The sequence below is a fragment of the Amblyomma mixtum genome, chromosome 10 (assembly GCF_055824585.1).
Source record: "Amblyomma mixtum isolate Tamu chromosome 10, ASM5582458v1, whole genome shotgun sequence".
Taxonomy (NCBI): domain Eukaryota; kingdom Metazoa; phylum Arthropoda; class Arachnida; order Ixodida; family Ixodidae; genus Amblyomma; species Amblyomma mixtum.
The window spans coordinates 115335984-115480162 of NC_143021.1; the positions used below are offsets into that span (position 1 = coordinate 115335984).

Consider the following 144179-nt stretch of genomic DNA (forward strand, 5'->3'; position numbering starts at 1 on the left):
ACGTGTCGAAGTCTTCAAAAAAATAAAAAATAGGAGCTCATTAGAAAATGGAAAAATTCTTCCTCTTTTGCGTTGCTTATATCAAATTATTTCGGTCCCTGTATAACCGTGCAGCCGTAAAGAGGAAGTCAGTATGGTATTGGCCCGTACAGTCACCAGCACAGTACTCTGGTACTCCATATCTGTCTCGACCAGAGCGAACTTGGCATAAGGTGGGCTCACGGTCTTGTCACGGCTGGGGGGGGCAGAGAGAGAGAGAGACTCTTTAATGAAGAGCAGAGAATTTAGCCGGCGTTTAAAAATCGCTAGCATTCTACTCTGCGTAGGGAGGGGAATTTGGGAGATAAAGCCAGATGGAGAGCAGTGTGGAAGAGGTAAAAAAAAAGCGAAGATAAAATGCGGCCATGAAATGGGTACTGAGGATGCAATGGCGAGTATTGATGTAACCTGTGGAATGATGGAGTGCATACATAGTCCGTCAAATGGGCTGACGAAGTTCACTGCATGAAGAATGCATGAAGGTAACGTGCAAGTGAATTTAAAGCCAGGGGGCAGGAATGGCTATGTGCTGGTACATTGGCATGGTTACGCGGGGATTCATCATAGAATTTTTTGGAAGAGGGATAGGCGAGCGACTTTTCTGCGATATAAAAAGTTGGGTAAGTTAGCTTGCCCTTTGAGTTAAGTAACGCTCGATGTATAAGAATAACAAGAAAAGATTAAACGCGTTGCGCGGTTCTGAACCGATGTGGTACAGTTTGGTGTGGGTCCCAGATAGCGCATGCGTATTCGTGTTGAGGTCGAACGAAGGTGCAGTATGTTAGTAATTTACAGTAGGAGGGGCTAATCGAAGGTTGCGGCATAGATAGCCAAGGACAGGGTTAGCTTAAATTGTCGGTTTCGTTGTGTGATTGGTCCATGAAAGGTCGGCAGTTAATTATTAAGTATTTGTAAGAACTTACGGAACTGAGGTGAGATCCAGAAAGTATGTATTTCCGTATTGGATGGGATTCCAGAAGTACATTTGTTTGGGCTAGTTGGTTCGTAGCCATGTTTGAAGCAGAAATGCGCAAATGGGACGAGGAGAAAAAAGGACCGTGAAGCAAAAGGATTGTTTTTTCAGTTCCTTTTTTGTCCTAATCCCATTTGCGCCTTTCTGTTTCAAGTATGGATGGGATTTACTGCGATGGAAAGTAAGAAGAGATGATTTCTTAATATTTACAGGCAGATGATGTTCACAACATTCACCTGTCTCATCCGGTGAGGATGACTAGTAACCTTTTTTAAGCCCAAATGAATTTATTTTTAATGTATTACATGCATATTTTGTCTACCTTTAGTGTAATCTAATGCATCTATTCTAAATCCTTACTATATGTTTAATGCATTATAAATATACTAACCGACCAAAAGTGCATTTTTGATGTATCTGTAAGAACGATGAAAGTACTATTCCCAGTACACAAAGAAGGCATTCGTATTGAAATTGAAGCATAGAGACAAACTTAATAAAATAAGAAATTTATAATATTTAGTGGAAAACCAGAGGAAAAGAGGCGTCCACAAGGAGGAGAAGTTCACAGGACAACGCTGGAAACACAACTGAAATATTCTATACTTGGTGAATCGCCAACAACAAAACAGGGTGCACGTGCGCGAGAGCAACCACAAAAGCTATCAAACAACAAGAAACAAAATTGATTAAGCGGCGGAAGATTGTATGTGGCAACCTATGACCCGTTTCATGAAACTGTACTCTTTTGCCGGGAACCTGACAGAGCTGTCGCTGACGCATTCAGTTCCTAACTGGTTCATTTTCAAGGCTTCTAAGATTTCTCGTTCAATCTGCGTTTTACTACAGCCGATGATTCGGACGTTATGGAACAGAGGGGTGCAGTCTTTGCAGTGGTTGCAATGTCTTGACAGATTTGCTGTGTTGCCTGGCTGCAGCGAAGTGCGGTGCTTCCTCATATGGTCGTTGACGCATTGACCTGTTTGACCTACGTAGGCCTTGCCACACGAGAGTGGAAGCGAGTAAACAACATCGGTTGTGCATTTGGTGAACATGCTCTGGTGCTTGACATTACATTTCTTTTTTGTGCTATTTTCAGAGATGCGGGGACGACAGTTTGGTGGGCGCAGAAAAGACATCCTTAACACTGTATTTTATGGCTACCTTTTTAACATTATGTGAGACTTTATGCAGGTATGGCATTACAGGAGGTCTAGATTCCTCACAAGGCGTTTCATGTTTGTGGTACTGTGAGTTAAACTTGCTAGTCAGAGTCTTAGCAATAGAAACGAGGACGTCCTCAGGGTAGCCCGCTGACCTCAAGCGGTCAACCTGGCCTAAGAAACTCTTCTGCATATTCTGTGAACAAGACCTGCGCAGAGCATTACTGAGGCGAAGGTTGGCAATGCCTCTGTTCACAAGTTTAGAGTGTGAGGAGGAGTAGGGCAGCAGGTTTTTCTTAGTAAATGGAGAGTAGCTCCAGCAAACATGGCTCTCTTCAGAGAAGGTGAAAGTCAGATGTAAAAACATAATTGAGTCAAGGGGCAAATCATGAGTAAAACTCAAGCTTCTCTTCATGGATAAAATAAACACTGTACCGAATTTATAAAATTATGCGTATACATATCTAGTAGAGTTCCGTCTATAGATTGTCTATAATAAACTGTGAAAAGAAGACAGCAAAAATATAGAGAATGGCATATAGTATGTTGGAAGTCTACAGAGTGTCTTTAGACCATTTTATAAAGCAGAGAACGGCGCAGGTGACGCTGTGATATCATTTCTTTGGAGACTGTACAGACATTAAATAGACTTTAAGACTTGCTATAGACAAATCCAATGGGCTAGTTCATAAATAATGCATTCCTAAAGACACTGTACAAAATTTATAAAATTATATCTATACATGTCTAGTGGAGTTTCGTCTGTAGAGAGTGTGTAATAAACTATGAAAAGAAGAAAGGAAACATTCAGCGAAAGGCATATAGCATGTTGGAAGTCTACAGAGTGTCTATAGACAATTTTATAAAGGAAAGGGCGGCAAAGGGTGCCGCTGTGATATAATTTCTTTAGACTTGAGGGGATGTTTGTAGCGCGACAAAAAACTGACAAGGGACAGAAGACGAACGGGACAAGCGCTACTCTCAACTGGTTTATTCAAGATTCGATCGCACACATTTGTACATTTCCCTTCTCTTTCAAGAACATAATCACGAGAACACTCATGCGAATGACACGCAAAAAATCCAAACGCTTGCATCAGATCAGGCTATCTAAAAAGTTATACTCGTTAGAGTACATCTTCACCGAAGGGGTGCTGAGAGTAGCGCTTGTCCCGTTGTCCCGCTTGTCCCGTAGTCCCGCTTGTCCCGCGCTTGTCCCGTAGTTGAGAGTAGCGCTTGTCCCGTTCGTCTTCTGTCCCTTGTCAGTTTTTGTCGCGCTACAAGCATCCCCTCAAGCAAAATGAACCAACTCGCCCAGCAAAAAGATTTATTTAATTTCTTTAGAGATTGTATAGAAAGTAAATAAACTCTGAGGCTTTTAGACACATCCAATGGGCTAGTTTATAAATAATACATTCCTATAGAGACACTGTACACAATTTATAAAATTATGTCTATACATGTGTAGTCGAGTATCGTCTATAGAGAGTCTATAATGAACCATGAAAAAAAGAAAGAAAACATTTAGATAATGGCATACAGTATGATGGAAGTGTACAGAGTGTCTGTAGACCATTATATACGGTGCAAGTGCCGCGTGCAGGTGCCGCTGTATTATAATTTCTTTAGAGATTGTATAGACAGTAAATAAACTCTGAGGCTTTCTGTAGACACATTCAATGGGCTAGTTTATAAATAATGCATTCCTGTAGACACTACACAATTTATAAAATTATGTCTATACATGTGTAGTGGAGCATCGTCTTTAGAGAGTCTATAATAAACCGTGAAAAGAAGAAAGAAAATATTTAGTGAAGGGCATACAGTGTGTGGGATGTCTATAGTGTCTATAGACCATTATATAAAGGAGAGAACGGTGCAGGTGGCGCTGTGATATTTACGTGCCGGAAGGAGGGGAGAAGACTGTAGGACGATGTTCAGCGATGTGGATTAGTTTCTCATTGGGACACAGTTCAAAGGAAAGCAAGAAAGAGACTCACCAACAGATCAGGATCAAGAACACAGCGAAATTGCCCCGAAATTACAGCAGCAGCACCAAGAGCGGCGTGAAAGACCAACGCTGTAGTTTTTTTTCCCCTAAGAACGCTTTTCTTTACGACATAAAGATTACTTCTGTTCATTTTATATCCTGACTTTTGATGCTGATGGCACAAGACTTTTCTTGCGGAGTGGGTGCATTCGAAAATTTATTTTTTGAGCAACCATTTGCTAGCCAGAAATTGTTAAAAGGGAATTTTAAACGTTGAAAAAACTTCAAGGCATAAAAAATAAATGAATTCGGGGAGGTCTCAAAGGCCGCATTAGCGAGCTGCTAAGGATGATATCTTGGGATACCTGAATAAAATGCCTATAGAAACGCGTATGCAAACTGAGCAGGGTGCCTTTGTGCGTATATTTCTCAAGAAACGTCTCACACAAGCTCTTCTTAAAGCTGTCATCACGAAAGCAAGAGCTTCGCCGGAAGGGCCCTTTGAAGCCATTTTTATAGGCCGTCTCATCTGTGAAGCGGTAGTTGGACAAAAATTTGCTGAAAACTCTCTTTACAGTCTATAAAAGAAGCATAGCAAACAGGCGTTGGCGCTTTACCGAAAGTCCGAGTATCTCCGCTCTGCTCGCAAAGCATTTACAAAAACCTGGAAGAGGAAAAGCGGCGAGCTCTAATAAACACCAAGTTTCTCAGTTTGAGGCTCTTTTAGAGAAGCGTGGCGAAACCGCCTCACTTGCTGCAGGCTCTCCGTAATGCCTGGCAGCGATAGGAGCTGCTGGCACCTGGAAGGTTATCAACCAGCCTTTCCGAAAGATACTGAGCCGCCAGTGTGACCCCGAGTAAGGTGAGCGCTTAAGCAAGAACAAGGGTTCTACCTCTTCATTGTATAATTAATCTACGAGGTTTACACTAAAGCTTTGCCCTGTGCCCGCACCATTAATCCTAACAGATTTGACGGAGTCGAAACAGGCTTATGACTTGTGGGGTTTCTACGTCCCAAAGGGACTCAAGCTATGAGGGAGGCCGTAGTGAAGGGCTTCTGAAATTTCGATTAACGTGCGCGGACATCGCACAGTACCGGGGCCTCTAGAATTTCCCCTCCATCGAAATTCGACCACCGCGGCCGGGATCGACCCCGCAGCTTTCGAGTCAGCAGCCGAGCGCCGAAAGGAAAGGAGCGCCGATTCCTTTCGCCGCGGCAGCGAAAGGAATCAAATAACTTTTATAACCTCCACCTCTGCCACCAAAATTCTCTCCGACTCAAAACGTGCCCTATCCAGTTTCGCTAAAGGCCTGATATCCGTCACCGCGGCTCGGCTTCTACGCATCTGGCACCCCACCCATCCCTTAACCCTTATCTGGACCCCCGCACACGCAGGCCTACCGGGTAACGAGGAGGTCCACTTCCTCGCCCGAGGTTTCACTTTCCGGGCTGGAGTTGGACCACCTCCGCCATCCCAGGAGCGTCTGCTTACCTTCATAGATATCCTTACCTACTATATCCTTACCTAAACCTAACCCAGGCCTCCCACTGGCGGCGACTCCAGACCCGAACTGCTGCCTGCCCAAATTTTCTTTGCCCGTTACCCCGATCAATTCCTCTCCTCCTGTAAGCTCTGCGGGAATCCAGGATACCTTATTCACATCCTCCTCACTTGTTCTACCTTCCCACACCCTCCATCCCCAACCACGGCGGGTCATACTGGGAGACTCTCCTGGACAGCTCTACTTCTGGTGACCAGCGCCGGATAATTACCGACGCCTTGAAGCGAATATGCCTCCAAGGGCTGTCCTTTGCCCTTTAAGGGCAACCCCGTAAGGGTTGCCTCATACCACGTAAAACAGGGCAGGATTTGCCCCCTCTGCATTTCTTGGCAATAAATGTTTCCACCACCACTACCCAGATTACGTTTGTGCGAGTTGGATCAGCGGGAGCCCGTCTTAGAATTTGGCAGGCAGGAGGTGATATTTCCCTTGGATGATAGTCTTCACAAGCCCGGAGAGAGTCTGTGATAACCGTCCTTGATTTTGGATGGGCGGCAGCGAGAGCTATTGCAACTTCCTCCAGTCGCGTTGAATTTGGGGCCCGAAAAGATAGCCCATCAGCATTCATTCCCCGGTGGACTATAAACGGCAACCATGTGAAATACCGCGGGCGATGGCCCTGTGATCTCCCCGTAGAAGACACCCTTTTTAGATCTATATTGCCTCTGAACGGTGCGAACCCGCGCTTATCGTCCATCTTCATGTAAAGTCATGTCCATGTTATGCGGGAGCGGAGCGACCCAGAGCACATGGCACCAGAGCACCGGGATGGTCTCCGTCCCCTCTTGTATGCATGTGTGTTGGATGTGTCAGCTTTTCAGCAGGCGGCGCCCAGGAACCGTCTGCGAAAGCCGCGCATTTTGGTTCACGAACAACTCCTGGTAGGTGTTTACCACACCGAACGCCTTCAGTTTGGCGTTGGAGGTAGCCACCGGGAGGTGCAGTGCTCGCATTGCTGCCTTCCTGATGATGGAGCCAATGCGCTCGTCTTCTTGTTCGGTGGCCGTATGTACTGTACGGCGTAGAGGATCCGGCTGGTCACGAAGGGGGAGCAGTAGCGCGTTTCTGCCCCGCAGACCACCCCTCTTGTTGGAAACGCGGTGGATCATGTGCCCTATTTTTTCGCCTATGCGCTTGAGTTTCTGAATAGTAGAGTCCAGCCTAAGCCTGTTATTGATGAAAAGACCAGGATCCGGAGCTCTGCCACTTCTCTGATAGGACCGCCCGACAGAGAGATGTGTAGAGACGTGTTGTCCTTGTGATTTGCCCTGACATGTAGAAGCTCTGATTTGACGGGAGCACAATGGAGATCACAGTCGGCAGCATATGCATCAACTATGGAGGCGGCTTGCTGAAGGCGGCCCTCCATATCCCCGAGGCTCCCCCCAGTGGTTCATATTGTAATATCGTCTGTGGACACCTCAAGCGCGCCACGAACGCCGACTAAAAGCTTGGCAACGCAATGTTTTAGCCCGGGTTCATGCCGCGCTTGAGGCGTCCACCGACGAAGGGAACAAGCTGTGCGCCTTTCGTTTTCTCAAATCCAGACAGGCTTTAGACCGCGAAGGGTCACGTGGTTTGCCTGCCCTACCGGGCCTTAAGGCAAAACGTCCGTCACGACTGACCTCGGGAGACGAGTAGTAATAGAGCATGCGCTCTAATATCCTGAAATGCGGATCAGATATATTGGCGTTACGAAATTTCTGGTGGTACCGCATTTTACCATGGCCAAGCACTCGCTCTCTGCGGCTGATACATGCGGTGCCGAGCTGCATACCAGCTGACGTACCAAAAAAAAAAAAGACACGAAACAATCCCCCGAAATGGAGCCGTAGATACTGATGTCATCGATCTCGATTAAAAAGGCTCCTTTAGGAAATGACTAAAAGTGGTTATGGCGGCCAAACGATTCCGACGTTGATCAGGCGATAGCTATTTAACGCTTGAATTTTGAGGCACAGTAAGTAATCTGTGCTGCGCTTTGCGCGTTTCATGAAAGTTTCAGGATCAACAAGAACTGCACGAGTACACTCAGCAGAATATGACGGAGCTGTTGGTCGCACTACTACCGATGAATTCAACACGAAAGCTGAGCATTTCGGACAAGGAGAAGCTACTCCGTTTTGTATTGAACCGCTGCTGTGACTCAGTGGTTATGGCACTGGGCTGCTGACCCGAAAGAGGAGGGATCGAACATGGCCTCGTCTGCCGCACTTCGATGGCCGTCAAATGTTAGAAGCCCATGTACTGCGCAATGTCAGTGCACGTTAAAGAACCCCAAGTGGTCTAAATTACCCGGAACCTTCCACTACGGCGTCCCTCATAGACGGAGTTGATTTGGGACATTAAACCCCATAAAACAATCATACGTTTTGTAAGGTTACGATTGTGCTTTGAGTGCTTCTATCGCAGTCACGGTTGGCCGAATATACTGCTGCTAACTAACGTTTCTTTCATGGAAATGAGTGTAAAACAAACACGGCCAGGAAGGCCTCGAGTAAAGGTAACGAGGCGTTGCACAAATACTGCAGAACGCAAAATATTTCATGAAGGAAATTATATTAATTGCACGTACATGTAATTAACAATATTCGAAAATTTCACAGCTCTCCCTTCACAAACACACTTTAGCTGCGTGAAGAATGGCGCACTACAAAATGGTACGTGAGAACGAGAAGAGTACGAACACACACAAGTGCCAAATTTCAACTTTATTGCAAGCCGCCGCGGAGGCTCAGTTTTGATGGTGCTTAGCTGCTGACCCCAACGACGCGGGTTCGATTGCGGCCGCGACGGTCGTATTCAATGGAGGTAAAAATGCAAGAGGCCGGTGTATTGCACGATGGTAGGTGCACATTACAGAATCACAAGTGGTCGAAATTACCCGGAGCCCTTCATTACGACGTCCTTCATAACCTGAGTCGCTTTGGGGCGTTAAGACAATGTCGTTCGAACTTAAGAAAACATGGTCCGTCGAGTCTCATATGTTTTTTGTGCATTTTATTTTCCGCAGCACACAAGAGTACCGCAAGCATGCTTCCGAAGAGCCTCCCATTGGCGGTTATGTGCTGGGCCTTCCTGGCACTGCTCGTAATGGTTACCTCGCAGGTTCCCAACGCTCCTTGTGCCTCATGGTGTGGAAACTACTGCCCCTCCATCGGCTGGAACGGAGGGCGGTGCATCTTAGGGTCATGCATCTGCTGGTTGCCATAGAGTGCCGGAAATTTGCCACTCCGTGTGACATTAAAGATACCAAATTATTGTTTCGCTTTCTCTTCTTTTCCTCCGGAAAAAAGGTGTCGTTACATGGCAGACATGATACGCGTTGCATGATGGGCGCCAGTTACGGGGTCCGCTTTTATGTGAAGGTGTTACTTTATACAGCGCGATGTAGGGTGATCCGAAAGTAACAAAACGATTCGAGAAGTTAAAAAGTATATTCCACTTAAATTTAGTTAAAAGTCACCTTTCCTGTAAAGCATGAACGATGAACTATATATATGAAGGACGTTTAGTACTTCCAGTCAGCCGCTGTCGTAGTTTTAGCTTCGAGAAAGCGTGCGCAAAATCAAAACGCCTAAAAAGCTGCGCTCAAATTTCGCATCAGGAAGTACCGTATCGTCGGTGATTATTTTCTGGTTGATAACGATTTAAAATATCATCCTATGTGCTGAGAGAGAGAGATACAGAGAGGGGGAAAGGCAGGGACGTTAACCAGAAAGGTTTCCGGTTGGCTACCCTGCACCGGGGAAGGGAATGAGGGGATTTAAAAGGGAAGAGAGAAGGAACGGTAAACACAGTCACAATCTGTCTATCAAGGCAGTCTGTTGTAAAAAGCAAAACAGTGGCTTGTAAGCCTTGATGGCAGTCGACTGTTGTGGCCACGGACCGAAGATCTTGGCCTCCGTGAAGGGGCGAGGATCAAGGCGGTCCAGAGCACAACCCAGCTTACGTCTTTGGTGCACAAAGACTGGGCACACACACACGAGATGACTGATGGCCTCTTCACAGGCACAGTTTACACAAGAAGGGCTGTCGGCCATTGCGATCCGCAAAGCATACTCATTAGTGAAGGCAACGCCGAGCCTTAGACGGCACAGTAATGTTAACTGATTTCAAAAAATGTTAGGTACCTACAGTTTGTTTGAAAGTACATCGTTTTTTGATAAAAATACGTTTGCTTTCTCTATGAGCTGCGAACATCAGCTGTATGCCATCTAACTTGACTGTGCTGCTCACTCGCCGCCACCTACCGGCCTTGGCCGGTATAGGTCTTGGCATCTTCGTTACGTTCTACTGCTCGCCCCCTGTGAACCATAATTTAAAGTGCTTCTTTACTTTTAAGGTGACAGTGCGAAAGGCCCTGTTGCCAAAAAATCTGATGTCGGCGTTGTCGGCGTCGGCGTTGAGGGCAAAAAATCCCGTGCACGACTCTGGCAGGTGGTCCCCAGAGAGCAACCCAGGAGACAGGTGGGCCACCCAAGTCACGTGACCTTGCGGCGTCATATCACAACCTGCCCACCGGATAGTGACCAAACTGTCCTACTTTTATTTGTTGGTATTTGTTAACTTTTATTGAGTTAATTGATAATTTATCGCCCGATAAGAGCAACCTGGGCCACACAAGGCCCACTGCCGGTAGCGCCTGCCATCGCAGGGCAGTGGTTCATCGCTTGACTGTCGCACCACTGAGCCAGGACGGGTACGACGAAACCCAGAGAACTATGAATGTAAAATACAGAATTACCTTCATGCACGAGAATTAACCCATTACGCTATCGCGTCATACCATTAAGATGGAGCTAGAGTGTTCCTTACAATTCTTTATCGTGGGGCTACGTTTTCGCCGTCTACGTGGGGGAGAACGGGGGGAGGCTTTTTGCCATATAAACCACAGTTCCAGTGGTGCGGTTTCCCCGCCGCTGCCCTCGGAAAGAGGATGCGGTTGGCGACGAAAAGCGCACCACCGACGAAGAACTGTTTTTTTTTTAAATTTATAGTTTTCTCTCTCTCTCTCCCCGTAAGAAAATGTCAAAGTCAGAACTGCACCACAGCCATCGCACCGCGATGATATAGGCTGTTACACTGACTGTGGTACTGTGGTATGCCGCTGTCATTCAGTGCTTATATCACCAGAAAGCTTTCTTCCAACACCTTTGCGGGAGGTGTTAGATGTGAACTTCAGGTGATCGGTTGGCAGTTTTTAGGAAAGAGCATGTTCCAACCTGATCTCTGCTATTTTTTTGGCACGTGAAGTAGAACTGCATGATCGTTTATTGTATTGACCGTCTGTACATTGTGAAATAATGGATGTGAATTTTTTGTGTTTGTGGTAAAGCAACGGACTGTTCAACGGGCCCTTGCGGTGCGGAGGTCTTGCATGGTGTGCAAGTTCGGCGACTATACTCTGTTTCTCTTTAAATGTTCGGCAATGCCCGATCTCTCATAAAGTGAACGGCGCCTCGAATGCTTAGGCTATCTATATGTTGCTGAGAACAGAAAAACGCGAGAAAAAGAGTTTTGTTTACATTGAGTTTCCAGGTTTTCATTTTTGATACTTCCCTTTTATGCCGCAGAGTCAGCAATAAAATTCAAATAAGAAAGGGTGTTAGACAGAGAGTCACCACCTCGCAAATGGTCTTCACCGCCGGTTTACAAAAGGTCTTCAGAGGATAGGATTGCTAACAGCTGGGGAAAAAATGGCTGGTTGGTTTGTGTGGTTTAACGTCCCAAAGCGACTCAGGCTATGAGAGATGTCGTAGTGAACGGCTCTAGAAATTTCCAGGTTCTTTAACGTGCACTGACATCGCACAGTACACGGGCCTCTATAGAGTTTCGCCTCGATCGAAATTCGGCCGCCGCGGCCGGGATCGACGCGCGTCTTTCGGGTCAGAGCTCCAGGGGAAAAGAGTTAATGGACAATACGTTTGTAATGTACTATTCGTTGATGATATATTGCATTGCTAAGGCACACAGGGAATGAATGCAAAGCATGATAAATGAATTTGCAGTCAGAGCGGAGCTGTGGGTCTAAAAACTAATATGCAGAAAATCAAACTAATGTTCAATGGTTCCAGAAAGGAACTGCAGTTTACAGCTGGCAGCAACGCACTGAAAATGTTAAGGAAATATGTCTACTTAGGGCAGACAATGACAGCCGATAAGGCAGAGGTCCGAGATGGTCACGAGAACAAACGCGAGTTAAGGACGTCCTAGTAGAAGTCAAGAAGTAGAAATGGACTCGGGCAGGTCATGTAATGTGAAAGCAAGATAACCGATGGCCCTTAAGGTTAACGGAGTGGATTCCAAGAGAAGGCAAGCGTAGCAGGGGGCGGGAGAAAGTTAGGTGGGCGGATGAGATTAAGGAGTTTGCGGGGATTAGGTGGCCGCAGCTGCCAAAGGACAGGGTTAATTGGAGAGTTATGGGAAAGTCCTTTGTCCTGCTGTGGGCGTACTCAGGCTGATGATGGTTATCGTAGGTAACCGTAATATCGTAGATAATCCTCCTCGACATTGTCTGCTCTTTTAGCAGAGCCTCGATGCTGAGATACTATTTCAATTTTTGTGTTAAGCACAAAGCTGTGTTTAATGTAATCAGTAGTTTTTTAAACTCTTCTTGTGCAATCTCTTGGCGAAAATTCTTTACAAAATGTTATTTATGACCACAAGCTCAGTATTCTTATTTGCTTGTTCACCTGTAGCTTCTCTTCCTACTTCATAGTGTGAGCAGCTGATTTCATTTCTGATTTGATCTGCGTAGCTTCTGATAGTGTCGATGAAAATTTCAGTCCTTCATAATTTCGAAAAGGTAGCCCTAACTGCTTTGAGAGAGCAGCGCTATATACAACACTCTTATGCTATTTGTGCTCAGAAGGAAATTAGGTTATCATAATTGGCGCAATTAGATTTTGTACTTGTCTCATGCGTTAGTTGTGCAACCTCATGTTGCGCTTCAATTCTAAGTGTGTTGTGGTTTTCGAATAATGAAATATATTTCAATTGCAATAATTCTCATTTTGATATAAACAAAACTCCTTCAACGAAACTCTGTCGCAGCCCATAGTTCACAAACTAAGTGTTCGATAGGAGCTCCTCAGCAAGGCGGAAATTTGGGCGAGTTGGTAAGTATTGATGATTTTGTTCAGAGCGCAACAAGAACGGGAAAGACGAAAGACGAAAGAGTGAAACAAACAAGCGCTTGTTTGTGGCGCTCTTTCATCTTTCGCCTTTCCCGTTCTTGTTGCGCTGTGAACAAAATCATGAACTCCTCAACAAGGCGTCAATCTGCTGTATGTGTACCATTCGGGCATTTAGACAATGAGCTGGGCTTGTTAGCACGTCAGCAACTTGAACTTCAGCGTGGCATACTAGGAGATTACGAAAGAAGAAAACAAAACGAAAGCTCACAATAAGGAAGTAGTGTTGGCAGTTAGCACTCTTCCCTTCTTTTTTCTCCCTTCTTTTCTCCTGGGCCCCACTGAACGTTGACGTGTTCGAGTATTTTCTTGCCGCTGAAGAACACGTTTACTATGACGCCGCGTTTTCTGTTTTTTAATTATGACGTCATTGTTTAGTTTTCCACTGACTCTCAAGTTGCTGCTAGCTCCGCACTACAAGCGTCCTCTTTTGAACGTATGAGCTCCTATGGAAGCTACGCTAGGACTCTAGATCTACATTGTACACCCTGCATAAGAGGGCTCTCGCGGCACCGGTTAACTACGCGAGGCCCAGGTAATGATCGTAGCGAAAGGTGAAAACCTCTCGCGGCGAATGACGGTGTGTATTTCAAGCATTGTTAATTTATTTGCACGGTCCACTGTTCATCTCTGGTTATAGGCACATTTCAATTTGCTGCCCGCTTACGCATCCTCATTGTGTTTTAATGATGTTATCTCAGAGTCGTCCGTAACAAAACCGAAAAACTTGCCCTCCTAAAGCTCGGTGCAGACAAAGTGATCGACAACAAATACTGCGCTGGAAAGTCACTTATATTTACTATCAGCAACAAATCAAATGCAAAGTACCAATACAAAAGTCGAACACGTTAGCTACTGGCGAAGAAATGCAACAGAGGACTGTTAGCAATTCTAAAGAACAATCTTCTGACTTCTGAGATAAGGCTACGATCTCAACATTTTGCTGTTGTGTTTGAGTTGCCTTGCTCGCATTCCAGCTCTTTCTGATTGTATCCGCAGACTGCGACATATTACTAGCGTTAAAATACACTCAGTCTCTCTCTCTGTCCTTTGTGTGCATTTTAACGCTAGTAATATGTCGCAGTCTGTGGATCAAAAGCACCAACTAGCCCAACTTTATTCTTTAATCACGCTGCTGATAGTATCTGCCAGCAACTTCATTAGACGTATTTGTGGCTCGTTTGCACAAGTGTCCCTGCTTCTGTTGGTGGTTTCCCCCGGCTGTTTCACTCGCTCACAGGCCCCACATTGTCATATATTCTCATTGGTGCCCCGTTCAAGTGTGTCGATCATCACTTGGTGAAGAAAGGCAGCAGCCTTACAGCCAAGCATGAAGTCCATATGACGGAAGGTCTCCGGGGGAACAACGTAGTGAAGAGCTACATTCATGCGTAGCTTGCTGACGAGGTCAGCTACGTCATCTCTGTCAGCGACCGTGTCCCCTTTGGACGAGAACAACATCACGGGTACGCTGATCCGTTCCAGTGGGTACGCAGGGGGCGTCATCTAAGGAAGATAACAATAAAACAATGCACTGCAGCAAAGTTATCTGCAGAGAATAGAAGCGTTATTTGTGTACCTTGCTGTAGCAATAGAAAAGCTACAACGGGCGTAAACAGTCGTCACCAGCTCGGTATGTAGGCTGAAGAAGAAAAGCCTCTCCGATTCATCTCCAATTAGCTGGTCCCTGCACCTGTGGCGGCCACCTTGTTCTCGCAGGTTTCTTATCTGATTTCTTCGCGTCTGACTGTCTCCCACCTCCTGCGATATCTTTCTTTTTATTATGCGAAGCATATTACTAGAGCTACACTACAGCCCGTCGAGCGCGGCGGTGGAGCTACCATTGACCTTTAGCGTGACCACGTGACACCGCGTGACAACATGACGCCACAGCAGAGGAGGATGGGCTGCCGGCTCGCGCGGTCGGCCGCTGCGGTGGAGGCTCCACATCAGAGGCGCTGCAGCTGACCACGTGACGCGACAGCAGCGGTATAAAGCTGAGCTTGCCTTGCTCTCCGGGCACTTACGAGGCGGCCAGGTGTTGGGATGCCGCCTAGAAGCAGGGCTGATTTGAACGAAAAGCGAAAGCTTCAGCGTGCCACAGAGACCGATGAAGAGCGGGATGAACGTCAACCAAGGAAAGCCATGTATTACCAAGCCTAGCCATCAATATGCTTCGCATCTGACTAGGCTTAACCTTAGCTAAGCCTCAGCCATTTTTTTCACTCAACTAAACTATTCGACCTTAGATTATTCGTTCACGGCGTTCCATATTTGTGTGGATTTTAAAAGATTTGCTCTACTCGTTTTCCCCTGGGACGGGATTGCTGCGTTTATCTGTCAGACGACACAAGACATGGGGAAATCGCATTTTTTGATGACAGCTTGTCTTATCATGGAACAAGAAGAATAAAGCCCTGCTGCTTGGGTAGGGTTTCCATACGGAAGGTGGCACGCTAACACAGACTAAATGGCCCCCTGCTGTGCATATTCAACTCCTCCGTAACCAACTCTACTCTTACCGTTACCCCTGTCATTTTCCTCTGAATAGCTGATTGCCCGGAGGTCAGTTAAAGGGGAAAGCTTTTGCTAACCTCAAAGTTTCAGATATTCACAGCCGTCAAGATGCATTTTACATATACTGTAAATAATCGTACAGCTAAACGAAAAACTGAAGGGTTGTCTTCGGTTTCTCATTTACAATCACACCGACGAAATGGAGCAGTCTTCCTGACGACTGACGGCGAATACACGACCGAAGGGTTATAGTAGGGCTCTAAATAAGAGACGCGATACCCACGTGATGGCAGCTTGTCTTGGCATCGAAGGAAAAGAATAAAGCCCTGCTGCTTGTGTGGGGTTTCCATAAGGAAGGTCGCCCGTTAACACAGACTAAAGTGCACCCCCCCCCCTGCTGTGCATAATCAACTGCTCCGTAACCAACTGTACTCGGACCTTCATTAATACTTCCTGTTGGGCGAGTTGGTAGTTCATCTTGAAGTAGAAATGTTGTAGCGCAAACAAAGACACGGACAAGAGAGACGAAACACACACACAAGCGCACCTTTTATAGGCCTAAGGATCGTGGCGGAAAAGACGACTGAAAACAAAAAACAGAAACAAGGGTTGTGTCAGAGCCATCAAATCCCGAGTGCATGCGCGGGTAGCAAGGGGATCACACTTCCGTTTGTCTTCCCATCGAATCAACAGGTAGCTGCATTAAAAAAGTCAATCTCAGCCTGGAGCAGAGATAAAGAAGGTTCGCTGATGCACTCGCTGCCAAATTTCTGTATATGGTAGGCTTCTAGGCTTATCCGTGCTGTCCTGTCTTTACTTTTACCAAGAAGCTTTGTCTCCTCAAACGGGGCCACACATGCTGCGCAAGTACTTACATGTGCAACAAGACGCTTGTATTTATCGTTTTCCTTTTCTAAATTTAGGGCGTGTTCCCTTAGACAGTCGTTGACTCAACGTCTAGTTCGGCCTACATAAAACTTTCTACAAGACAAGGGAATGGAATAAACCACTCCAGTGGAACACCTTACGAATGGCTTCTGATGCTTTTTCAGGCACTCGCGCTTTTTTGCAGTGCAAATGCGCGGGCAGAGCTTTCCCAACTTGTTGGCAGCCGAGAACAATACAGGTACTCCATGCCTGCTAGCAACGTTTTCGTGGTTGTGTGAGATTTTGTGGAGGTAGGGCACAACCTCTGGCCTAGGGGCCTTTTTGAAGAGCATCAGCCGTTTTTCGTCCCGTTCCACGTTTGAACTTCTGAAGGATGGCCTCGGAGACGGCTGTCAGAACCAACCAGGGAAACCCTGCAGCCACAAGCCGGCTTATCTGATAACTAAAGCTCTGAAACATCTGATGTGGGCACGATTTTTGGAGAGAAGATTACAAGCATAGCGACGCTATTCGTCTTTTGATAGTCTTGGAGTGCGCCGAGTCATACGGCAACAACTCCTTCTTTGCTCGTGGGTAACCGCCCCAGCAGACGTGTCCTTCACAGAACGTTAATTTAACGTCTAAAAACTGTAAAACCGAAACTTCCGGCAGTTAATGGGTAAAAGCCAAAGCAATACCGTGGTTGTTAAAAGCATCTAAAACATAAACTACTGTAGAGGGGTAGGTGATGGTCTCCTGCCTTGTTAAAAGTACTAAAAAATCATCTACATATCTAAAAACCTTTAAAATCCGAGTGAGCCGGCACGCGTCTCACTCGGCTCGTTCAGAACGCCGGCACGCGTCTCACGTGGCTCACCCAGAACGCCGGCACGTGTCTCACTCGGCTCGCCCAGGACTCAAGCACGTGTCTCACTCGGCTCGCCCAGAACGCTGGCACGCGTGTCATTCAACTCACCCAGAACGCCGGCACGCGTCTCACTCGGCTCACCCAGAACGCGGGCAAGTGTCTCACTCGGCTCACCTAGAACGCCGGCACGTGTCTCACTCGGCTCGCCCAGGACGCCGGCACGCGTCTCACACGGCTCACCTAGAACGCCGGCACGTGTCTCACTCGGCTCGCCCAGAACGCCGGCACGCGTCTCACGCGGCTCACCCAGAACGCGGGCACGTGTCTCACTCGGCTCACCCAGAACGCCGGCACGTGTCTCACTCGGCTCACCCAGGACGCCGGCACGCGTCTCACGCGGCTCACCCACAACGCGGGCACGTGTCTCACTCGGCTCACCCAGGACGCCGGCACGCGTCTCACTCGGCTCACCTAGAACGCCGACACGTGTCTCACTCGGCTCGCCCAGAACGCCGGCACGCGTCTCACGTGGCTCACCCAGAACGCGGGCACGTGTCTCACTCGGCTCACCCAGAACGCCGGCACGTGTCTCACTCGGCTCACCCAGGACGCCGGCACGCGTCTCACGCGGCTCACCCAGAACGCCGGCACGTGTCTCACTCGGCTCGCCCAGAACGCCGGCACGCGTCTCACTCGGCTTGCCCAGAACGCCGGCACCCGTCACCTGGCTTTTTTTTTATTTGAGCGGCATGGAACAAATTCTATGTAAAAGTTCTGTGATTGCCCCTGAATTGGATCCGCTGTTTAAATAGAGCCGAATTTAAGCCAAATTACTGTTCATCAGAGGTAAATGCCTGACAAGGCATACCACAGGACCACTCCATCTGGGTGACGGGCTCAAGGTTACCGTCCTTTTAGCGCTTTTTGACCTTCACGTGTTGTGCAAATTGCGTATGCATGCCCAGAATACTGTTTCGTTTCATTAAACACGATACTTAAAATATACAAAAAGCTGTCGTGGCAAATCGGTACTGGATATGATTCCTACCATCGCCTCTCTTCTTCGGTAATTACGTTGGTGCAGCGCTGGTGACGTACGTAAAGAACTGGGGTAACCAGGTATACAACACATTGTGTATTAGAAACACATAAAAAGAGAAAAACCTTAACATCTAACTACAGCAACACTAAGCAGGAAAACCAAGGTATCGGTCCCTGTTGTTTTTGCAAATGTACTTCCTAAGCAATAAAATTTGGCAGAGGCTTAGCTTGGTTAAGCCCAGTAAGTTGAGAAAGCAATAGCCCTGGCTGCGCCTGGTTTGGCTGGTGGTGTGTCTTGGTAGTGCTCTTAGTAAAGCTGATGTTTATGAAAGTTTTGCCCATTTGTTTTACATGGCATTATACTCACCACACGATGGCCCCCACGTGCTGGGAGATTTATGCGTGCCAGAAGAGGGAAAATACGGGCTGGTTGGTACATGTTTTACGAATTGGAAAAACAGCGCAATCAAAGACGAGACACAAGAGAAGGACGAAACACCAGCGCTGACTAACAACCAAATGGTTTATTGCTACAGGTGAGGCAGCATATAAATGAAATGGCACGAGTAAAAACACAAAATAAGTATAAGAGAAAGATACCGCACAACCACACAACTTGACTAAAAAAAGGCACGTCACTGATTAAGATACGCAAGTTCCTTTGTTAGTATATTTATCGACGGGCTGCTGATGCAGGTGTTACCGAGCTTTCTGATATGGCAAGCTTCCGAAATGAGCCTTGTGGTTTCATCTTTATAACGGGCGATGATAGTGGTCCGATTGAGGCGCGCTTCGCAATCTTCACACTCAGCACAGTGCACAGCAAGATGGTTTCTGCGAGACTTGTTCTCTATATCTTTTGCATGTTCACGCAGACTATCGTTGATGCATCGTTCCGTCTCACCGATGTAGAAACTGCCACAAGAGGTCGGGATCTTGTAAACGACACCAACACGACACTGAACGAACTTCCGCTTCTGCTTCTTCTGGCAGCCTTTTTTGCTTCCATCCTCATTAACACGCTTGCACAATCCACTAAGTTTATTCCTGGCTGAAAAAACCAGCCTAATGCCTCCTTTGCTCACTATCTTCATTAGATTGTGCGAAACTGTGCACATAAGGGATGCACACTGTTCTTTTTCTTTCTGCCAGACCGGCATCGGTGCCCGTGATCTTTCGCAGACTACATTCTGCAAGCAGGGACTCAGCAACATTTGATACCATCTTCGTGGGGTATCCTGCTGCAGATAGCCTGTTCACCTGTGCGTGAAAGCTGCCTTTTGTCTGATGACAGCAAATTTTTATCCAAAAACAAGGAGTCTGCATTGGCTCGAGCATCGCTCCTGTACTAAGCGATTTACTTCTAGCAAGTTATGACAGGCGTCTTCGAACTAAGCTCGATGACGCGCCCATTGTTAAGATAATGCGATATGTTGATGACTTTGTAATTTTATATCGCACATGATGCACAGCAAACGGCTGCAGAGATTTTTGACGTGTTCTGTTATGAACTTAATGACCTCCAATTGACTTCAGAGCTCCCCTCTAATAATAGGCTCAGGTTTTTAAACATGGAAATGACAATTTCTAACAACCATATTTGTTGGGCATACTCGCCGCGGTCCAGGAAGAGCCTTCTCCCTTTTCGGTCAGCTCACTCGAAGATTGTTAAGCGCGGTATCGCCAAGGCATGCCTAAGAGCCGCACTGCAAAGATCATGTCTGCATCAGTTTAAAGACATGCAAAAGATATAGAGAACAAGTCTCGCAGAAACCATCTTGCTGTGCACTGTGCTGAGTGTGAAGATTGCGAAGCGCACCTCAATCGGACCACTATCATCGCCCGTTATAAAGATGAAACCACAAGGCTCATTTCGGAGGCTTGCCATATCAGAAAGCTCGGTAACACCTGCGTCAGCAGCCCATCGATAAATATACTATCAAAGGAACTTGCGTATCTTAATCAGTGACGTGCCTTTTTTTAGTCAAGTTGTGTGGTTGTGCGGTATCTTTCTCTCATGCTTATTTTGTGTTTTTACTCGTGCCATTTCATTTATATGCTGCCTCACCTGTAGCAATAAACCATTTGGTTGTTAGTCAGGTCTGGTGTTTCGTCCTTCTCTTGTGTCTCGTCTTTGATTGCGCTGTTTTTCCAATTCGTAAATTTATGCGTGCCTCGGTCGCCAAAACGAGCGGCTGACGCTAACGGATGATTGTCTAGAAGCTTCCCTCTTCTTTCACTCCCACTTCCCCCCTTCCTGTACGGTGCGTTTCGGGGGTCCACCGAGATGACAGAGAATTTCCTCAAAAAGCATTGCGTTAAAAGGGCAAGGCATCGCGCCGAACGGCTGGTGGCGTTCCTGCCTTCCTGTGGTGCGGGTGTTCACCGAGATGACAGAGAATTACTGCGCCATGCCTTGCCCTTTGAACGCGCCGCTTTCTTAGGAAAGAAAATGGCGCAGTAATTCTGTGTCATCTCGGTGGACACCCGAACCGACCGCTAAGCGCGCCGCGCGCGGCAGGATCGGGAGTTAGGCCGTGCTTGGTAGCTGCGGCCTCGCTACACGACAGGCTGAAAGTGCAACTAGTATTGCTTTCGCAATAAAAGCGAACAAGTTGAACGCTGTTTGTTTCCCTCGGCCTTGTTCTTTAATAGGAAGAATATCTTGTAGTTTTGGAAACTCCAGGTTATACAAGAATTCGAAAGTAATAAGCTTCTAGGTAAAGCATGCTAAGTAGTTCTGTGCTAGCATTTAGAATGGTGACGTGTTCACCGATTAAAACCGCGACGATGCTGAGGGTTCTCCTCACTCCGTTGGTCATGTGCGGAAAAACTTGTGATGACGTTGTTCTTGTAAAAATTACAGATATTCGCTGTCTTCGCGCACGTGCGGCCCTGCTTCGCACGACGCCGCCAAACAATGCTTCGTGAGCTCCGCCTCCTCGCAGCAACCGTTCTTTCGCTGTAAATGTAGCGCCGCCATACGTGACGTCACCATAGCAACCTCTGCCTGTCGTGGGGCACTGCAGAGAAGCCTGAGCGCCAACGGGGCTTTACTCGGCGATTACTTGAAGTGCTAGCACAAAAAGACCTCGCCAGCTTTATCCCTCAAGCTTCACATAATTGACTTCTTTAAACTCGTCGAATTCTAAAACCTCTTCAGTTGCCTGGGAACATAGAGGCATAGAGTAACATCCTCGTATTTTTTTATTTTAGTCTTCGTTGTAATGACGAGTTGTGTTCGCTTGTGAGTGCCATCATTCACGTTTGTGGTACAAATTTATTTATTTGATAAACCCCTAAAGGCCTCCAGTCGAGGGTATTACATAGGGGGAGCAGTAACACATAGGAATGCAAAACAAAAATGTGCAAGCACCAAGGTGCAACAGAGCAAAGCACAAGTAGAAAACAAAACAAACAAATAATAACCTGTAATATACATTATAATTCAAACGAAAAGAGAACAGATCGTTCATTAGAGGCTTAACATAACCGCTGGAACAAAACAAAAGAACAAAACAGCTGAATGCAGGATACGGTACAATCAACGAGTAATGCTAGACAGACATTTGGGTTAGAAGGTCCTGGAAGTTGTTAATGTTACGTTCTGAAGCGATGTGTGATGGTAGATTATTCCAGTCGAGAATAGTACGAAGTATGAAAGAGTTCGCAAAAAGAAGTGTGGCATAATATGCGTTCAACTTTTAGCGGGTGGTCGCAACGTGGAAAAATATTCAGGTGATTGAAAAAAATCGTCATGGAGCAGAACATTATGGTAAAGTTTATGGAAAAGAGCCAAGCGTGAGAGTTTGGGTCGATGTGATAAAGTATCAAGTTCGGCGCGAGCCTTTAGTGCAGTAACGCTAGTATGACGAGAATAATCCGAAAACATGAATCTAAAGGCAAGATTTTGCAAATATTCCACCTCATCTACAAGGTATGCTTGGTCCGGGTCCCAGATAGCCGACGCATATTCGATTTTAGGCCGTATTAAGGTAACGTATGCTAATTTTTTTAGATGAAAAGGCGGTTGTTTATGGTTACGTTTTAGAAAACCAAAAGGGCAGTTAGCAGCTGCCAGAATTTGGCTAAGATGGTAATTTCATGTTAAAGTAGACTGAAGGTACAGAGAATTCCGTTTTTATGTGCGGGAATTTAAAAAATTCCTGTGAGCAAACTACTGGCCTAATTGAGAGCAAACTTCGCTCACGGGGTAGCATATTATGGTCTACGTTATTTGAGATGTAATTAAACGTCGGTACTTGCCTGCATTTCCTGAAATTAAGAAGAAACTGCTGTCAACTGCGAATAAAGCTGTCGCAGACGACAGCTATACGCGAGCCGAGCAGCTGGTTTGACAGGGCGCGCCATCTACCGGAAGGAGAGATTCGAAGAACAGACGAGCCGGGACGTCGTTTGCCTCGCCTTCCGGCAGATGGCGCACCCTGTCAAACCAGCAGCTCGGCTCGCGTATAGCTCTCGTCTGCGACAGCTTTACTCGCAGTTGACAGCAGTTTCTTCTTAATTCCAGGAAATGCAGGCAAGTACCGACGTTTAATTACATCTCAAATAACGTAGACCATAATATGCTACCCCGTGAGCGAAGTTTGCTCTCGATTAGGCCAGTAGTTTGCTCACAGGAATTTTTTTAATTCCCGCACATAAAAACGGCATTCTCTGTATAGTCCAAAATACTTGCAGGAAGTAGAAAGTTAAACCGGGCTATTGAGGAGAATGTAAGGCGTCGGAATGCGGCATGACTTGCGAGTGAAAGAGACCAGTTTGTTTTAGAGGAATTAAGGGTCATTAACCAAGAAGAATACCAGTTACAAATGGAATCTAAATCAGTTTGCAGGGATTGGCGGTCGGAGTCATCAGTGATGTTATGGTATGTAACACAATCAGCGAATAAACAGAATTTGGATGATGCGCAAGCGGGTAAGTCATTTATGATGATTAGAAAAAGTAAAGGTCCCAGAACGCTTCCCTGGGGAGCACCGGACGAAACAAGCGAAGAAGGAGAAAGATGATTCTTGACAGAAATGAACTGACATCGACATGCAAGAAAAGCCTTAACCCAGGCAAAAACGTCGGGATAAATGTTCAAGTGAGTTAGTCTGAGCAAACTTCTGTGATGGGGGACCCGGTCAAATATCATAAAGAAGGAGAGAATTAAATAAGCATTGATTCACGCAGTATAGTTCTTCATTCAAGTACTCCAAAATTAAGTGACGGGAGGTGTAATAAGCATAACGCACATGCGGGAACCTTCATGCACAGAACAATATGCTGAAATGTCTGCCGAAGACATTAAGCTATTACTGAACTTAGATGACATTTCCAGTTCATTAATGATTCCTGAATCCAAACTACTGTGCTTACCTTCCCGTACACCTTGATATTCAAAAGAAATCCATGGTCATACATGACGAAATTCTTAAACTTCTTGACCTGAAATGAGTCATAAAGCGGACAAAACGAAGCATGGTAAAACACAACTTACATAACTGGGTCAGTGAGGTGTTTATCCAATAAACTGAGAGAAATGTAAGGCAGCCACCGTGGATTCCAATTACGCCAATGAAATAACTAGAAGAATAAGAGTGGTGCTCATCGTAAATGGCAGGTTTTCTCTGATCATGAATGATAGTTTACCAATATCCCTCAAGAAGAAGGCACACTACAGCTGCTTCATACCGTTACTCACCTATTGGGCCGAAACGTGGAGGCTAACGAAAAGGCTTCAGCTGAAGTTAAGGACAACGCAGCGAGCTATGGAAAGGAAAATGATAGGTGTAACGTTAAGAGATCGGAAGCGGGTGGAGTGGGTGAGGGAACAAACACGAGTTAATGATATCCTATTTGAAATCAAGAGGAAGAAAAAGAGACCGGAAGTGGGCAGAGGTGACGGTACCAGCAGCCGCCGAAACCAAAGAGCATAAAGGATGTCTTTTTTTAAATTGTAGTTCATCGTCAATGGGTGATCAGTAAAACCAGAAGAAAAACAACCACAAGCCGCCAGTGGAATCCGAACTCACGACCACCGAATTTCGTGTCCGGTGCTCTAATAACAGTGCTACGGCAACGGCTCTTGAGCCTGCTTCTTTCGGCGGTCATCATCATCATCCTGACTAGGCCCACTGCAGGGCAAAGGCATCTCCCATGTCTCTCCAATTACCCCTGTCCTTCTTCGCCAGCTGCATCCACCGTATACCCGCAAATCTCATCCGCCCGCCTATCTTTCTGCCTCCCTCCGCTACGCTTGCCTTCTATTGGAATCCGCTCCTTTACCCTTAAGGGCCAGCGGCTATCTTGCATTCGCATTACATGCCCTGCCCAAGCCCACTTCTTCCTCTTGATTTCAACTAGAATGCCATTAACCCACGTTCGTTCCGTCACCCACTCCGCCCATTTCCGATCTCTTAACGTTACACCAATTATTTTCCTTTCCATAGCTCGCTGCGTTGTCCTGAGCTTAAGCTGAACCCTCTTTGTTAGCCTCCACGTTTCTGCCGCACAGGGAAGTACCGGTAAGATACAGCTATTGTAGGCTTTTCTCTTGAGGGGTATTGGTAAACTGCCATTCATGATCTGAGAGAACGTTCTGTGTGCGCTCCACCCCATTCTTATTCTTTTAGTTATTTCCCTCTCATGATCTGGATCAGCGGTCACTACCTTCCCTAACCTTCCCTAAGAAGATATATTCTCTTATTGCTTCCAGCACCTCGCTACAAAAGTTTGGTTTGGTTTATGGGGTTTAACGTCCCAAAGCGACTAAGGCTATGAGAGACGCCGTAGTGGAGGGCTCCGGGAATTCCTGTTCCCTTGCTAGACTGTTGAACGTTTCTTTGATTTTGTGCATGTTAATGTTTAGCCCCGCCGTTCTGCTCTGCCTGCCTAACTCATTGATCATGCTTTGCAATTCATGTCCTGAGTGAAATAGCAAGGAAATGTCATCAGCAAATCGCAGATTACTTACGTATTCTCTACTAACTCTTATCCCCAACTGTTCCCATTTCAGGCCCCAGAAAGCCTCCTGTAAACAGGCGGTGAATAGTATTGGCGAGATTGTGTCTCCCTGCTGGACACCACTACTTATTGGAATTTTATTGCTTACTTTATAGAGGACTATGGTAGCTCTGCAATCGTTACAAATATCTTGCAATATTTTCACATAACGTTCTTCTACACTCTGATTCCGCAATGCCTGCAAGACAGCTCAGGTTTCCACTGAGTCAAAGGCTGCCTCGTAATCAATGAAGGTTATATTAGGGGTCGGTTGTATCATGCGGATTTCTCTGATTGACAGGGTGAGAATGGTCTTTTGTCGAGTATCGTTTACGAAAGCCTGCCTGATCATTTGGTTGATTGAAGTCTAAGGTTTTCCTTACTCTATTAGCGATTACCTTATCGATTACGTTGTAGGTAACGGGCAGTAAGCTGATCGGTCCGTAATTCTTCAAGTCCTTGGCGTCTCCTTTCCTATGAATTAAGATACTGGGTGCGTTCCAAATCTCTAGACGTCCGACAAGGCGTCTAGTGTGACGTCTAGGAAGCCTTCTACATGTCTACATATTGGGACGTGTCTACTTCACTCGCCGCCTTGCGGCGTACAAATTGAACTAAAATTTACGAATAGTTGCACTCCTATGTTCTTAAAAATTGTTAATAAAACAATATAAAAACGCGCTCTTAGTAGTTTGCTTGCTTTTTTTTGGCTGTAATAATGGTGCGTTCATCGCTGCTGCTTTAGCAGACGATCTCACCCGCATAGCAGACGATTTCCTCCCCCGCGATTCACACATATAAGCTGCTATAGCAATCGTAGGTCCACAAAGACTGCTTTATTGGCCGCCAGTTCTTACAAAAATCAACTTAACCGAATGACTCACACTAGAAAGATGGTGCATTTCCGGGCTCCAGAGCTCGCGAAGAGCACGAATTGCTCAGCTCCGATTGCACCAACTGCGCCGCCATCTTTAGACAGGAAGTTAGCCTGCATCCATGTTGACTTCGGCGAAGCAGTCTTCTTGGACGGCTTGGAGAACAAAGGAACGCCTCTCAAAATTGTGGCTGTCCGGCAAGACATCTAAGTAGACGTCTACTCGGGAGTATTGGAATGCACCCAATGTTAGCGTTCTTCCAACCACCTGGTACGCTCGAGGTGACAAGGCATTGCGGGAGCAGGGTGGCTAGTTTTTCTTGCATAATCTCTCCGCCGTCCTCCAACAAATCTGCCGTTACCTGATCCTCATCAGCTGTGTTCTCCTATTGCATTGCTCTTACGAGTTTCTTTACTTCCTCCATCGTTACTGGCGGGATGTCCCATTGCTGTGCTCGACTGCCTCTGTCAGTAACGTGCTGATCACATTCGCTACTCTATAGCTTTGTGTAGAACTCTTCGGCTACTTTAACTATTTATTTATTTACTAGAGTAGTTTAAGTGAAGCCTGACAGTGTTCATCAGCGGACCTCGCCCGTGCAGCGGACCTAGTATGTCCTCTATTACCGCGAGTGCAACGTAGGAACGTGGTCAAACAGATAGAACGGAGGCTGTGCGAGAACTCTCTTATGCTGCCCATGGCATCAAGACTGCCAATTCCTGGCCCTCCTTAAACTATTAAGCCTACAAGTGAAGGGAAAAGAGGGGCTCGTCATGGCATACATGACGCTAGCCAACAGCCACCAAAACCAAGCAGCAAAGGGGATCTCATCTTTTTTTTTTAATTTTTAGTTGTTTATCAATGGAAAATAAATAAAAAAAGAAAAAGAACTACATACGACCGATGGGATCCAAACCCACGACATCCGAATTGCGAGGGCAGAGCGGACAAGCGAGCAAACGCGGGTGAATTACAGCTGAGTCAAGATAAAGGGGAAGAAATAGGCTTATTTGGGCAGGAAATGTAATGCGAAGGCGAGATAACCGCTGGTCCTTGAGGGCAACTGAGTCGATTGCAAGAGAAGGCAAACTTATCAAGGGGTGGCAGAAAGTTATTTGGGCGGATGGGATTGAGAAATTGGCCGGGATAGGGTGGGCGGCAGCTGGCAAAGCATAGACCTAATTGGAGAGATATGGGAGAGGCCGTCGCCCTGCAGTGGGCGTGGTCAGGCTGATGATGATGAGAATACCCATGAATTGTTGACGTAGGAAGCTTTAAATTTGCACTGTAGATTGTAAAAAAATGACAATCTGTATGATAGGATTTTTACCGATGGATACTGTCGCGCAGGAAAGAACAAGGAATGTAATAAAGCGACACAAGACACGTCGCTTGCAGCTTTCTGCCGTGTCGTGTTATTTTTCGCTCTACAGTATTCGGTATCAACTATTACCAACATGCCCAACCATTCGCACTGGTTCAGCATATTTTAACGCATAGGGCAGAAATGTTAATATGATCATAATAATTTAAGACCACAGTAGAGAGAGGCCAGGTGGATGGTTTCTTGACGCTCACAATGTGAACAAGGGAGTGGAATGCCTCAGATATTATGGACACCGGACATGCATGGCTCTCTGGAACCCGCGCGGCTGACGCCATCACTCAAGGCCACACTTACGGAGCGGGGGCTGAAGCCTGGCTCGCGGACCATGTACCCCAAAGCTATGCCGTAATACTGGAGCACATAAGGGGCAGTAGGAGACAGTACCCTCCGCCTGATACTAAGTTCAGCAAAAAGGAGGCAACACGCTGGCGCCAGCTTCAGACAGGTACCTTTCCGTGCTTGTCACTACAAAGGAAAATTCATCCCACTGCTTAGGAAGACGGTTGCCCAAATTTCGGGGATAGGGCTACACTGTTCCACACCACGTGTGCTTGCTATTGTAACTCGGCAGTGCCTTCACACCAAAGTCCCCCATTAGAGCAGTGGGAGACAGTCTGAACCAGCACGGTCCTGGGGCACCAGCTCGCCTGTGTACAACTAGCTTGTGCGACGGCTGTCTCCATGGGGGCCGTGGACTACACAAAAGAAATCCGAAGCGAACCACTCTGCTCCCATCGGGGAATTTTTACGAATAATGCGTATTCTTCTAAACTGCAGACGGCGCTGCCCCGTCAGTCATTCTGAAGCACGGACAACGGCGAAATACTTTAAGTCGCAGATAGCTTTGTTTTATGCGAAGTTTCGTTAATAAAACTTCGGACTTCTGAGGCGAGCAATGCGCGCCCTTGTTGCTCTTATCAAGCGATCACGGAAGAAAGCCTTCTCGCTTTTAGACAACGTGCATCTGAAGCTGATTGGGAAGCTATTCTCTCTAAACGTGACGCGAACGAGGCTTATGAATACTTCCTCGCTATATTGAAGCCAATGTACACTGCCTGTTTCCCAACAAAGACTTTTAAGCGGACTAAAAAAACCCGCAAACCATGGCTCACACCTGATCTCCTGCTTAAGATAAAAAAGAAGAATGGACTCTACCATAAATTTATCAGGACAAAAGAGATGGATAATTTGTCTATTTTCAAAGCATATCGTAACCGCCTAAACAAGGAACTTGGGAAAGCTAGGAATGAATATTTCGAAAATGATTTCGAATCAACTAAAGGGCGTAGTGACCTTGTTTGGAAAAAACTTAACAACCTTATAGCTAATGATACTGCTGCCAGAGGAATTTCTTCAGTGAAATTAAATGGTGTACAGGTGTCTGACCAGGGTTTAGCGAACGAGTTTAATAAGTACTTTGTTGGTCTTTGCCTCGACACGGACGTATATAATGACTTGAATTGATTCCCACTACTAAACAAAACGATATATCTTAATCCTGTTAATGAAGCCGAAATAATGACAATTTTCACAGAGCTTAAATATAGTACTTCATGCGATATTGATGGACTACAGATACGGCCCATAAGATCGATTCTCGACATTATTTTGCCCTACATAACACATATGTGGGCACAGCGGACCGCACATAGCCTTACGCTTCGTTGTTCTGCTTTGCACAGGTTGGTTGTTATTCTGCTACAATTAGAAGTGAATGCCGCGGTCTTTTGGTCCTGCCGTGCCCACAACGCTGTGTTATCATTGCCCAAGACGTGTTTTGTGTTTGCGCGCTGCTTTTATGTGGTGACATTGAATGTAACCCTGGGCCTGATAATTCAAATGAGGACAGTACAGAACTATTAAAGCAGTTGCTTACAGCTCATTCCAAGTTAACAGCAGAGATTGTAGCCCTCAGAACACAACAAGGAGATTTGGAAAAAACAATATCTGACTTAAACTCTCGCTTTGCGGATTTTGAAAAACAAACAGAATGTATTGATAATATGGAACGCACAATTCACGCCTTGCAGTCGAAACTGGTCTATATGGAAGATTACAGTAGACGTTCCAATTTAGTCGTTTTTGGTGTAAGCGAGGAACCAGATGAGACAGAATCTGATCTAAAACAGAAGGTTCTGACTGAAATTTTCTCGGAAACACTTGATGTCCATTGTACTTCTGTCGGTAGAATTCAACGTTTAGGAAAGAACAATGTCAACAGGCCTGTAATCATAGTTTTTCAGGATTACAATGAAAAGCAAAAAGTCCTTAAAAACGCTCACAAGCTCAAAGGAAAAAAAGTATCTATTCAGAATGACTACTCAAAGGAAACCCTCAGGAAACGAAAACTATTATGGGATAGTACTAAAACTGAGAGAGACAAGAAAATGAAGATGACCTTAATCAATGATAAGTTGCTCGTTGCTGGCCAGATGTTTTCGTGGGATGATACCACTAGCACAAGGGTGAAACTGCCATCGCGGAAATCACGAAAAAGTGAATGACGTAGTGCGCGGATCAAGAAGGAATTAAGACTTATAAACATTAATACGCGCAGTATAATCAACAAAAGCGAACAGCTTGAGGCACTTCTTCTTGGGTACAATCCACATATCGTCATCATTACGGAGACATAGCTTCGCGATGAAATAGATAACAAAGACGTTTTTCCTCCAACTTATCAAATCTATCGGCGTGACAGATTATCAAGAGGTGGTGGAGTGGCGGTTTTGGTTAAAAACAATATTCATGCGACTTTAACTCGGAAAATCGATGACCATGAAAGCATTTCCCTAAAGCTATCTTTTAGGGGCCGTTCCATTTTTCTATTTGCTGTTTACCGAGCTCCAGATTCCCCTCCTCAGTTTCTACGCGATTTGTCGGAACACATGTCATCATTCAAACATAAAAACGTAGTTCTTGTCGGTGATTTTAATTTACCTAACACTAATTGGCAGTTGGCCTCATCTAATTCACGACATTGCGCAAATGCTGAACACTTATTTGATATTATGCTGGGTCACAATTTGAAACAGGTAGTCGGACAGCCTACACGTATTCATGGCTCATCTGCTTCCATTCTTGACTTGATTTTTGTGAACCGCTCTTTTGAAATGTTTTCTGTTTCGATTCATCAAGGACTATCTGATCATGAGTTGGTGTATTTCACTTGCGATTTCGTCGCTGATAAATGTGCCGTACCGTCCAAAACCGTACTTGTAAAAGATTTCTCGCGTGCCAGGGATGAGAGTGTATTAGATTGTTTAGACCTGTGTCTCAGCACCTTTGTCGGAACTGACACATCTGATCTCTGGACCAAGTTTAAAGACATATGCACATATTGTATCAACCAATTTATTCCATCAAGAGCTAAAAAAAGTGGCAAATCTAATCCCTGGATTGAGCGAGAAATCTTGCATCTCAAAAGAAAACTTAGACGCTTAAAAGAGCCCGTGTCCCTCACAACATCATTAAAATGAAGCAGGCTTCTTTGACCAAAGCTGTTGCGGCTGCTAAGCGGCATTACTTTCAAAACATTCTGCCGAATTTCATTCGTAACGCTCCTCAGAAATTTTGGAATTTTTTAAGCAAAGAAAAAAATCCCTGCCTGCGATGATGCATGAGGGCACGTGGCTCACCAACAAAAAAGATATTGCTGACAAGTTCAATTCATATTTTCACAGTGTGCTTTCCCAACCTGCAAATAATTTCACAACTCGTGATTCTTGTTCCCAGCCTGTGCACGATCTCGTATCTCAACCTGGTATTTTTGCAATGCTTTTGAATCTTAAAACAAAAGCAACTCCTGGGCCTGACGAAATACCTAATTCATTTTTACATCGTTATGCTGAGATGGTTTCGCACTTTCTTGCTATCATTTTTCGTGCTTCTCTTTTGTCTTCAAGTCTACCACCCGATTGGAGGGTGGCCCGTGTCGTTCCCATACACAAAACAGGTGATGCCGCATTGTTTAATAATTACCGTCCCATATCGTTGACCTCTTCGTGCTGCAAACTTCTTGAACATATTGTAGCCAATTACATTAAAACATTTCTCGATGACAACAACAAATTATCGGCTTTCCAGCATGGTTTTCGCAAAGGCTTTACATCCGTAATTCACAATTTCGCTCAAGTTCTGGACAATTCCGGCCAAATAGATGTCATATTTCTAGATTTTAAGAAAGCTTTTGATTTAGTTCCGCACAATAAACTTATCCATAAACTTGAAACTATAGGTCTTCCTTCTTTTATTGTTAATTGGGTTGCGGCTTATTTATCTAACCGATTTCAATATGTTAGTACCGATGATCATTGTTCTAACGAACTTCCAGTCACTTCTGGTGTCCCGCAGGGCAGTGTCCTTGGGCAATTACTGTTTCTTATCTATATTAATGACATTACAGACATCATCTCTCATCCGGTTCAAATTAGGTTGTTTGCCGACGATTGTGTTTTGTTTAATGAAGTTAAAGTTCATGGCGACCAGATTTTACTTAATCATAACCTACAGAATGTTAGTGAATGGTGCGTTAAATGGGGGATGGAACTAAACGCCGACAAGACAGTATTTATGCGGATCACTAATAAAATAAACAGTCATTCCTTTTCATATAATCTTCCCACTCGGCACCTTTCAGAAGTCAAAGAATACAAGTACCTAGGAGTAACAGGCACAAGTTAAAACAAGCTCCCCCTAACGTTAAGCAATTGGCATATTACACCATGATTAGACCAAAACTTGAGTATGCATGCACTGTTTGGGATCCTCACACAAAGACTAACATTAATGCCCTTGAAAGAATTCAGCGCAAAGCAGTTCGGTTTATATTTTCTAAATATCGCACCACTGACTCACCATCTGCTCTGTTGCTTCAACATAATATACAGTCCCTTGAAACTCGGCGTAGAATACTAAGGTTAAGATTTCTCTTTCTATTGAAAACTAACAAACTGTCAATGGCCCCCGATTTGTATCTCCAACCGATAACGTCCAGGTCAACCAGAAACAGGCACACTGAATCGTTAAAACCTTACTTTGCCAGAACTAACATATTCGAATTCTCTTTTTTTCCCCGCACCATTACCGAGTGGAATCAGTTACCACCATCATCAACACTTGACATTGATGCCATTGAACAGGCCGTTCATTGATTTTTTTTACTTGCCTTGTACTTTTTGTTTTGTGCTTTTTTGTATTGTGTTTATTGTGCCCCTCCTGCCAGGGCCCTTCACTGGGCTTGCAGTATGTCCTAAATAAATAAATAAATAAATAAATATAATTATTCTATGTATTGCAAATGCTGTTTTTCCTCACGAAATGCAAGTTGCCCGCTGTTCTGTACTTTTTAAGAAGGGTGATAGGAACCAGCTAGGCAATTACCGCCCGATATCAATTCTTCCAATATTCTCAAAGGTACTTGAAAAAGCGCTTCACAAACGCTTTTCGGCATTTGAATCCAGACACCACATACTTACCAAATCACAATATGGATTTAGAAAGCACCTTTCCACAGAATTTGCACTGTTAGATCAGAAGGAATATATACTAAAACAATTTGAACAGAATAGGATAGTTTTAGGAATATTCATTGATTTCACAAAGGCCTTTGACCTTATAAATCATCAATTACTTCTCCAGAAGCTTGAACGCTACGGCTTCCGCGGGCACGCAGCATCGATAGTTCAGTCATATCTTCAATATCGCCGGCAGGCTGTTAGTGTAAATGGCTTCATGTCTCAAACTCTCCCTGTTCGCTGCGGTGTACCGCAAGGGAGTATACTCGGTCCTTTTCTTTTCAATCTTCATATTAATGACATCGTCAATGTATTTCCCCTCACAAAATTTATTATATACGCAGGCGATACCAGCATATTCTTGGCTGGTGAAAATGCTAATGAGTTAATAGATACAGCAAACTGCATGCTCGAACATCTAGAGCAGTGGACACAAAAAAATTGCATTACAAATTAATGTAAACAAAACAAAAGCAGTTATCTTCCGGGCCAAGAATAAACAAGTTCACCTGACAAAACAATTATGTTTGCGAACTTGTCCACTGGAAATAGTGGCACATTTCAAAACCCTGGGGGTTGTCTTTAATCAGCAAAAGTCCTGGGACGATCACATAGCCCACATAACTTCTAAGTGGTCGCAAATAATTGGTATACTCCATCGCAACCGTGAAATCTTGCCGTCTTGTGTTATGATGTTAGTTTATCGCTCTTTATTCCGTTCTCGCTTTAACTACTGTAGCCTTATCTGGGGTACTACAACACAGGAAAATCTGAGCAAATTACTCGTATTGCAAAAAAAGGCAATGGAATTGTTAAGAGATTACCAAGGTTACATCACACAGGAGAAATATTTTTAGAGCACAAAATTATACCAGTAACAAAAATCTATGACTATCGCCTTAGCCGAACGCTTAAACAGGAATTTTTGAATGAAACGTCTTTTATTCAAAATCTTTCAGGCCTGAAAAGGCGCGAACAAACTTATGAAACAAGAAATAATGACATGTGGCAAACTAATACATTTCGAACATCCTACGGTCTGCAAACTTTAGAAAACCGCCTTCCACGACTTCTTAAAGATCTACTAAAACAGAATATAACACCCCAATGTGTAACATTTCAGAGACTTCTAACTTACTATCTTTGTAACATTTAATGCAATTCTTCATGCAACGAAAACAGCCGCCTTGGAACTGTTGGTGTTCCTGGCTCGTATTCATATGTTTTCTATTAAAGTGTCTTTACCATGCAATTGCGTTGTGTTAAATATTCGAATTCCTTATTTCTTTTTGCCATGTGTTTATGGTTTTGTACTGCTTTAAATATATGTGCCAGGTGCATCTGTTTTGTAACATGTTTCTGTACTGTCTTTTAGTGCGGTGTGCTCATCGCACGTAGTTTTCGCTTTACCTTGTATATTTTGTTTTTGCGCCACTTTGTATGCTGCCAAAAAGGGGGGCCGTTGCTCTGTCAAGCTGTTGAAACACAGCTTTTACTTCGGTCCCCTGCATGATCATGTACAACGTGGTGATCAAATAAACATATAAAATATTATTATTATATATTATACTATATTATATTATATTATACTATATTATATTATATTATATTATATTATATTATATTATATTATATTTGAGAGCTTTCATCTGGATGCTCCAATAACAGTAAGGAACATATCTTTTTGCTGAAATGCCCGAAAGAACTGCAGCACGATTGTTTTTACCGAATTATTTGGACGGCATACTGCGTTCTTAAGGTTCTGGCCGTATGCCAGCTGGCTGTTAATTTGTTGGTTGGTTTGGTTGGTTTATGGAGTTTAACGTCCCAAAGCGACTGAGGCAATGAGAGAAGCGGCTCTTTATTTGTGAAGAAATCTATTTTGTTGGTGCTTATATTACGCCCTGTAACAAATGACATTTTAACCGTTCAAATTCTTTGTTTTTAATGCGCAGCATTCAACTACATGAATCCCACATTCGGAGTGTGTTGGTGATTGTGTGTGTCGAGGGAGACTTCTGGAGGGTGCAGGTTGGTCGAGGAAAGCTTTTAACTGGCGGGTGACCCATCTCGAATGTTGAAACAGCTGGCTCCTCACGATGGTTAAGCTAAGTGGCGAGTGGAGGTGGATGTGTGAGTTCGGGGTGAGGTCCTGAGATGGGCTTCAACGGCGCTCACTCTCCAAACGGGCGGCGAGTCGCTACGCCGCACACGCTCGCCGCGGCTCGTCCAAACGGAGCACTGCGCGCGGCGCATGGGCGCATGCGGTCGGCGCGGTGGCCGGCAGGCCAGCGCTCGCTCGCCGTGAAGCCTCGACGGTCAGTGTGCCGCTTCTGCACCGATCTTGAGGCACTCGTATTCAAGACGAGATCAGGCCACTCGAGGGACCACCACCAACAGAAGAGGAGCTCTTGGAAAAAATAAATTGCCGACGGTTGCGTTACTTTCTAATGCGAAATTTGAGCGCAGCTCATCAGCTGTTTTAGCTTCTAAATATATTGAGGCAAAGAATTCGAGCAAGACATATATGTACCATTACAGACAACTTTAGAAGGAGCTCACTTAACAAAACACGTTGTGGGGCTAGTCGGTGAAGCATGGCTTCTTGATGAAGGTTTTTTTAGCACTACAAGAAACGAGGACACAGAAGGAGGAGCGAAGAGAGCAATTAAGTTATCGAGAGTTTGCGGGAGGCGGCGTGTGTTGCGCATAGGAACGTTACGCGGCGAAGAAATAGCAGCGACTGCTGATGCTACTGACGCTACTAGCGAGTCAAGTGAACGTGGCTCTGCGTTTCGGCTTGGGCTGCACGCACCGTGATCCGCTGATGCCGAGCCTGCACTTCGGCAACCGGAGAACACCGTGCGCTATCGCACGGTCGCCGCCCCGAAGGAAGAGGGTGGGGGGGGGTGAGTGGGTACACCAGTGGCGAACGTCTTGAGCGTCCAGGAGCGTCTCCTGGATGCTTTCGGCTTTCGGTCCAGGAGAACTGGCGCCAGGAGCGCGCGCAGCTAGAGCAGCGCGCTGCCCCGACTGCGGAGCTGGTTACATGGGACACCGGCGACGCCACGAAACGCAGCAACGGGCGCCAAAAATCTACGCTCTAAAAAAGAAAACGCCCACGCGCAGCCTTACTGCGCATTCCTATTAAGGCAGTGAAGCGGGATGATGATAAGAATCAGAGTCCACAACAGATCCGGAAAGCCGGAAAGCGAAGGCTGAGAAGGCGCGCGCCCCAGCTCCCGAGCCAAAGAGGGCCGTCTCCACCACGCGCGCGCACAGCAATCACGCCATCTGCGGCGCTCGTGTCGCTGCGACATCAGCGCCCTCCTTTGTTAGTTAAGGTAACTAAGCAAGCTAAGGAGGGTGCATCGAGGGGGAAGCCAACCATAAGGGAAAGTTGGGGGGCAAAGTCCCCATATCGTGCGACTATGTTCCGAGCCCGCGGCAGCACGAACAGGTCAGCTACGCTGGCCACCGCACGAGGGCACTATGCTATCACCGCAGCCGATCAGGCCTCGTGATAAACCACGACACACTCTTCATCTGTGCAATGCCATCAACGTCCACCTGCGGCGCAGATCAGATCTGCTTAACCTCAGTCTAACGTCGTCGCCGCCAGGGATGCCAACTGCCGAGCAAAACAAAACCTTGAGCCAACGAGGCCAAACACTCGCGTCTACTTAACTACGTTAAAAAATTCATGGGGACACTTTGTTGACCTAAAGTGCGGTGAGGCGGAAGCCTTAAGCGCAGTGTTGCTGCTTGTGTCACTGATGTGTGGTTAAGATGTTGAGCTTCGCCTCTAAGAGTGGAATGCGACAGCGTCTTGCAACGCTGCCAGGGGAGTCCACAAAACGCCATCGCCCGTTCGGCTCTACGCCCTGCTCGTCGGTAAATTGGTTTTTGAGTAAAGGAAATGTATCTGTCTCGCATATCTCGGTGGACACCTGAACCTTGCCGTAACGGGAAGGGAGGAAGATGGGAGTGAACGAAAAGACCGTATTCACAGACGCGCCTTTGTTCATTCCAAACCATCGAGCTGGCGTGGCGGATTGGTTATCGTGCTCGTCTCGCACTACGGAGACCCGACTTTGATTCCCCAACTCGACGAATTTCCTGCTCGGTTTTATTTATATATCTTGTCGGACTAGGAAGGTTAATTAGACTAATAACTAAACTCAGTAACAGTTACTTGGAGCATCACTATACCATCCCTTTAATTGGCTGCATGGTTACTAGCCAAAGTACAATTGGCCTCGTTTGAAACTCGCGCACTGGGACGTCACGACCATTTGGACCAATTGAAAAGCGTGACATTTCTGTCGACAACTCCTGCTTACAACGATGAGGCATTAAAGGCTTCTGTCTTAAAATCCTTCCAATCTTTTTACTTCTATAAAGGTTGATTCGTCCTTGCCGTGTACTTGAGATTGTAGGTGGTTTCCTTGCACGAAGTCACATGTAGGTTCAATCTACCCTGAAGCACCCGATAAGGAACCGATGTCAGGAGGAATGTCACCTTCCCAGCCCCCTTTGCTGTTCTGTGTATTCAGTGTTAATTCATACGTGTAGGCTCATACTTTGCGCGTTACCCTTATTCGGTTTGTTATAATTGTTTTTTCTGCTTTTGCATGCGGTTTCCACTCATGTAATGGCCCTTCAACAGGGCTGACAGTATCAATAAAGAAAGAAGAAGAAAGGAGGTACAGGACGAACATCTTTTTTTTCGTAGGCAACTCCAAATGGCTTTGAAGAGTCGCTTCGTGCATGCAGCTATATGGGCGTTCAGCCGACACCGACAATGTATCGATGCTGGTGTGCACGCGTACCAGCTTTTAGCGCTCCAAAGCCTTAAGTAGGTTTGGAATGGCCAGTCACGATTGGGCTTACCGAGGTTTTTCCAGGAGTCTGCATCTAGTTTCCCGTCAGTAAAGTGGAGGGCCCCGATGTAGGCTGAATGTCAGGGTGTAGACTCTGTTCTCCCTTGCTTTACTGATATATCTTATGCGGAATCAAAATAGCGAAACCCAGTTTCGCCCTCCCACAGGTTTTCTACAGGGGTCCATGCAAATATCTGAGGGTTTTCTCGAGATCCAATTACCCACGTGGTTCTAACCGCTTTCTATTCATAGAAATCAACCATGGTATCAGTTTATCTGGTCAACCATGGTATCAGTGGCTGCTCCTCAGCTAATCTCCACGGATTGGGAAATTAAAGTGGAACTTTCGGCATGTTCTTTCAAGTGTCAGCAAAGATCACTATAGACATCATATGGGGCGCAAAGTAATATGGCGTAAAATTTTTCATGGCGTAAGCCTAGCATTTATACTCTGGGAGGCATTTGCTGACAACATTGTGAGTTTCAGTCAAAAGTTGAAGTTGAGACATGTGTATGGTTTCGATTGAAACAGCACCTATATTTATTCAGAGTTTTCCATTATTTCTCTAGTGCCTCTTCTGAGGACTATGGGATGAAAGGCGGAGAAAAACTACCAAACTAGCGCGTCGCAGTGTTCGCTCACAGCCACACGAAGTCCGCACACGAGGTTCAAACAGCCAACTTAGTGTGCAAAAGCACTAGCTGTTTGTGAAATACTCCTCGCGGCCGGTGACTGAAACTGCCACCGGTTTCGACATATTTGTGACAAAAATCCCCGGCAAACATCCACAAAGGTGCTCCTTGAGATCAGGAGTCCGCTTACCTGCGTAAAGTGGCGTAGGTTCTGATACGATGTGCCGATCAGAGAATGAGCCAAATACACTGGTGTTCTTGTCTGAAACGAGAAGAATTTTAATGGTATATAGGCAAACAGTATGTTACTTGGAACTGTGTTCATGTCTAACATACAAATATTTTGAATATTTAAATATTGTAAGAAACTGTTCTGGAAACATTGAAGGCAATGTTGCATTCTTCTGATGTGTAGCAAAATATTTCTTTTAGGGTGTTGCTATCGTTCGCATCGAGCAGGACTGTTATAGAAAACCAATGGCGAGCGCTTTTGACGATATAAAAAACGATAAAAGCAAAAAATTCACGACTGCCGCCGCGTAGTCGACGATAACAATGGTGTCAAAATGATACCTTACATTATATGAAAAAATTTGGTTCATAAACTGTTTCCTGATCAAAAGCAGTTTGGTCCATAATTGCTATGAGGCCTTGAGAGGCGCTGTATAAACTACAAGGGTTAATTTTAAATTCAACGAAACAAAACGGCCACTCAGTCAGTTCGGAAAACGAAGTATCGGAAAATGTACGAAACTGCTGGAAAATTTATACACTTGAGCTGCACAGTATCTTTGCTCTCTCCAGCACCAGGTCGCCAACTTGGAACATGCTTGCATAAGTGTGCACTAGCCTCTTTTTTTTTCGTTCCTTTGCATTGATCTCATCAAAAAAAAAAAAAAAAGGCGCATATCCCCAAAGCTGCGCTAAACCAGGCATAATATGCGGCGAAGCCGGCCACACATTTCCAGCTCGGAGAAGCGTTGAGGCTGAGGTTTGGATTCTTTTTTGTGCTACGTGCTGGATCAGCGTTCTTTGACAAAGCAAGCGATATCGAAAATAAAACTGGGGACAGTGCAGCTGGCACGCGCCAGCCCAAACAAAAAGGCGTGTTATGTGCGTCATGCTTTTGGGTGTGGAATAGTTCAGTAAGTTGGATCTCGAAGAACACGGCCTTCAGAGAATTTTATATCTTTAAATCACAAATGATTTTATTTTTACATCGCAGGCCAGGATGCAGGTCGATGCAGGTTCAAGCCGGCGAGGGAGAACGAAATATTTGTCGGCTACAGCACAACAGCTTTAGGAAATGTGCTTATTTGGAAAGCTTGCAAACAGAATAATAGAGCAGAAATAAAAAAGCCTAAAAATTAGAACTGCATGGCAGGATTATTGAATGCACGGCCAATGAAGCGTAAACCACCACCACCGGTTGACTGCGTCTTTTGTGCAGAAGTCAGTGTTCTTAAAGACTCATTAAAATTACTCCTTTCTGACTGTTCATAGTTTGAAATTTTTTGCTTCCTTTGAGGTAGAAAACTAGGAGGTACCTCCTTTCCGGCCAGCTTGAGACTTCGCTGTAAATGTCTTGTTTTCCGGACTGTATTCCACGCACTATACATTATTTTATTTTTAAAGGTCATTTGTGACAGCCGAAGAAATTTAGCGTGGCTGTTAAAGTAAACAGAAAACAGGATCCGACTGTGGCGGCGACATTTTACCGTGCTAAATCATATAGCCAAATTAGATGCATATAGAATCAGCTTCAATAAAAAAAAATGTTACTACTGGCGGTACTTTCATTTTTGAGCAGATGCGAAAAACCTCTATGAATAACGTCACTGGTGTTGCAGTCCTTCTTGTAGATCAGTTGCGATGGATATAAAAAGTGAAGAGCCTATAAGAGCCCGCGCCATATCATGATTATCTCTCCGAAGGATCCACATTTTCCGCCTTGGTATGGCTCGAAATAAGTCTAGTGGAGCGTTATGAAGCCGCAAAGTCGAACACAGGAGGAGGGGAGAAAGAATTTGAAGTCGATGAAAGGAACAGATGTCGGCTGCTTCCGTGAAAGATCTGAAGAAAATCTGGGCTGCCTCCTTGAAACATCAGCGAACTATATATAAAAGTTGCTTACTTAACTTGAGCCGAAATTTGTCACCGCGGACTCTCCACCGTCTACGGACTATCAAGCAAAAGCCTTTTATTTGAGTCCAAAGTATGAACCCCTCGTACTTCATACTGGTGGTGGGCTGCAGCCCAGAAAATATGGTATTCCTATCGAAACCCCTGCGAGTGACTGTTAAATTTTATGCGCTCTTATCTCTTAAAGAGCTCTCTAAGTTAAGCACACAACACAAGCGCACAATATACATAGATGAGAGAAGGCAACAGTATTTGAAATCAAAGAAAGCATCGAGGAATTTTTTTATTGGTGATGCCGATCAAACTGGGAAATTAGTATAGTAATGAATATCCAAAATGAAAGATAATTTGACGGAAAGTAGAAAAAAAATTAAAAGCGTTCCACTGGCGGGATCAGAAGCCACGACCACAGTCTGTCATGCACTTCGCTTTACGAAGTAAAGTTGGAAGTAAGAGCGCTTTTGTGCGCAGTGCTTCCTTCTTGGGGCCACGTTAAAAGGGTAAGCAAAATCCTCACGTCTGTGGTTTGCGCCAGAATTGCCTTTTTTGATCTTCTCCGTTCTGCTTGTTCTGTAGAAAGCACGGCATGGGTTGCTGACAACACCTTTCGGTCCATCACCAAGTTGGCCTCCCAGATGACTGAATGCCAGATCATGAATGGCAGTTTACCAGTATCCCCCAAGAGAAAAGTATACAACAGCTGTATCTTACCGATACTCACCTATGGGGCAAAAACGTGGAGGCTAACAAAGAGGGTTCAGCTTAAGTTAAGGACAACGCAGCGAGCTATGGAAAGAAAAATGGTAGGTGTAACGTTAAGAGATCGGAAGCGGGCGGAGTGGGTGAGCAAACGCGGGTTAATGATATCCTTGTCGAAATCAAGAGGAAGAAGTGGGCTTGGGCAGGGCATGTGATGCGAAGGCAAGATAACCGCTGGTCCTTAAGGGTAACGGAGTGGATTCCAAGAGTAGGTAAACGTAGCAGGCCACGGGAGAAAGTTTAGTGGGCGGATGAGATTCAGAAATTTGAGGGAACACGGTGGCCGCAACTGGCGAAGGACAGGGTTAATTGGAGAGATATGGGAGAGGCCTTTGCCCTGCAGGGGGGGCGTAGTCAGGCTGATGATGACGATGACTGAGCAACTGTAAACATGCATGCGCAATAGTTTGCCGATGATTGGTTGGTTTGGTTTGGTTTATGGGGTTTAACGTCCCAAAGCGACTAAGGCTATGAGAGACGCCGTAGTGGAGGGCTCCGGAAATTTCGACCACCTGGTGTTCTTTAACGTGCACTGACATCGCACAGTACACGGGCCTCTAGAATTTCTCCCCCAAACAAATTCAACCGCCGCGGCCGGGATCGAACCCGCGTCTTTCGGGTCAGCAGCCGAGCGCCATAACCACTGAGCCACCGCGGCGGCCGTTTGCCGATGAAAAACAAGAAGTGGCAAGAAGAAGAAAAGTGATGAAGGTTTGGTGGCAACGATTGATGTTAATCTGCCAGAGAAGTTGAAATATATTTTGGAAAAAGAACCGAAGTACGTAGTGGAACCAATAGTGCCGCCACATGAACTGATGGCCGTCAAGCGACAAATTGCAAGAAAAGCCACATCGGAGGAGCAAGAAAGATGGCTACTGGAGGGGGTTGAACCCCTTCTAAAGTCTGGTTATCCGAACACCACAAGGCGCAAGGAAATTTCAACAGGAGCCGTCTTGTCGTTCTGCAGAAAGAATCAATTCCGTCTACTACAAGCAGGTGTGTGTTTCGTCTTGTGCGTGTGTTTCGTCTCTCTTGTCCGTGTCTTTGTTTGCGGTATAAACCCTTCTACATCAAGGTAAAGATAGCGGATTTGCAGTTATCTCCAAAGACACTAAAACTTGGGAGTTGATAGAAGCGTTTTTTATCAGAGAAAGGAAACTTCTGCGTCAGCGACAGATCAATTTCATTGTATAAAGGTGAAAAGAAATTCTTGGAGCGTACCTTATTACGTCGTTCTTCATCTTTCAGTGACTTGTCTGCGCATGTGAGGACAAAACCTTTATGTATACGTTTCGTGGGTATAATAAAACCAGTTGGAAGTTGGCGCTTGGTCTTGCCGTGTACCTATGCGTTTCGTCTGTTTTGCGCCGTCAAGTATTTAAAAAGAACCAACTGTCCCAACAGCAAGTTCTCTTAGAAATATATGATGGCGGCACAACTAGCGAATCCCTGATATCTGGGCTAGATGGGTAGATTCTGTGGAAAAGACATATGCGCGAAATTCTTCGATGAAATGAAATGATCTGGCAAGTTTACGTTTGGCTTCGTTAGAGTTACGCTTGGAGTTGCCGAATAATTACAATGAATGAAATGAACTGCACGTCTCTAGACTGATTCGATCTCTACAAATAGCGAGTTAGGGTGAAAGTCCCATACAGACGATGCATATTCGAGTGTTTTTTAAAGTATATTTGTAAAGTTGTTTTGAAAAGTTGCCAGTTATTGGGCGCAATGGAAAAGTTCCGTCGTAAATAACAAAGAGTTCAGTTGGCGCTACTAAGTCAAATCGATGTACTAAGTCAAATGAAACACATTAAGAGCTATCAAGTAAACTTAAACCGCAAATACTTTTCGATATAAAATCCCCAGATGTGATAATTTGAAGAAACAAGCATGAGTCCGGGGCACACGACTGAAATAGCGTTGCGCCGCGGAACGCAGAGTTACTGGCTGAATTCTTCTCTCTCATCGTATATGTAGCGAATGCAACCTAGGAGATTTGATCGCCAATGTTTGGAAACTGTAGTAAGTTTTATCTCGCACGTGCCTTGCTTAGACATGCGCGCTCTTCCTCAAACAACGGACACTAGTGAACTTTTTCTTTCGCAGAGTTATTTCTCCCTGGTTGCCAGATTGACCACAGGTGCCTTAATGTCGTGACCTTTACTTTGTTCACCTGTTCAGGACTGTTCAAGAGTGTGTGAAAGAACATCACAGAGCAAGGCTGCCCATTTAGAACAGCGCACGCGAGCTCAGCGACGTCTTTTGACGCCCCAGGCAGTGTCAGGTAGCCACCAGTCCCCATCGGATCCAATAGGAGCTGCAAGTGAAAGAGGCGTGCACATGAGATGTCAGCTACACGTCCGGAAGGAAACTCTTACAAAATCTCCGGCGAGAAGATCGAGAAAAAGTGGTAGGATTTTAACGTAATTAAACCGAGTAGACGTGCGAAAGCATGTGTTCAGCCTTGTCGGCTCACGGTTTTGCTTTGCTGGGTCGGCGGTGCGTCTGGTGACGCTACTAGTTCGATAGCAGTATTAACTCATGAAGACGATGACCTGTAATGCACCACGCGACAGTGTTGCAGTTTAACAGTGGGCGCGATTGTCGGCGGCGATAGCATAGTGCTCTCGCTCACAGGCCAGCGAAGCTGATCATTTCGGGCCTGCGTGGGTTCGAACCCCAGTCGAGGGTACGTTTATTTTGCTCATTTATTTCCTTTATTTAGGCTCACAAGATTTTTTGCTGAATTTGTATTGGGGAGCCGAGGCCCCGTCAGGCGTTGTTACGCCTTTAGCTTCGGCCCCCCCTTAGACACGTTCTAAGAAACAAATAAAGAAAGAAAGAAAGAATTCAGGGTCAGACTTCAGTAGGGAAACGGCTTCAGCAGCATTGCTAATGAAGTGGAGCATTCCGCTGTAAACAGACAAAAATTATATTGTCTTGCTCTGACAACAATGTCACAGCGCCTGATAGGTGATAATACTGTAATTTCTTGGTAAAGATAACAATTCACTCAAATTGGAAGCGTTTCGATGAGCTTCGTGGTTTTAATGTCTATACTGCGTGTGCATCAAAAGCGAGGCCTTAGAACGATATTTATGCTGCCGTATAAGTTCTCATTCTTTTCTTGAGTCTTGGTTGACATAAAGTGTACCAGGGCGTCTACACTTAACAGAGACAGCTGTTAATTCTGAACGAAGGGCACATGCCCTCAGCGCGCTTAACACAAACGCTCAACAGCGTGGCTTGGACTGACGCCAGTGCTGCGGAGTGTTGCCTGCTGGAGCCGAGACAATGCTCTTGGTATGTTCGCCACGGCTGACGATAGCTGGAGCATATTTCCATTTGCCTTGTCTTTCGCTCGTGTCTGCCTCAACGGTTGAGTGCGCGGTCTTGAAGGGCCAGGCGGACAAAAACAGTCAGGAAAGTTCCTTCCTAATTAACTAACTGTAATATTAATTTTTAATTCGAGGCAGTTAGCTGCAATCACAGTTAACAGCACGAGGCTTCTCCCTAATGTTTGGTTTGATTTATCAGGGTTTATGGTCCCAAAGCGACTCCGGCTCTGAGGGACGCCGTAGTGGAGGGCTCCGGAAATTTCGACCACCTGGGGTTCTTTAACGTGCACTGACATCGCACAATTCACGGGCCTCTAGAATTTCGCCTCCATCGAAATTCGACCGCCGCGGCCGGGGTCGAACCTGCGTCTTTCGGGCGAGCAGCCGAGCGCCGTAACCACTGAGCCACCGCGGCGGCCCTCCTTGATGCGACAAAAGTCGGCTGTGACAAAAACTGGGCGCACATTAGGAAAAATGGAGCAGCGCGAAAGCAACCTCGCCAGCGCGGCGCGCCGTAGAGATTTCTGCAACAGTGCAGAAAGAATCCGGAGAGCACCTAGCCTTGTGTGTAAATGAAAGGGAGTACTGCGCACACAAGGACACGGAAGGTAACACAACAAGCGCAGACTCGCAACTAACTTTATTTGAACAACGACACTGCTTTTATAACTCCAAGCTGTCACATGTTACGTGCGATAAGCAAAGCCTGCCTTTGCTGGCAGATACCAAAGTTTTGAGGAGGAGCCGTGACCAGGTGGCATGTTAGTTGGCTGAGGCGTTTTGTTTCAAACAAAAGCGTATGACGCTCCTTCTGTTAAGGATGTAGGGTTGCCGGTGGCGACGGTGGTAACCCTTCGTTCTTGGTCAACAAAACCGAAGAATCGCGGCGCCGGCGGCGCAAGGCGAGCGGCGCTTATATCGACTGCTTCTTGAGTAGGTGATAAGAAGTGGTGACGCTCTAGGCTTCGCATGCGGTCGAGTGCAGCGATACAACACTGCTGGACTAGACCTAAGATTATAGCCGTCGCCTCCAACTCCACACTCTTGTAAGTCGAAGCGCCATACGCAACAGCTGTGTCACATCAGGGAGAAGCTTCATGCCGAGCGTCGCATTCTGCATGCGTAACTAGACGGAGACAGCTCGAAATTTGAACATTCATGTCTCAGGACTCAGGCGCGCCACCAGAATTATAGAAAATAGAATAAGATTTGAATACCACTGCCTCTAATTTTGCTGCGAAAGCAACGCTACGCTAGCCGCCGAGCCATTTCGGGGAGCCAAGGAAAGGCCATACTGCGCATGCGCTAGGAGCCGTGACGTCACACGGCGCACAGCTGGCGCGCCGCAGCCGTCGCTGCGCGGGTGACTCAGAGGCGCCGCCGCCGCGCTCGAAAGTTGCGCATGCGCAGTAGCGGCGCATAGCTAGCGTGCCGGGGCAGCCGCGGCTTCCGCGCGCTCCCATCGCTCTTTTCTCTCTCCCTCTCCTCGTTGCTTTCGAAATCCCCCAGGTTTAACCAGAGCTATACCACTGCCAAATGTTTCAAAATAAACATGCACGCTAATTTCAGCGGATAAAAAGCTAGATATAGAACTTCAGCTAATTAATGAGCGTACGATAACAATTTTACTTACTGTTTGCGCCAATCTGACCGCGTAACCCATTTACAATAATGTCTTTTTGTGTATTGCTAATGGTTATTTTAAAAAAATTATTAAAACTTTATTTTGAGCATCCTGTACACTCAAATCTCGACCAACCACGGCAGACATGGCAAGTCATAAATAAACCTTTGCAGCTCTCATGCCAGAATACCAGTTTTTACTCTTTATATGCACATTGAATGATGTAGTGCACTATGCATATATTAATGATACAACCCAAAATTTCATAACTACTCATTATAAGGCACCGTATTCATTTTGGCTGTTTTAATTCACAGGATTCTCGACGGATAGATTTTAATTCACTTGTCATATTGCAGTTATTTAAATTTCTTTTTACGTCCACCATTTGCCTTCAACGTCCGAGTTTCAGGTTGCGGTAAGGTTTAGTGAGGTCGCTAATGGCCTCTAAAAAGTTAAATTATGCCGGATGACGGGACCACAACGTCAAATGATGAGGTTGAAGCTAAGTTAGGTCACGAAGTTTTTTTTTGATATTGATGTAAGGTCAACATATTTAAGGAGAAATGAAAAGCTCAGCTCGAATCCCCATGGTGGTAAGCATGATTCACGCATGAATTTTTGGTGTCGATGCAAGAAAAGTTTACCATTTTTTCTCACTTACCCTTCAGTGGTACTTACCAAAAGTGGGTCACTGAATTTCATCAACAGTGATACAGGGTACCGCACGTGTGTCAGGTTTCCCACTGGAGCATAGCCAATAGAAAGACTGACCTGCAGAAACAAATCTTCAATAAGAGCCGGTTCGTGCCGAAAAGAGCGGTGTGGTGTGTGTTCCTCCTTTTTTCTTGTCCTGCGTCTGTGTTCCGCTGGTTCCTCCCTGGCAACATTATGAACCAACTAGCCCAGCAATTTACGCTTCCGAAAAAAGGAAGGAAGACTCCGGAATAATTTCGACCACCTGGGGTTCTTTAACGTGCACTGACATCGCACAGTACACGGGCCTATAGAAAGACCCGCGTCTTTCAAGTCAGCAGCCGAGTGGTTATGGTGCTCGGCTGCTGACTGGAAAAGCGCGGGTTCGATCCTGGCCGCGGTGGTCGAATTTCGATGGAGGAAAAATTCTAGTGGCTAACGGTTAAATGGTTAGTGGTTAAATGTGGTTAACGAGAACAGAAGACTGGGCAAGTTGAAATGTATTCATCTTAAAGCAGTGCGATAAACAGAACGTAGTGCAAGAAACAAGAGGCACGAGCGCTATCTAACATCTGAAATTTTATTTCTAGAAGGGTTACATACATAAGCACCAAGCACACCGACCGAAGCACAAAAAACACATCATAAAATCACGATAGCCCTAAAAACCGTACGCGCATGCAGCGGGAGGCTATTCGCCACATCCTAACAAAGCCAACCAGCAATCTTAACCCATGACATGCACCTGCTGTCAACCTGTCAGCACAAATTCCCCGAGAGCGCATACAGGGCAGCTAGTAGATCTAGCACAATCTCGCCACAGTACTCGCACAGGTCTGCCATTACCTAATCGTCATCAGCTTTCTTCCCTCTCTGCAGTGCATGTAAAGTCTCTTTACATTCACATTGACTGCGAGCCACGAAACACACAGCCATGAGAGAAAGAACGGCAGTGACAGGCGCGGGACCGTCAGCAATAGCAATTACCAACTAGCCCGAACAAGACTCTCCTGCCTTCATCCTTGTTTGCCAGCACGACGTTCAATTCCTCAGCTCTACTGCCTCCGCCATTATCGTCCTGAATATTTTCGCTATTGCACAAATCGGTGCAGAATTCCCCGGGAAGCTTACAAATTGTTAATGACGTTGCCGTCCTTGTGTACTGGTGTGTGCTTCTGATTTTTGAATACGTATGGTTTCTTCTTGACAATTATTCTTAATTGACCTCCCGGCTTTATTGCATGGTCCGCTATCAACGTAACATGCTTCCTTATGTCATTTACTTACGCTTATTCATTATCTCGGAGAGCTCTGTCAGTGTTGTCACTTGAATGGAGTTAGAGGCTGTGATGCTTTGGCGCTTTGAAATCAAAGCATTCGACTCCTCAGAGAGCCTGCCAGTGTTCTAACTATCCTGCTGCCTTCTACTGCGCACACCGTAATAACAACTCGGAGATTATCGTTCATTGCTTGAACACAAAGCCATCGCCTTTGGTTAGAGCCTAATATTTATACTGCCGCGAGGTTCTAAACTCTGCTACTATCCCTCTTACCACTAACTCTTTGATTAACTTTTTTTCACCAGTTCCATTCCAGTGCGAGCTGATTCTAGACCTTACTGTCCTTCCAGACCTTACTGTCAGTGACGGGATGCCCGTACAATATGATTTCTATCCCACTTTCAGTCTAGCCGTTTGGGATCTTGAGCGTTCTGTTCAGGTTCTCCCGTTTGCGGTAGAATATTCATAATCTGTCAATTATTTCGTTCTGCAAACACTACGATAACCCTCCTGTCGTGTTGCTAGAACCTATGCCATAATCATCCACTGCCTGGTCTCCTCCATGCCATGCTTTTTCACTGTACTCATTGCCGATTCCGTGTCTTTATACAATCTTTTGACTATCGTGCCATCACGACTAGACATTGGTCTCCAGGCCTGTATACCTTTTATATAGTAAATATATATGCCACCCTGTCGTTAATTCTATACAATTAATCTATGTTGTCAGCTATATCCTTATTGAGCAGAAATCCCAGACCTATTTCTTGTGTATACGCTTATCCGATAGCACAGTACGCGCCCTCCTTTTAGCACTGTATACGCCTTTTCTGTCATTCTAACCTCAAGAAGCCCTATGACATCCCATTTAATACCCGCTAGCTCCTCGCGCCGCACTGCTAAGCTAGCTTCACTGGATAAGGTTCTTGTGCTCAACGTTGCCATATTCAGTTTACAATGGCGGCCTGCCCGCAGCAAAATATTCTTCACACTCTCCGCAGCGTTGCAAGTCAAACGCCCACCTTGATTATTGGCAGCGCAGCCACTAGGGACTGAGGGGCGGGTTAAGTTCTTTGTTCACATAGTAGGTGGGGGTCATAGGCGACACCAGAGTGTAGTACCCTGTTGACAGGGTGCATGGTGAGCTCTGGTCGCCAGGATCAGGCGCACCCCTGGTCGCCTAGTAACGCAGTTTCTTGAACACTCGGATTTTTAGTGCGCTAGCAGTTATAGTAGCATTCCCCGCATGTAGCCATTGTGTGTTTCAATGTTTGTTTGTTTCTGTTTGTTTTCCTGAAGCCGGTTTTGTGGCAAGCTGCTCAATGTGTCAGGTGGCAGCTCAATTATTCGTGAGAGGCTGCTCGTGAAGAGCAACCTGGAGTGCAACCCAACCCAAGCAGCCCAAGTCCCATCCATTACAGCCCCTACTGCTGAACCACTTCGAGGGAGTGGCAGGAAGACTCCCAGGGACGTATGCATGTAGAGAATAACCAATCTCGCTTTTATGGACATTAACCTATTCTCGCTATCCAGTTAACTGCCATCCGTGAACACTGAATCTGAACGCCGGTAACAAAGTGAAAACCTAACTGCTCGCGCACCTAATTCGTATTTATGCTAACTACGCAAATCGACCATCATTTTTTTTTTTGTGTCCGGGGGAGAATTGTGAGCGGAGTTCGAACTGCAGTCCTCCTGGACGCAAGGCGGATGCTCTGCCTCTATCAAATCGCTGTCTTTTTATCGCCGAAGCCATTGCTGCAGTTGGTCAGCAGCAGTGCGCAAGTGACTGGATGTATGGTGAAGTCCCTCTGCTTTGTATGTGTGCTGGCTTTCGATGTAAAGCCTTCATTTTTATGAAGACTGATAACCGCAATCAATAATTTTGCAGGTTGCTATCCTTCTTTATTTATTTATCCGCGTTCCTCACGAGACGGTGCACGGATGGGAACCCGTGCGCCTTGTCCGTGTCAGCCGGATACGCGTGCAGACACACTTCCAGTCCTGGTCCCTCATTTTCTTATCCGCTATTTTCTCCTCAAAAGAAATGAGCAAGGAAAGTAAGGTCAGAAGTCGTGGCCTCCTTTATTGCTCAAGGACTGTGATGCCATCTCTAGGCCGTGATGTCACTTTTTACCAATATAATTAGAAAACAGTGACATTTTGACATCGTTTGCTAGCTTGTCTTTCTTTCTTCAGAAGGCGGCGCGGCTATCTGAGCCCAGTACCGCGCATCTTCAGATCTCTGTCCTCCTTGCTGTCAGCTGTTAGGGCTGACCGAGCTTGATTATTAGCTTTGGGAGCCCATGCCAGGCGTGCTAGTGTCCTCAGTTTGGGACGTGGTGTACCATGGTCGATTTCGCGCGTCCAGCTATCCACAAATACTGCTGGAAACCATTGTACATAATTTTCGATCAAGTACTGATCAAATCGCGCTAAAAGGCACACAAAAACGAAAACACAGATGGACGAAGCGCGTACTTTCAACTAGTTTACTTCACAAAACGTGTCGCTTTTATACAGAGCAGGATGGCATAAACGATCTAAGAACGAAACAATCAATTTGCATCTAAAAGCTGCCTTCCCCTTGCTTTCTATAATCTGGCCAGTGACCTCAGCCAGTATAATTCGTTATGTTCGACAGCTATTGACGGTGTGCTGACGCAGTTTTCTGTTCCAATAGTCCTGATCTTGAAGGCTTCAATGATTTCACTTTCTGTTTTTGTTTTCCCGTGACCTAGTATGGTGGTGTCAATTAGACTGGCTGAGGTCACAGGCCAGAATATAGACAGGAAGGTGAAGGCAGCTTTTCAGATGCAAATTGATTGTTTCGTTCTTAGATCGTTTATGCTATCCTGCTCTGTATAAAAGCGACACGTTTTGTGAAGTAAACTAGTTGAAAGTACGCGTTTCTTCCGTCTGTGGTTTCGTATTTCTGTGCCTTTTAGCGCGATTTGATCAGTATGAAGCACCAACTAGCCCCCGCTCTTGCATTGTTTCGATCAAGTGTCCAGCGTCTTCAACGAACCACGGTACCTACTTATCGAAAAGCCATGACACCCACGACTGCACTATTTTTATGAAGAAACAACAGCCTACTAAGGCTTCATAAATACTGTTGCTTTGCAAAGCTGGCATGTACACTCATGGCAAAGGTTCGCTAATTGAAAAAAAAAATCTGGACACTGCTTACGATCCTCAGGATTACGAATGTAAAGCGCCGGTAAGTGGGATATGTCTTAGCAGTACCTTTTGCGGGGCTAGTTGGTGTGACGTTGTGTTCAGGAAAGTAAAAACAGCGCCAAATTGTACACAAACCACACAGCGCTGTTTTTACTTTCCTGGGATATTGCTCGTCGACAGGTGCGGAATGGTGCGTCTTTGAACGCGGATTGCATGGAAGATGCGCACATGCGAAACTGGCTCAAGGGAGCACCCGAAAATGCATCTTGCAAGTTGACGTTTATCCAGTCCGATCCACTCCCTCGCGCTTCGGGCTTTCAACGACGGTCTGATAGAACAGGAGATGAATCGCTGCTCTTCAAAAGCACAGGTGGCTAAGAAATTCAAACCGCCAGCGTTGGCCACTTGATTTCGGTACTGCTCACACTAAAGATCCTGTCTTGAATGGACAATAACTGCCGTGCGCCAGAAGGGCGCAGCCAACTTTCTTCTTCATGCTTTTTGTCGTTCGCGCAGTCGCCATAGTGTGTAAAGGTGGGAGGGCACTATAACAGTAAGGTGCATGTGGCAAATTCTAATCCCATATTATCGAATGACAACAAAGGGGCCGGCCGTAGTCATTTAATCATCGTCCTATCTATGCAATCATTTTTCCTGTCACATTGGAGCTACTCGCCATAGCGCCGGTCAGAGCAGTCTCACCAGCTTGTCTTCTCTGCTTTTGGGCTCGCATTCTTGCCGCTAGATCTTCGGAACTTAATGCCGCTCAGTGCACCAATGGGCGCTAACCAGTTGTTCCGTAAAAGACCGCTCAAAGGTCGCAACTCGTTAATATCGAGAGGTGGTTAATATTTTATCGGATGACAGTTTAGACTAAAACTTCTTTGAGCTAACCACGTTTATCAGTTTCACTATTGGTCGTAGGCACATTCTATGATGTTTTCAACAAATGTAGATTTCCGCATGGTGACTTAAACGGTTTTCACCGATTAGTGTTGCTCGCGCTAATATTGCGTCTCCAAATAGAACGAACCAGAAATAATGTAAACGATACGTACTTGCCCGCGGTGAAAGTAGTTCATGAAACAGATGATCATGAAGAGCAATAAGCTAAATGTGAACAGGTAGCTCAGCAGCTTGTATGTAGCTCATTTTGTTTAGTTTATGTAAAGCAACTCTACTGAGCGCCTCAAGCAATACAAGTTTGGCACGGCAATAATAGCCTGCATTAACTCAATAATTTCTTACTTAATTAAAGCTGATTAGTTTCTGCCATGACGTAGTTAAAAGATGAATCAATGCTAACTATAGGCGCCGCTTCCAAACTTTCGGCACCTTTCTTTCTTTGTTTTCCTACGAATTCTCCTCTAGGTTTGGCACTCCTTTCACATTTAGTCGTAAGGGCTGTCTTCCATGCTCTGTAGTTACCGATTCACGCAGCGCAGAAAAAATTTGAAGCAACGCACCTTCTCGTTGTATTCAGGCCTGGTGGAGAGGAGAACGAGGCTTGCGGAGAACCCTTGCGAAAACCCCAGTAGCGTCAGCCTTGGTGCGCTGGTTTTGTTCAGGACGTGGTCAATGACTGCGGCCACATCGTAGCGGCCGACCTCGTCGAAGCTGTTCCAACAGCAGAAAACGAATAGTGAGGCTTCACTAATAGTGACACTTTATCCGTAACGACGTTCAACAAAGCAAGGGGTTGCAGTGCAATGGGAACCTACGGCTTTACGTTTAATAAACGGGTTCGTGTGATCGTGAAAGATGTTCCTGCGTGCAAAACGTCCTGCGCGAAAAATGCTTACGCTGATGGCTAGCCGCGACGGCTCTTCAAGCGCTACATTTCTGATCAGTAAAAACTGATCAATAAAAAAAAATTACCGACGATTACGTTACTTCATAATGCGAAATTTGAGCGCAGCAAATAAGCTGTTTCACCTTTTCGATAGTGAGTCAACCCCAGCTGCGGAGTTGGTTTCAGGGACAACGCCGCCGATGCCGACACAAACAATATGATACCCTCGCTTCCGCAGCGCTAAGAACCAGGTCTAGCCGTGGGAAGGTGGTCACGTATTCGTCGACGTGCCGGGGCCTACGTGAAATAACCGGCGCGTCGGCAACTGAAGAGCACCCTATCCGCCACACAAGAACAGGGGGGGGGGGGGGGGGGGGACCCTTTCCTCCTCTTTCTGCATGGCGGCGACGGTGTTCTATGCAGTCACGTTATCTTGACTCTCTAGCGGCGTCAGCGGCATCCAGCGGTATCAGTCGGTCGCTGCTAGCGCTGGGGGGATGAAAGGGGGGCGGAGCTGGTTACGAGGCCGACGACAACGCCGACGACGACTCGAAACCCAGGAACGGACGCCAAAGAGCTGCGCTCTAAAATCGATCATCATCATCAGCCCGACACGCCCACTGCAGGAAAAAGGCCTTTCCCACCTCTGTCCGACTAAAGCAATGGCTTTTGGTCCTAGCTATGCGCGTCTTCAACATTTTCAAGGCTTACTAATGTACTCGAAAATGGAAAAACAGTAGCGCCGAAAAACACACACACACACACACAGCTCAAGAACGACGTAGGACAAGCGCTCACTTCACCTGACTTTAATCTCTGAAAAGCGAGCAAATATACAAAAGCGTAGGCATGCGCAGAAAGTAACCTCATGTGCAATCAACAGAAGCGTTCAAGATATGAAATTTTAGTTTTAAAAAGGTTCACAGATGTATCGCTGACACAACTTTTTCCTCTATTCCTTATGTGGTACGCCTCCAAAACCTCCCGTGCCTTACTATCACCGCTCCTGCCCAGAATCCTTATCCCAACAAGTCGTGGTTCACACTTTTTGCAGAGCTCACAATTTTCCCCCGCGCAGAGTGCAAGGTGTGTCACCGAGCGGCAGAACATACGGCGGGGGAAAATTGCAAAGATACCAAAGAGGAAAATGGGCTGCAGTAATTAAGATGGAAGAAAGAACATAAAAAGGCACCATACAATAAAAATTGGAAGAGGAATATCGTCCGCAGCTATTTAGGATCGCTGCTGTCTCTCGAGAAGATAAAAATAAAGTGTGAGAACGTGTTATGAGGGTCAATCGTTGTTTTACGTGTGGTCAACGAAAAATTCCTGACATGCGATTCAGCTCAGTTTTTGCATATTACAAAATGTGCCCAAACAAGTCTCCTTCTGAAGCTATGCACACCTGGCACCTCTTCAACACGTCTGCCACTGCACTTCTGACGAGATTTTCAGGAATTTCGCTGTAAACATAGGCAATTTTTGCTTTCAGTGCGTCTTTCGTGGTTGTTTCGGTTCGATATAGCCGGTCGTTCACGTATCACCACAAAAAAAAGTTTAGTGGGATCATGTCCGGTGACCTTGCAGGCCATAGTACTGGTCCGCGCCACCCGGTCCATTGCTTTCGGAAGACGCCATCATGCCAGCTTCCAGCTGCATAAGTGCTGTGGGGAGGCGCACCATTATGCTGGAACAATGCATCCCGAAGGCGCTTCAGGGGAAGGTCCCTTCAGGATTTATCTACTGGACCCTTCAAGATCTCCTCTATGCAGAACAGTCCGCTAAGTGTGTTGTCGAAGAAGATGGAATCAATAATCCTGCCGTCAAAAATTCTGCACCAGATATTAGAGGAACGCTGATACTGTTGCTGCGGTCGGACCAGCTAGTGCGGGTTCCCTCCGCTCCAGTAATGGGCATTGTGGAGATTGACTTAGGCGTTTCTGGAAAAGCTTGCCTCATCAGTCCAGAGCATGTCGTTAAGGAACCATGCATCGGAATCCAGTTGCTGAAGTCAAGATGGCTTTGGAAATCAATCACTTCTAACTTTTGATGAAGTTGAAGATGGTACGGGTGAAGCTTTCCCTTCTCCATGATTCTCCAGGCAGATGACTTCGACACCATTGCGCCAGCACTTGCGTCACGAACGCTTGCGTGAGTGTTCGCAGCCATGAATGCCAAGATGTCCGTCTCCATTTCTTCACCTATAGGCGAAGTTCTGTGCCTCGTTCTGCTGGGAGTCCCTGTCTGTCTTAGCGTCTGGTAGGTCTTCATTAATGTGGATGCAGTTGCCTTCCCTCCACAGCCCTAAAATTGGTATATTTTCGAGGCCTTCCTCCTATTGCCGCCAGCGGCTCCCAAGGCAAAAATCATATTTACCTTTTGCTCATATGTAAAGTGCATTGTTCTGGCCGTGCGGAGCAAAAATGATAAGAAACCGTTCTTTTCAGGCGCTTCTTTGTCGTTGGCATTCTTATTAGAGACGAACTCCCGTACCTCACCACTATCGGGCGCACTGAGCAAGTGGCGGTGATGTCGGTGCGTCGAGCTTCGACGTGACGTGGCGTTAACTCGTTATTCCTATTAGGTATGTGCTCCACTCGTAAAACGAAACTCGAGCTCTCAAGGTTATAAAAAAAAATACAACTCGCCCTTGAGTAAGTGATGCTCGCAGAACACTTTCATTGCCGAGGAAAATTCCATCGTCATGTTCCATTCACTTGTGTTTGCAGCAGACTTGTGAGAGTTGATGGCCTTTATCTCACAACCATCGCAAGAAGCCGTACCCCGCTCGGGACAGTGTTGCAATATCATTGCAACACTGTCATTGCATCATTGCAACACTTGCGGATGTCATTGCTTGACCGGTCGTCTGGGAACGCTGAAACTGCCTCCCTATCCCGCGATTCTTTTTGTATTTCGCGTGATTTTTTTTTAAGGCAAATAAAAGTATCCGTACCAGTGATACCTGGTTCCAAACACGGCAACCGGTTATTTTTCTATAGGATCTGCAATTACTACTTTGACACATTCTTCCTCGAGGCATTAATTAAAAAGTTAGCTAATTAGTCACTGCTAATCAACACCGTTTAGCATAATAAAAAAATACTGCAGACTAAGACACGCGACTGTCAACAACCCTCAGTTGGTCTCACTCGGCTAGGCCACTTTGTCTTTTTAAAAACCTTGGTTACATTTAGCTGGGGCACCATGTATGACGGACCGAAAGTATAGGTATCACTTGAGGCACTACGCGCCCACGGCTACTATCTTATATAGTGTGGTCACGTGGTTACTGCTTTGCTCAATTTGACCTTCACTGCATACAGGCGCGTCCCCTGACAAGGTAAGCAGTCAGTAACGTAAGTTACTGACGTTAGGTAAGTACGCTACGCAAGTAACGTAAGTAAAAATAAAAACCTTTTGCACCGCTCCTCTCTACGGACACGCCTTTTTACTGGGCTGCAAGAATTCAAGGCAGCGACAAACAGGTTGAACGCGCAAACTGAGGGCAGCAGAGAAAAATTACTATCAAAATGCATGTTCTCATATCCCTCATCATCACTTGGACACCAGCTGGAAAATTCTCAATAGCGTCCTCAGTCGCTTAAGTACGAACCATTCACCCTAAAAAAAAAAAAAAAACTCAAACGGTTTTCAAATAACCAATAAAGCGGTAGGTGATAACTTTGAGTATGTAACACAGAAGAGCACCACTCCAATTTTACGTTCGTATATAAATAGTGCTGCTCAACGTTTATTTTGGAGCAAACACCCGAAGCAGAAAGTACACGCGAACCTCATATTCGGAAATACTACTGTATTATTATTTATTAAGCATATGTTAGTAAAACCCGTGAAGTGCGTTTGAGACCTTGTCGTTTCGTTACTTGACCACATCTATAGTCATGTGCTGGGAACCGGCGTCAATCCAGAAGCTATAAAGCCGTCTATAGTAGCAGTAAAATATAAAAATAGGGGAACGAATTTTGCATCAAAATGCAGACCTGTATTTATTATTCCCATGGTCTCAAAAAGGGCTTGGAAAGTTATCTGCTGTCGTATTAAGCGGTTTTAGACAAGCACCACATTTTGACTGCCGCCTAGTTCGGATACAAGAACAACAAATCATCTCGAACATCATTTCTTACGCTTAGAAGGACTGTTGCTGAAAACAGAAATGAATACAATTGCTGTCGTCATTGATTTGACTAATTCCTTCGATTCTTAAATCGATATAAAGGAATTGTTTACTTTTTATGCGAAGCATATTACTAGAGCTACACTACAGCCCGTCGAGCGCGGCGGTGGAGCTACCATTGACCTTTAGCGTGACCACGTGACACCACGTGACAACATGACGTCACAGCAGAGGAGAGATGGGCTGCCGGCTCGCGCGGTCGGCCGCGGCGGTGGAGGCTCCACATCAGAGGCGCGGCGGCTGACCACGTGACAACATGACGTCACACATCCCCAGGATTCCGGCCCATGCGCCTCGGAAAACCGGTCGCGCCATCTCGCGACAGCCGGCGGCGCGGCGGCGCGTAACTGAATGGCGATGAAAAATAAAAAATCAATATCTCGTCACGCATAACAGTTACAAGCGAGCTCTGACCCTGAGGGGTTAAATACCTCATAAAGTTTCTTTTAATAAAGTTTCATCACTGTGGCTTAAATATTGCGTTTACCCTGCGCGATGAGATATGGTCGCATGATGCCTATGACGAGGTCGCGAAAAAAACCCCACTTGTCCTCACTTGATCACTCACCGCTGCCATGATTTACAATATATCGGACTCCTCTAGGAGCTTTAGGTAGCGAAATGTCCCATCTTTTAATAGATGTAAAGTATTTTACATTTGAAAGAGGCAGAATTTTTCCCTGGCTATTTTTCTATTCATCATGCATCCTCAGCATCGGCAAGAAACGTGTGGCGCCCTCTCTTGGTGCGTTTGGCTAGGCGCACGTCTACGCTTTTTTTGCTTGCTTTAAGGAGATCAAGTCACGCCTTGTGAATGCGCGCTTTTATTAAAAGTGTCCCCATCGGATGTAGGCACACAAACATGGGCCGATACAAGAAAGTGCTCGCCATGAATGGGTATTATAGAGGACTATAAGCAAACTCCAGAGCTTTACAGACACATTTACTATTGCAAACGCGTACAGTGGCTACTTGAGGATGAGTGATAGTGGAAATGCGTGCGCATTAACTATACAAAGCCACGAAACTTAGGTATTAGCGCATTAATCGCTACATCTTAAAGCTCAATAGCGTTCAGCTCTTCGAAAGTTTAGGCGATGCGGTCAAAATGCAGCAGGGATGCGTTGAAATCAGTGTACCTCTGTAGTCTCCTTATTGAATATAAAGCTATTTCTGTAAGGGTACAAGCCCAATCAAGCCGAATTCGTTTGGCTTCTTGCTGTACTCCTGTCATCTGTACATATATAGATGCCCATAAGCTTGTACGTTGCAAGTACTGCAGGATTCTATGCAAGAAACCTGGTGCTCCGTTTCGTGCCTGTTTCACTAACTGATTGTGCGCATTAGGCAATTTGTCCAGTGTAACAATTCGTATTGTGGTAATTCACAGCATTTCTTCTAGGTTGTTAAAGTGCCTCCAGTTATTCGATCATTCGCCGTCGCTAAGGGCTTTGCCATTGCCGTAATCGCTGCTAATTTCCGCGTTCATGTCAAAAGTGTGTGCAAACTATGAAGCGATAACGAAGAGTTCATAGAACGGCATGTTGTGAGCTATTCTGACAAATCTGCCATTTGCTGTGCAGGAAGCTACGCCTTTTCCCAAAGCTGCAACCCAGAGGCAAATCCAATTAAAATTTTATGACTATAATTTGCATTTATTTGAGAAGTAAACGCCAGCCAAATAAGTTCTTGTAGGATAACACGACGTTTCAAAGCCGGCTCTGTTTCTGCTTTAAGGCGGCAGCTGGGCGCTCCATCCGGGCCACTTGCGCAATGCGCCGCTCGCGCTGTCCATTAGCGACAGGACGCTACGTGCACGCGGCCTAGAATATGCAGTTAATTTACGCGCGTTGTAAATGTGTACAACAAAGCTTAGGCACTAGCTTGCGAGCGGCGCGAACTTGGACAACTTGCAGAATAACGAGCGCCCACTACAATTTTCCAACCAAGAACCCTCGTACGCAGACGGCAATCTCTCATTCTTCTTCGAAAAGAGAGAGGAGAGCCGTCCCTTTATCTGTATGGGAGGGAAATTGTTGAAAGGACACAATAGAGCCGAGACGCGAAGGACAGGTGCGGGTCGAGACAGGCAGTCGTCAAGGGAATGCATCATTGTAACCTTTGCAAAGCTTTCCTTTACACTCTACCTCGAAAGCTGGCAATGTCTGCACTCTAAGAACAAAAGGAGTGCGGGGAACTCCTTTCGATGGAGTATACGCTTGTCCCATATTTCACTCCTTTATCCAGAGTCGCCGCACTCCTGCTAGGCGCACTCCCTCTGCAGGAGTATAAACACTCCTTTATTACGAATGGCTGGGAAAAAAAAAAAGCTGCGCCGGAGGGAGGATTAGAACCGGGAAACTCTGCATTGCGAGCCGAGTGCGCTACCTCTCGCCTATACCTGGGACGAGTGGTAATGCTTTTCAGTAGTTATATATGCTAACATTTTGAGTCCAGCGGCCGTTTCGTGCGTATATGTCGCGAGTTCTGTTCTCTAAATTGGTAGATCGCTGGCTGGTTAGAGTTGGCACAGCTCAGTAAATGATGAAACAGTAACGGCAACATCTGAACGCCACGGTAAATCTTTACTCGACAGCAATTTCATGGTGCACAGTCAGTTGACTCGCCCTTCGCGAACGAGTTAACTGGTGTCCTATGCACTATTATTCGTATTAAAATGATGTGTAGCTTCCCTAGAGCACTCGTGGATCATTCATACCGTAGTAGGAATGCCATATAAAGTGTTTAGACTAATGTTTCGCCGTCGACCGCGAAGGTTTACGGGATCTGACAGAAGTGTTTTCCTTTAACAGAAGCATCGCTCGTTTCTGCGAACCGCTTTTTCTTGGAGGTTGTTGTGCTGAAATAGATGTTGCAAAATGTGAATGGCGGTTCCGAAGGGCATAAAATATATTCACACAGCAATAAACTAATGTTTAGGATAAATTGCGACAGTTACCATGACAGTCTCTTCTTAAACGCATTCTACGGAAGTGCATGACTTCGCTGAATGATATAGACTATTCAGAACCCCGCGGCGGTCGCATTTCGATGAATGCGAAACTCCAAAGCCTCATGCACTGCGCGATGTTAGTGCACTTTGCTTTGGGATGTCGCGATGTCAGTGCAGTTGCTTTGGGACGTAAAATCCATTGAAATCAAATCAAATATGCTGTATGAATGCAACGCAATAATCTCCAAAGTGTACACTGCACGTATCGGTTATGTACAAGGTCTGGCTCTGTGGGCGGAGCACAGCGCACTTTCTTGTTTGGTTGTTTTTGCTTATCACTAGTTTGCATGAGATGCGAGTCACAGGTCACTATATATATGGCTCCGCTGCAGTACAAAAGCTAAGAAAATAAACAACCTCCAACTCCCTCAGGCCCTAGAGGGAGTGCGCTCGCAGTTTTACTCTTTACCGAAGGAGTCGTTTCACTCCTTAGGCAGTTTGGGCGGAGTAAACTGCTGCTAGAGAGAGTACAGTAGCCGGTATACTCTATCATAGAGAGTATCAGTTCTTAGAGTGCAAGCGGGGCTTCAGGTTCACGCAGATTTGTGGGGCGCCCCGCACACCTTTTCGAAGAAGGACACAGTGCAGGGCTGCTGACTCATCTCCCCTCGCGGTTAAACCCTTCATGCAGCATTGCAGGAAGCGAAAACGTATCTGTGAACGAGGGTTCTTGGTTGGAAAACATCTTCCTGTTAGTCAGCTTTCCCGCAGTTTTGCAAGTTGTCCATTGGACAACTTGCAAACAAAGCTTCCCCGTCTTTTCTGCCGGTCGCTTTCCTTCGTACTTTTCCCGCTATCCTCTCCCTGTGACTTCCGCCGGCTCTGTATTCCGTGAATTCCACCGGCTGCAGCTCTCGTGCTTCCTTATTGTATTTTTTTGTCAGTAAACGATTACTACTACTTCTTGAAGGTGCGACTGCGGGCGCGTTGCGGAGCCTTTTTTAAGCCCACATAAGGTCGACCGCAGGGTCATGGAGCTTATACCGTGGATGTAGGAAAAGGGAGTTATTCCCAGAAAACATTCAACATTCTCCTCCGTCATGACTCAAGTAGAAGGCTTCTGCGCAGTTTGGTTCAGTTTCCACCACAATAGTGCCGTCAAAGTCACCCCTGTGGTGGCATGGCTGGGAAGTACGGCCACTGCGCTTCTGTTCATTTGCTTGACATAAGCTTTGTGCTGCTTCACTCTTTCCGTCATATTGTTGGTGTCCCCAGCCTAAGCCTCGTTTACATGAACCGGACTGCGGTAGATCGAATCGGGGGGTCAAGTTGTGTAAGGTCAGCCCGACTCGACGATTGCGTGTTTACATGAACTAGATTTTAGCGAGTCGAGACCGGTTCAACTGCAGCGACACCAAGCGTCAAGCAGCGCAGCGGGTGAGGGCAGTGGCAGCCTCCAAGATTGCGGCCCGGCACCGCTGTCTCGCAGGCGCGATGGCGCAAGCGTAAAAGCAGGATCGTAATTTATGCTCTCCACTCCCGCTAACCCGACTCTTCGTCTGTATCCGGTTTACGTGCTATCTTCCGTTGGAATTGAGCGAGTCAACCCCCCCCCCCCCCCCCCCCCCTGCAGCGGAGTTGACTTTACTCACTTCCTCTACTCCCGGAACCGACTGTGCGGTGTTTACATGAAACCAGTAACCGGTTTTCAACTGAATTCCTCAACTAAACCCCTTCAAGTAAACGCCGCTCTAGACACCATGCACTCGAGCAGGGTTTTTGCGTACCACGCCTTGCATCTTTTCTGTAGGACGATGGGTCTTCGGGACAGGGGAGGAGGCGCCTGATAATGATGTCCGGCTGGTACCCAGTTTCCACCGCTTCCTTTCCGCGAATGCTGGCCGATGTTTTGCTGACGCCTTTTACGTACAGATTGCATACGCGTTTTTGCTCCTGGCGTGTACTTAGCCTACGCGTAGAATTGTTTTCGTTGCGTTTTTTCCCATAAGGATGTTTTCTTTTGTTGACAAGCGCCATGGAACAGTGTTTTCTTCTACATAAGGTTAGGTGAAAGACATTTTTCGAGTCAATTCACCTCAGAGAAACCACGAAAAAATTTGTATGCATTGGAAAGCGATAGGTACCCGGGGGGCACTGGGAATCGAACAACCGAACCGCCCGCGAACCGCATGCTAAAAGCACTGCTATCGCTGATTTTAAAATAAATAAGGAAGAATTGGGCATCGTTTTCAACCTAAACTTGCTTGAATTTCACGCTACCCTTCCGACACAACTCTTTGACAATATGTTCCTCTCAGAAAGGCTATAACAACGCGACACAAGATTCGCAGAATTAAATGGATGACGAACACAGGGAAAAATGGGCGTTATTTTCAAGAGGTACGTAGGTGCCCGGTTGCGGGGGTAAGGAGGAGGAGAGAGCAAAGGGCAGTAGGGAGAGGGTGCTGTCTCCTGCTGTACCTTTGTGTGCGCCTTTATCTTTTTCCCCTTTTACTTCTCCTCGAGCCGTGGACCGCAGGCCGCGAATTCTTCTAAAATGCGCTGTTTTTTTTACTTCCGACGCTGAAGAACGACAAAGCTGGCGCGTCTGCCAAACCGGTCCTGAAAGGTCTCATGCATGAACGCATCCTTGCCGGCTCACGTAAAAAAAAAAAAAAAAAACCCTTACAGCTGCTAATGTGCCACTCCTGACTGAAGCGGTCAAACATTTCCCAAAAATCCCATCAGAGTTTTTGGAGAGAATCAGTTGCATTCTCTGACGTCCTGGTTACGCAGGACTGCCACCAGCTTTGCGAAGAGAGCAGTGCAAGGCAAAAAGAGTGGCACAAAAAGAAATTTTGGTCCATTTGTCGTGGCTACGGCAAAAGCGAATTAGATGTGTTAGCACTGCGGTTTCGATATTCGAATCCGCTGATCACGGCTGCAAGTTGATGCAGAAGATACCCAAAGCACAGCGCGAGAGACGGGTAGTTTAGGACACGGGATGTTCGGCTGCGGTGATGTAAGAGCGAGTGCTGTGGTGCTGAGGTGTGTCGTATTACTTGTCATGTCGATCTGCTACTGTTTTCCATATGGTTTGAACACGGTTCATGTACATAGAACAAAAGGCAGTGATGTAGTGGTCTGATGCAGTGGCCAGCAAAACTAATCTATACGCGCCGTCCGGATTCGCAACCCACTCGGTCCGTAAGGTATTTTCGTTTAGTTAATTTTATTTAAGGTCAAGAAAACTCCAGACATACAGACGGACCTAGGCGAACACTAAGAAGCCTCAGCACCGAGTAAAAAAAAAAACTTTGATCGCATCAGGTCGCTGTTGTTCCACTGCCATGTGGAGCAAGACCTTTCTGCGGCCACGTAATTGGTGGAAGCTTCGGAAACCACGTGTCCTCAGCCTGTGTGTCAAGAAACCAGCCGTAGTGCGTTTATTTTTTCTTTTCTCACCCAGCGTGTTCAAGGCGGGCTGACTGTGCGGCTGCCCCCCGTGCTCCCTTTGTTGGCGTGCAGGAAAAGGAAAAGTCGGGTCGCGGCTAACAGGGCTCTGTGCCTTCTTCGTGCGACTTCGAGCGATGATTTGTCAAAAATTACTGCAAGTATACACATAACATAAGACATGACTAAACGTCCCATAAGCGGCACAGAACTTTTTCGAGACAACGGAACAAGATTTTGCTGCGATAATCAGAGAGCGGAGCCCTAAAAGCCTGACAGTTGCTATCATTAACAACATGGTCGGGAAGGTATCCAAACTGTGAAGGATGAGGTAAATGGGATAGTTGGTTCAGAAGCAACAAAACTTTCCACCACACCAGCACTTCTCAGCATGAGGGGTTGTTTTAATAAATATTTTGTGTATTGGAGCTCCACAATACTGGTATTACTGCAACAAAATGGCGATATTTCTACTTCACAGCTGCATCAGAATGCACATTTTTCGTTCCATAGTTGCCCCAGAACGCCCATTTTTGTTCTCCAAAAGCTTTTAAAAAAAAACATATTTTGGCCATTCCAGCACTGTTGTCAGCGCTCCGTCACTCAGTCGCTAGCTTTCGTTGCAAGCAGTCTCAGTCACCGGAAGCAGGACTCCGAAAGTTCGCGAACAATGCTGAAACGGTGAGCGCAAGCGGCGCCTATGTGTTGATCCTGCGTGAACTGAACGAAGCCTTCAACGGTGGGCAGAGTCACGCGCGATCTTGCGATGCCACCATTATTAGGAAGTGCGCGCCCACGAAGTCAAAACCGCCAGACGCAAGAAACAGCAAAAACAAAGAAGGTGCCATTTGGGCATTCGAATGCCAGTTCAGCGTCAATACATTCGGCTTTACGTGTTTGGCCAGTGAAATGCAGACTAATACCCGTGCCACACGGACAGATTTAATGCCATTAAGTGCTTACTGCCTTAAGTTTAATGGCATTCGTGTGGTGCCACACGCATAAATTTAATGGCATTAGCCTTACTGCCATTCGCGACCTACTGAGTTCGCCACAACTCATTCGCCCGTGCAATGTGTACTCTCGTTCCCATTCCACACGCAGAAAAGCGTGCAGCTTTGTTAGTAACAACTTCCTAGCCAGTAGGAAATGGTTGATTCTTAACTTTCAGTCAGATGAGGCATCTATATCGCATTTTCGTTGCAAAGAGAGCCATTTTAACCAGCCTTATTGACAGGTACTCTCGACTTATGTGCTGACATGTGAGTTTATGGCTACTTTTTCGACTTGTAAAGCAGGAACAGCCGTATTTTCTGGAAAGTCGTTTTCACATTACATTTGAACAACATTCCCGATATATTATACTCATTAGGAATGTTTATATTCAGATGAAACTTTTGACCACCTTGCAAGCGTTATCGTCATCGCCACTTTCGATAATGGCATTAAATGTGGACGTGTAGCACCAACTCCAAAAATAATGTCATTAACAAACTTAAGGCCTTAAGCATTTACTGCTATTTCTTGTGCGCGTGTGGCACGGGTATAAGACGCTGCCAGGTAAGCTGTAGGTACTCTGAGCAGCTCCGTTTTTCATAGTGAGGCGGGGCTAACCAAAGTGCAAGCGCAGAATAGAAGGCTTGATGATCGATACAACTCATGAACGGTACGACGAATACACCCTATGGCTTCACCGATTGGCATGACGCCGTGACATCTTGTACCTGTCAGCCTGTCATCACGAGTTTTTGCACGTTAAATGGAATTACTGAGGATTAGGCAGATTAAACACGACGATAGCGAAACCCGGCAGACGGCATTTGACGGAAGGCCTCCTTTCAGCGGAATTTGTCGATTACGGTTCTTGAGTTCTATTCGACAATTTTGACTTTCTCAGCTTCTCAGATTATCGGCTCTTGAAAAAAAGTATAATATGTGATTAACGTAAATTAAACCAAGGATAAAAAAATGGAGTTCCAGAGCTACGTGAAACCACCCACAGAGTGTTTCCCGTCGTATGGTCCTCCTCAGAGTATTTTATAAATTCCGATCAATTAGTTAATTAGGTAAGATTAATTATGCTAAATTTTAAACATTCACTTTAGGTTAACGTGCCTTTTGTTAAGTTGTAGAGGAGAGTTACGAAAGAACCGATCAAGTTTTTTTGTAGGAGCGTGTCTTCTACGTGGTTCTTTCTTCAAGTTTTTTTTTAAAAAGCCCGCGAAATATGAAAACATCACGTGTTTTCTCTCTTGCGCTACCGTACTGTCGCGTTGCAAGCCAGCTCTGAATGAACGAAGCGTGTGCGCTCACCGTGGCCAAGTAAGCGGCCGGGGCGTAGTTCGACGGGCTGCAAAATTATGAGCAAAAAAAAAAAGGAAGACTACACTGGAATACACGACTTCACTACTTTCACTTCATTTTTTGGTTTGCCTGCGCGATGTCTCATAAAAGCCCTATCGCAATTGGCAGATCACGCCGTGCGCTTTCCATGCTGGAAGAATGTGCTGATCGCACTTTCAAGATTATGCTAAGAGCGGCGTCGACTGCTCACTTCCAGAAGGTGAGCGCGCACGCTTCATTCAGAACGCGCTTGGCAGCGCTACAATGCAGTAGCGCAAGAGCGCAATGAAGTGTTTTTTCTTTTTCATATTTAGCGAGCATTCCATGAAAACTCGAAAAAAGGGCCACGTACGTTGCTACAAAAAACTGGATCGGTTCTTTCGTAACGCCCCTGTACAACTTAACAAAATACACGTTCCCTTACAGTAAACGTTAAAATTATGTATAATTGATCTTAAATAAGTAACTAATTAAGCGAAAATAAGAAATACTCTGAGGAGCGCCACACAGTGAGCAACAACATGTCGTTGGTTTCACCTGGCTACGCAGCAACCCTTTTTTTTTAATCTTTGGTTCAAGTTCCGTGAAACACCCTGAATAGATTTGGCCTGCAATTGCGTCTATCTGGAATGAGGCAGGGGCTCTTGTGCTTGCCTCGTCCTCTGGAATAATGACACACGCACCCTATGGCGCCTCTTAGAAAGCGCTTGGGTGCTTTATTTCGTTGCTAAGGCGTTTCACTAAAAAACCTAGGGTTCCGTGTTTTCAGTATTTCTTTTTTTTTTTCTATTTGGGGGTTATATGGGGTTTATTTTTTCTCTTTGGTTCGATGATTTTCGCTTTCTACTTTCAATGCCGGAGAGAAACCGGCGTTTATCGGGATAGGTGTTGTAAAGCGGCTGTATAGTTACTGGAGAAAATATAGCGCACCTGAATTTTTTCATTAAACACATACCAAACACCCTACCCAATGAATTAATGCCCAAACGAGTAAAAATAAAAGAGAAATGCTATGACAGCAACGGAACGCTGTACGACGTAAGGTTATTCAAAATTTTGGCACGAATGTAGTTGGGAATACTGCCACCGCATTGAGCCTCTGCCAGTGATGGCATCGCTTGGATTGTCTGTAGTGTATGTAGTACATACGCACGCAAATACTTGGAACGACGAACGCACGGCGCCGGATTTTCTCGTAATGGAACTATAAGGCTTTAAAGAGTATAAAATGTTATATTTACACGTAGTGAAAAAAAATGGACACGTACATTGAGAGATTTGTCAGCCATCGGAGGAATGCGGCCAGAAAGCACACGTTTTACATTTGCGCTTGATGGGGGGATGGCAAGAAAATCAAGAGATGGTTTTAACAAGACCGGCCATTCTTTACAGCGCGCTCTCCATATGCTGTGAAAGCAAACGTCAGCAGATGTAATTTTGAACAGCGATTATTCTGAGATCCTTCTTTCAAAAACGGGTGGTCTGCAGAGCTCACAACAGGCGAAAATAATCCATTAAAGACTTCTTTGTCATCAATTCCTGCTCTATGGGCGGGTCCACAACTTGCACTTGATGCCAGAAGTCATCGCTATCAAGTGAGTTTTCGCGGAAGCTGCGCATATATTTCTCGCGGACTTCATAGCTTGTCGAGTAGCGAATATATCGGTCTTCGCACCAAACGCTGACCATTCAGGAAGGTATTGACCAGTGAAGGTGCAGGCTAGATGAACCAGGATTGAGTACACGCAGCAGACAAGTGCCTCCTCTGATTCCAATGATTTTATTGCTGTGTTTATTGCTTCGATGTTCTATACCACGCGATTACACTCCACAAAAACTATATATACAGTCATGTCTTCGGGGATAGCGAGTACTGCTAGCAGGTTCTCGAGCTTTTCACCTTTTGTTTGATTGCTCTCCAGAAACCAAGAACATGAATGAACGCTAAAAAAAAAAGTACCAGCTCTCAGGGGAGCCACAGTGGCAAGTTGCCAAACTGGCAATGAGAGAGACGTGCAGGCAATGTGAAAATCCCGCCGTATTCCCCTGGAGCCTGTAAGCACTGCTGAGCCGAAAGAGCAGAAGATTTTGTCGGGTGGGGAGCTTGTCCTAGGTACTCTCGTGTCCTGTTGCGTTCCTCGCTACAGGAAACTTATGCCTGACCTACACACTTGAAAACCGTCACGCTGGTTAAGAGAAGACAAAGGAACGCGACAACAGAATTTGGTTTCGATTGAAAGGAATGGTACCAAGGACAGTTCAGTGCGGCTGTGTTCCGGGTGAACTAGAGAAAAAAAGTAGAGTACATTTCTTCACTTGAAACTGGCATTCTTTTCTTCAAGGACGGCTGAAAATAAGTGTTCATTGGTTTTCCAGCATTCATATCAAAATGCCGCGGGGGTCATTTTTCGGAGTTTAACGGAGTTTAACGGAGTTTAACGGATACCGAAAACACGGCATCTCTACTTGTAACAGGGTTAGTTGGTGCGATTGCAATGTTAGAACTACGCTCACTTCAATAAACCGGCCTACACGGATTCGTGTACTACCAGTACGTGTGGGTCTTTGTTCTGTACAGTCCAGCCAGCGCAGCTCTAACGCAATATGTTTTCCTCTTTCCGACTTTCTACGGGAGCCAGATCAATTTCAGCTTAACTTCCACACTTTCACGCAGCTGCTGCGCGGCTTCTAGAACGGATATGATAAAACGTTCCGCTGACAAACCACTTGCCCGAGTGCCTGGCATACCGAAGTTTACCAAACATGAACCGATGCTGCAAGCAGTACAGCGACGGCGTACGCCGAACGGGCGCCGAAAAAGGGCATGCACCTCCATGTTCTTGGTGCTGGCTGGCTCCCCCTCTGAAGCCGACGGAAGTAATTTCGAGCCGTGAAGAAAAGAGGTTGGGTGCTCTGAAGGGCAACTCGAACCGCGAAAAGTTCTGGGAACCTGATAGAGCTTCAAGCCATAAAGAAAAGAGTCGCCGAGAGCTCCGCTGTCCTCTGAATGTCGTAAACCGGACCCCGCTTCCTACGCGTGCGCGAGCGCCCGTGCGTTCCGGTGGTGGTCCGGTGACGTCTCCTATAGTGCGCATGCTTATACCGGTTCTGTGGTATTCCAAGAGCGCCCACCTTGAGCGCGTACGCCAAATAAGGGCCCTTGGAGCACACTTTCAGCATATCGAGTGCCCTCAACAATTTTTCAACTGAACATTCTCGTTCGAAAAATGAGGGGGGAGATGTCCCTTTGTCAATATAAGACAGAAGTTGTGGAAAGGATGTGAGGAGCGGGTCGGGACAGGTACTTGTCACGAGAACGCATCATGGTAACCTTTCGGCAACTTCTTTTTACACTATCTCGATGGCTGGAGGCGTGCGTCGAGGCTTCAGGTTCCGGCATAATAGGGAGCAGCCCCCCTCACCTTCTTCCAAGAACGACACAATGGAGGGCTACTGTATCATCCCCCTTCGCGCTAACCCCTTGAGCCAGCCGAGCAGGAAGTGGAAACGCGGTCTGTGAACGAGGGTTCTTGGTTTGAAGAGACCTTCATGAAAATAAGCTTTCCTGCAATTCTGCAAGTTGTCCATTTACTTCAGACACAATGAATGCCGGCACGTCGAGAGTATGCTAGGGTGCGTCAGCGGACATCAAGGCCGCCAAGCGACCCACAGCGAAAACGGGTATCTTCCACGGAGCTGCCTTCGTTGCCTGCATTCTCAGTGCACGCTCTGCGACGTATTAACATCGACAGCTGTTGAGGGCATGTTTCTCGGTTGTGCATCGTCGGTGTTGGTGTTGATGCCTGAGAGGTACGAGCACAGTTACATCACGAGTGAAAGAATAGTGAGGCCATGCGTATTGAAAGCAATATGAAAATGAATGGCAATAAGAAATACGAATTTCATCACCTGAAATCTCGCGTTCTACAGCGGTAATCACGTCCTGTGATTTTTGCATTCTACTCTGAGCGTTTTATTTTTGTTTTTGATATAGTGACATTGGAGCCTCGACGCTTTGTCGTCGCCAGATGATCTCTGGAGAAACGGAAAGTTTGCTACATTCGACTGGTTTCTAGCCACACAAGGAGAGAACACGCGGTTTTTGAAGCTTTGACCAATTACGTGGCCGCTGAAAGGTCTCGTCCGTTCCCAATGGTTTGTTTTATTTGATACTGCACACAAGCCATAATAACCCTGTGCACGCACGTTTAATGAGAAGAAACGAAGTAAAGGCTCTAGGAAAAGCCTTTCAGCATGCCGTATTTTTCAGTAAGTGAGCAGACGAGAACCACGGCCACTCGGTGATGCGGTTCCATCGAGCGGCCGTTTTTTTGTCAACCGCCACCTCCACAAACTGGTAAAACAACAGCCAGCTGACGGGGTCGCATTTTTTGGTGCGGCACTAAGGCTTGAATTCTCGATTTCGACGTGGTCTGTCTGTATGTCTGAAGCCTGCTTCACGTGAAATAAAATAATCGAAAATGTTTTGCGGCCGCGAGTGGGTTTCGAACCCTGGCCAGCGCGAACAGATCAATTTTAGACAACTACATCACCGCAACCGAGCATCCCGCATGCATCTTAAACTACCAGTCTCTTGCGCTGTGTCTTGGATATCATTTCTTCAACAGCATCCGTGCGCAATGGATCCGAACACCGCAACCGCAGTGAAAACCGGAGTGCGGGCGCACCTGCGCATGTCGAGTAACCGCGCTAAATCGTCCGAAATTTGTTTTTGTGCAACTCTTCGTACCACGCCATGACCACGCGCACTGGTTTTAACAAAGCTGGTGGAAGTCCTTAAGCTGGTGGAAGGCATTAAAGAATGTAACTGATCCTCTGCAAAAGCTCTGATGTCATTTTTGGGAGATTTCTTTCGCGCATGGAGTGACCCTTCGCCAGGACTGACACATTACGGGTTGTAAGTTTTTTTTTTTTTATGAAAGCCTAGAGACAAGAGTGCGTTCATGTATGAGACCTTCCCGGGCCGTTTTCGCAGAGGCGCTGTCTCCGTCCTGTTTCACTGTAGGGAGCAGAAAAACAGCGCACTCCAGAAGCAACCACGGTCTGCGCTCTAGGACTCGAGGAAAAGTAAAAGGGGGAAAAAAGAAAGGCAGGCAAAGGCACAACAGGAGACCCCCCTACTGTCATTTTCTCTCCCGCCCCCTTACCACCCACGACCGATCCCCCGTTGCAAAATAACCGCTCTTAAAAAATAACAACAATTTCTCTCTACCTATGCAACAGCTCACATGAGTCACTTCATCCTTCGCCCTTCATGATACTACACCTCCCCCTTCTTCATCAGTTCCCCGCTGGAAAAAGTTGTATGATGCAATAAACTCATACAGTTTGTCATACAAATATCATATACTTATCATACGAATCATAGAAAATTATCATAGAAATGTCATACATTTCTGTAAAATTACACAGTCATCATAGAGATGTCACAGAATATCATACAAATTGTATGATATATCATAAAAATTGCACGATATTCTATGATGAAGCCTCTGTGAGGTTATTGCATCATAGACCTTTTTTTCAGTAGGGTTTGATGTTGCCAACAGTGCGTCTTGTTCTTGTTGCCTTTGTGGGAAGAACACTGCCAAAAAGTCATGTCCGAAGGGTACAGTGAAATGCAAGCAAGTTTTGATTAAGACGAAGTCAGCGAAACCTTGGCCAGTATTCTCAAAAAGGAAGGGATGTAAACTACACACAAGCCGGCCACCATTATCGGACGCCTCCTCCACCGTCCCAAAGACAGTCATCCTAAAGAAAAGGCCTAAGGCGTGGTATGTAATACCTTGCTTCAAGTGCTTGGTGTCGTAGGCTGTGAAATATGGCGGTAAGGTGAAGCAGCACAATGCTTACGTCAAACAAATGAACGTAGAGCGAAGCGCGGTGGCCTAGCCCTTCGAGGCGTCTGTCAACAGGACTGACTTCAACAGAACCATTGTGCTCGAGTCCGAGCCAGATTTGCGCAGAACGAAAATAGTCGGCCAAGTCGGTGACGCCGCAGTGCGATTTTCTCACAGTGCTTTCACATGCAACGCGTACCCAGCGAATTCGGTCGGAGGGACACGCAAGGTTGGTCGATGTTTGCATAGGCAACCCACGATTAAACGCGACAGAAAGGCTGCACGGAATGTGTTGACGATGTTATGGCCAGCGTGTTTTTAGATGCAAGGCAATATTTGGTATGTTGTGATTAGAATAAACAGTTTGGATTACGCCGCGGGAACAGCTCCCACGTGACCCCATGCCGAGACGGCGCGTGACGTGACGTCACGTGGGAGCTGTTGCCGCGGCGGTCTCGACACGCGCGCCTCGAGACCGGCCGTGGCCGAGGCAACAGCTCCCACGTGACACGCGCCGTCTCGGCGCTGCCCATTGGTCAGTCGCAGAGCGAACACACCGACGCTGCGACTGAATTCCAACCGGACGGAACTTGGTCGCAGGCCGTCTGCGGCTAGACCGACGGACCTCCCCAATCACAGCGTCGCAGGCGAGAATCGCATGCATGTGAAACGGCCCTAAGTCATGGCACAGTTAATTTTTTTTTGTGTGTGTGATGGAACAGAGTAAAACACCGGGACACAGGTTTTTGCGCTGTTCCATCACAAATGCAAATGAGTAACCAACATGCCCAACCTGTTGCCCTGGCTGATTTAAAAGTCGCGGGGGAATGTTAATCGTTCCCTGGAAATGGCTCCCTCTTCTTAACCCGCGTTTGTGGGCTTAAAAAGAACCTGCAACTCCCCTGCAGTCCCTCCTTTAAGAAGTAGTAGTAGTAGTAGTGGTTTGCCAGAGGCAATAACAGTTGACAAAAATAAACTAACGAAATTAAAAATGTTGCCGGCTGCGGTGAGTGCTATCGAATACCTTTGCCCTGCAGTGGGTGTAGTCAGGCTGATGATGATGATGATGATGATGACCTCAAACATTGGAGCTGCGCCGGTGTAATTAAAGGCAAAGGGAGAGGAAAGCGAGAAGTACGTAGCGGAGCGACAGGGAAAAAGGCAGGGGTAGCTTTGCACAACATTCCAAAATGAAAAAAAAATTATATGTTCGCGCCACTCGCGTGCGAGCGCCTAGGTATTGTTGCACGTATTCGCATCCGTGACGGGTAAATTCACTGCATATTCAGGGCCGCGCGCACGTAGCGTCCTCTCGCTAATGAATCGCGCGAGCGGCCCACTGCACAAGCGGGCGGGGTGGAGCGCCAAGCCGCCGCGCTTGAGAAACCCAGTCAGCTTTTAAACGTCGTGCTATCTAAAAATAACTTCTCTTCATTTCTCAAGAAATTTAAATCATAATCAACAACATTTAACTAAGGTTTGACTCTTGAGTGCTGCTCTGGGTAAAGGCGTAGTTTCTTGCCGAACAGACGGGAAACGCTTCGGAATAGTTCCCAGCATGCCGTTTGTGAAGTCTTCTTTAGCTCTTCATAGTTTGCGTACACCACTGGAATATTTTCCAAAACTAGCATCGCTTGCAGCAGTGGTAAAGCCCTTATCGACGGTGAACGAATAATCATCGGAGGCACTTTACCAACCTAGAAAAAATGTGAACTACCACACTACTAATTGTTACATTGGATAAATCACGTACCGCGCACAATGAGTCAGTGAAACAAGCATGAAGCGCAGCATCAGGTGTTGCCGCTTATTATACTGCAGCACTTGCTCACTCAACGCATTCGTACTGCATTTTCACCACATCGACAGAAGTTTCGAAGAGCTGACTGCTATCGAGGCCAATAACATGAGTGTTGAAATGCAGTGATTAATACACGATTTTAATATTTTTAATGCACAGAGTAAGAGCCACATACAAGTATTCGTGAGTGAGCTCTAAGTATGAGCGTCGGGAATTACGCATTTCACTGCTTGAACGAGTGTCCCTGGAAGTTTCATTGCTTTTGTATTGTTAATGCGTACGCAATATCAGTGTCATTATGCATATGTGGTCACTGTACGCGCTTAATAAAAAATGCACCTATCACGCAAAAGAGTCCTTGTAATCTCCTCTATCCACCCCGGGCGCGCTTTCTTGTCGCACTTTATGCAGCAGCCCATGGTATAGCCTCACTCCGATGGGAGCACTTTTGATTAAAGTACGCCTTCATGTGGCACGACTCAACCTCTCAAAGCAAACAACCAAAGCATAGCACGGCCGGTCTCGACGCGCTCGCTCACGAGCGAGCGCGTCGGGACCACATAAAAAACTTGCTTTCGAAAAATATTTCGTAGCTAGCAGGGCTAAACCGCCCCCAAATTTTTTGACGAAGTTGGCATGCGTACACCGCACTAGCCACGGTCCGGCTTCTTTTCTTTCACCCCAGCAAAGAAGGGAGCGAGTAGGGGAGCGACACAATCAGCGCGCCTTGAATACGCTGTGTGACAAAAGAATAAAGAGAATCTTTGCCGGGGCACCGAAAAGTTGGGTTCACGTGAGGGGAGCGCACACAAAGTGGAGAATGGGGGAATGTGAAGGCATCTCTCCCCCAACCCAGGAAGGAGGAATGTAAGAGGAGAAGGAGGAGCTCAACTTCATGCGGCGCGTGGTGGCAGATTTGTGAACTAAGGGCGCATGAACCAGAATCCTGGCCATGGCAGAGGAGAGATGGGCTGCCGGCTCGCGCGGTCGGCCGCGGCGGTGGAGGCTCCACATCAGAGGCGCTGCAGCTGACCACGTGACGCTACGGCAGCGGTATAAAGCTCAGCTTGCCTCGCTCTCCGGGCACTTACGAGGCGGCCAGGTGTTGGGATGCCGCCTAGAAGCAGGGCTGATTTGAACGAGAAGCGAAAGCTTCAGCGTGCCACAGAGACCGATGAAGAGCGGGATGAACGTCTGGCTAAGCGGCGTGCTCAACATGCGGCTCGGCGACAACGTTCTACAACAACTGAAGAACAAAGCGAGGAACTTTACCAAGCCTAGCCATCAGTATGCTTCGCCCCCGACTAGGCTTGACCTTAGCTAAGCGTCAGCCATTTTTTTTCTGCCGCTTAAACACGTATTGCGGGTGCGTGGGTACATTTTATTGTTACATTTCCGTTACACTTTTTGCGGCAATAGAGAATTGTACGTGTAGTTTTCGCTCATCTATAAATATGAATTTGTCTAAACAGTTTCAACATTTCTTCGTTACACGGATGCAACCAAATCTTACTTTTAGTTCGCAGACTACTATAGAGAACATTCAGAAGACTCATCTCTTTCACAACACGACAAATTAGCCTTGCCATTTCAAGCTCACAATAAACTGCTCACCGGCAACACGACCAATGAAACAAACATATCGCCTGCAGAAAAAAATAAGAGAGAGAGAGAAAACTTTTATTTTGAAGAGATTAGTTCACAGAAGCCGGCCGGTCGGGCCCTTAGTTCAAGAATGGGTTTCTGGACGCTCTACGCATACAGAAGGAAGAAGTTCCAGCCATTCGTCAACACCATAGGCCTCAAAGCACAATGTGTGAAACGGCCTAGAAGATACCGCAGCATTGCCGGAGTGCGCAGCACAACCAGTGGGCAAGATTAGAACAAAAATTACAGAGAAGCTTAAGCACCGCCTTTAAGGGGACGACGCTTTAGCGGTACAGTCTCCCTTCAGCGGTTTCTCTACTTGTCTTCTTTTATGCACTAGGAGTTTGTTCTCACTCTCTCACACGTACAGTCAGTGTTCTTTGTTTACAATCACACATTCATCACAATTACCAAACTCAGTATCCACAGTACTGTATTGGAACCCTTCCAGACAACAGTTTGCGCACGTAATGTTTCTATAACTGGTATTTCAGTAACTAGCTCGTCCCTAGTTCAGTCCACTAACTGCCATATTATTGAAATTGAACTTAAAACAACCCCCTCACCCCCCTTTCTTGTGCTTCAGCCAAGTCAATGTGCCTAATTGGCCTTGTCCAATAAAGAAAAGCAAAGCCTACGTGGGGTGATCGGTGGCGCGCCTGCGCGGCGACCCATAGCTCGCTGGTTGGAATCCCGCCTAAAAGCTATGGAATTTATCTATATATAATATAAAGTACTTTATAAAGTTGTCTGCGACATGCGCGGACCTCTAATTTGCGTTACAGCTCCTCTTTTTCATAATTTTTGTTCCAGACATTAACTTGTGACATAGGTTTTCGGACACAACGCCACCGGGACGATGCCGGTTTATCCTATTAACGGGAGCCGTCGCGTTTAAATTTATGATCATGCTCCTAAATTGCGATACACGGGCGACATAGAAAGATAAAGCAGCACAGCGCTCGTGCTTGTCACAATTTTTCGCTCAGTTTACTCCTAACACAGTGTCTAATCAACTTGCCTAACTTTTATAATAAGTGAGTAATTACTCATTGACGTCTACCCGAGCGCAGCCATACGGCTATATAGGAAAGCTATGCAGCTTTCTCAGAAACTTCGCAGTTAAAGAAAAATTCGTCCTGGTCCGGGGTTCGAACCCAGGACCACCGCTTTACCGGAGCAGTCGCTCTACCAATTGAGCTAACCGGGACGGCAAGCTTCTGGTAGGGCGAGAGCGAATTGATCAATAAATCGAAGTGGGCCAAGTGGGCTGCGCTCAGGTGGACGTCATTGACTAATTACTCCCTTATTACAAATCTACTCTCCCTTGGGGGATTCCCTTAAACATTTGGCCGCCCAACTTTTGTTTCGTACACTGAACTAACAACTCGCCTCCATCGCCAATATCTGGGGTCCCTTTGACTGAGTGACTTGTGGCGGGAACGAGACGGAATCTCTCTTGTGTTCATCGCCCAGACGTCGTAGTTTCGGTCAGCCAGCATGAAGCCTGTAAAATAATAAAAAAAACACATTGCTGTTGCTTATTTACTTTCTTTTTTTTTACAGAGTTTCAGCCAATCTTTAGAACCATCGCCATCGGCTAGTTTAGGGTTCAGAACATGATCCAGTGCTTGTTTAAAGCAACTAAAATAACGCCCATGTAACCAAACACTCCAAGGGCTATGCCATTATCAAAATGATTAAAACAGTCATGAGAACAGCGGCCGATGAATAGTAAAAAGATATTAAAAAGCATAGGGGCTATACAATAGCCAATGCAAAAGCCTTTATTTTGGAGGGTAAGAGTGCTGGTACAAATGAATAAAAGTGCTACGAAGAATAAACTCTAAACCTGATCGAAATTTATCCTCGGAAAGATAAAGAGCCACTTCCGTCTATGCACGCCTTCACACGAGCAAATAGTTCAGTACGCGTCAATAATAAAAGAGCTATTTGACGTCAAGAGAAAAAAACAATCCGTCATTATTCTCTCGGGAAAAATGGGCCACATCCTCGGGAATTTTTCGCAAGGATGTGATCAGTTATTACGAGGCTATTCGAACTTCTCTGCAAAAACCCACTGACAGTAAACAGTGTTTTAGATAATTTCCGAAATCCTGGAAAAGGGCTAACTTTTACTCTTGAACTACCGGATAATGGCATGCTTCAGTTTTTAGATTCGCGTTTAAAGCTTTTAGATCCGAACAGTGGCTTGGCCTACTTCCCTCGTGCTCAGAAGGGGCTCTCTGCCGCATAATTTTGCCCACTCAAAGATTGTTATAGAAAGTATCACAACACTCTGCTTGGGGTCATCGCCCCGGAAGTCGTATGTGTATGAAATGCAAGCTAGCTTCCATGATCAATTGGGCAGGCTTGTTGCAGCTGGCTTCCCTGAGACGGTGTTATTCCATGTGGCTGAACCGCTCCTTAAGAAGATGAGGGCCGGCGCAAGTAAGAATGGATTGGAGGGGTAAGAGAGGCCTGTTGTTGTACACTACGCCGACAAAGCACCCACATAATGAAAAAAGTGGCTAACCGGTTCAGTGTACCGCTGCTATTCTAACTCCCCCCAGAAAGCTGGCTCAGCTAAGCCGTAGCATAACTTGCGAAAAGCGAAAGGCTGGCTTTCAAAAAAGGCTTGATCAGCGTATCGTAAAATGTGTCAGATATGTAGTCTACGAAATGTCCTTGTCTTGCGGAAAATCCTACACTGTCCCGACAGGGCGTCGGGTGAAGGACCGACTTAGGGAACATGAGAAAGATCTAGATAGTAATGAGGGCGACCGACTTGTTGAACACTGCAGATATTGCACCAACTGCATACCACGGTTCCGCGATGCGAGGATTTTGGGCAGAGGCAGACAACAAACAGCTCGTGAAACCTTGGAAGCCTTTCACGTAAAAAAAAACTGCGTTCAAACTGTGTCAATGATACATCTATTTACCTCCATGAGGCTGTAAAAAAATTCCCTCCACGCCTGCTATGATAGTCTTTTGGCTGTATTTTAATGTTGCCTCGTACGCGTGCGCACGCGCAAAGGTTTGGGAAGGGGATATATCTCGATCGTTTCCACCTCGTTAAACAGTTAGGAGTAAGCGCCCATGTAGTCTTTTGTCGTTTCTCTTGAGTGTTGTGCGTCTTGGCGCCGGAATCATTTTTTTTTGTCTGAGAACCAACTATCCTAGCAGCTACCTCTTTTAGTGGCGCTAGTTTGTGTGTATGGATAAAAGACAACCGCGGCATACTCTAGAATGCGCCAAAAAATGTGTTGTAGGCCAAGATTTTAATTTCAGGCATAGCGTTTCCTAATGGTAGCCTTAAACAGCTAGGTTATTTCATTGCTTTGTCGTAAATTTGTTTTATGTGCTCCTTTCACCTAAGATCTGACGTAATTATTAACCCCAAGTACTTGTAACTGGATACGACAAATAAACAGCGGTTGTCGTAGCTTTAAGTGAAGGTTAAGGGATTATTTTTGCCTGCAATAGTATTTGCAATAGACTTTTTGAGTTTTGAGATTAATGGTCATCTTCCATTTTGAGCACCAAGTTTGCATTGTAGATAGCGAGGCGTTTAAAACGGCGTGATCATTTGAATTGCGTATGTCATGTTATAGAATGTAGTGATCTGAAGTAAGCTTGATGTTGTCACGTATGTGTCAGATGATGTCATTTATGAAGTCCAAAAAGAAGATCGGCCATAATTCTGATCCTTGTGGAATGCGTTAGTGTACAGGCGCGGACAAAAGTAAGCGGTGCACGCAGCTGTCTTTTAATGTTTTCCACGCGTCGCCTAATCGAAATTTCCAGCAGTGGTACGCGCATGCTCGTAGAGGAGGTTAGGGTGCTTTCTTGCAGACAAACAACGCTTCTTCATTTCCAATGGAGAAGGCGTGATTGCACTTCGAACGGAATAGCGTGCTCCGTTTACTTATGTCCACGCCGGTACATCTGCGGACGTGGAGGCTTCGTCATTGGCTGCAACTAACGGTTTCATCCGTTTTGACAGGTATGCTTCAATCTAGCCAAGCATGGTGTTGTCCTTTAGAATGGGTTTTAGTTTCAGCAGTAGTCTGGAGTGAGACCTGTCGACTGATTTTTCAAAATAGACAAGTATGAAGTCAACTTGGCTTTGATAATCTAGGGGTGTTGCTAGATACAAGTGCCGCTGCTGCCAGACCTCGGCCCTATGGCGAACGACACTCCCAAAAATTCGTCTTTTTCATCGCCAACGGCAGGAAGCGTAGCCAGTTCAAGCTTTCATTGTCGGCCGGCCCGTCTGTAACGTTGTTTAAATACTGTTCTGTCGAAAATAAACCCGTGCTTTGTTACGAACAAATTGATGACGATAATAGGACAGAGTTATCACTGTATAAGTACGGAGCTAGTTGGTGCTTGGCAGGATTGAACAGTGCACACACGACGAGGACACAGAAAAGAAGCGACAAGACACAGCGCTCGTGTCTTGTCGCTTCTTCTCTGTGCCCTCGTCCTGTGTGCGCTGTTCAATCCTGCCTTGTCACTGTATCTTTATGCTAGTTGCAGCCATGGCAGTCGAGAGTTGGACGAAAACTCGCTTGGTGTTGACAGACGTACTACTTTGTTGCGTTGACTGTTAAATGCTTTTACTGGGTGCTAGGGAGGTGGGCTCGAATCGCAACGGGGAGGGGGTGGAAGGGCGAGGCGACTCGTCGGCTGTGCTTCTGCAGCGGAGCTTGCTGTCCCACTTCGTCTTTGAATTTCATTTCGCCTTCGCTTTCTCCCTCCGTTTCTGCGTGGGCTTTTAGTGGGAGGAGGCCGTGTGGAATGTGGAGGTAGGCGGAGGATAAGGGTGGGGAGGAGGTGGACTGAAGATATCGGTAGATGGGTGGAAAAAAATTGGAGGGGACACTTAAGCTCCGCCTTAAGGATATGACGCGATAGCATTAATGGGTCATTGCCCATATATGCGATTTGTTCATTCTGTACTTCACAGTCCCTGGGAGTCCTCATACCGCTCCTTGCTCAATGGCGCAGCGGTTAAGGGATGCGCCGCTTGGCAGGTGCTGCCGTCGATGGGTCTTGTGCGACCCCAGTTGCTCTTCTAGAGCTACCTTTTGTGATCGTCCATTAATTTAATTGCCACCTGACAGTGTGGTTAGTTTTCTCACAATCCGGTGGGTCGATTGTGATGACCCCAGAAGGTCTCGTGGCCGAGGTTGCCCACCTAGGTTGCTTCTCCGGGGATGGCTGCCTGGACCAGCCTACGCCACCCTATTTATCGCTCACGACGCCGAATTTTCTGCGTAGCGGGGCCTTCAAAGGTATCGCATTAATATCCGTACCTTGGCGGATGCGGTAGGGAGGTGGTCGGTGGGTGGTGACTCTGCAGGGTGGAAGCTTTATTCCCGGAGGCTTCGCACAGGGGGTTCACTCACAGATGCTTTGCAAGATAACGTCGGCATTTTCTCTACGTTCCACATTTACTTCTACTGCAATAACCGAAAAAAAAAGGCTTCTTATCTTTCAGGCTTGTCTTGAAATGCGAGATCAACTAACTTACCAGATAAAAAAACTGTAGCGCTCGAGACGAGGACATAACGAAGACGACAACACGTGCTCTTTCAACTGCATCTTTATTCAATGCACATAGAGTTTTTAAATACTGCGAAAGCATCAAAAAAGCATCATGTGGTAAGGTGTACATAGGTCAAACCAGAGGTGCCTAAACGAGAGGCTACAGGAGCACAATAAGAATATTGAAAATAGAAAAGGCAATCTTTCAGAACTTTCTTGTGAACAAATCAGCGCAAAAAAAACACAACGGAGAAGAAAAAGGCGGAACACGACGGACAGGAGCGCTGAACTTACAACTTTATTTCGGAAGTACGGATGCAACGTATATATACAGCCATGTCAGGGGGCGTACCACACAAGGAAAGCAAGAACAAGTGGAATCTACAAGGTCGTGATGAGACAAGCAGCACAAGCAAACCAAATATCTTAACTAATATAACACGTGAAGGTGAGAAGTTTGCATGTGCTGCTTGTCTCATCATGACCTTGTAGATTCCACTTGTTCTTGCTTTCCTGGTGTGGTACGCCGCCCCCCCTGACATGGCTGTATATATACGTTGCATCCGTACTTCCGAAATAAAGTTGTAAGTTGAGCGCTCCTGTCCGTCGTGTTCTGCCCTTTTCTTGTCCGTTGTGTTTTTTTGCGCTGGATTGTTCACAAGCATGTCCAACCAACTAGCCCAACAACAAGTGTTGCTCAAATCTTTCAGAACACTGTGCGGAATGTAAACCAGATGCATGCATGCCGAAGTTCGATGAATGCCAGGTGATTAACAAAAGCAGGAAACAGCTAACACGGGAGATTATTGAAGCAAGACGAATAAAAAACTTAGAAGATAAGTGTGTAAGCATGCCATCTGTATATTTATCAAAGAAGGAGATGATTCCCCTTGATTAATACAAGGGGGGTACTGCGCACAAAAAGACAAGGACAAGAAGATAACACAACAAGCGCAGACTCGCGACTAACTTTATTTGAAAACACGACACTCCTTTTTAGTTTCAAAACTGCCACATCACACACATGATGAAGCCAAAAACCTGTCTTCATTGTGATACAGTTTGATAGAAGGGTCACTTACGCAATCTGAGTTGGCGGAGGCGTTTTGCATCAAACAGAAGGATAAAGATTGCGTAAGTGACCCTTCTATCAAACTGTATCACAATGAAGACAGGTTTTTGGTTTCATCATGTGTGTGATGTGACAGTTTTGAAACTATAAAAGGAGTGTCGTGTTTTCAAATAAAGTTAGTCGCGAGTCTGCGCTTGTTGTGTTATCTTCTTGTCCTTGTCTTTTTGTGCGCAGTACCCCCCTTGTAATCACCATGATTGACCGACTAGCCCAACAACTTACGCTCTTAAATTTTTCTTGACGGCTTGAACAAAATATGAAAAGTGACTTGCGGTGTGATAGACTTGTGGGACGATATTTTGATGCTTTCGCAGTATTTAAAAACTGTTTGTGCATTGAATAAAGATTCAGTTGAAAGTTCGCGCATGTGTTGTCGTCTTCGTTGTGTCCTCGTCTCGAGCGCTACAGTTTTTTCACAATGAGGAACCAACTCGCCCAAACATCCACCCTGATTAACTCACCAGGGCTCTGCGAAGGGTAGTTGACGAACCATGAGCCAGAGTCGCACAGTATCCCTGGAACCAGCAGAATGGGGCTCCGACCCTGAGTGCCCTCCGGTGGCGTCGCTCTGCCGCCTGTGCCCATGCGGCGCACCCGGTCCACTTCGACGACGTACCCGTCTTCAGTTTCGGCCTCGCTTGTGTCGCAGTAGAAGCCCATATTCCTCACTAAGCCGCACTGCGGCGATGTGAGTGGGGCAAAACGATCAGCGCGCATTTATCAAACAGTTAGTTTGCGTAACTGAACATCGCTATCAATGTACGAAACTGCGGTTTTTACTACCAATGAAACTACTCTCTTGCTTCTAAAAATGTCTCGCTATTCAACCGTCTACGATACCCGCTCTCATTTTCCTTGGTCACTCCCTCTTTGTCGGACCAAATACGGTACGCAATCATTATCTGTTACTCTCCCAAAGTACCTGAACATTTCAGAAAATAACAACACATCGCTAAAAGACATCACAGTAAAGAGCCTAAAAACCATTTTGTACTTTTTTGAAGACGTTTAACTAGAACTTGTTCTATACTCTGACTAAAGCTGTAACACGGATGAATTCTGCTTATGTTGTACACCTGGATAATGTGATGCTTTTGGTTTTGAGTATTTATGACGCTTCTTGTTGTGATTCTGATGCTAATGTTGAAGTGCCACTGTAAATATTCCATTCATGTTGATACTTTATTTATTTTTTTCGACTGCCTCACCTGTAGCTGTCTTGTAAATAAACAACTGCGGCAATACGTTGCCTCAGCAGTGTGCGCAGGGTGACTCTCTAGCTGCATCCAAGCAGCTTTTTTCCCTGCGTCCTCTCTCTCCCAGTGATACCTGTACCACTAAGAGCGACAAATAAACTTCAACTTCAACATAGCATTCGATGTTGACAGTTATGAATGACTCAATGAACCGGTTTGCATATTGCAATACTTTAGACCAAAACATTTTGCGATGATTCCACTGAGCTGATTTTATCTGCTGAATGGTGATTGTTTCTCATTACTCTCGTATCAAGACCACTTTTCTCCTTAATAATGAACTCGCTGGCCAGCGTTCTCTTTCGCAAGTGCTCTTCAATGATTCCCATTGTTTAATAATCATACTGACACTCTTAAAATAAATCGGATCCATGTCTTTTTGACTGGTGTGCCCGAAGACGTAAATTTCGATTTTTTAACTAAAGAAATACTATTTGGCCATTCTTGAATGATTACATTTTAGGAGTACTTTGATATTCGTGCTCTTCCCCGGAAATGAAAATCAAACAGTTATCAAAGTTATGCAATTCACATAACCGATCTTTACGTTATAACAGTAAATTTCACGAGCAACACTCTTTTTCACATTTGGTCAAGTCCCTAATTTTAGCCTTTTATTTCTGATCCTGACTTTTAAAACATCATTTTTTTGAAATGTTTACTCCACGTTTGCTCGCACACTCACTTCTTACAGTTTCTATCACCTTCGCGTCGTGCAAAAATGTTCACCTTTACGCGTCTTTTTCCTTACCCTCATCCTTTGAAGTGTTAGAGTTACTCTTCTGACAATGACGGCATGTGCTGTCATCACTGAGTAATTACCGCAGAATACAAGTACTGAACGTGTAATCTGAGCCAGCATCACGAAAATAACACCGTAAGTCTCTGACAAAATGAAAGATAACATTTATTTACATCAACGAGACGGTAACGGCGGAGGAAAAAAGCTCACAATGAAGCTACGTTGAGCGCTTGCCGTTCCTACAAGTATACGACGATTCTTACAAGGTCATTCATTGTTAGCAACAAAACAAACTAATTGCATTTAAGCAAAGTTAACGAGATACAAGAGACACAGAAAACATGTAAAGCCCTCACCCGAAGGCCCTTGAGGTATTTGTAATAAAAAATAAATAAATAAGTTACATATTAAAATGCTAATTTCAAAAACACAAATGTGATTTAAAACACCAAACAACAAACGTTGAATGCGAAGATTGCGTTGTTCATTGCTTCCCGTTGTATTGTGGCAGCACAGCGCAGAACTGGTCGCTGTCTTAATGAACGGCCGAGGAAGAACAATAATAATAACTCCGTATACATGAACTGGACAAAGCGAGGGGCGCATTGAATATTAAAAAGAAACAATTACTTTTGAGAAGGAACAGCCCGAATAGTCTGTACTCACTCCCTCGATATTTTTTTTTTACATTCTCCCAAATATTTTCCCCAAAAAGTCAGCTCGACCCGACTTCTGTCGAGCTCACATAAACGCAATGTAAGAAAATTGATCAAGGGCGCCCTGGCCATTCACGGCAGAAAGCACGAGCGGCGGTGTTGCGCTCGTAAATCCGTGCAGTATGACTAGAAGAAATCAGTCAACTAACTCGAGAGATCATTGAAGCACAAGAAGTAGCACCACTTGGGTGAGTTCACCGTCAATTTCTTTATCAAAAAAGAGCTTGTATTTGCAAGTATGATTTAGCAATCTTCATTTCAGATTTTAAGATGCGCAAAAACGCATATAGTTTTCTCTGAATTAATTAGTTTGGGCCATCTACCATCCAGGAGCTTCTCTATAGGTCCTAGGAGATGGCAATCAATAGCCTCCGGTTGTGACTGCAGTGGCCATACTCCAGTACCCCCAACCGAAAGTGCTGTAACGGCACCGGGAACTGTTTAGCGGATGAGGCAAGGCCCTGTTTTGCAGCAGCAAGACCCCTGTTGAAAGCATTGCGAGCCTTTCTCTGAAAGGTGCTTCCCGTAATCACCCCAGTGTGTTAGAGTAAGTACTATTGTTCCCCTCTAGACAAAATAACGATAAATACATTCATCTGGTCCCAGAAGACCGTCTCCATGAATCTTCGTGTACATGACGCTGTTCTGAATTTCCTGCAAGCTCTGGACAATGTTTTTCCATCCCATTCTCCCTCCAGCTCGGACCCGGCACACAGTGACTGCCATTTTTTAGTAGCAGGAGGTAGAAGAGGAAATGCAGGGAGGTTAACAGGAAGAATAATTGCTTTGCTACCGTACACAAGAGAAAAGAGTGAGGGGATAAAAAAAAAAGAGAAAGCAGAGTAGCAGAAAACTGAAGTCACTATGAAAAGTCAGCGTTCGTTTAAGTCACAGCCTATCGGCAGGCCAGAAGTTCGCAAGAAGCGGAGCAGTGCCTTGGAGGCCTTCATCGCCGACGATCCCTAGAATCTTCATTTCCGTCAGTGGGTGTGGATCTAGACTCCAGCGCACGGCTGAGAGACTGCCTTTCGGCGCTGTGGGAAGGGCAGTCACAAAGAATGGGGGGTATAGCTTAGGAGGGTAGATGTGTAGGCCAGTTGGTGAGACATGAAGGAGCTAGACACCGCAGCGGACACGGGACAGAGAAAGAAGACGACACAGGGTATAGTGGGGTATAGTCTTGTCATATCCGCAAATGGCATATGCAGGGCTATCAGCCATACCGATTAAGAAAGAGTAATGGCTGGTAAAAGATACATCAAGCACAGACGACACAGCAAAGTTTCTTCACGTCGTGGTAGGCCGGATGGAAGCAGGAGCTTCAGATCTGGGTCCAAGGATTTTAAACGTGAATTGGAAACTTGGCCGCAAATCCACGCGGCAAGCGTGATGTCCCACGCAAGTGATCTCCTATTAGCCTCGGACAAGCACTTAGGTGATGGCAATACAGATGTTATGCAAAGTTATACCCCTGTCACACTAGCCATCCCCCCCCCCCCCCCCCCCCCCCCCTGCCTTGTCCTTCCTTGGAAATGTCCTCCCTTTCGTTCTCCTTCCAGTGCCAGCCTATTTTGTTTGCTTTGTTCTCATTTCCCTGTACCACGCTGACTAATCCTCTTATCTGAGTTTTTCAGGTCCACCCAGCGCCAACCCTCCGTCGCAGCCCCTTCAAAGCCTTTGTACATTACACAACCCCCGGGTATAAGTTTTTCCACTATTGCGGCTTAACGAATCAAGATTCACCTCCCTCCCCTTCCTGACACGCATCCCCTCTCACACCACTTTCCTTCCCCACCCCCGGGGCCTTCCTCCTCGGAGCGACGGCCCTATTTAATCCCTGCCAATGATGAACGCTTTGCCCAGACGAAGATAAGTAAGTCCCCTTGTCGAAACGTTGGCTCAAGCAACCTGAGGTTTTCCCCTCCCTTGTTCATTTTGTGATCGCCAAGGACCATCTACCACACCCTCTCTCTACCATAGCAAATTTAATGTCATTCAAACCTAATGGCATTCGATGCATCGAATGTCATTTGGTCTCTTTCGGTGCTACACGGGAAAAAATAATGCCATTCGAAAGTGATGGCGTCGACGATCAGTGAAAAAAAAAAAGAGTCCAACTGAACGACATCAGCGGACATAAAAGACGTTTTAAATTGTTGTGCAGTGTTTCAAAAGCGGGTGAGAACATTTGTGTGCCGCATTATAGGCTTCAAATATTATTTGCGGTCATTCTGCACCACTTTAACTATCAAAAGCCAAGCCAAGTACAAAGTCAACCACAAATCCGATAAATGTAAACAAACAAAATCGCTGACATGGCGGCGCGCGGACACGCGCGGAGCTTGGAAATGTCTTCCAAAAGGTGGACTGCTCAGTTACGTCTTTAAGTACCTTAGAGCTTAACGAACATGGCACGCCAACCACCAAGAATCACGAATTCTAAAATGACCGACGGTCGCGGGAAAGACGCTGCTTCACGCTGGGTCGCAGCTGTAGCTGCTTAGACAGAGTAATAGCTGTCCACGACAGCCTCTAGTGTGAACAGATTCACACCAACATTAACTTAACTTTTTTTCAACAGAACTAAATAAATTCACTTTCTAGGTTTGGCAGTGTGCACATTATTTTTTCGCGTCGCTTGTTCCTGCTGCGTATCTGGCGTCCACAGTACGCATTCGGTTCGAGATCGAATGCGAATGAGTTCCCCTAACTCATTCGATGGCGAATGTCATTCGAACCTAATGACATTACATGTTCCCGGGTAGCAGTCGATTAATGACATTAGGTGCTAATGTCATTCGATTGGAATGACATTAAATTTGCTAGTGGGACAGGGGTATTAATCAAGCTATCAAGCCGTGGCTTCAGAGGCTTGGATTTCTTCTACACCACCATTGACTCTTTGGTGCGCTGTTTGAGGCAACGTCAGGACAAGAGTTGTGATTATGTTGAACAGTAATTTGTACTAGTGGAATACTACTGAGTATTCGTACGCTCTGTCCATGAATTTCCTCCATGGATGTAGAAACGTAAGCTGTAAGCTGTCGACTAACGCACTTCCTTTTAAAAACTGAGTGTTCGGCTCGAGCCCTGAGGTGGATTTCCATCCCTTAAAATGCCTCTTCCAAAAATGTTGAGTGCTGATAGTTGTAAATATTTTATCCCCAGTGCGTAAGACCTGCAGTGCCGCGTTTAAAAGGCTCCTGTCATTGCTAACAGGTTAAAATTACTATTATTTGCGGTGGGAATACGACCGACATACCCGAACCTTAAAAAGAGTGCGCTAGAGGACACCGTACGCCCTTTTTTACTCGCATAGAGGCTAAATGGCGTTTCCAATCTGACATCACACATGCAGAAGAGTTTTCCTGCCACTCACAGGACCAGTCGGCCAGCCTGAACTGATGTGTACTTCGTCGCAGTGGACGCGTTATGAAAATAGCTTCGCGCCCCTATATTCCTTGCTGTGCCTTTCAGAAAGGAATCGTTAGAAAGCATGTCGAGCGCAAAGTGTAGAGGCAAATTTCTATTCGCATGAATTGCTTCAACCAGGTTCTCGATAACCTCTGCACATCTTTGTTGTGATTTCAAGCCTGAATAAAGAATTTGAATTATGTCGGGACCGGCATATGAAGTTTCGTGATATTAGAAGTTTTCCCGCACGTGGGAAACTGTCTTTCTCCTCGCGTATTCCCCGATGAGTAGGACGACCTCTGCGTTTTAGAAACAGAGCGTGACGCATGCGGGTGGAGCGCGCAAAACAAAATGCCGCATAACTTTCCCCTGTCACACATGTCAGACTGGAACACCTGTTCGGCAATCAGGGCAGCTCCTATCGCTATGGACAAGCACCCAGAACCACTCTCAGCATGCTCTGCAATGGAGCTTCATTCTTTGATTCTTGAGCTCAGCGGTGTTTGCTGTCACGCACGACATTTTTTTTAGAAAAAAATGTAATCCTGACGACCTCCATCGCACAAGATGGCCAAATAACGGTTAGCGCAGCCCTTCACACAAACAGCCAAGTGCACATCACCGTCGGCAGAAATAAAGAACCTGCCTCTAGAACATGAACTACTAAAACATAAGAAACGAGTTGTTGTAACAGTAAACAATATGTCGCGCTCTTCTCTATAAAATGGTTTACCGCAAAATGTACTCGCTGCGAAATGTTGCATAGATGTGGCGCTGTGCCTCCGGGTTACATCTGAATATGCAATACACGTTTTACTAAACTGCGCACGATCGGTAGTCTGGTTTTATCCCTCCAGGCCCCCCTTTTCATATACAGGCAGGTTCTTGCACTTAGACGCGCGCGAAAAAACAAGATGACAAGAGAAATTGTCGAAATGGTAGAAATAACGCGCGCTGGCAAAAAAGTGCAGCTTTTCCTACAATTTTTTGGAATTAGGAGGGGTTGAGGAAGCTCGGTAAAAACAGATACTTCATCCACAACTCATTCACAATGCCGTATGTACCAAATATGTGCACAGAAAGAGCTACGTACAGCCTAAGAACTGAATCCTCGCCTGATTCAATTCAGCTGGAATTAAGCGGACAATATCTCTGCTTTTCTGTGTTCATCTTTTGGGCACTCTTTTTTTATCTACACGGCGTCAAAAATAACAGCCAAGAACTTAACATCTCTGAGTTAGCAAAGTGTTTTGAGCTAATTCCTACTGTAACGATGTGGAGCACTGGTAACTGTCCAATGACAATAAATATGGAAATTTTAACGTTTCGGGAGCACTACGGCTCCTGTGTTCACTACGAAGTAACCGGAGCACGGATCCGTTCTTTTGTAGCACCCAGCAGCGCTTTTAATGGTTCAGCATAGATAGGATGAAGAGTCCCGTCGTTCCTGTTTAGTGTTTTAGACGATGTCTGTATGATAAGGGGCTCATAATTCTGCCGTGCTGATGTATTCTTTTCTGTTGGCAATATCGGTAATTCATCCCAATTAATCTCATGGCCGGTTTCTTGCATATGCTCGGCGATGGCGTTCGCTGTTACTTTTTTGTTGCGGACGTCGTTCTTGTGCTCTCTCACAGCCTCCTGATGTCCTTTGTTTCACCTATATATACTGATGAGCAATTGGCGCAGTCAATTTTGCACAGAACGCCTGAACATATTTCACGACGGAGCTTAATTGTCCTTTACGTTTACTGGTTATGTTCGCACCTTGCCAGCGGGAACATGCGCGATGCTGACGCCATGCTTGCGGGAAATACGTGCAAGCGCCTGCCTAATGGACGCTACGTATAGTACAGTAGCTCCGCTTTCATTCGGTTTTTCCGTGCTCTCGCTTTCTTCGGAGGCAGACTGTTCTGCTGACATTCTTTTAACGGTGTTCCTGATGGAAGAAAGAAGGTAGCCGTTCCTTCGCAGATAGCACTCTATTCTTTTCATTTTGCTCTTTATATTGGCGTCTTCACTGCAGACCTGTCTGGCACCGTTAGTCAGAGAGACAACCACAGACCGCTTGTGAGAGACTGGGTGAACAGAACTGAAATGCAAATATCTTCCATAGTGCGTAAGTTTGCGGTAAATATTAAATATAAGGCCAGTCGATATACGTGTTACCATGGTCCAGGAATGGGAGGCAGCCGTCGGTTTCTTCCTTAACACTGGACTTGATTGAGGATTCGATAGCGTTCTGGTGGTCCAGACAAGGAGCCATGTGCTTGCGCTCTAGGACGCCGAAACAGTCATCCACGTGCTTTAAATATTTTTGGTCGTGGCTGGAAAGCGGTTAGGTGTTTGTTTTCAATGACTTCCATCGTGATGCTCGCCGCTGTGACTGATATTAATGCTCCCATTGCTTTGCCCAAAGTATCTTGGTAAAAGCTGCCATTATATGCAACGTACGTGTTAGCGAGACAGAAGTGCAATAGCTCGCATAGCTTTGCTGCGTCGAAAGGGGTGCGATCTTGCCATGAGTTCTCTTCTTCGAGACGTTGCATGGAAGCTTCAAAGGCTAGATTGACAGGTAAGCTGGTAACCAGTGAGCAGACATCGAAAGAATCAAGTATGTCGCTGCCTTCAGGGACAATGGCTTTTACCTTGTTGATAAAATCGGACGACTTCTTGACGTTTGTTTCTGTCTTTCCAACCAGTGAAGCGAAAACACCGTGGAGGTACTGCGACAGCGAGTGCACAGGCGACCTGCTGAAATGCACTATTGGGCGTAGAGGGGTGCCTTCTTTATGAATCTTTGGAAGCCCGTATATGGCGGATGCCGAGCCGTTCGTACACAGTAGCTGATAGCAGAGGTGTTTAATGGATAGTGGAAGACTATCGAAGATTTTGCTAACATTTTCTGAAGAGACGTCGGCACCTTTGACGCGGGGTCTTTTGGTAGTCGGCGATATGCATTCCTGTCCTGCAGCAGGGCTTCCATTTTTTTCCCGTACGAACAGTGGTGATGGATTACCGTGACATTGCCTTTATCTGCAGGGAGGATTACAATTTCATCGTTGGCCTCTAGGCTACGAACTGCCTTGCGTTCGTCCTGAGGCAGGGGGCAGTCTGGTGACGCCTTCTTCATACGAGACAGCACGCCTGTCGCCTTCGTCCTAACTTCGTCTTGAACGTCTCGATCGAGAAGTCGCACCACTCCTTCGACGGCACAAGGAACCTTTCGTGGGTTCGGAACTTTCCCTTGGTTGAGGTTAAAACCCCGGCTTAGTAACTTGGCCTCAGCAGGCTTCAGACTGTAGGATGACAAGTTCTTTGTTTCGAAGATCGCTGTTGCCGTGGTGCCTGTTTCTTTTTAAGCAAGTAATGCCTTCATCTACTGTTCTTCTGATTTCGAGCGCATTTCTTTTCTTCTGCGAATTTCCAGGTTGGCAACTAATTAAACGCTGGCAAGAACGTCATGAGCGATGAACTCCAGCTGACGTTTTGCGAGGAACAATTCTGTTTCCAGGCGTTTCTTTGTTAGCTTGCATTCATCTATCCGTGCTTGAAGCAGTTGACGTTTGGCCTATGCGATGACTAGGAGACCAAAGCTGGTTTTAGCAGGGTCTCTTCAGACGTAGTGATTTCGGGATAACTTGAGAAGACTTAAAATTGAAGTTCAACTGCAAATGCGTGCACTGCAACGAGGCTGGCGGTGGTGCTTACAAAACGACGGTTTCCGGTGATGGACGGTTGTTCAAACTGATGGCGGAAATCGCTGTAGTCAAGGGTTTGACGGCACACCGTCTGGTCAGGTATCATGGTGATGAGGAGTACTGGTCACCGGCCAAGGTCAATAAAGGTGGAAGGTTTGACGTTTCGGGAGCGCTACCGTTTTCCAACAGGCTTTTGGCACAGCAATGGGAGCTTCGGTCTCGGTCACAGCAGCGAACATCACGATGGAAGTCATCGAAAACAAAGCCCTAACCAGTTTCCTGCCGCGACCAAAAATATTTGTAAGGTACGTGGACGATTGCTTCTGCGTCTTAGAGCGCAAGCACGTGGCACATTTTCTGGGCCACCTGAACGCCACTGAAGCCTCCATTAAGTCTCCTGTCGAGGAAGAAACCGACGGCTGCCTCCCATTCCTGGACACCACGTTAACCCGTACACCGATTCGCCTTATATTTATTGTTTACCGCAAACCAATGCATTCTCTAAGATACTTACATTTCAGTTCTGTCCACTGTCATTCACAAGCGGTCTGTGGTTGCCTCTCTGATCAACCGTTCCGGGCACGACTGCAGTGAATACGCCAATATAAAGAGCGAAATGAAAAGAATGGAGTTCGATCTGCGAAGAAATGGCTACCCTCTTTCCTTCATCAGAAACATCTAAAGAAGAATGTCAGCGAAACAGCCTGCCTCCGAAGAAAGCGAGAGCGCGGAAAAAATGAAAGAAAAACAAGCGGCATACGTAGCGGCAATTAGGCAGGCGCTTGCACGTATTTACCGCAATCATGGCGTCAACATCACGCACGTTCCAGCTGGAAAGGTGCGAACACAACTAGAGAACGTGTAAGACAAGCTCCCTCGTGAAAGATTTCTCGGCGTTGCGTACGAAATTGACTGCGCCGATTGTTCATCAGTATATATAGGTGAAACAAAGGACTTCAGAAGACGCCTGAGAGAGCACCAGAACGACAATAAGTACTTTGATTTCTCCTAGTTGGTTCATAGCTGTAGTTGACGTCAGGATGGCACACAAGGAACAAGCACGAGAGAGGTGCCTGTACTGTTTTGTTCTTGTGTCTCTCTCATCTTTGTTCCTTTAGCGCCTTCCTGACATCAACTACAACCAGAACGACGTCCGCAACCAAGGACAAACAACGCCATCGCCGAGCATGTGCAAGAAACCGGCCACGAGATTACCTGGGATCAAGTAAAGGTATTGACAACAGAAAATAATAAATCAGCACCGCAGAATCATCAGTCCCTTATCATGCAGACATCATCTAGCACATTAAACAGGAACGACGAACTCGGCATCCTATCTATGCTAAACTATTAGAAACGTTGCTGGGTGCTACAAAAGAACGGATCCGTGCGCCGGTCGCTTCATAGTGAACAAGAGAGCTGTAGTGCTCCCGAAACGTCAGAAATTTCCATCGTTACTGATCTTGACTAGTGACCCTTACCCCTCATCACCATTATACCTGACCAGACGGTATGCCGTCAAACCCTCGACTACATCCTACTGCAATCTAGCGCCGTTACAAACGTATGAAACTTGTTAATACGCCGTGAATGCAAACGGTTGGATCGCGCCATATGCCTGATGCTCTTCGTGATTGATATTTGACTACTTTTCCTGTGTTGGGCCTAATTGGATGCTCCGTGTATGTCGATTTTAATGGCACTTTCAAAGGCGTTCTCCATACCATGGCTACAAAAAGCGCCTTTGACTGTTTTTGTTTTGACCGAGTAATAATTTTTTATTCAATAAAAGAAAGGAAGTATACAGAGCGGCGGGCTATAATCTGCACATTACTGAAAAACCATGTTGATAGCTTGAATGTGAATTCATTTCAATCATCATTCGCGAAAAAAAAGCCGCTACTTTTGTTTCCTGAAGGTTCCCTTGTCTTTAAGAACAAATATTGTATTTCATGATGTGTTGACATGACATTTTTGAACATATGAAAAGTCTTTTATCGCCACTATAACAAAATTTCACTGTTATATCTGAAGAAAAATGTTTTCTAATATGTATTCCTCTTCTGAACTTCGTGAAAAGGCTGTAGAGTAAAGCAAATGTCTCTGAGAAGGCTTGTTCAACCTTCATTGTGTTCATAGTGGCGTGCTACAGGTCAAAAATGAAGACATTCTTCAATTTTTTTTCGCAAAACGCACATTTCCCTTTTCAAATTTTGCAATGCAGTGTTCGTTAACATATCTAGAGCGAGAAGAAAATTTCACACAAGAAAGTTAAACTTCACAATTTTAATTAACAACGGGTGTCCTGACATTTACTGCCGGCCTAGGTATGCTATAAAAGTAACGCAGGCGAGACAGATAAAACAGTCGCGAAGAAATCTGCTCCTCAAGGCAAGTATCTAGGCAGAAAACCGTAACGGAGGAACATGCCATAGTTGAAGTTTTTCCCTGCAAGGCAGACGGGCCGCGGTTTTCGGAACGACGTTTAAAGTACTTCCCGGATGATTTCAGCAGTGAAACTTCAGGAGAGCACAAAAATGTCGGCATACAAGCGGCTATAATTATGAAAAAATGTACTGTTTGCCTGTTGTTTGGTTTCCAAAGCCACGTCTTCCCTAAAGGACCAGATACTAATTTTACTTGCATTTTTTTCTTTTAAATGATGCGTTAGCCATTGAAATAAATGGCTCGCCACGTGGTATTCACCAACGACCAACAAATAATTTATAACTGAATTTCTACCTGATGGCTTTTCGGTATCACTTTCATCAGCCGATGGACTGCTGCGACGTGTAGTTAATATAGACCACTTGAGCCACGAAACAAACGGGAGTATATTCGCTGATATATAGTTTTAATTCCCTACAAAGCTTAAGGCAGCCTGTTTAATGAGCTGGAATGGAATAAACTGCACATCAGCAGTTTTGTAGTGTAAATTTTTAGTGGGCTAGAATGTACATCGTTTCGAAAAAATTTCATGTATTCCTGTATTCGCCTTTCTAGCGCACGACATTTTTTCACAGAAGTCTTACTGCCGTTTCTTCCGGGCCTCACGCAACCTAAACAGAAACTACACATCACCTACATCGTCAGACTGATGGCAGCAAAACCGAAACAGCATCAGGAAGAATTTTAAGTATAAATTATTTAGCGGTCGTAGGGCGAATACCGCAGTGTGATCTCCGTGTACCAATGCCTAACGCGCCAATAAAAGGATAAACCACGCCACCAAAAATTTGATGTCTATGCTTCTTTAACCGTAGCCTTCCTTTGATTCTTTTGTCGATTACCTCAGGAATTTATGCTGTTGAGTGGATTAGAAAGCAGGCTACGGACAGTAAAGAAATCTATCTAGAATTTCTTGCTTCCTTACCATCCTCTTTCATAACGAATGTTATAGTATTAGTATTCGAGTCTCTCCTGTCATCCCGTTTATTCAACTCCATGAGCATCCAACGTTCACACGAATCAACTAATTCCTTTAACAAATCTTTTTTGCCAGTGCTATTCAAGACTGGAATCGGCTTCCAGAATCTGTTGTCATTGAATGCGATCCAGTAAGGTTTAAAGAACGTCTGATGTCTTATCTTGCTGTATAAATTGTTTCATTTCCCTTTCGTGACTTTATTTCTCTTTATGCCTTTGTTGTCTGTGTTTTTTTTTATTGATTCCTTTTTATTGGTTCAAATAAATGATGATGATGATGATTTTATGCTTCCAGTCATAAGCCCGTGTGTTACAGGGTGGCAACTATTGTAGCACAGCTCAACATGGTTCACAAGTTCGCACGATCCTACTCTACTGCTTTCCCAACTTTCAATGCTTGTAACGCTTTTGTTCTGGTGTTCAGTGCCCCTGGAACATGTATTTCTCTGGCGCCACCGCCTCTGGACCTCTTATTTTTCATAATACCGAAATTTCATTTTTCTGCTTCCTGATATCACATGATATCACATGATATCAGAAGAGTTCGCTTTTGAACATAATTTTATTAATTGCGGAAAGATCTTGGTTACTGTACTTCTTTCAACAGCACGTGGGTTAAGTACTCGTAGGGTATGGAAAAATAAGAATGATTTCCGGGAGATATCCAAGAGCCAAAGGGGTCAGTAATTAAAGGACTACAAGGAAAACGAAGCTAATTGTCATAACGAAATACCAGGCAAGGCGGTAAAAGACAGTTTTCACATTCTTTTCGTCGCATTATGCACTACGTTTACCCATGCTTTACAGGGTTTACAGGGTTAATTGGAGAGACATGGGAGAGGCCTTTGCCCTGCAGTGGACGCAGTCAGGCTGATGATGATGATGATACTTCGTTATAGTTATCCAAAAAAAAACTTGGAGATCACGAACTCATGCTTGTCTAAAACACTGGATACGTCATGACGCCATTAGTCAGACCGATACCAGCATGTGCTAAGTGTATTTAATACTCGTTTTGGAATATTATTAGCGCTGAAATTCAACCAGTACCTTCTTGACAATAACTTAATTTGTGCTGAGCAGCATGGCTGTGTTTAAGTTAAATTCACAAGTACTGCCTCTGAATCACTTTCTCAGCATATTAGCTGTCCTTCACAAAAAAGCCAACCTAGAATAATAACACTACTCGACATAAATAAAAGCAACCGAAATGTGTTTGGCAAGCAGAGTGGTTGAAAAAACAGAAGTACAAGGCTTAATTAATTATTATCTTCAGTTATTTGCCGGTTACTTGTCCACAAGAAAACCAACAGTAGCACTGAATAAAATACATTGCACATTCCAAAACATGAATTGTGGGGTTCCACGCAAGCATCTGCATTTAACCCATTTTGTTTCCTATCTATATGAACGACCTACTGCAAGGGAATCAATTCTCAAACGTAATGCACGCGACCGACACTAATCTTTTGTTAAAAGCGGAATCACTGTCATGCCTACAAGGCATGGTAATATAGAAACTGCCTTACATATCGGCATGGTTTTGTGCTAAAAACGTAACAATTAATTGTAGCTTAAAATAAATATGTAATTTGTCACTGTTTTAGCAACGTTCAGCCAAATAAGAGTAGTTCATAACTAAACAACAGTACGCTTCCGGAGGTTTCTTCTTTCACATAATTTGCTGTTGTTTTTGAATAACAGGTGCATGGACAACAACAGGTAGAAAGGTACGCAAAAGCTTTCAGCGGCGGCGCATTTATTGAGGCAAAGAAGTATTTTGCGTAAAGTTTACGGCGCTCCTTGTTTTTTTTTTAAGCAAAAGTAGCATAACTAATTTAGTGCCCATACCGAGGCTACAGAAGAGGGCCATGCGGTTAATGGGCCGCACAATTTGAAATTACAGCTAAATTAATATATCAGGAGGATCGAGTACTCTCGTTTGTGACCATTCTTAACCGCAAAAAATGTATTCTGGTAAATCAATTAATACTACCATTCCTGAACCACCACCACATTGTTACTTTCAAGTCAGCATCATTAACCCCATACCTGCGTTAAATGACAACTTCAACCTGCCTGCCTTTCGTAATGTGTACGGGGAGTGCTTAGTTCAATGTTCTGGTGTAAAATAAAATGCCCATTAAGTGCAATTTGCAAATACTTTTAGGCTGAGTTGGAAGTAGTTCTTCAATACCAGCGAGGAAGAACCCTGGCGCTTACTGTAAAGTCTGACCATCGATTTTGTTTCTTATTTATGCACGGTAATGTCATGAATTAGTAAAAGGATCGGAAAGTGCCTGCGATGTTACGTGATCTTGACAGCACAGGTAGCAATTCGTTCGTTTTAGTTTCGTAAAGCATCATTTCCACACACAGTACAACTATATACGTCGGTGAAATTAGGGCACTTAGTAGCTTTCATACATTTCTAGCTTTCCGGCGGCACAGGTAAAAAAAAGGTAAACAAATTTATGTCAGTATTAAATCTGTTCCAGACATATCAATACATACTTGGCACGAAACAGAAATCCTTACACGAACTTAAAGCAATAGAACACAAAATGCGAAACGAATACCAAGCAAAGGCAACAAAAAAATTTTTACGAATGATCGTAAGCGTGAAATAATTCATTAACATCCTTTTTTAATTTGGAATGGTTGGTTGAGTTGTTCAATAATTTCAATATAACACGGTAACAAACCTTCAGCTTTAAAGACCTTCTCTGCTATGGAGCCACCGCGGAGGCTTAGTGCGAAAGACGCTGGTGCGACTCTGCCCGCGGCGGTCGAATTTCGATGGAGGCGAAATTCTAGAGGCCCGTGTACTGTGCGGTGTCAGTGTACGTTAAAGAACCCCAGGTGGTTGAAATTTCCGGAGACTTTCACTATGGCGTCCCTCATAGCCTTAGTCGCTTTGGGATGTTAAACCACATAAACTAAACCTTGTCTGTTTTGTTGGCGCGAACCACAGGGAATTTCTACCAAATATTTCGGTGCAGTCACCCGGGGTGTTGCGCCGCTGTTTTAGAACCGGTCAGTGACACCAGTGTCTCCACTGCTATTGAACATTTCCCATTGTGGGCTGCAATAATCTAGGAAAGGACCATTTCCAAAAAACCAGTGTTCACGAAACCTCTAGCATACGGGATTCAAAGAGTAGAGCGGGCAAGAAAAACAAAAAAAAAAACAAAAATGTGCAGCCCATGCGGGATACGGGAAAAACAGGAGCAGTACAGAAGCACTTGATCTTGCATCCACGCCTGCTGCAATGTAAGATCTAGATGCAAGAGAAATGCTCAGCATTAGCAAGCAGGGAAGTTTCCTGCAATACTCTTACGAGTCATGTTCAAGAGGCCCGTCAAAACAGACGGCTCTCATCTGCTTTTTACTTTTCACTGTGCCTAGGGTCAAATATCTGCAGTCCCTAATTACGGTATCCGACCCGAGACCGATACCATAAACACTCACCCAGTCTGTCTGTTTGCGCTCTCTCTTTTCTTTGACTGGTCATTATTTTGTTATTTTTGATTACACTCATCTTAAGAATTACAAGCATGCTAAGCTCCGCGACCAACATTCATTCATAGCCCTTTCCGTGATAAATTCAGGACACGTTCAAGCCTTTCTATTCAAGAATGAGAGATGCTTAAGCAAGTATCATTTTCGTCTTTCTAATGAAAGCCTAAGCAACTGACTCTAATTTGGAAAAAAATCTGACCGTCATCATCATCATCGGCCAGACCAGGCTCACTGCATGGCAAAGGCCTATTCCATCGCTCTACTATTAACCATGCCCCTTGCCAGCTGCGGCCACCGTATCCCCGCAAACTTCTTAATCTCATCCACTTACCTAACTTACTTCCGCCCCCTGCTGCGCTTACCTTCCTCTGGACGCATCTGACGTAATCATAATGTTACCATGAGCACGGGCAAAGTTAATATGAATGAAAAATGAAGTCTCTCTTTATGATCCTCAGCTGCTAGTACCATACTGTTCCAGCTGTGGTGATCATATCTCAGCAAATATCATCAATTCGCAAACCTGTATCTCTGGTAAGTCGACTGCGTTTCTTTCCCTTCACAGCCGATGTGTCCCAAGGAACTAACTTTTGGTTAACATTGCTGCCTTCCCTCTTTCCCTTTATCGGTCTTTATATGCCCAGCCCATGCCTATTTACCTTTATTATTTAGTTCAGGTATCCTTACTACCTAGCGCTTTAGAAAAGATAAAGGGGCCAGAAAACATACGATAATCCAGACGCTGGAAAGGACTAACAGCACTAGCCTCTGTTCTGAGTACACCCGCGCAGAGAAATCTGTGTTCTGTCGCTTATTGTCTTCTGTTATGCCCCCTGCAGTATAGTGAGTGCCAACAGCGCAAACGACGCAGACAAAGTAGAAGAAGACACAGGACAAGCGCTGTCTCACAACTGAAATTTTATTCAAGGAAAGTAGTACATTTTATAGAAAAAGTGGCCAACTTATTAGCTAGTGAACACAACCCATGTTTCTACGTGGCATCAAGGTATGCAACCTCACTCTCATATAATGAAATAGATGGCTTACTGACGCATAACCTTGTTTTTTTCCTCATGTGATATGCTTCCATAATCTCACGTGTTAATCGGGACGGGTGTTTGTAGAGGATATCACAGTAAGGCAATAAAGGAAAACAAGATTGGCAGTCTCGAACATGATTATGGAAGCATATCCCATGAGGAAAAAAACAAGGTTATGCGTCAGTAAGCCATCTATTTCATTATATGAGAGTGAGGTTGCATACCTTGATGCCACGTAGAAACATGGGTTGTGTTCACTAGCTAATAAGTTGGCCACTTTTTCTATAAAATGTACTACTTTCCTTGAATAAAATTTCAGTTGTGAGACAGCGCTTGTCCTGTGTCTTCTTCTACTTTGTCTGCGTCGTTTGCGCTGTTGGCATTCAATATGTACCACCAACTCGCCCGTTTGGCTATAGTATAGTGAGGGCACGCCTATGGATTGATGTACGACCAACAAGCCCCCTTTAAGGCTTTGCTAAGGTTTATTTGGAAAGGTGCAACGACCATTTACAAATAGACCTATTTTCCTCCTAACTGAAATGTATTGCCACGTCAATAACTGAGAAAAAAAAAATTAACCACACAAGGAATTAAAACAACGGATCTCTGTTTCTGGCCATTTTGCATAAAATTAGGCCGCATCCGCGTAGCTCTCTGAATGGCAGCGCAGAAACAGGTTTTATAACTGTTTTTATAAGTAACCTCAGCTGCGAGAAAGAACGAGACGGAGAATCTGAATTACTTGAAGTATTTTGCTTGAAGCGAAATTTGATGCTAATGAAAGTGTCCAACCAGTCTGCTGACAGCGTATAGGAGTAATAAAGCAAGATTGTTTAACCACAATTAAATCCTCGCCAACCAGCACGTCAGCTCATTGTTGCCCACTGTCCTCGTCCTCGTGCACCGGTCATTATCTCCAAACAGATTTAGGAGTAAGCTGTTTGAGTTCCAGCATGTCGCATCCTGAACACGTTTTTGTTAACATATTCCAGAAGTTACAACATGCAGCCACCGCATTGTCAAAATAAATCTTGGTAAACACGTTCGGCCATACGTCGCACATTGCAATACAATTAAGTTTGATCTTTTCCATCGTCCGTCGAGAGCTGGAATTCTTTACTGCGTGATGTTGTTGACAGTCATGCTGTGTCTAGCTTTGTCACTAAATGATAATCTTTCTTCTATTCTCTTCCGTAACGCGGAAATTTGTGTTTGGTCTTTTCAAAACAGGGTGAAATGAAGCGTTTGTTTGGGTATTACACTGTTGTAGTAGTATGCTGTACAAAGTGACATGCGATGTGAATACCCCTGTAACCCACTCCCAGTGCGGGCCTGTCAGGGCTCACTTAATTGCACAATAAATAAATAACAGTTAGGTAGCAACAGCAAAACTGTCTTCATAAAAGCTTCAGTTTCGCTATAAACATAGCAGTCCTGAGTTTCTAATGCAAAACAGCTGCCAAATCAAATGTGTGTTTCATTAGTAGATTAATAAGCATGATTGCGATAGACTTCGCAACGCATGCCTCCATAAGCAGCAGAAAAACTGTAAATAACAAAACAAGAGTCTGGCTTATACTACACCGAAATGCAAAACAACCTCACCGTCGTCATCTTGACTTCTCGTTCAACATTCGACGCAGATCCGAGCGCGGCACTGCTCACGAAATAAGCGCACGCCAAAGATGTTCCCCAGGTAATGCATCCAAGCGACCACCGTGTTCTCATGTTGAAGCGGAAGGTGAAAGTGGCAGGGACGTTCAAATGCACGTGCCCTTGATGTGTCAGCTCAGCTAGCGCGGTCTCTGCCTGACATTCGGTGCGCACCTACCTTCTGACAGAGCCTTTTTTTGTGTGTGTGCCACATCACACGTGCTTTAAACACTTATGAGTTCTGTTCAACTGGCGTACGTCGGTGAATACGTGAGGCACTGTCAGCAGCTTAAAGCGCCAGAATGTACTGCATAGAGGCTGCCTCTTAAGCAGCGCAGCTGAGAGCCACTCACGAATAAGTGCACGACTTTAACGCTAATGGAGCTTACTCTTCCACTGTAGCGCTTTTTAAGTTTGTCTATTGACACTGCAGGCCTTTTGCAGAAGGGCTTAAAAACGGACCCGAAATTACCAAAACTACATACCTCAGGCACTCTTTCTCTAGTTTTTATTTTCGGGCTGTTTTGAAAGAGAACCAAGCCAATTCGCCCAAATTTCTGGTCTTCTAGATGCTGGCCCTTCAAAGGGCTATTGTAGGAATGCACACACGTTTAATAAATACAGTGAGAAAACAGATCAACCATTTCGAGTCAGCTAGATTGTAGAAAAAATGGCGACCCAGTAAATTAATGGCAGCGAAGATGCAAAAATGATATGCTATGAAGAAAAGTGAAAATACACCTTTTATACAATTCTTTGAAGGGCTCGGAAGCACCTTCTGAGAAGAGTACATAAACTCGCTCAACAAAATACATTGTGTTGTCATTAACACCTTAGTCAAATAACACAATTCTACACGCAGTAAGGAACCCACAATCGCGCGCTTAAGCTGTCAAGCCCTTTCCGTTGACTTTTGCATACTGGTACCCTTCTCTCTTTGACGTTCGTGCGTATGCGGGATAAGAGGTGGTTTTTGGTTGGACACTTCCAGACGTCACGCAGCTACCATGGCCGCGGCCAGTCAACCATGCCGCTGCGGGGGATCAGGAAATTCCGCCGCCGGGGAATTAATTTGCAAAAGTCAGCTGCGCATGCAAGAGAAAGAGGCCTGCCGCTGGCGTCCCCTGCATGGTTGGAAAACAAATCTTTCCAGACAGATTGGCTTGGCGTGCCGCGGTACGCTTTACTTTATTTTATTTTTGGGTGGGGAGATATCACTCTGGTAAAATTTTGCGTCGCATTCTTTCTTTTTTTTTGCTCAAACTCCTTCTATGCAAAATGCTGTGTTAATATCTTCCGATTTTCGTCGGAGAAGCCGTCACCGGGTGAAAGCGCTGCGCGGATAGCCGCGGTGAAGCGCAGACATCGAGATGACACACTTTGGCATCCGAGCACTCCGTATCCCAATGAGGCGCATTCATGTGACTGCTGTTGGGACTGGGGCACCCTACCGCTGCCACCACTGTTGCGCCTTGAGCGTCTCAGTCTGCTGCCTCTGTTGAGCAGACCTGAGCGAAGAACGGTCGATGCGACGGTAAGTGAACTGACGTTTATGTACAATATTCACAAGGCTTTTTACAAGATATGTACAAGGGCCGTGAGCACAACGGGCTAGGACGAGGCCCTACAGAGCGTCTCTCTGGAACGATGGCGTGTCTGCTGCCCGTCTGCTGCTGCGTCTCAGTGCGGCTCTGTTCTTATAGCCGCCGGTGACCGTTGCGTTCCTCTGCACCAGGCGTTCCTCTGCTCCAATAAGGTCCCGCCACAGGCCACCATTCGGATTGGCTCGAGCCGACGCTAGTGAGGAGGAGGAGGAAGGGTCTGCGCCGGCGAGCCAGGCTGACTCGTTGCAAGCCGTGCCATGGCGGCGAGTCCGGGCTTGCTTTGCGGGACGGCGGGCGTACCTCTCTGGCTTCCAGAGAGGCCAGCGGAATGAGGGTTCAGGCACAACAGCAACCCCGCCGCCAGACAATGTGCCACGAAGACGATCTGCTTCCGCGTGGCTCAGATGCGAGGCACGCTCGAACACCGGCTCCTCCCAGTAGTTCCCGTCCGGTGTTCAGCCGCAGGTGGCTCCATGCTCCTTTAGTTGAACAGGCCCCGCTCGTCAGGACAGGATCGCTGTTCCTCCGCCTTGTCGCCCAGGTGTCTGGACCAGCTTCGCTCGGTCCTTCGGAAGAGCTTGCCTCTTTGCACCGGTCGTTGATCTTCTGAAGCTTGGCAAGAACCGACCGACAACAAACAACACACAACACGAGCAAGTGCCCTCTGCCACCCGTCAAAACGCCAGACTTTAAGGTAATAAAAACTCCGCTAGCAATAGTTCTATCCTCTTTTCGCTCCCTCTAAAACAAGAGGCACTTATGGGATGAAAGAACTCTAATGTAAAAAACTCAAGTGTCAAACACATGTGACAAACGGAATGAATGAATGCAAAATAAATTTGGTCTCTCGAGATCACTCGGCCAGGAAAACACGCAGCTGAGGCCAGAAATGAGGATATCAATTTTGCCCCGATCTAAGAGCGAACATGACAGCTGTTCGGAAAGTGACAACATGTAAGTCACGAGGAGGTCGAAGGCAGCCTTGCTCAGAACGCACGGCTTAGTGTGTCTACGTCAGCGTTTAACTCGCTCTAACGGACGTCAGACAATACTCACTACCGTGCAAGCTAATGTCCCTGCCTCTTTCGCTGTAGCTGCGCTTTCCTCTCTCCGTACTTGTCGTTCCAGTTTCTACGGGAAGAAGACAAGAACGAGTTATTAAGCATGAAATGCTTTTAGCTCCCGTTGTCGGCAGTGAGGTGACGTCACGCCGAGACCGAGAGCCAACATCCGGGCACTGAATTCCACTCATCCGGGCACTGAAACGAGAACATCCGGGCACCGCACGAGATTTAACGAGACACTCTAAGCCCTCCTACGGGACAGGCATACAAGCGCCGGTAGCTTCGCGCCGAACGGGTGGTGGCGTTCCTCCCTTTCTGTACGGTGCGGTTCGGGTGTCCACCGAGATGATAGAGAATTACTGCGCCATTCCCTTTCCTCAAAAAGCGTTGCGTTCAAAGGGCAAGGCATCACGCCGAACAGGTGGTGGCGTTCCTCCCTTCCTTTACGGTGCGGTTCGGGTGTCCAGTGAGATGACAGAGAATTACTGCGCCATTTCCTTTCCTCAAAAAGCGTCGCGTTCGATGGGCATCGCGCCGAACGGGTGGTGGCGTTCCGTGGACTGCCTGGCAGCGCTACAACACGCTGTCGCGTTCCACTCCTAAAGGCGAAGCTTAAGCGTCATTAATTAGCAGTTAATTAGTATTTTGTCATTAATCAGAAATTAGTCCCCAATTAGTAATTTGTCATTACTTCGTCATCAATTATGTGTGATGTAATCCAGTGGTGACGTCCCCGGTGTCACATAGGCAAAGTGGTGCGGAAAACGCTTTCGCCTCTACGCACTTTAGACAGTTTCGAACGCGCTGCATATACATTCTTGTCAGGCCTGCGTCTCCATGTCCGCGTACGCTTCTGCATCGTTCTGCATTTCATGCTTACCCTACTCTCGGTTACGGGGGAGGCACAGATTTTAGAGCGCAGCTCTTTGGCGTCCGTTCCTGGGTTTCGAGTCGTCGGCGTCGGCCTCGTAACCAGCTCCGCCCCCCTTTCATCCCCCCAGCGCTATCGGCGTCAGCGGCATCAGTCAGTCGCTGCTATCTCTTCCCTCCTCCCTTTATCGTGTTGTCCGCTTGCTGCGCGCGCTTCTGCCCCCATCGTTTGCCGCTGGGTGTACACGCCGCCCCCCTCCCCCCTCTTCCTGCGAGTCTCCGGTTGTCAAAGCGCCGGCTCGAACTTAATTCCTTTCTTCGCTCCTCCTCCAATGCAACCCCTGTGCGGTGGCAATCAGAGAGCCAGATCGGTGGCGGCGGATCTGTATATGTGCACCGCCCGAGCCGAAATTGCGAATACGTGTGAAAAATAAAAAAAAAATTCTGTGATAGCGCATACATGTGTTGCTCAATTTCTTTGCCTCAATCTATCGAAAAGGTGAAACAGCTTATTTGCTGCGCTCAAATTTCGCATTAGGAAGTAACGTAATCGTCGGTAATTTTTTTTTTCCCTCACTGACTTGTTCCTTCCCTTACGCTTCTCACGCCAGTCGCGGCGTTCAATTCCGAGTGCGCAACGCCTCCGGTAGGACCCTTCTTTCTTTCTCTTTGTTCGTGACGGCAAGTGAGACCTTTCACGAATCTCCAATTTTCCGCGCACCCGTCCTTTTCACTCGATGCGAGGTCCGCATCTACCCGGCCTTTTGATTTTCGGCCTACATAATGGCGTCGTCTCAACTCGTGGCTGTCCATCGCGATAACTATGCTTGGCGGAGCGCTTAGACGCTTCCTTCTCGCCAGTTAACTTGTTACCTCCGTCACTGCGGCCTCGTACTATCTTTCGCTTCATGAGCCACACACGCGTTTTCACTCCGCGCGCGTACCGTGTTCTTTGGGACCGTGGTTTCTCCCGTGACCGTAGCGGAAAATGACAGCCTGCATGACAGCCTGTGCCCTCGCACATTTCTTTAGCTCCGATTCTAACGCTAGTTTCGGGGTTGACAAAGTGACGGACTTTGCTGCAGGCACTTTGCCGGTGACGCTGGTGCTTCCAATAGTGGCAACGCGTTTCTGCGCGCGTGCCCTTTCTCTATTTTCGGAGGCACCACTCTTTCTTATGCCTGCCTTTCATCTTTCGGTGGCAACTCTCTTTCTTGTGCTTGCCTTTCCTCTGCTTTCGGCAGCACCACCGTTTCTCCTGTTTGTTCATCACCTTGTGGTGATAGTTCACTTTCCTTAACTGGCGGATCCTTTCCTACAGGTTTCAATTTCAATTTCAATTTCAATTTATTTTCGAATTTCTTTTACAGGAAATACAAACACTTTTTGGACCCATAGCCAGCGGCTAGTTCGGGTCCAAGTACACGAAACACGTAAAAGCAAATTCAAAAACGGCGGACATATACAGAAAAGCGTAAGCGTTGTACAAGATTAAAAGCAGAGCAGTCTAAATAACACTGGTAGATAACATTCGGCGCGGCAAAAGAAAGAAAATAGCTTTGAAAACATGATATGCAAAAAGAACTTTCGGACATCAAGTGTTAGTAAAAACTATCGTGTTACATACAAAGTACATAATAACAGAAAACTGTGACGAAAAAGAATTTCAGGTTAAATCAATTATTTCAATTAAGTGTTTTTTAAACATACCAGCAAAATTGTGTGAGTTTTTAAGAGAAATGGGTATCGCGTTCCAAATTTTTACCCCAGCAGACTCCAATAAACGCTCACCATACACATTTCGGATGGGAGGGAGGTTGAAATTGCCGAAAGAGAGGTTTCTAGTGGACCGAAGCGGGAGGTGAAGTATTGATGCATGAAAAGGGTGGTTGTGTCTTACTATGTTGTGAATACATACAGAGATTTTTAATCGGTACAATGAATCAAATGGAAGGATCATTGACTTGCGGAATAACGGTTTGCTGTGCTCATAACGGTTAGACTTGTTTATTGTTCTTAATGCACGTTTTTGAAGACGGATAATAGGATTTAAGTACGTATGGTAAGTTCCACCCCATGCTTCGACACAGTATGATAGATGGCTTTCGATGAAGGCAAAATAAAGCATTCCTAATGTAGAGATGTCAAATAATTCCTTAACCTGATGAAGAGCATGACATCCAGATGCCAACTTCCCGCAGACTGCCTCCATTTGGTCTTGCCAGTGTAAGTGGCTGTCAAATGTGACACCTAGATATTTAAATGAAAATGTGTGTTCTATTAGTGCATTATTTACAAGGATTCTGACATCAGTTGGGTCGATTAGTTTTCTTCTTGAATGGAATATCAGGTATTTAGTTTTTTTCGTGTTCATTGTCAGCTTGTTTGCTGAGAACCATTGCGCTATTTTATGGACTTCTTGATTCGCTTTTTCCTCTAGCTCTTTCATTGTATCTGCCGTTATAATTAAACATGTATCATCAGCATACATCAGAAGTTTTGAACAGCCGATAAATGAAGGTAAGTCATTAACGTATAAGGAAAACAATAATGCACCAAGTACGGATCATTGCGGAACTCCAGTGTAAAGCTTGTGCGGTGAGGATGTAAAGGAATTCATCACCACAACTTGTTGACGGTCAGTGATATAACTAGTGAGTAGGTCGGAAATATTATGACGAAAGCCGTAGTGTTTTAGTTTTGTTATCAGTATAGAATGATCAACTGTGTCGAATGCCTTTTTTAAATCCAAAAATATTACTCCAACTAACATGCCATTGTGCAAAGCCGTGTTAATTTTCTGGGTAAGTGACAGAACTGCTGTGCAAGTTGAATGGTGTGACCTGAAACCATGTTGTTGTGTACTGAGGATACCGTATTTATCTAAAAACTTGTTGAATCTGTTTGCAAGAATTTTTTCAAAGATGTTATTAATTGTGCTAAGAAGAGATATTGGCCTGTAGCAATTTGCGTCGTTCCGGTCACCGTCCTTATATACTGGTGCTACCTTCGCTGTTTTCAACACAGACGGATACTTGCAAGCATTAACAGAATGGTTAAAAAGCGAGCACAAGACGGGACCAAGGATGTCAAAATTTTCTATCGCAGCCCTATTGCTTATGCCGTCTAAACCTGTCGCTTTATTCGTCGGCATCGTTAAAACAACAGACTGTATTTCTTCTAGTTCAATTCGGAACAAAACAAAACTATTTGGAATCTTAGACTCAAGGTCTATTACATTTAAGTCCTGTAGGTTCTGCGCTAGGAGTGGGCCCATAGAGGCGAAAGTTGAGTTGAAGTTTTCCGCTCTCCCCCTGTCTACTGTTTCAGGGAGTATATGCGGTGCCTGTTTGCTACCCACAATGTCTTTGAAAATGTCCCAGAGTATTTTTGAGTTTCCATTTGCTCTCTCTATGCGTTCTCTGTAAAATTCTCTTTTACGAGCCCTCATCATCGTTACCGACTTGTTACGCATCTCCTTAAATTGACGCAGGTAAAAGTCGTTCTCTTTTTTATGCTTCCATTTATTGTACCAGTAGTCCTTTTTCTTTTAAAACTTCAAGAATGGGCTTATTCATCCAGGGGCAAATTGGTATGCTGCGAGAGCGACCTTTGATCTTTTCAGTACTGTTTGATATCGCAGCTGTAAGAATATTAATAAAGCAGCTTTCTATCGGGAGCTTTCCTTTAATTTTCTCCTGTGGAAGCGCAGGCTGCTTCTGTCGCCTAGGTTGCTGCTTTCTGATACCACTCTGATTGAGAGCCGATTCACGTGCGCTACCTTGCTCACGTCTGCCTTTGGCGCCTTTACTAAATTCCTCAAACCTGTGCTCTTCCGCCTCAGCGTCCCTGAGTACACATCCGTCCTCATTTTCCTCGGATAGAATGACGTCTACAACCCCCATGTCGTCTGGATGGTTCTGAAGTCCACTACCGTCCAGCACCTTAGCGTCTTCAGGCGCAGACGAACCAGCGTTCTCTCCCGACATGAGTGCTGGCATGCAGCTCTCGTCATGCTCCTGACGCGTTCCAGCCGATTGCAGATGACGGTCTGCCTTGCACTCAGTTGCGGCGTTTCCGCTACTGCGGCTGCTTTCTGGAATGTGACTAAGCTCACAGCGCTGCGAACGCATGAGACTCGTTTTGCATCGATCGCCGTAAACACTAGCGTCCAACTTAGCGTCCGCAAACTCTATATGCGTTCGAATCCGTTGACCGAAAGTGTCAGGTTTCTGCGTTTCTGCTGAACGCGATGCACAACACGGTGTGTCATCCTCTTTGACTTCGCTAGAACTGGCACTGGCCTTTTCATTAATGTCCAGCCGAACATCCTCTCTGCCATTCCCTGCAACTGCTCCTGCTTTTGACACGCTAGGAGATCCAATTTCCTTCAACTCCGCTCCAATCTCAATGGGCGAGACGTCTGTAACTGCGTCGTCCGATGCAGTTACAGTGTCCGATGCAGTTACAGTATCCGAAGATACAGAGGTTTCCTCAGTTCGCGAATGCGGAGCATCTACCACTGTTACAGCAGCAGTTACATCTGCCACGTACGGACTACCGTCCTTTGTGCCGCACCGGCAGGGCTGCCCCACAGCTACGCACTCCACCTCTGTGTCACGATCGTCCGAACCTTCCGCATTTTCCAGCCATTCTAAAATATCGGCTTTTAGCTGGTAGGAAAAATCGTAAAACGATTCGGTACTATTTTGCTCTCGCTGATACCTTTGGCGAACGTCCGCCGGTGACAAGTCATATCTCGTCAGTAAAAAGCCTTTCAGCTCATCGTAGTCTGCCAAGCCGCCGTCCAACAGGCGCTTGACAACTTCATACGCTTCGCTGGAAAGAAGGGATACCAACACCTGTGCCCAACTACTACGCTCAACGCGCTTTCTCTCGCAGACGCGCTCGAACTCCAACAAATACTTCGCCATGTCCTCGGCGATCACGAAGGGCCGCGGCCTGTCTCTAGGCTGCCCACCGTTGCTCTCATGCAGAACGGACAACGCTTCATTTCTGTTGAAACTTATCTGATACGCTTCAAGCTCTAGGGCCATAAGTTTCCTAACGCGAGCACGCCGTTTTATCTCAAGCAGCTTAAGTTTTGCTGCGTCTTCGCGCTCACGGCGTTCCTTGATCCCATCTCTCTGCCACCATGTCAAGTATCGTCATCTGCCTTTCTTCCTGAGTTGACTGAACCAGATCTTTCCAGCATTATCCTTAGTCTTAAGCACAATAAAAGCGCCGGGATGGATGGATTATACATAGACGACATTTATAGAAACTTCAAGCCGTTGAAACGTGTTATACTCTATATTGTAAACGGGATAATTGAGAGCGGTATATGGCCAAGCTCTCTGAAGCAAGCACGCGTCATTCCTCTTCACAAAGCGGGATACAAGAACCAAATTGCATACTATCGTCCCATCTCCATCGTTTCTTGCATATCGCATGTGTTAGAAAAACATGTCTTGAGTGTTATGAATGCGTTTGTAATGAAGCACAATATAATAAGCAAGCACCAACATGGATTCGTATCGGGCTCTGGAACACAAGTGCTGTTAGAAAAATTGTCGGACTCCCTTCATAGCAGTTTAGACAAAAACTAAGTGTTATTTGATTTATTCCTTGATCTTAAGAAGGCTGTCAATACAGTCAATCATGAAATATTAGCCACTAAGTTATATTCCTACGGGTTCAGAGGTCCCTTTCTATCGTTTCTAAAGAGCTATCTGTCTGAACGGTCACAAATAGTTTCGTTGGGATGTGTTCAAAGCAAATCTGTCAGCCTTGAATGTGGAGTCCCGCAAGGCTCAATTTTAGCTCCTCTTCTTTTCAACCTTTATGTTAACGATGCTCATTATGTTATCGCGACTTCTCAACTGTATCAATATGCTGACGATACGTTGCTTATTTCAAATGATGTGGACTGTATCACTGCAGTCTCCAAGCTCCAAGATGATGCTATTAAAATATCCGATTGGTGTGAATCCAATTTAATACAAATTAATCCAGCTAAAACGAAGCTGGTTTTCTTCCACAACCCTCACAGAACAGTGCCGTCGGACTGCTCAGTTCTTCTTCATGCATCTAATTGTTCGCCTTGTTGTTGTTCTCCTGTTACATGTGTTCCTTGTGTGAAATATCTCGGCATTCATATTAATAGTGACTTATCTTGGAATACACACATGGCATATGTGTGTAAAAGACTTCGTAGCGTAGCATGCCTACTCTACAACATTAAGCAGTTCATGCCTTTCTCAGTTAGAAAGCTTATAGCGCATGCCCTTGGCTCTAGCGTGTTAAGGTATGGTATCTGCTGTTTCCATAACTGTTCCGGCACGTGGAAAAGCAGAGTGAATAGCCTCCTGAAAAACATAGCTAAAAGTGTCCTTTATAAACCCGATAAGCAACGACTGGAAAGTGTGTTTAAAGGCATGAAACTCCCCACATTTGACAATCTGTTTAAGCAAGTTGTAGTTTTAAAACACTTTTGGGACAGCCCTTACAAAACAAACAATAAAACCCAAGCCTCTAAGACACATTCCGCGGTATGTTGTGCCAAGAGTCCGCACTCATTTTGGGGAAGCAATGAGGCGCTATTACATTCCTTCAATCCTTCAATGAGTTGCCAGAGTATGTATTCTCCTTAACTTCTCGCACAGAGCTAAGAAACGCAATATTATCGCTAGAAATGTAACTGTAAAAAACATTTAAACTTTCTGCCTATTTTTTTTCTTCTTCTTCCCTCCCCCTCAGCGAAATATTTTTATCTTCTTTTCGTTTCCTTGTTTTTTGCACTGGTATCTATAATCAATTCATTCTTTATTTTAGTGCACAAGTTCAGTGCACGTGTACATAGGTATATATTCTTTTTTTGTGTGTTTCGTTCGCTGTTGTATAATTGTGCACTTGGATTGTCGCCGCTGCCGGGCGACATCCTACAAGCCCTCTTGTGGCTTTGGTGTGCCTGTACTAGAATGTAAATATTGCATGAATAAAGTTTATTATTATTATTATTATTATTATTATTATTATTATTATTATTATTATTATTATTATTATTATTATTATTATCCCAGGCCTCTTTGGCTTCCTCAGCCGTTACTTCCTGTGCCCGCATGATCTCAAGAATTGCATGCTTTCTTTTCGTATGGCCTAAATCAATGCCCAACTCTTCGAAATTTCGATGAGTTCCCTGACTTTGAGGTTCTCCATCGCACACAATAGCCTCTTGATGTTCGCCCTTTTATTTGAATTCTCTTGCCGTTCACTACTATAGCACTACTAGTATAAAACGTGCAATTATTTACAACAAAGCTTTGTTAACTCCCTCTGCACTGGCTTTAATTTCAAAGCACTCCGACTTGGCTCGAAACAGCAAAGCTTTCTACAGTGCTACACACAGCCCTACTCTAAACTACAATCACGTGTGCTAGAGCAGTCTGGCGAATTGAGGGGAAAACATCAGGCACTCACCGCGCCGAGGTAGCTGACGCCGGTCGATCCCGCAGCTGCCATCCACTGTTGGGACTGGGGCACCACACCGCTGCCACCACTGTTGGGACTGGGGCACCACACCGCTGCCACCACTGTTGCGACTTGAGCTTCTCAGTCTGCTGCCTCTGTTGAGCAGATCTGAGTGAAGAACAGTCGATGCGACGGTAAGTGAACTGACGTTTATATACAGTATGTACAAGGCGTTTTATAAGATATGTACAAGAGCCGTGAGCACAACGGGCTAAGACGAGGCCCTGCGGAGAGCGTCTCTCTGGCACGATGGCGTGTCTGCTGCCCGTCTGCTGCGGCGTCTGTTGTTCTTGTTGTGACTGGGAGAAGGATGAAAAAGAAATTGCACGGGCCTGCGTACTGGCTCGAGCCGAGCCACCACCGCTGTCGCGTGCAGATAGAGGAGAATTAAAAGGTCAGATGAAAGAGAAACAGAAAAGACGCGCGTCGCAGCAACAACCGCGTCCGCCGAAGCGGATGCTGCTGAAAAAAATAGCTGTGGCTTAGCTCTGGTTAAGCCTGAGTGATTGCGAAAGCAATAGCTCCCTGGCTGCGCTTAGCTCTGCTGGTGGTTTGGCATGGCTTCGCCTTTTGTGCAACTGAAGGATTTATTCTGGACACAACATGGATTCTACTGTTTGTTTGCCTTTCTTCATCTGTTTGCCTTTACTTCATCTGTCTCCTCGGCAAGGCGCCGGCGTTTGCGCGCAGCACGTCGCTCCAGCGACGCCTTGTACAACTCCTCAGACATGACTAAGCGGAGCGCGCCTGCGGCGCCCCGTTTATCCTCTCCTAGCGAGCGCCCTCACGCGGCGCGCCGAGGAGGCCGTCGCGTGGTAGCCGCCGCGCCGAGCGAAGGAACGACTACGGCCGAAGAGACGAGTTGGGGCCCCTGCTCTCCTCTGGTCGTAACGTCACGCTGTCACGTGGTCGTGCGCCGCAGCTGCGCCGGAGCGAAGGAACGACCTCCACCGACGGCAGAAAAGTGCTAGCAGTATTGCTCTCGCAATAAAAACAGATACGCGGCCGATACCGCTATCGCGCCACCACCACCCCATGCTGCGTCTCAGTCAAGGAGGTTATATAAAAACTGCAATTTTTATATAACCTCCTTGGTCTCAGTGCGGCTCTGTTCTTATAGCCGCCAGTGACCGTTGCGTTCCTCTGCACCAGGCGTTCCTCTGCTCCAATAAGGTCCCGCCACAGGCCACCATTCGGATTGGCTCCAGCCGACGCTAGTGAGGAGGAGGAGGAAGGGTCTGCGCCGGCGAGCCAGGCTGACTCGTTGCAAGCCGTGCCATGGCGGCGAGTCCGGGCTTGCTTTGCGCGACGGCGGGCGCACGGCTGTGGCTTCCAGAGAGGCCAACGGAATGAGGGTTCAGGCACAACACTGCGCAGCACACATTCGACGTTTGATTCGGCTGCTCAGTTTCGAGACTAACTTGAGGGCTCGGCACTAACTCATGTACAGTCAAGGACAATTACTGATGCAAACCCACAGATAATTTTTTTTGTGGCATTGTTAGTCAGCCATTGGTCGCTCCAATAGTTAAAGGAAGCATTTTTCTTTGCTTCTTTTTAATCACCTGGTTTGCCTCTTCACCGCGTAAAGTTCATTAATCCGCGAAGCTCAGCGAGCAACCTTATGCCCACGACTGCACATCAATAATATTCAACAAAGACATTCGGCGGTAAACTTCCCCCCTTTTGCAATAAACAGCTTACATTGCGATATATGTTCCGAACTACACATCCTATCTGCTGATCTTGTAGAACAAACAAATGCTTACATCGCTGTAACTGTGGACGCGCATCCTGTTCGCGTGAATTTTAGCACCGACATCTAGCCGTCTCTCAGCGTTCTTTTCGGTCAGTAACGCAATTTCAGAACTGCGAATTTCATTAATGCGAACATTGATCATCAAAAATCTCGCCGAACAAAACACTGACATCGTAATTCGACGACGTCGCCCGTCATGAACGACACCGAGACGACGGTCGGCACGCTGGCCGCTCTAGGAAGCCTGACCTCAGTTCAACGGTTCTAATGGTGACTACCATTTGCTTGATGTAGCGTTCCCTCAAAACCTAAGCATGATGGGCTTGACGGATGGTCGAAGTGTCGGCGGGAAGTTCTCGCGACGAGTGAAATATATAATCATGCTGCATATAAATGCTCTCCATCCAACTCTCATCCCAAAAATTCGGACGAATGCCGTCGTCTTCAATCCCTAGTCTTGCAGAAGGTTCACTCATCCATGAGAGCAGCGAAAAAGCTGCAGAAGCACTCTGAATGCGTACCGAGCTGTACATAGCGGCTGTTTTCAAATCAGTAGGCAGGGTATTCATTTCTTCGACAGACTGCGTCAGTTATTTTACAAGTTGTCAATTTCCGCCCACGTCGGCAGCCGGCGGTGTCGTCGAGTGGGTAGGGCCGGCGGAAGAGCGCCGATCTTTAAGCGTGCAAAAAGAGACGAGAGAAGAGGGGAAGGTGCAAAGTGGCTGAAATTCAAATTTTGGCTGCATACAACTCAGCTTCTACTAAACGAGTTCAAAATACTTGTGGGCAGGCAGGCAGTCGTGTGATGAAAGGCGTTTTTTGATGGAAAGAAACGATAAAAGTGCACTTGAAAATACGTGAAGAAAACACGTGCGACAAGGTGGAAGGCTATCAGGATGATAAGGCTATCTGGCCACATCTCCCTCATTAAGGGAAGTGCTTGGAAGTTTCATCTGGCAGCGAGTATTGGCAGGCTTCGTGCCGTGTTCATGTTATCCTACGTAACTGTGGTCCAGCCCTGTGGTGAGGTTGATTGCAGCTCTGGTTGAGGCGCTGCCTCCCGCAGGTGCTCTCTTGAGTGACGGATTTCACGGCCGTCTCCTGTCTTAAAAATCGGACCGTAGGCCTCGGCTTCCCTTAGAATGATAGCAGGAGCCCACGTCATCTGAAGAGTGTCGTACGTCGTTACATGTTGTCCTGGCCTCAGCGGGCGCATATTTCTTGTGTCTTGTGCCTTGTGGGTACCTCGTGGGTACGGATAGCGTGGTGCGCGTCTGCCGTCACATCAGATTCGGCACAGGAGATCTGAAAACACGATCCTTGGAAATATTACAACCCTCAAGCATGGTTTTCGGAGGCAGCACTTCTTTAGCAAGTTCTTTGCTTCCTGAACAGCTCTTTCCGTTACGCGAATAGAGCGCGGATGGTACGAGCTTGACATGACATGGAGAATGCCTACCTTTCTTTAAAAAATCGGCTTTGTTTTAGCTCTGGTTAACCCTAGTTGAATTGCGAAAGCAATTCAGCGCGTTGTCTCTTCCTCGCTTTGTTTTTTCGTTGTTGACTCTCTTCCACGCTCTCCATAATGACTAGAATCCACTGAGGCGAAGCGCATATAGTATATACATACCCCCCGCGAGGCGACACCTCCTCTCCCTTTATACCAGTGGAGCAGACTGGTGGAGCGAGCGGCGACAGCAGCGGCGTCGACGGCGGCGCCATCTGTTGGGGTGGGGCTGCGGCGCAGCTAGGCAACGGCGGCACAACGCCATTCATGGGCCACGGCATAAGGTTGAAGTGCAGATCACGCGACGAGCCGAGCTGGCTGGCGTAGTGTTGCTTTCGCAACAAAATCTGAACTCTATGCTACTAAAGGGTGGGCCATTGTCGCGGCGCAGCTGTCGCTGTGTAGCCTATGCATGGAAAAAGCTTGCGCGCACCAAGTCCTGACCGCGTTAGGTGTGGGGTGGGGGTTAACTCTTAGATTTAAATAAAAAAGAATTGAAGCCGACCGCAACGACAAACTACCAGCGACCGTAGTGAAACAGATCCATGCCTACGGATTCCCTAGGTAGGGTCGGAACATCGTGGCTCGAGAGTTGCATTTTCGTGTTTTACGCCTCATGCACTTGGCATAACTTGCAAGTCTTGCAAAACTGCTTTATATCTGCGGAGATATTCGGCAAGAATATCATGCTGCTCATTCTTGCGTTCATCTTGCCTACTCCGCCATGCGCTGTATGTAGGAGCTGCATTAGGCCTGTCTGTTTCGACTTGCGTATAATTAATTACCTTGCAGCTTTGGAAGACTAGCCCGCCAGACACAACTTCTGCCCTATATGTCTAGTACGCTCTTGCCGGCTCTGGACGCCCCGCTTGATGTCTGGCCACGCAGTTTGCGCAGAACTGCGTGTAGCGGCAAGTGCGTGTTGTTCGTTGTAGCTTCAGGCAGGTCTTTTAAGGGGCTGTTCTGACGCTGAAACACAGTGAAGAGCCCAAAGATGCTGAACGGGGCAAGTTGGAGAGGATGCGTGTTTGGAAAAAACCAGCGCGAAGAAAGAACGGGAGGGACGCAAGAAAATATGGGGAAGCGCTGTCTCGCAGCTGAATTTATTGATAGGAAATGTACCGAATAAATAGCAAAGAACACATGAAAAATACATGAAAAAACATGAAGACAAACGCGATTTAAAAAGCAAAGTCTGAGAAATTAACTCTGAAAAACATGGGAAGGAAGAGTTTGAACCTTTGAGCCTTTCGAACATAGGAATTCTTTAGGCCCTAATTCAGCTGGAAACTTCACTAAGCATTGCGCATACTGCAAATGCCAACCCCTCCTTGATGAAACCATTGTGCTTGGTACTGCGCGTGAACAGCGCATGAGGGAGATAGCAGAAGTTTTGTGTCATAAAAAGTGCCGCCGACTGCGCAAGTGACACATCAGTTGCATTGACTAAGAATGAGATTACTTACTTGGATTCAGCAGTAACCTAATCGCATTCAAACTTCTGCTTCCCCTGTTGTTGAGTATTAATTTCTCTGATTTGCTTTTATTGCGAAAGCAATACTACTTGCACTTTCCCGCCGTTGCGTGCCGCGGCCGGTGACCACCATCGTGCCGCGGCCGGTGGCCACCATTGAACCTCATTTGACCTTGATTGCATTACATTGCATTAGATTAGATTGGACTGGATTGGATTAGATTACATTAGATTACATTGGATTGGATTGGATGGGAGTGGATTGGATTAGACTGGAGTGGATTGAATTGGATTGGAGATTATATTACATTGGATTGGATAGGAGTGGATTGGATTGCATTGCAGTGGATTGGATTAGATTGGAGTGGATTGAATTGGATTGGATTCGAATGGATTGGATGGGATTGGTTTGGATTGGATTATAGTGGATTGAATTGGATTGGAGATTACATTACATTGGATTGCATACGGGTGGATTGGATTAGATTGGAGTGGATTGAATTGGATTGGAATGGATTGGATTAGATGGCAGTGGATTGAATTGGATTGGAGATTAGATTACATTTTATAGGATAGGAGTGGATTGGATTGCATTCCATTGGAGTGGATTGGATTAGATTTGAGTGGATTGAATTGGATTGGAATGGAATGGATTGGATGGGATTGGATTGGAGTGGATTGAATTGGATTGGAGATTACATTACATTGGATTGGATTGGATAGGAGTGGATTAGATTGCATTGGAGTGGATTGGTTTGGATTGGATTAGATTGGAGTGGATTGATTTGGATTGGAGATTAGATTACATTGGATTGGATAAGAGTGGATTGGATTGCATTGGAGTGGATTGGATTAGATTGGAATGGATTGGATGAGATTGGATTGGTTTGGATTGGAATGGATTGCATTGGATGGGATTGAATTGGATTGAATTGGATTGTATAACCGATGCATCACCACAAGTCTAACCACAAGCACCACCACCAGCTACACTACCAGCTGTACCATGGCGTACGTACGGATATTGCTTTCGCAATTACCGGGCTTAACCAAGCTAAGCCACAGATTTTTTTTCGATCGCGTTTGTCTTAATGTTTTTTCATTTGTTTTCATGTGTTCTTTTCTATTTAATGTGTACACTTCCTATGAATAAATTCAGTTCTGAGACAGCGTTTGTTTGTGTTTCCTTGCTTCCGTCCCGTTCCGTCGCGTTCGTCTTTTGCGATCAGTTTTTCGAAATATGTATAGTGAATAGCATTCAACTGGCGCCGTTGTTTCTTTGATTGTATTCTTACTAGGAAACCACCACGAATCCTCTGCTAGAAACAGTTCCTTACGCGGTCTATACCGCAAACGTTATCGCATACCGTTCCAAGCCCAGCCCAAAGCGTTGTAAGCGAAGCGTACACTGTATAGCGGCTTGCTCAATAGCAGAATCAAGGGTCAGTGATCAGTTTCAATGATGCCTTCTGCTTGGCCAAAGATGTAATTATTGAACTTTCAGCATCCATTAACTATTACAAGCGTTTCTTTATCCATCTGAGACTAGCGTTGCTGTGCATCTCTGGGAGATCGCGATGAGAAAGCTGCGGGATAGTGATCTTCTGTCAATACAGTTCCTACGTACCGAAGGTTGGCATCAGCAGAAAGAGTAGCTTCTTTCTTCGGGTCGAAGTGGTTCAAAACTGGCTTGTTGCTGTTTTGTCCAAACCCATGCAGTATCTTTTCGCAGTGGTTCTCAAAGTGGCTCGGCCAAGACAGACATGTTGGGAATGAAACGCTGTACAAAGTGCATTGTTCCGGTAAAGACCTGCATTTGCTTACTGTTGTTAGGTTGCCATTTTTCCAGAATGTCCTACAAACGCGGTAGGTCGATCCGCAGACCTTTTATCCTCAAAATGCGTCCTAAGTGACCAAACTCTGGCTGCAGGAAGGTGCAGCTTTTTAGAAGAGCAAGGTTCCGGGCTAGTTGGTAATGCATTTAAATAGAAGAAACAGCGCGAAAAAACACGGACACACGAAGAAACGAAACACACACGTGCGCTCGTGTGTGTATCGTTTCTTCGTGCGTCCGTGTTTTTTCGCGTTGTTCCTTCCTTTTAAATGCAGTTTTTTAGGCTAAGTCGCAGGCTGTGCTGAGTGCAGCGCATTAGCAATAGCGCCAGGTTGCAGCCATGCTCGTCCTTTGTGTTGGCCTGGACAGTAAACTATCCGTTAAAACAGCCACACCGTGCATGACTTCTAGCAAGGGATGGATTGACGCATGAAAAACTTCTTATGCCGAAGAAATTCCAAAGGGCACTGGGAGGAAGCGATATCACCCGTCCGATGCACTCATGGTTTGCAAAGCTTAGAAATTTCTTGGGTTAACGTCATTTGACCGACGGTGCGTCAAGCGTGGAAAAAATTGATCGGGGCTTAATGTAGTTAAACCGAGTAGACCTGCGAAAGCAGGTGTTCATTCTTCAATCGGAGGGGGCAGTTAAACTCCGCCTTAGAGGTGTGGCATGATATCTTTAGTGGGTTAATGCCCATGTATGCTCAACTGGTAATTCCTACTTAAGATTCATGGATGGCGGCGAGTCCCCGTATACCACTACTAGCGCAGCAGCGGTTAAGCGATGCGCCACTGCACTGGCAGGCGGCTGTTTCTATCCCAGCCACCCGTCGGGATTGTGCGACCCATGTTGCTCTTCCCGAGCAACCTCTCGCGCAAATGGTACGACGCTCGTCCGAACTTACCCGAGCTTACCCGAGTTACTACCCGAGCTTACCCAAGCTTACCGAGGCGTCATCTGTTGGAGTGCAGCTGAAGCAGTTGCTAGGCAGCGGCGTCTCATGTTCGTTTTGTAGCCGCGCCGCCACGAGCATACGCGACGAGCCGAGCTGGGCTCCAGTACTGTTGCTTTCGCAACAAAATCTTGGCCCGGACAGCCGCGGAACGATATCCTCTAAAGGCGGCAAAGGGTAGGTATCGCAAAGCAACGTTTTGTTTACAGCCGTTGGATCAAGGCAAATGCTCACTTTATCTTTTCTAAAACCACGGTATCCATGTGGGTAGATCATTTGGCGAATTCCTTTACATTGGTAATGACGCTCTGCTGCTCCATGCGCTGCAGGTGTGCCAGTACGTTGTGTTGCAGAGCCGCAGAAACCCTTCTGACCGACACGACGGCTCCCACACTGCCGGCCTTCAGCTTGAGTGAATATTCCACGCCTTTCAGTTGCACGAGTTAATGCGTTTGCATTGGTATGCCGTAAGTGCAAAGAGAAATGCGCAGCGTCTTCATGGAATTCAGCGGTGCTGGCGAGTCAGCAACCCGAGAACAGCGGCGTGGTAATGGCTGGCCAGCCAGCTTAGCGAGTGGTGATCAGTGACAACGCGAAAGGGTCTTCCGTATAGGTATGGGTGGAGCTTACTGATGGCCCTGATTACCGCAAGGCATTCTTTCTCAGTCGTTGAATAGCTGCATTCCGAGCGCGAAAGTGTACGGCTCGCGCAAGCGATGACTCGTTCGGCGCCGTCCTGCCACTGTACCAGGACCCAAGGCCTACGTTGCCCCCGGCGGTTGGCGACTGACGCGAACGTACCTTTGCTCCTTGAAAGCTGAAGACTAATTGAAGAATAATAAGCCGACGTAATGTCCATGGCAGCTTTAGTCAGCCGATCGTGGTGAATGCTCCACACCGTTATGTTATCAGCGTACAATAACAACTTAATGTCAGGCGCATCATGTGAGCGCCAAGCTTGGGGGATAAAAGCAATATTAAATAAAGCTGGCGATAAAACCGATCCCTGCGATACGCCGCGAAGAGGCACAAATGATCCGACCTCCTCACCCCTGGTGCGTATGACAAAGTATCGGCCTTCAAGAAATTATTTTGCAAAATTGCGCACTCTAACAGGGAAATGCAGGAAGTGAAGGGATTCCAGGATTGCAGCATGACTGATATTATCGTACACCTTTTTCCACGTCCATGGCCAGTATGGTACGTACATTGTGGCTGCGAGTTGATTCTAGAACTGTTGACACCAAGGCAGCCAATTCATCTTCTGTACCTATGGACGCAAAAAAGCCAATTTTGGTGTGGTGGTAGAAACCGTGGTTCTCAAGCCTCCACGACAGTCGTGTGGCAAGCATTTTTTCGGCAAGCTAGCGTAATGTTGGCGTATGGAATACAGGCGGGAAATTAGCAAGATCTGTCGGCGGCTGGGGGTGGGGGTGATCACAATAGTCGATTTCCAGGTTTCTGGTACGACGCCTTGCATCCATAGCTTGCCAATGGTGGCGAGGAATAGAGGGAGTTCTGCGGAACTCAAGTTCTTGTGCGCCTCGTACACTACAGGAGGGCGAGATTCCCATATTGGACAGCATCTTGTGATCATGGCCTGATTCTACATCACATCATGTGTATGTATTTCCGTTCTGTGTTAATAAACCTTGTGGGCAATTCCTCTGCGCGGGGACGCACAGGCAGTCACTCGAGGCAGGACTTCGTACAAACGGTTTATTCTCACATGAGGGGGCCGGTCGTCGTCGTGGCAGCTGGGTCAGGCGGTCCGTCCGCAGGGCTGGTCCGAGAGCAAGAGAGCGCGAGCCTCTCCGGTCTCGCCTTATAAAGGCTTTCTCCTCGCCTCTCTCCCCCCGCCCCACCACTCGGGAAGAAGGGTTCCAGACTACCCGCGGTGAGCGGCGCGGGATTTGACTTGCCCGCGAGCAGACCCTACATCTCCCCCCCCTCAAACGTCCGTCCCGGGGTCCGCCAGTAGGCGTTCGACGACCTCCGGGTCCGGGTCCATAGAGTCGTCGCAGGGGGGAGGGGTGCTCGCCGGGGGGCCGCTCACCGCTGGCTGGACGGGCTCCTCACGAGCCGCCTGGGGGAGCGAGGCGCCTGGCTCCGCTGGGGGCCCTGCCGGCAGCGCCCTCCAAAGCTCCTCGGCCGCCGGGGACAGCAGGTCTGGGCGGCTGGACTGGAGGATGCGGAGGGCCGCCTCCTCCGGGCGCCCCTCTGCAGTGGCGCAGCGGGGGAAGGCGCTGCAGCCGCCAAGCGCTTTTCCGCCGCGAAGGGGCTGCGCCTGGTCCCGCCACCTGGACCGCGCGCAGCAAGAGATGGCCGCTCCGTTGGCGACCGTGGTCCAGGTGGCCACGTGCCGCAGGACCCTGGGCCGCTTGGGTTGCGGCTGCTCGGCGGCCGAAGCGCCGGCTGGGTGCTGAGGGGGGCCCTGCGCCTGGTCGTCACTGGCCCTCTTGCGTTGGCCTGCACCACTGGGAGGTGCTCTCCAGTGGTTAGGCATGTGGTTTGGCGGGCGGTGGGGGCCACCGCGGCCGTGGAACCTGCGCCACTCGCGCGGCTCCTGCCGCCAGCCGGGTGGCGCGCCTTGATGGCGGCCACCGTTCGACGGTGGTCTGCCTTGCCTTCTGGAGTCCGAGCCACGGGCGTCGGTCCGCTGGAGCTTCCTAGAAGACATACTGAGAGGGCGAGAGCACTGCGAGTGATAATTGATCGAGAGACACGGGTGCTACCTGGTCCTCAGGTTGTAGCGTCGGTTGCAAACCGCACCGCTACCTGCTCGTCCTCCCGGGGGTGAGATCGCCGCATCGCGCTGATTTTCCACCGCTTCGCAGTCATCGTCCTTGCGAAGGTGGAAAGCCTTCAAATCAGCGACATGCACCGGACCGGCGGTTTCGCCGTTTGTCAACAACCGCAACTGGTAGGTGAGCGGCGTAGTCCGTGCCGTAACTTCGTACGGCCCAGCCCACTTGTGCGCTAGCGACGCGGCGAAACCGCGCGCTGCGTTACTAAGTGGGTGCGTTCTCTTGAGTACTAGGTCGCCCGTGTTGAAAACGACGTGACGGCGACCTTTGTTGTACTGATCCGCCTGCTCCATGCGCGCCACATCGAGGTTTTCGCGGGCTGCTCGCTGCGCTGCTTCCAGGCGCTCCCGGAGCCTTGCCGCGTACTGCGAAAGCGGAGGGGGCGCAGGCCCCGCCGCGTCGAGTAGGGCATTCTCTAGCGGAAAAGCGATCTCTCTCCCAAAATTCAAGTAAGCGGGTGTAATACCCACTGACCTGTTCACGGTTGTCCTTGTAGCGAACGCCAGTTCGGACAGCCGCGCGTCCCAATCTCTGTGCTGCTCGTTCGTCGCGACCAGCATGCTCTTCAGATTTCGATTCACCCGCTCGGTTATGTTGCTCTGAGCGTGGTAGGGACTCGTTCTCCTGTGGCGGATTTGAAGCGCCCGACAGGAGTCTACAAAGACTTTGCTTGTGAAATACGAAGCATTGTCTGTAATCAGGTCGGAAGGGAAACCGAAACGAGTGAAAGTCTCCAACAGTTTTTCCCAAATTCGTTCCGACACAAGCTTCCTAAGGGGGAAAACCTCAACCCACTTGGAATAGTGGTCCGTTATTACCAGGATGAATTGGTTTCCGCGTGCGGACCGAGGGAGGGGTCCCATGATATCGCACGCGACCACTTGCCACGGGTAGTTGCTAACTACCGCCTTCATCATGCCAGCGGGCTTGCCCGCCCGCGGCTTGGCTACCTGGCATACCGGGCAGGTACGGGCGTATCCCAGCACATCCTTTCTCATGCCTGGCCAGGTCGCGACACGGCATAACTTGTCGTAAGTCTTACTGCCGCTGCCATGGCCTGCCAGCGCTGAGTCATGGAAGTACTGCAGGAATCGTTTCCGCAACCTTCTCGGGACCACGACTCGGAAAGGGGATGCTATCGCCGCTTCCTCGTCAAGTTGGGGGATGTAGCGGAGCAGCAAGCCATCATCGCCCAGCAGATACGCGTCGTACTTGCCCTCAGCGTTCCCGGTGCAAGCTGCGCTGCTCGCAAGCTCCTTCAGCACCCGCTGGCAAAGACCGTCTGCTTTCTGGGCCTCGATCAGCTCTTCTCTACTGACCGCTACTCCCCAAGACAGATTTCTTTCTGCCTCGCTCCTAGGCAGGCGAGCGGTCGCCGCCACGAGCTGCTGTGTTTCCCTTCCGTCACAGCACCGTGCGGGACCTTTGTCCGTCTCCTCTCTCTCCAAACCGGGCGCGACACTCCCGTCCGCCCTCTCTTCCTCTCCAACAGCGGTGACGCCGCTTTTTACAAAGCTGGGCTGCGCCTCTGAAGCGCTTCCGCCAGCATTCCACGGTGCGCGCGATAAAGCATCGGCCACCTTGTTCAAGCTGCCCCGGCGGTACTCGAGGGCGTACGCGTAACGTTGCAACGTCAGCGCCCATCTCGCGAGTCTGCCTGCGGGGTTCTTTAGCCTCTTTAACCAAGACAATGCCTGATGATCTGTCTGCACGGTGAAGACCGCTCCGTCTAGGTACATGTCGAACTTCGACAATGCGAACATGATCGCCAGGCATTCTTTTTCGGTCACGGAGTAATTCCGCTCCGCCGATGTGAGCGTGCGACTAGCGAACGCGACAGGGCGCAGTTTGCCCTCGTGTTCCTGCAACAAAACAGCTCCAACACCGTAGTCACTAGCGTCTGTCTGCAAGACAAACTGCTTGTTCAGGTCGGGGAGGCGCAGACTAGCGGTATTCGCTATCGCGCGAGCCAAGGCAACAAATGCGTCACTCTGTTCCTTGCCCCAGACCCACTTCGAGCCTTTACGCAACAGCAGGTTCAGCGGCCTTGCAAGCTCCGAGCAGCGCGGGATGAATTGCCTGTAGAACGCAACCATCCCCAAAAACCTCTGCAAGCTTTTCACATCCATGGGGCAGGGGTAGTTCAGAATTGCCTGCAGTTTGTCATCATTTGGTCTCAGTGTGCCATCATCCACGACAAAGCCCAAGAGGTTCACTCTCTTCGATGCCAACTGCACTTTCTTTGGATTTATGGTTAGACCGGCACGTCTCATTCTATCGAGAACGGAATTCAGGTGAATGAGGTGCTCCTCGAACGACTGTGAGAATATCACAACGTCGTCGAGGTACGCCATGGCGTAGTTGAACCTTGCATCGCCCAGCACGATGTCCATCAGTCGCATGAACGTGCTCGGGGCGTTAGACAAACCAAACGGGAGTCGAGTAAATTCGAAGAGCCCGCGGTGGCAGGTGAATGCGGTTTTCTCAATGTCACCTTCGGCCACCTCAATCTGCAGGTACCCTCTGCTTGCATCTAGGACTGTGAAGAACCTCGCGTTCCCTAACGCGTACATCACAGCCTCGATCGACTGAAAAGGGTACGCAACCGTAGGCGTCAGTGAGTTGAGCTTACGATAATCAACACACAGCCTGACCGATCCATCTTTCTTCGGCGCTAGAACCACTGGTGACGCCCAGGGACTTTGTGAGGGTCTCACCGCACCGGTATCAATCATCTCGTCAAGGGCACAGTCGAGAAGCTGCCTCTTATGCGCACTTAACGGCCTCGGGTTACACCTGAAAGGGCGCGTATCACCCGTCTGAATCTCGTGCTGAAGCAGGTCGGTTCTGCCCGGTTTCTCCGTGAAGCAATCCGAAAACGGGAGTAAAGTTTCCGCGAGCCTTCGGCGCTGACTACTGGGTCCTGAGAAAGACGCAATAATCGCTTCTAACGGGCCACCGTCTCTCAGCGTCTCGAGGGAGCTCACCTGCCTTTCTGTCGCACAGGTGTGGACAACCACCTTTTGTGCAGGACAGCCGGGCAAGGATGCGCTTTCGAAGGGAATGAGGGGGGCGAGCTGGCTGTAACGATAGCCATTCTCCCCCATGTCGAGCACAATGCCTTCGCTCGAGAGAAAATCCCTTCCCAGAATTACTGGTATCGACAAGCCAGGCAGATAGACGAAGCGATGTCTCCGCTTTCTGCCGTCAAAACGCATCGTAAGACGCACTGCTCCCTTTGCCTTTGCCGCCCCAGCTGCTAAGCTTAACGGGGTTTCGGCCGGTCTGACACGGATGTTACCTATCCGGCAGGCCTCGTACACCTCGTCACCGACCAGTGACAGCGTTGAGCCCGTGTCTACGAGTGCAGAGTAGCATCGACCCGCTAACTGCACTAGCATAAAAGGGCTTGAGCGCGGAACGACTCCCTGAGTTCTACAGGCGAGCGGGACAAAGGCCTCCCCGTCGCCGGCGCGGGAGTTCTTTTCCTGACTAGCGCCTTGACAACCATGAAATTCTCCCGCTGACGGTGAAAGGCCGCTGCCACCAGACATCACCGCCAGCGCCTGGCGTTTCCCTGCATACGCCTAGCTTGGCATTCGCGTGCCACGTGGCCGGGCTGGTTGCAATTCCAGCAAAGCCGGTCATTCACCCGCCGCGTAGACGGAGGACCCCTCGTTCCACGAAGCGGTTGGGGACGGCTCTCCCCTTTCTCCGCGCATTCCTGACGCTCGCTCCGCGCGTGGCCTGTGAGACCCGCACGACGCCGCTGCTCGAATGCGTACGGGTCAAGCGCACGAGGGACAACAGGGGGTTCCGCCTGATTTTCCACGGCCATTACCTCGGCGCGCCGAGCCCTCATCGCACATTCTCGGCCTCCATCCCATGCGCATCCCGGTTCTAGCGATTCGGCCGGCCTGGGGGGCGGCCGGTAGCGCAGTTCGGCGAGTAAATCCGCCTGCACGGTCTTGGCCTCCTGTGCTAGGGCCTCGAGGTTTGTAAAACTGCGGCCCCGCAGATACGGCTTGAAGCGTGGATGGCACTGCCTGATCACACGCGCAACCTGATCTCGGTCGGTTGCCGTCGGGTCTGCCCTCTTGTACAGCTCTTGCATTGCGCGTACGTACTCGAGGAGGCTTTCCTCTGGGTGTTGGGTGCGCAACGCGAGCTCATCCAGCATCCGGCGCTCATAATCAGGCGGCAAGAACTCGGCGCGGAAACGATCTTTGAAGTCCGCCAGCGACTGGAAAGTCGGCTGGCAGCGCCTCCATCGCGCCGCGCTCTCGACGAGTGCTACAGGCAGGACCTGCCCTAGCATTACGTCATCTGGGGCGCCCAGAGCCGTCTGGTAGTCATCGAGTTGTTGTAAAAACTCGTGGACTGATTTCGCGTCCGTGTACCCGGAAAAGGAGGGGACCTCCATATTTATCCGCGGGCGCGATGCTGTCGCCGATGCTACCGATGCTGCGGCCTGGTTGGCGGCAGCCACCGAGCCGAGCTGACGGGCTAATGCGGCAAACATCTCAGTCACCTGCCCCATTACGGCCGCCGCGTCGGCCGTCTCACTACCGGCTGCCCCGCCATCCAAAGCCGTGGCTGAAACATCCTTTCTGGGAGGCATAGTTCGCGCTAACTGTCCGGCCGCACCGGCTAACTGCTCATGGCAACAAGAACATTCACATGCACAACAATCTATCTACAAACACGCGGAAATACACAACAGAAAACGCCCGAAAACTACATAAATAACACAAGACCCCTAACAAATTTACGAGAGTACACAAGTCGCTACGCTACCCCGCGAACATTCCGCCTGACCCGCTCCTTAACCCTATCGGTCCGGCGTGGCCCCGAACAAAGAGGGCCTGCCACGAGTCTGGCTGCAAATCCCAAAATCGGCAGAGAAATCGTCCACAAGGTGTTAATTAAAGCCGCACGTTGGGCGCCATTATTTGTGGGCAATTCCTCTGCGCGGGGACGCACAGGCAGTCACTCGAGGCAGGACTTCGTACAAACGGTTTATTCTCACATGAGGGGGCCGGTCGTCGTCGTGGCAGCTGGGTCAGGCGGTCCGTCCGCAGGGCTGGTCCGAGAGCAAGAGAGCGCGAGCCTCTCCGGTCTCGCCTTATAAAGGCTTTCTCCTCGCCTCTCTCCCCCCGCCCCACCACTCGGGAAGAAGGGTTCCAGACTACCCGCGGTGAGCGGCGCGGGATTTGACTTGCCCGCGAGCAGACCCTACAACCTTCAGTTTAAAAAAACGCTCGACCCGTATTCTAGTCTTTTGTCTTACTCGTATGCGCTACTATTACAGGCATAACCAACTGCCCAACTTTCCGTTATTTTATGCTTTTCAGACAGTGTTGAATGGCAGTCCCTCTGCCGTGCGCTGGAGCGTCTTGATCCACATGCACTGAAGGAGGTGAACATTGGTGGATAGTGGCCGCGGCGATTGCCGGCCACGTAGTAAGCACTCAGTTACTTGTGAGCGTCGGACCTGCGCGATAGGCTGTGGCTTAAATGTACTTTACGTTAACTGACTTCGCTTGCACATTTCATTTTCCTGTTGTTCCCTTTTCTCCTTCTCCTTTATTTTCTCTCAACGATGTTTCCCAGTGGAGAGTAGCAAAGCCGGCTTCTTCTTCATATTAACCTCCCTGCTTTTCCCTCTCTCCCCCTATTCCTCCCGAAGGTTCTGGTGTTGTGCCAACAGTGGCTCCTGCCATACCGCTTCCATCGTTTTCTAATCTTAAGCTGTGTGGTGGCTCTGGAGTAAGGCAGGGCAAAATATTTGGCGTCGTGCCATGTCTGGCTGCCTCCAACGGCGTCGCCTTAGTTCTGTCCACTTCTGTCTTATCGTAGCCATCTTCTTCTCGTTAGATTTATATCTCGTCTTAGGCGTCGCCATAAGCTAAGCTCTCGGCTTCATCATCACCATCAGCCTGACTACACCCACTGCGGAGCAAAGGCCTCTCCCATGTCTCTCCAATTAACCCTGTCCTTTGCCAGTTGCGGCCACTGTATTCCCGCAAATATCTTAATCTCGTCCGCCCACCTAACTTTCTGGCGCCCCCTGCTACGTTTGCCTTCTCTTGGAATCCACTCCGTTACCCTGTAAGGACCAGCGGTTATCTTGCCTTCGCATTACATGCCCTTTAAAGTCAGCGAGCGCTGAGACACCTGTTAGTCACCCAAGCAGGCTTGCGAGAGGACACTACCGACCAGAGCGTCGATGTGTTGGGCACAACAGCAGAGGCATGACATTTGCACCCAATTCGTTTAAAAGAACGCTCAAAGGCGCAAAAATCCTGTGCCTAAGTGACGTCTAATTATTCAGCCCATTTAGATAACAAGAGAGGCAAAACAGGTTCTACTAACTCCACAGCTGGTTAAAGTTTTTCGTTCGCATTTTTATGAATAAGCAACGTAAGTAGGAAACAATCGAGCGATAGTTGGGCGTCGCTCAGGTTGTGCCGTCGGTTTACACTGAAGCTTGGCTCAGGGAGGGCTCCGTCTATATGTATCTATTTTGCGCCGATCCAAAGTCCGCCCCATGCCTGACAAAAATTCTCCTGGTCTGTGCAAAAAAATTAAGGATGTAAGGCAAAATTATATTAGCGATGAGTACATGGTGTTTGAATTTTTAAGCGATAACGACACGTGCGTCCCAATGAACGCGAGCACCTCTTAAAGTCGACGTCCAGGCTATCGCCGCAGGGACAAGGAATGAAAGGTGATCTCTAGTGTTCCCTACCTCTTGTGGGTCTTGGCTGGTTTGTGGCTGTGGATACGACCGCTCCCCACATAAGCAGTTGAAAGAGCATGCGCCTATTATAAAAAGCGCACACCAAAAAAGCGTCCCGTACAGTTTCCATTACGTTTTCACACGTTGATGTCATGTTTGGGAATAGGAAGATCTCTCATTTGTTTGCAAAGAAGTAATTTTATTCACTTCGAGGCAGACATGCTTCTGAGAAACATGCGCTTGTATTTTGCAAGCAGACAATTGATCAGTTATTCCACGCCAATCTTTTCCTCAACAAAATTTCATGTGTTGCCGTCACATGCAACTCATGTTCATGAAAGCACTAAAACTTCGAAAACTTCCGGTTCGTAATTATGAGCTTGCTCCAAATACGAGGTTTCTGCTGTGCAGCAGCAGTTCGACCGAATTCATTATCGGCCGGAAAACCATAAATGCAGTGTAAAGTCTTTGGGGAAGGGGTTTTACGGCTCCTAAGGCGTAACCGATTAAAGAGATGGAGAGGTCGCGCAAAGCTAAGCCTGTGAAACACATGGAGACTGCCAGGTTTAGCGGGAAGTTGTGAATCGTCGTGAAAGATCACCCGGCTTGCAATTTGGATGGAGTTATTCAGCTTCCGTTCGTAAGTCCGAGAATTACCCGAAACGCAAAACGAAAAAAGTCATGAAATAATTTTCAGAGCACTTTTGTTAAATTGCTGCTGAGCATTGGGAACTTTGGAAGAAAATACCAAATAAAAGTGCGAGTGGGATTCTTTTATTCTAACCGCTATGAATGGGCATATAACCTGCAGTAAGGGCTGCGTTAAAGCTCCCTGTTTGTATGATATGATGGGTGTTGTTAAAGATGTGAGATTTGTTTGCATAGATAGGTAATCTGAAAAAGATATTGTAGTTGTTATTACATCCAAAGTGTTGAACCGCTGTTTTCAGTATTGGTGTTTTTGAAATGCTTCTATTATGCCTTTCGAAAATGAAACAGTCTCTTGAATTTGTCAATAAAGTCGGCAACATAGATTCGATGGCTGGAAAAGATTTTCTCTGCCCCCAACTTAACTGCTAGTCTTTTAACGTTGCCGATAGTCGCATTAAACGTGATTAGAGCGACTTGCGTATTTTATGCGCTAGGCACTTGCTGTCCTGGCGATGATGGAGTGGTGGTGCTTGACAGGCGTGCGTTCTCGTTTATGATTTTCGGTGAAGTGATCATTGTTTCCTGTTGAGGGTTTTTTTTTTTGTGGAAATAGGTATACGCCTAATAGAGCCACCCCGAAAATCCACGCGTTTTGACTGAATCAACCGCCGGTAATCTTTGGTAATCACAAGCACTGGTAATCACAGGCACAATTCGATGAAATTGTCATGATGGAAGCTCCAAAAAACAACTTGAAATTAATCTTGGTTCAAGTCCACCCAAACGTCAGTATGGCTTGTCGTGCAAAAGCCATTCCATCGTCGACGGCTTGACGATCGACAGAAGAGTCCAGAAGTGTGTTCAGGCAGACCTGCGAAAGACGGAAATGCAGTTGAATTCGAAAATCTGGACTTGCGTTCTCTACAAAGCTCTAAAGATTGTGAATTTTTTTTTCCTGGCAATTTGAGTAGGTGTACGGTAAACTAAAGATGAAACGTGTAAATTGGTCTTGTATAGTTTGTGCTCGTTACATATCCTGAACAATGTTTCTAGCGCAAAATATTCAAGAAAGAGCGCAAGAAAATTCACCCTGAGGCGTACTATGAGTCCTTTTGCTTCAATTTATGCAGCACAGCGAACAGTCAGATAAAGTCCAGGCACGCGGAACATATAATGACCGCAGCTGGAACATCATCATCATCACCACCAGCCTGTCTACGCGCACTGCAGGGCAAAGGCCTCTCTCATGTCTATCCAGTTAGCCCTGTCCTTCGCCAGTTGCGGCCCCCGTATTCCTGCAAACTTCTTTATCTCATCCGCCCACCTAACTTTCTTCCGCCCCCTGCTACGCTTGCCTTCTCTTGGAATCCACTCCGCTACCCTTAAGGACCAGCGGTTATCTTGCCTTCGCATTACATGCCCTGCCCAAGCCCACTTCTTCCTCTTGATCTCAACTAGGATGTCATTAACCCGCGTTTGTTCTCTCATCCACTCCGCCCGCCTCTAATCTCTTAGAGTTACACCTGTGATTTTTCTTTCCATAGCTCGCTGCGTTGCCCTTAACACGTTCGCTGCATAGCTCCTTATCAAAGTTTTTATGCGAAGCATATTACTAGAGGTACACTACAGCCCTTCGGCGTGGTTACGCGCCGTGCACACCACGTGGTACAGTGACGTCACACCACGTGACATACCACGTGACACATGACGTCACGACAGAGGAAGACGGAGGTACACTACAGCCCTTCGCCGTGGTTACGCGCCGTGCACACCACGCGGTAAAGTGACGTCACACCACGTGACATACCACGTCACACATGACGTCACGACAGAGGAAGACGGAGGTACACTACAGCCCTTCGCCGTGGTTACACGCCGTGTACACCACGTGGTACGGTGACGTCACACCACGTGACATACCACGTGACACATGACGGCACGACAGAGGAAAACGGAGGTACACTACAGCCCTTCGCCGTGGTTACACGCCGTGCACACCACGTGTTACAGTGACGTCACACCACGTGACATACCACGTGCCACATGACGTCAGGACAGAGGAAGATGAGGGTCCACCTCGCGCCGTCGCTGTGGTTGCACGCTGTGCAGACCACGTGGTACAGTGACGTCACACCACGTGACATACCACGTGACACATGACGTCACGACTGATCGCCGTCACGCGCTGGGAGAGGGAGAACGATGCCATCGCACAGACACCGGAATGTCCTCGAGCGGCATTCCCGCGCATTTCGAACGCGCGTTCACACTCGGTGTAGGTGAAACGCTCGCTCCACCGGGCAGGCGGACGCGGCTTCCGTGGCAATCCAGGCGCCCACCCAACGCGCGTCTCGGGGTTAGTCGGCGTTCCGCTGTAGCCATGCCGTTGTCTTCCCCCACGACGAAGGCTTCTAGTGGTTGTATTAAAATGACCAAGTATTCAACCAAGGAAAGCGATGTATTACCAAGCCTAGCCATCAATATGCTTCGCATCTGACCAGGGTTAACCAAGTTAAGCCTCAGCCATTTTTATCTCTGTGCGTCGCGGCCCACCGGTGGGTCACCTGATGGTTCCCTCGGGTGCGCCGTGACACACCGGTGGGGCACACTTCTGAACCCATTTGTTCCACCTGCTGAAAGATAGCTCTACTGGCATTTTCGGTGGTCAGAGCTTGTGCGGGCTACTAGAAACATGTATGCTAGCGCAAAAAGCCATCGCCTGGTTCACTTGGCCCGTGCGTTTCCAGTAAGTTGCTTTACCTGGGGCCGTATTTTATAAGAATCCGTTGTACATTTTCCGCTCCGTTTCGCGTGACATAAGGGTGACGGAATCATCAGAAGAAAGCAGCAGTCGACCAATCACAGAAATGAAAGGCAGCGGATACTCGCTTTAACGATAGCCTTCGCCATTCGTTGTGTCCTCTTGTTCAATATTGGCTGCAAGGTGCATACAATAGTGAGGTCCGGTCGCCAATGAGCCAATAGTCGGGTCGCTTCCCACGGACGTTTGAACGGCACGACTACGTCATCGAACAATAATGCCCTGTAGTAGAGAACCAAATGGATCATAAAAACAAAATGGATAATGGATCCTTGTAGCGTACGGCAACTGGAGAATTTATTGACTCATTTATTACCGCTACTCTGCTCGCTACATCCCCAGTGAACGCTACTGAAACACATTCTCAAGAATGTCCTTGAAAAACGGCGCCCTTTCTATCTACAAATTTTCTGCTTTATGTAACTAGAGCGCGGTCAAGAGTTTCGGTCGTTCTGGTCCGAACAAGTGCCTCTGGCTCTCGCGCCCTCGATTCTTCTTTCTTTTCTTGGGCATGCACAAGTTTCCACAATAAAGAGTTTGCGTTTTTAAGCCGTTGCCTGCTACGTTTACTACCCACCGACCATCTCCCCTTTGTGGGGCAACGCCACATGACCATGCGTTTCAGCATTCACTAAGCACCAAAACTCAAGAACAAGACCTCAAACCCGACATTTTATTGAAGTACTTCCAGAATAATTTCCCGAAGAAAAAAAACAGTTCAAATCACAGCATCTGCAACTGAACGTCTTACGTGCCACCAGCTCACGATGTCTAAAGCGTAGTCTATGTTCAGGAGTTCTGCTCGAATTTGGGCTGCCGTGTATCCCGACGGATCCTCTTCCAACGCAGGGTCTTCTGGTTTTCTGTACCTCCGTCGAATTTTTGACAGTCCATCACTATTTTTGAATGTTCGTAAAAAATGGAAAGCACAAGAATGAGGACCACAAGGCTTGGCACTGAGAGTGAGCCAAGTTATTGCGAATAGGACAGACTAATTCTTCAGCTGACCTCTTGCACACATCGTGAGCGCTTTTCAGAAGTACGTTGCGCATGTGGAAAGCGCCCGAACAAAAGGCTGGAGCTGGTAGCTGGAACATTTTCTGCGCCGTTTCCTGATAGCCGTCAGCTTTATCATCAGAAGCATTACAAGTGCCAATGTCAATAAATACAGGCGCTCTTTATATCTCTACCGCCATCTTTGATATGATAGTGGAAAAGCATTTTCATGCACCTGTGGAAGCATATCGTCGCCGCACTGCAAGAAACGCCTCGTTGTTTGCGCCAGCACGGCTGGACGGCGTTGTGTGACCCACCGGTGGGCCACGACGCAGTGTACGTGTTAACTTAAGCTGAACCCTCTTTGTTAGCCTCCGCGTTTCTGCCCCATAGGTGAGTACCGGTAGGATACAGCTGTTGTATACTTCTCTCGTGAGGGATATTGGCAAACTACCATTCATGATCTGAGAGAACCTGCCATTGGAGAGATTCGGAGGAGGCCTTTTTCTCGCAGTCAGGCTGACGATGATAATGATGATGCCCGCCCCGTGTGTTCATTCTGGAACTGCCGGAATACTGAGGCCGACATCCACGTCCTTCTGCTGGTTTGCCCTGCGCTGAAGCCGACGAGAATCCGGCACCTTGCGGCAGCGTGTGTCGCCACCCTATCCTTTATCATACACCGCTTGCACGCGGGGACGACATCATCGTTCACTTCTCGAGTTGGTTAGATCGCTGAGCCTTTTTTTGTTCATTTAGTCGTCAGTTTACTTCAACCACCATTACATATAACCTTTATGCCCTATTGCAATATCGCTAAACAAGAAAGTACTACTCACAGTGACGCCATTTTGCAAAACATGCAATCCTAGAGATGCTACTCATTGAGCTTTTAGACGTGCGTTTCGGACTTTAGATATTTCGAACCAGACTCCTGATTGCAAATATTCATAACTGGGCTTTGCTTTGATGTTGACGTCCTCAAATTTCAATATACAATCTGCGCCATACGATTTAAAATTAAAACTTTGTTGGTTAATTTTAGTTAATTAGCCATCCAATAGTTGTTCTGTGTCTTCCACATGATGACAACCTTGTTGCGCAATCAACCCGCACAGAGCACACCAACATATCTCACATATTTTGGAATTAAAATTTGTTAACGTTGAAAAAAATTGTCCGGCAGATTATGCACACGTGGCGATCTCTACGGGCTGGTATGTCAGGTAGAACATCCGAAAGGTCTACGTTGGTTATGAAAGGCGCGACAGGGGAGTGTACGGGATTAATTTTGACCACCTGGGCTTCTTTAACGTGAATTTAAAAAGGTTCACGAGAAAAAAGGCTAAAGAAAGTACGGACCACAAGCACTGTCTCGGCACTAAATATTTCATTAAAATTAATAGAATGAAGTGGTCCTCAGCGTCCGTTTAGTAGCGGTGCCCCATTCTGATTTTGAAACCATGCAAATAACATATTTGCACCATTTTGAGGTAACAGCAATATCAAGTGAAAGGAGGAGGTCTTATTCTCAAAAGACTTTTGGCTTCGAAAATGTGGTCGCGCATCATCGGTTAAACCTATAGGAGTGTAATTACGAAAAGTGTGCATCATGCTTCACAAAACAGGAGCTGACCGGAACTAGAAAACTGCACCAGCTCAAATAAAAGAGTTGCAGTTGAGAGATAATCTACATTCATATTTCGTTTTAAGAATATGGAGAGCTCTTCAAACTTACAACTGCGTTTTCAGCTGCTTGCCTGAAGGCTCGAGAAATTTCCAGGTCTCTGTGGAAAGGGAAACTCTGCGAAATAGAATAAAAAACAAAAACAAATACACAATGGAGAGAAAAAGTCTAGCTTGGATAAAGGAAGAATGAAATGCGTGACGTGCGAGAGCCTAAAGTGGTCATGGTTTAAGAGTTCTGTTGGCGCTGTTCAGTTCTTCAGGAGTTATGTTTCAGCTGTCTCCTCATATCGTTCACAAGTATAGCCTGCAAGATAATGCAAAACACCTTATACACAAGCGTCACGGCTCATCAAATCTGTATTTAGTTCTTAACCATAATCAACACTACATTCGACATAGTGTTTCCAGTACGTGTCACTGCGTTAACCGAGTTTGTGCGTGACATGTCAAGTACTAGGCAGAGGCAGCAGCACAGACTACACATTGATAGATTTTAGGAAAGCTTTTGATGTTTTTAATCATGCTTTCTTGATTCTCATATTGCACAGCCTAATAAATATTAGGAAAGCATTAGCCAGGTTTAAGGAATATCTGAATTTCAGCGCAGAATAGGCTACTATCAGCGAGTGTAATCTTACATATATGCCATAACATCGGGCGTTCCAGAGACGTCTGTGTTCGGATCGCTTTGGTTTCTTGCCTGCATTACGGTACTATAAAGTGCTGCCGTGGGTATGGGGTTATCTGCGGAACGGTGTGTTATAGGCAAGTAGAAAACATGCATGACTCAGCTGAACAAGCTGACCCGAATAACAATAAGAGCTTTTGCAGATAACCTGTAGATAACCGTTCATATCATGATTTTCTCAAACAAGAGTGACTTCCCCTCAACATCTACGTTGTAACGGGACACTCAGTGCAATTCGTTGTTCACAACATATTTCAGAAATAATGAATATTTGGGAGTGGTAGTAACTTCTAAACTGGTCCGGAACCGCTGCGCCAATTTTGTAATTGCAAAAGCATAGAAACAGTTTCTTTTAGGACAGAATGAAATATTTTTCCCCGAACGCAAATTCCTTCTGTTAAAAACCAAGATCTATTCCCGTATGTGAATGCACTGCATGGGAATCGTCGAAAAATTTAGATAAAAAGAAGCTGGAAATAGTCCAATGCCTCAGCGCATGTGTAAGCTGCGGTTCGCTCCCTTCAGTGCTGCACATTAGCGCATTCTTCTTCATGTTGAATCCAGTGTCTTTTTGTGCGCTTAGGTGTCCAATAATGCCTTGCAATACATCCAATGGGTTATTTGCCTGCGTGAAATAAAAGTGGTAAACAGTATTTTTTCTGCCCATTTAAGATTGACGCCCGTGAACATAACTTTTAGGTTGTAAATATTAAGAATGTAATAAACTGCAATTTGTTAGGCTTCTTATTGTGAGCCCGTTATAAATGCGGAGCAGCTATGCCATCATGTGGGCAATAACTCTATCCCCTCCATCGTCTGGATACGGTGCACAGACCCAAGATCGTTCCATTAGTGTGGATCATAGTTTGGCACCTGCATCGAAATGTCCCCCGGAATGAAGGAAATTTGAAAGTGAAGGGTTCGATAGAAGGGAACCACAGGGCGAAATGACGACGTAATTAAGAATAACGCTAATAACAGCTCTTTATTTTGAAGCGAAAAGCTTCACTACACTAGTGAACACCGCGCTTCGCGTGAGTCGGCGTATATGTCGGAGCACGAGTGACGTCACGCACGGCGCAGACTACTGCGCATGTGCGCCGCCGCTTCTCCTCCTCGCCACCGTTTGACCTTTCACCACAACCGTGCGCAGTGCGCATTTGAAAGGAGGGGTATACAAGGCGCGCTTGCCCATAGAACAGGCGCACGCTGACCGTGCTATGCGTCATCGTTTGACGTCCGCCGCAAGAGCGTGCTTATCGCGGAGGCCGGCTATATAACCGCTTGCCAGAGAATAGGCGTGCGCATTCAACATGGAAGGATAAAAGTGATACTACCGATACAGAAGTGCTACCACGGGAGTTGGCTGAAAAGGAGCGAAGAATTGAAAGGCTGAAAGCTCAAGAGCGTTCGAGACACCCGAACAACGAGAAGAACGTCCCGCTAAAAGCCGAGTCTGAAGCGCCAGAAGTTAAACCGTTAGCATAATTGTAGGCTAAATCATATGCATAAACATAAGTTAAACCATAAGCATATCCATAAGTTAAACTTTACATTGCTACCATTACCTCCATTGATGTTTTCTTTCCTCACTGCAAAATATGCATTGTAATTAAGCCCTTGTTTCTTCAATGATTGTAAAAGTGTTACCTGTCTGCTTGTTTGATTGTAAATTCAGTTGCTTGCCTATCTTCTTTTTATCTGCATTTCCTGCTTTTTCGATTGTGTTTGAGTCGTCTTCCCCCCCACTGTAATGCCTCACGGCGCTGTGGGTACTGTAATAAATAAATAAATAAATAAACTGTAAGCATACCCATAGGCTAAATAATAAAGCATAACGATAAGCTAAACCATAAGCATCACCGCAGCTTTTCGCTTCGAGATATCAAGGCTTAACCTTAGCTGAGCCCCAGCCAATTTTTTTTTGCTGCAGTGATTAATTTATGCATTGTCACATCAAATCCGCACAACCGGGTGGCGCCAGTCGTCTTCATTAAAAATTTTCATAGCAGTCACTCCTGTGTCGATCTTCACTCTATGGCAAACCAAATAACAACGCATGAGGGACCAATTTTGTGTGGCATTTTTTTAGCTTATGTTGATCGCCTTCTGATAAAGCGGTTACTGGACGCCCCGTGTTGAAGGTTTTTACATAAGTAGAAATTTTTAATCTTTTCGTGATGACTTAACGTTCGGAGATTACGTTAGAAAGGTTTTAAAAACCCCTAATGAGCACGGTATAGGCTATGGGATTCCGCAGAATGTTGAAGTGCGCTTTTTAGACCTGAGGCTGAGATTAGATAAGAAGCGCACCTATTGGTGCGTGTTTACACGTGTGAAAAAAGAATTGTTATCGTATAAGTCGACCCACTCAAAGATTGTCTAAAGAGCTGTTTCATCGCTGTGCATATAAAATGTGCTTCGTAAGTAGTCCCGCCACAAATGCAGGACAGTTTCGAACATTAGATAAGCCGATACTCAGCAGTAGGCTTCTCTTGCTCGGTTCTAATGGTGGTCATTTACGGAGCAACCGTTGCGGAAGCACGAGCAAGAGCTAAGTCTGGAGGATGGGCTTGCGAATCTAATTTCGCATGCAAGTGAGTGCGTGTGTGTGCCATGTTTGAATAAAAGCGCAAACATTCCGGGTAGAAGTGCAGGGTAGAAATCAAGACTAATATACTGGATTCTTGTAACAAGCATAAAGCGGGACACAGCATCAGTGATGCTATTACCATGTTGTACGAGGTGTAGTACGTCTTTCTAGAGATGTGCTTAAAAAAGGTGTGAGGCTTTGTATATCTTCTGTTGCTCAGATTGCTCAGGAACCCGCAACCAATTCTGTTAGGTCCCAGAAGTCCTATATATGTATATATAAACTCTTGCTTGTGAAATAAACAGCACATTTTTCATCTTTGCCTGCCCTGGAGTTCATTTCTTGCTGTATGACGCATCTTGTTCATATCGTATTCGTATCTTGTTACCTGCTTTGCCATACACTGAAACTAGATAAGAGGTGGATTGCTCTAAAACATTTGATATGAAAACGGTTGGCGCCACGCCATTGTGGGTGTGTGATGTGCAAACGTGCAAATATGAACCCTGCAGCAAGAAATAAACCCGTTGTCAGTAGCGATCTTCTTCGTTGTCTCGCCTTTTTGCCCTGCATTCTTCCCTTTAGCGTTGCCTTCACATTCAGAAAACGACTGGCCAAGTAGCCCAACACCAAGTTCTACTGATGGGAAGTAATCGACGTTGAATTTCTGCGAAGCCTTTACGTTACGGATTTTTCCATTTGAATTTCACTAAGGCCTTTTTCAACTGCGTTAAGGTATCGGCCATGGATGAAAAGTTATTGACAAGTCACCTGCATTACGCATACAGTCTTAGAAATTTGCGCACAAATTTTTTGTCAGCCGGCTTAGGAAACACTGCTATAGCGGGCGCTTTAATTAATCTCGCAGTAAGATATGAGCAGAAACCAGCATCTCTTCTCAGGCGAAGCATCCATCATAAAAAAAAGCTATGCGGCTGTACTTTATTTGTTCAGCTTTGCACATTCTCGACTTCATTAAGCTTTCTAACATTCCGTTTATTGCTTCGTGAGAAAGTTGTGGATGCAACCTTTACAAGGGCGCAGAAGACATGACACGTGAGGTTTATTGTGAAAGACGCGGAAAGTTTAAAACGAATGGACATAAACGCAACGAACAAGAACTGGGAGGAACTGATAACTCAGGCAAGTTGGTACAACAGCGCGTTGTGTGTCGTTTCCTTCCTTCTCTCTGTGTTAAGCGCTGGTTCGCCTTTCTTTAGGATCATTGCTCCCGTGGTCGAAAGCGGTCGTAGCAGATAAGCACACATTAGAACAAGAGGCCGAATGGTCATGCTCGCGTTCAGCTTTGCAAGGTTCGTGCTTTAATGCAATACGGTGGGAACCGGGAATTCTTGGTCAGATATAAGCTGTTACTCCAGAGCTGCTGAGGTTTTTCAGAGAGAAAATCAGACGTCTAACACATTCACTTAGGCAAAAGGCTAGTGAAAATAACCTTTGGGAGAAGTTGGGATGTGTTACGCACGCGTACACGTTTTAAATACAAGCGTTCGCAACAAACAAAACTACTAAACATTGAAGTGGTACATAACAGATTGTTTTCTGAATTCACTGCATATAACTCTTTTCGTTTTAGGCCGCGTTCTATTATTTTTTGGTGTGAATTTGATCGACACTAGCAAGAAAAGGTGCCTTGTGTTCAATGCCTGCAGTTTGGCTGTTTTCGGCGTGTGCCTTTCGTTTTGTAGCCAAAGGCTGGCAGTGAGCGGTGACAGATTTAACAGCGGACACTAAGTTGTGCGGTTAAGATAACTACAAATTTTCGCTCATGGGAGTCTGTGCACCTACACTAGGCGACGGTGCAGCTTGTTAGCCTCTGTCATTCTCACTTAAGTGGCGGAGCTGTCGTTGAAGCCGCGCCTGTGATGAAAGCGCAGCCTCGCTCTCTTGTTTTCGGGCTGCAAACAAGCCTGCAACAACTGGTGGAACAATTTACCCGCCCTTTACCTCATGAAAAGCATAAGGTCAAAACAGAAAGCTTTAGACGACAGTTCAGAACTGCTGCCTCGTCTAGCTGGAGGTTGAGCGCATTTCGATCTTCAATAAAAAACCAACTAAAGTCGTATACAACTCAAGAACGGTCTTTTCTTGGGCTAGTTGGTTTTTCATGCTGTAGGTGTTTTCAGCGCACACGGAGCCCATATAGAGCTTCACCCTGCTTTTGCATTTCGGTATCATCGTTTTTTTATTAGTTTTTTCGATTGTTGTTCCTTCACCGTTGTTGATCATGACACCCTTTAGTTGGTTTAAGCGGCACGTGTCTTTCAGTGTTTTCCATTCATGTTTTTTCAGGGTTTTTATCTAGAGTATCAGTGATTTTAGATGGCACATGTAGTAGGACGTTTTGACATCTTCTGAGTCACACGTTAAAAATTTTTGTATAAAAGTCGCTTATTTTTCCAATAAAGCTCAGTTGAAAGTCAGCGCTGTGTTTAGTTCCCTTTTCTGTCCGTCCGTGTTTCGTGTGCGCTGCAAACACCTACATCAAGAACGGAGTGGCAAATGTCCACCAAAGGACAGCCTCCAGCCAATGCCATCGACTGATTCTCATGACATTGTCGTTAATCTCCTTAAACATGCTAGCAAGCCATCGCACGGGGTGGCGAATGTAAGAGTATTAAACGCGGTTCAGTTCAACCGCTGCATTAAGAAAATCAGTTTAGCCATTGGCTGGGGGGGGGGGGGGGCTCCTTCGAGGGTATCTGTCGCTTCGTCTTTAGTGGTATCCGACTATACATCGAAATGTTTTATATAGCACAATACTCGTAAATAAAATTCTCTCTCGTCCATACCAAAGACGGTTGCCAGAAAGGATAAAAACTCTCACCTCGTTCCGAATGTCGACGAGAACGCAATCGACCAACTGAAAGACAAAAAATTTTCCTCACGTTTGCACTCGAATTCCAGACCATTTGAAAGAAAATATAGACAGGAATCTCAAATGTCCAGCATTAGCAGCTTTCAAAGACACCACGAGCACTGTGGGTGTATCCGGTCATCACATAAAAACCTGCTCGTTCAGTCAACACCGGTGAGCGGACAAGTCTCGAAATCCAAATAGTCAATATGGTCAGCATCATCGCCTTAAAAAAGCCCACTGCAGGACAAAGGGCACTCACACAGTCCTTCAAATAATGCTGCCCTGTGTCCGCAATGGCCAAGTTATGCCTGCAGCCTTCTTTATCTACTCATCTTACTTTCTCCCGCCCACTCCTACGCTGCCATCTCTTGGAGTCCAGCCCGCTACCGTAAAAGCCCATCGGCTATATAAAACCCACCAAAACAAAGACAAGTGAGTAGATTTTTTTGAAGCGAAAAGCTTCACAAGGCACGTCAACACCGGGTCTGGCGTGCGCCGTGATCAACTTTAGCCACAGCTGCGCATGAGCGAAACCGAGCGATGTCACACGGAGCGCAGGTGGCTGCTGCTGCCGCAGCCGTCGTCGCCGCCGCGCGCTGACTCCGTCGTCTGAGCGTCACCGCTTCCCCTTCTCGCCACCGTTTTACCCTTCGCCGCTGCCGCGCCGTCGCCGTCCCAAGAGGAGAACGTTCTTTCGCAAGGCGTTGCGAGAACGCGTGAGCGGTGGCGGCGGCCATAGAAGAGACGGCCATCCTCGCCACCGCTTGACCCTTCGCCGCAGCCGTGCGCAGCGCACATTTGAAAGAAGGGGTATATAAGGCGCGCTTGCCCATAGAACAGGCGCAGACACTCGCCATGGAAGAAGAAGAAGAAGCAAGTCTTCTTTTTGTCGCAAGTGGACTCAAGATAATCGCTTTATCACGAACTTCTGCCGCTTTTCAAGCGAGGCTTGTTTACACTCTTTTTTATAGCTTTCTTTCCCTTTTTCATTATGCCTAATGGCAAACAGCTCGAATAAAAATTGGCTGAGGCTTAACTTGGTTAACCCTGGTCAGAAGCGAAGCATATTGATGGCTAGGCTTGGTAATACATGGCTTTCCTTGGTTGAATACTTGGTCATTTTAATACAGCCACTAGAAGCCTTCGTCGTGGGGGAAGACAACGGCATGGCTACAGCGGAACGCCCACTAACCCCGAGACGCGCGTTGGGTGGGCGCCTGGATTGCCACGGAAGCCGCGTCCGCCTGTCCGGTGGAGCGAGCGTTCGAAATGCGCGGGAATGCCGCTCGAGGACATTCCGGTGTCTGTGCGATGGCATCGTTCTCCCTCTCCCAGTGCGTGACGGCGATCTGTCGTGACGTCATGTGTCACGTGGTATGCCACGTGGTGTGACGTCACTGTACCACGTGGTCTGCACAGCGTGCAACCACAGCGACGGCGCGAGGTGGACCCCCATCTTCCTCTGTCGTGACGTCATGTGTCACGTGGTGTGACGTCACTGTACCACGTGGTGTACGCGGCGCGTAACCACGGCGAAGGGCTGTAGTGTACCTCCAGTCTTCCTCTGTCGTGACGTCATCTGTCACGTGGTATGTCACGTGGTGTGACGTCACTGTACCGCGTGGTGTGCAAGGCGCGTAACCAGGCGCGTGCAAGGGCTGTAGTGTACCTCTAGTAATATGCTTCGCATAAAAAAAAAGAAGCAACAGTCGGACGGCGCAGAAACACCGATCCAGATGTAGTAGCTTGGGAGTTGGCTGAAAAGCGGCGAGAGCTTTTCGCTTATCCAGGCTTTACCTCAGCTGAGCCACGCCCAATTTTTTTGTCTATATATTGAAGCGGGTAGAAGACGACGACGACCAAGAGCGTGGGAAGAGTAGAAAACGACAACGAAGTTCGGACTGTGTTCTCGGTGCCGCCGCAGCTGTTCTTTTCTATTTGTAAATATTTGTAAATATATTCT

The 144179-nt window shown here is 46.6% G+C and overlaps 1 protein-coding gene across 1 annotated transcript; it reads right to left on the reverse strand.

Annotated features, from left to right (window-relative positions):
- Positions 1-13868: 13868 nt before the first annotated feature.
- LOC149326728 (tear acid lipase-like protein) lies at positions 13869-101815 on the reverse strand. The gene is made up of 9 exons (XM_089564662.1): positions 101706-101815; positions 82742-82958; positions 76985-77099; positions 53011-53161; positions 47067-47159; positions 43597-43740; positions 38710-38781; positions 23600-23668; positions 13869-14430 (listed from the first exon to the last, which is right to left on the reverse strand). The coding sequence occupies exons 1-9, from the start codon at positions 101712-101714 to the stop codon at positions 14176-14178; spliced, it is 1125 nt and encodes a 374-aa protein (XP_089420788.1). The 5' UTR covers positions 101715-101815; the 3' UTR covers positions 13869-14175.
- Between the last annotated feature and the right edge of the window lie 42364 nt (positions 101816-144179).

Coding starts and splice junctions, on each gene's coding strand:
- LOC149326728 (XM_089564662.1), bottom strand. Junction 38,782..43,596: donor TCTTGAACAGTCCTGAACAG/GTGAACAAAGTA, acceptor TTCTCGTTTCAG/ACAAGAACACCAGTGTATTT. Junction 23,669..38,709: donor ACCTACGCCACTTTACGCAG/GTAAGCGGACTC, acceptor GACTCATTTCAG/GTCAAGAAGTTTAAGAATTT.